Source organism: Mangifera indica, chromosome 4 (assembly GCF_011075055.1).
Source record: "Mangifera indica cultivar Alphonso chromosome 4, CATAS_Mindica_2.1, whole genome shotgun sequence".
In the NCBI taxonomy this organism is placed as follows: Eukaryota; Viridiplantae; Streptophyta; class Magnoliopsida; order Sapindales; family Anacardiaceae; genus Mangifera; species Mangifera indica.
Genome location: NC_058140.1, coordinates 16,501,784 through 16,638,053, shown reverse-complemented (window position 1 = coordinate 16,638,053; position 136,270 = coordinate 16,501,784). Strand labels below are relative to the sequence as shown.

The following is a 136,270-nucleotide window of genomic DNA, read 5'->3' as shown; positions in this document are numbered from 1 at the left end:
AAAAAAACAGTGAGGTTGAAATGCTGGAATCTTGATACTTTTTAACAAAAAAAGGGCTCTATGAAAGGTAGCGTTGATGAGTGAGTTTCAACACAAAAAAGTAGTGTTAACTAGTAAAAGAAGTGGCCGACAGAAGTAGTCTTGAGCACAAACTTCACATGCAAGTATGCTCAGAGTATTATTACCTGTAACAGAAGAATAACTAGAAGGTACCTCCTGCTGATGAACAGATGAACTAGAATGTAAACTTTCTTGATGAGGAAATCCAGCATTTGATTCTCTGGCTGAAGATCCATCTCTACCAGCATGAGGTAATTGCACATCAGGAATATACGAAGACGGAGCAGAACTTATAGATGCAGTCTCCTGCTGATAAGCCACTGGTGGCTGCTGTGAAGATGCAGCTGGAACTGGAAACTGTTGATAACCAGATGCAGGAAATGTATGATGTTGGGTATCTGCATAATGAAGATCAGAAGCTTGTGGATACTGATCATGGAAATGATTTTGTTCTTCTGGTCTGGAAACTGGTGTAAACTGGGAGTGCAGATGCTGATTTTCAGTTGCAGCCCTAGCATTGGCCCATTCTTTAGCCCTGGCAGCCCAATCTTGTGCACCACTATGGGCTGCCATTACAAGAATCATTAAAAGAAATTACAAAGATCACTGAAATCACCCCAATTAATACATACAAAAAAAAAAAAAGAAGAAGAAGAGAGAAAGAAAGAAACACTGAGATCAGGATTACCTATTACCAACATTCTGTGAAGATACAAAGATTTCATAATTAAATAAATAAAAAGAGCAGAATGGACAGTTTTTTTATATAGTAATGTCCTATACTTTGAAGCAAGACCCTTTAAAGCCATCAACAGCACTCATTAAGAAAGCCTGAAAGTTGTATGTTTGTTTTGGCAGCACGCACATGAATCATCATTTTGTTAATACTTCTTGGCTCAGTCTATTAAGTAAGAAACATAGATGCACCCCAAGGGTTCAAAATGCATTACGAAGACCTATCTGGAGTATTATATTCAACAAAGTTTCCTGGCGGCCATGATTATACATCTAGAAGTAGCCCCTAATTCATAACTCAAGAGATGCTTCTAAAATTCATGATAGAGTGATGGATTTGCTTTTAAATTTCTAATGTTTGCCTTAAATATCACAATGAGATTTATTATCCACAAATTCCAGAAAGTGCATAATAGACCTGGCCAAACAAATGACATTGGATACTATGTTATCATCAGTCCAATGACAAATTAATCACACAAAGCGAAAACAAAAATGTATAACAATAAATTAGTCCATAGTATAACAGTGAAGCGAACTTTCAAATACAAAAACGGAAAACAACTGTCTACCAGCGTAATCCCAACTTTGCTGGTGATGGCCCCAGTTCGTATTGCCCCAATCCTACAAATATTGATATTATTGATAAAGTTAAAGATAAAGCATCGCCAGATATATAGAGAAGAAATGGAAAAAATAAGGTTAACTACCTGATTGGGCAGAGGATAAGATTGAGAAATCTGCGGAGGCGCGGGAGGTCGAGGAGGGAGAGGATAGTAGTTATTGTTGTTCTGGTGGTGGTGCGCAGGATAAGGAAGAGGAGGAGGTGGTGGCGGAGGATAAGAAGAAGCGGGAGGAGGAGATGGAGAGTGAGATGAAGGATGTTGGTAGTGGAATTGGTTGGCGTACCATTGGTTACCATGTGGAGGGAGTGGCGGTCTTGGTGCTTGCTGCTGGTGTTGGTGAAGAAAGTGATGGTGTTGATGATTATGATCCGCCGTGGGTGGTTGCTGTAGAGACGGCGGTGGCGGTCTCATGTACCGGTGGGGCTGTTGGTAAGCGTCCATTTTTTGGTTTAATGTAGGTTTCTCCTAGTTAAACTTGAACGGAATAAAGGGAAGAGACTATACTTGTTGACGAAAAGGTGCAGGGAGACAGGATGAGACCGGCTGTTTGGGATATTTACTTTCGTTTTTGTTTTTATTTTTTAAAAAAGAATCATATATGGATTGCGCAAATCACAATTCCCACCCAAAGTTTGGCTTAAAACTTGAGACCCTTATATGTCAAAGATAGGCCAAACGACTATTTCCCACCCAAGGTTTAGCGTTTTCTCAAATGTCCCCCCTTTAACTATGGAAACACCAAACACCCACCCATGGCCGGTTAGATTTAACAAAACCCTAACGGTGGTAAGGGTAAAATCGTCATTTTTGCTATAATATTAAAAATAAACTAAAATAGAATATATTTTGCCCCCCTAAACTTTAAAAACTAATATTTTTCTCAGTCTAAGTTTTAAAAAATCTCAGTTTCACCCTAGGGTTTGGTTTTGAAATCTCCGGCGACCTCTCCGGCTCCGTTGCCGACAGCCTCTCCCTCCCGAAGCAACCTCTCCTTCCGACGATCTCTTTCCTCCCATTTGGAGGTCCGATCGATGCCCAGAGACGCCGTGGGAGACGAATTCGACGTCTCCGGGCGTCGATCGGACCTCCAATTGGGAGGAAAGAGATCGTCGGAAGGAGAGGTTGCTTCAGGAGGGAGAGGCCGTTGGCAACAGAATCGGAGAGATCGCCGGAGATTTCAAAACCAAACCCTAGGGTGAAACTGCAGTTTTTTAAAACTTAGGCTGGGAAAAAATGTTAGTTTTTAAAGTTTAGGAGGGCAAAAAGAGATAAAATTTTTAGGCGTTAGGGTTTTGTCAAATGTAACCGGCTATGGGTGGGTGTTTGGTGTTTCCATAGTTAAAGGGGGATATTTGAGAAAACGCTAAACCTTGGGTGGGAACTAGTCGTTTGGCCGTCAAAGATAACATTTCCCTACAAACAAAAAAAATCAAACTTGTTAATAAAAAAATCCATACAGCGCGGTTTAATTGTAATTTTTTAAAATATTAAGGGTGTTAATAAATTTTTCTTAGTATTTTGAAAATTCAAAAAAATTTTAGGGTGTTGAAAATTTTAATATGCTTCTCACTTTTTTCAAAAATAATATTACCTCCAAATATTAAAAAGAACACAATAAATTAAAGATGTAAATATTACATTACAAATTATCAGGACAATAATAATATTTTTAAAATACATACTAAATAGGATAATTTTAGAAACAAGAAAGAGGAAAATATTTATTTACCCCTTAAAAGTTTTAAAATTTATATTTACATCCAAAATTATTGTTAATACTTCAATTCGAAAGAGGTGCCACTATAATATTTTAAACATAAGAATAATAACGGTAAGATTATCACAATGGTGAAGAAGCCACACCAACCAGGGTTTCAAAAAAATTTTAAAAATTTATTATAAATTTTCATATTTTTAAATAATTAAATTATCATATTTAAAATATTTAAATAATTAAATAATTTAATTTAAATATAGGTTCGTAGAGGCAGCAAGGAACCGAGCTATCGCTACCTTGATGTTATGTTCACTCTCTGCATCACGTATAAGGATTACGCTTGCAAAAGTTAAGTGCAAACAGAAGATTTATAAAAGACAAGTTTATTATTCCAAAATTATGTTTGCACCCCTATATATATATTTTAGTAGCATAATTACTACTTTCATATGGTATCATTCTCATCTTAAAACTCGGAGGAGAGGAAGAAAAGAGTGAGAATGTAAAAGAAAAAAATTAATGAATTTTTATATAATTCATATTTTTAAATATTTTATTTTAAATTTTTATTGATTTAGAGTTATTTGATTATTTTAAGTAGTAGGGATCAAGTGGTGGTTTTTGTTTCTAATTTTTTTATTAATAAAATTTATTTTTTAGTGAAGAAGTATTTTTGTGGAAAAGTATTTGAGGCCAAATCTTGGGTTCACTAAAAAAATATTGGAAATTTTTCCTATATTTTGCTGGAAAAAAAAATCTGTAAATTAGAGTATTTCTTCTAAAGCGAATTTGTCTCGGCCCACAGACACGTTATAGGTCCAAGTTGAGACCAACTTCAAAGCCCACACAGAGCCGCAAATCTCCAAAACCCTAGCACATAAATTTGCTCATTTCCCCCTCTTTTGTGCTGTTTGCCATCCAAACGACATTCGCACCCTCAGATTTACCAGAAAATGACGACCCGATTCAAGAAGAACCGGAAGAAGAGGGGCCACGTCAGCGCCGGACACGGTCGAATCGGGAAACACCGAAAGCATCCCGGAGGCCGTGGAAACGCTGGAGGCATGCACCATCACAGGATCCTCTTCGACAAGTACCACCCGGGGTATTTTGGTAAAGTCGGTATGAGGTACTTCCACAAGCTCCGCAACAAGTTCTATTGTCCCATCGTCAATATCGATAAGCTTTGGTCCATGGTTCCCCAAGATGTTAAGGACAAGGCTAACAAGGACAACGTTCCATTGATTGACGTCACTCAGTTCGGCTACTTTAAGGTTTTGGGAAAAGGTGTTCTGCCGGAGAATAAGCCAGTCGTCGTCAAGGCCAAGCTGGTCTCAAAGACTGCTGAGAAGAAGATTAAGGAGGCTGGTGGTGCTGTGGTGCTTACTGCTTAGGGTCAACTTGGTAATTTTATTCTGGTTTTGGTTATTGGTAATGTTTTCTGATTATGTTGAGACATGTTTACATTAAAGATTTTGATATATCTTTTGTAATGACTGGGAAAATGGTTTATTATATCTCTATCTTCGGTTGATTTGTATACCGTTTTGATTTTTGTGTGATTTTTGAATGTCAACAGCTGGATGCACCATTTATATCTTGAGCTTTGCTTGTTATTTGTCTTGTTTAGTCCCTTTAGACGATTGCTTCTTTCTGCTTGAACACTTAGACTTTTTTTTTTTTTTTTTTGCGCTGCTGTTCTTGAATTATTTTTCTGGTATTTTGTGTATACTTGTTTATTGCAGTTTCAGTAGTTTAGATTGTTGCCTCTCATTGATGCTTTTTTATGTCTCAATTATTTTTCATTGGGATTTCACAATGTCTCATAACACTTAGATAATAGTGATAAATTTGGAATACTGTTACTCTTTAGAATTGGGTTTATGTGGTTAACTGGTTGCTGAGAATTGTAGCTTAAGTAATGCTGAGTTTTCTTTCTGTATTTTTGAGAAAATGGTTATATATTCCAGCCCTTTTGTAAGTTTAATTAACCTCCATTCGATTATCTACATATCATTCTGTATCTTTTATTTTCTTTGTTCGCTCATGTTTGGGCCAAAATATAATTCTAATTATGGCTTTTATGTTGGATTACTATGGAATTGAGTGTTTTCTAAAGATGATTGGCCATTATGGAGTATAAATTTTTTTTTTTTGAGAAACTGTTTTGAAATTGGGTGCATTTAAATCCTCCTTCATTATGCATTTCAGGATTGAGTTCTATCTGGATTTCTCAACAGAATGTTCAGGCTAATGCCTTTTGTGGAATTCAATATTGCACTTTGTGCATGTACTTGATAGCATAGTAATAAAATATGATACTATGGATTCACCTCTTAGAGTCTGGGTGATTTTTATTGTTGTCATTGATATGGTTGGATTTCATGTCTATGATGTGTTTTATTTGACTAGAGTGTTTTCTTTGGAAAATGTACTACCTTTTCCATTTCGTATTTCAAACAAAAATAAAAGGCATCTTAATTATTTCATACTGTTTCCAATAAGGCTTGTTACTGAAAAAATTGGAAAAAATCATGATCATTTTATCAAAACTAGCTGAATAAAAATTCTGGTGGAACAAAATTATTATGAAAGATGACCCGATAACTATGCATGCAGTCAAGAATTAACATTTCCACTAGCTCTGCAACAAGTTCTATTGTCTGTTTGGTCATGATCTATTGGGGACCACATAAAACACCCCTGGCCTTATTTCTGGGCGTGGGTTGGGTTTGTTTACATCCCTACTGTTAGTCAAGGGTTGTTCAGCTCTAAAAATTTTAGAATTCTAAGCTTTATGTATGTTTTTTTCTGTTAGTTCGTAGAAGTACCAGACCCTATAAGAAAATAATATCTAAGAGTTCATGTCCCCAGTAGATTTTCTTTAGGAGTTCTTACCACTCAACCCTGTTCTGAGATTTTATTTGTAGCTATTGTTTAACTTGCAAATCTGGTTATGTATGTTTTGTACAACTTAGAATGTCAATCGTGCACTGGACTAGCTATGATGCTTTTTTAATTTTTGCTTTACGCGAAAAGTTTCACTGAAGTGTTTGAGCGGATATACTAATTCTTGATTGTCATTGGGTTTCATATTGAAATTTTGGCATTTGAATTTTAGTTAAAAATTTCCACAAGTTCTGTTTAGATGTGCATCGATTGTCCCAATATTATTACAGTAGTACAATTCTGATGCCCTTGTGATGGTTATCTGATGACAATATCATCTCTCTTTTCTTCTTCTATACAAGTTCATGGCATGGTCTCAATGTCGTTGACCTTATGTTGTCGTGTTTTTCTATTTCTAGTTCATTTGGCTGTATATTCCAATTCTACTTAGGCTGTAAACGTACGTATCACTTGTGCACTTTTCAAGTTTTTTCATTTGATAATTCTGAATGCAAATAATCAGCCTTACCGTGAAGTTAATCATATATTAAGAAAACTTTGGTTCGGGGCATGATGTGATACTTAGAGTGTTTTGTTTTTCTCATAATGACATTAGTTATCGTACGATTAATTTAAGCACAAACCAATGGAGAAAATTATACATCATATGGCAATTACCAGAGCATTGCAGCCGATGCAAGAGATAACCTAACAAACGCCAAAAGATGTTGAAAGCTTTCCATGATACCCTCACCATGCTTCTCCACAGCTCCCACCAAGTATGTAAGACAATTGAGACAAAACTATGAATCACCATGTTCCATTTGATACCACAGCCGCTCCCACCAGGTCCCATTCTAATTTCAACATCAGTAACCAACTGAAGAAATTGTGGAGCACCAAGACCATCCCTGCTGTCACGGCCATCACCATGATCTCGCTTTGATCCTGAAGAAACTTAGCTATAGGGAACTAGCTTGCGTATGCAAACAGTTGAGGTATCATCCATAACGCGAGTACCCCTGCTGTCTGTCCTATCAACTCTAGAAGTGGTCCCGCAAATATGCACAAAAACATCAATAATACAGCTATGGTGTTGAGAATGATCCATGATCTTTGCATATAAAACCCTAGCATATCCAGCGGCTTTGCTCTAATTGCTTGCCCGCATAACGTTTCAAGCGCACTCCCCATGACAAGCTGAGTCAATCAACCAGGAACATAAAGAACTAGCGATTAATTAATTAATTGATGTAATGACGGTACCATGATACCAAAGGAGAATCCAGCGATGATGGAGTTTTCAATGGAAACTGCTGCGAGAGAACTATCGTGGCCAGCAAAGACTTGTGTGATGGCACCAAGCTTTTATCGGCAAATGGAGGTGAACATGGCAGGAGCAGCAAGATACCAAAACTTCTTGGACTCTCTCCGGTACTCTATAGAAATCACTGAGGCTATTGATTGGAGGGTTATCACTGACACCTGCGGTGAAGGTGAATGAAGAGGAAGATGACTAAAATGGGGTTTCATTTTGGTGTCTTGGAGAGATGAGTGGCTGCTTATTATCCTCCTCCATGAGAAAGCTAGCTAGTGGATGACACAGAAAAAATTGGTGTCAGCTTATGCAAAATATCTCCATATTATTAAAGTCATTGATTGGTTAGCTATGATTGAGTTCATTCTTTATAGATACTTGGATGCACATTGGGGAATGCGATGCTCCCTTTCCTAATAATATGGGGAATTTGATGCTCCTCGTAAAATATTTCAACTCAACACTTCATCTATATATTGATAGTGATAAATCCTCTTAGGATAAAGCTGCTTATATAAGATCAAAATGCAATTATAACAATAAGAATCTGTGAATTCTAAAAGTTTAAATAAAATAAAAATAATTAAAAATCAATAAGATATTAATTACGGAATGAAGATAGAATTATTGTCTATTACAGAGTGATTTATTTCAAAAAGAATATTTTTTTTGATAAGATTGTTAAATTTTGATATTCTTTTTCGTTGGTAAATTTTGAGAATTTTTTTTCTTTAAATTGAATTTTATGTAGGGAGAATTTGTGGCATTGTGTCCTGTTCTAACATCACAATCAAACAATGAAATAATGGCAATTGATAATAATATCTATATATTAAAGTCACATAAAACAGTTTAAAAATGAAAAGTAGCGCTACTTATCACTTAAAACACTATTTATCGGATGGATTTATTATGAAACAAAAGCAGAGCTGTCAGCCCTTCTGCCTATGGTCGCTATAGTACAAGCATAGATTGCAGATAAAGGCTCATGGCATGGCCTCAGGCCTTTTACTGATTAGTCAGCAAAATTTTTTTATTTTCAAAATATATAAAATTAGTTTTGTATTTCTACTTTTTATAATTGTATTTAAATTAAACAAAATTTTAAAATTTTACTGAATCATTATTACATAATAAAATGATGACATAAATCCAACATAATATTTAATATTAATCATAAAATTTTAAAATATTAAAATATTAATATTAACATTTTCTCTAACAAGTTTATTATTATATTTTAAATTTAAAAAATAAATAAACAATTAAGATGAATTTATTTGTGTAAAATTAAATAAAAAGAAAATGACTTATTGTAATAATGGAAGAAACACTTTAAGTTATACATCTCGTTCTCATTTTCGATTAAAAAATCCCTTGCTAAGTGGAGTATTAGCAAATGGAGTGAGCTGCGAGGTACCAAAACTTGTTGGACTGTCTGCTCTCTACAAAAATCAGCAAAGCTGTTGATTGGACTTGGAGGGAAGGATGTCACCGACGTCGGCCATGAAGGAGAAAGAAGTAGTTGATTGATGTGGGTGTGGGTTAAGAGAATAATATATGCAAGTGTATGTGTCCTATTTATAATTGGTTAGAGTAACTTAAGCAAGTCCTCATGAAGTAGACATCTCAGCGACTATATGAAGTATGTGATAACTGATAGTTTAAAATTCATCTAATGGTCCAAGTACTAAGCCCTCATAACCTGTTTGCAGGAAAGTGGAAATTAATGGTTTCTCTCAGCCTCAGCCCAATTAATACATAACCTTGGAGTTCTTCAATTTCAAGTTTTAACTTAAGCTAGTTGTGTGCGTTCTTCAATGTGCCTTCTTATTTTTCTGAGACTTCTTTGGAATTTGTATCCCCTCCTCCCCATTTCCTTATTCTGTCTTCAGCAATGGAAGCCTGCATATCATGGATCAAATCATCTCAGTCAGTTATTACTTATCACTTCACTTGCTTGTATATTAGCAAGAACATAGCACAGTTTTACCTCTGTGTTCCAGTTGGTTTTATAAATCATACCGAAAAGCACACAAGTCTGTGCCACTGTCCCCATTAGCATTCCACACCAGATCCCCTGAATTAGATTATGATCAGTAAAATGAAACAATTGAAAAATAATCTGAGGAAGAGAGAATTACCAGAACACCCCAGTCAGCCTTGTAACCCAGTATGAGGCCCAAAGGAATACCAAATGCATAGTAACACGCAATGTTTACATAGGCAACAACAGCCTGCCATCCAGCTCCAATGGCCACCCCAGATAGCACTGGTTGTATGTTGTTGATGATGATACAAAGAGCCAACATCGGGGTCAGTTCATTAACAAGAGCTGTAACTTCTGAATCTGTCGAAAATAATGATGGGTACTTGTTCCGTGCGGCAATCAGAATAATTGAGAGCACAAGGCTCATAGAAATTGAAGATATTACAGCCACCACTAATGAAAATTTTGCACTTCTTGGGTGGCCTGCCCCTAGTTCATTTGACACTCTCACGCTGCATCAATTCTTACATGTATCATTCAAGGCTAAGTTGTTACACAGAATTAAGCAGATCTTGATACATGTGTATTAATGCAACTAACCTTATAGCTGTATTCATTCCGAAAGCCACCATTACAGTCCAACCCAATATGTTCATGCTGTAAGTTCAATGATGCATTAGCAAAAAAAGCTCATAAGATGAGATACTACTTGAATTATATGTTGTGATCTCATTCTCATCGTTATATATATGATGCAGACAGAGCTCACCAAATGGACAAAGCATCCACAGAAACTTGGGCGTTTTTTAAATATCCAGCAAACAGAATTAATACCATAAAGTACCATATCTCCAGACTGCAAAAGATTATAAATATAGTTAGACCTTACCTGTGGGGTGGGTGAGGATGGCATATATTATTGCTTGAATAATAAAAATATGACCATATAAAAAAATAATAGAACTTTATATCTAAGACAATGATTGTTTTCTAATCAGATTTGGTACTTAAAAAAAGGGCAAGTCAGGATTATCAAGTAAAATATATTTCCTTGGTGGAAAGACAGGAATAGATACTAAATAATTGCATGCGACGACCTCACCAGAGCATGACAGCTGACGCTAAAGACAACCGAACAAAACCCCACAAATTCTGAAAGGCCTTCCATGAAAATCCACTCCAAGCTCGGCCGCAACTCCCGCTGAAAATATAAACCAGTTGAGCTGCGTCAATGAACCACCACGACGCATTCAATACCACCGCGGCACCCACAAGACCCCAATCAAGTTTCAAAATCAAAAACCAACTGAAAAAAGTATGCATTATCAAGGCAGCAGCAGAAATCACAGCCATGGCTATGATCTTGCTCTGAGACTGTAAGAACTTTGATATAGGGAAATTCACTGCATATGCAAAGAGTTGTGGTATCATCCAGATGGCGAATATCCCCGCCGCCTTTGATATGTCCGCCGTCTGCCCAATTAGACTCAGAAGTTGTTGAGCAAATATGTATACAAACATAAGCATTAAAGCTGTGGTGTTGAGAATAACCCAAGATCTTTGCATATAGATCCCTAACATGTCAAGTTGCCCAGCTCCATAGGCTTGCCCGCACAGTGTCTCCAGGGCGCTTCCCATTCCAAGCTGCAGTTTTAAGTTTAATTCATTAATAATTTGAAGTAAAAAAAAAATCTAATTCAAGACTTTTGAGACGAGTACTTTATTAAGTTACCATGAGACCGAATGAGAAGCCGGCGATGACAGAGTTCTCGACAGAGACAGCAGCGAGGGCAATGGTGCTGACATGACCGGCGAACACTTGAGTGATGGCTCCGAGAGAGTATTGGCAGACGGAGGTGAAGATGGCAGGTCCGGCAAGGTACCATAACTTCTTTGATTCTCTGTAAAATTCTCTAGAGAAGTCATGGAGGCCGGTAATCGGCGGAATGTCATCAGCTCCGGCGCTGAAGGTGTCGGAGAACAAGGAGATGTTGGTTTCTGTTGATAGTAACTGTAATCGGTCTTCATCATCTCTGGGGGAGAGAAGCAGCTGCTTACCGTTCTCCATCACACAGGCAGAGGGAAATAATTTTGAGAGAATATTTTGAAAAGCACCATTCCAATTAACGGAAAATTATATTATAATACTATCGACAAAGAATATTTACAATGAAGAACAGAATAAATCTGTGGAGAGTGGTGTCAGACTGTCACATGTTGCCTCTTACTTTGTTTGGATATAAGCTGACAGAAGCAATTTACAGATTAGCAGAAACATAATGAATTCGACAAACAACACGTAATGATTAGATAGCCTGGATTCACCATGCCCGAAATCCCACTGAAGTCAGAATATTATTTTTGAAATAAAATTACCCTCGGCAAATTGAATAAATTTCAAATTTAATAATTAATCTTATATCCATTAAATTAAATAAATTAAATATTTAATTTTAATAAATAAATTTACACTCTTTCATATATAATATTTTATCTTTTATTAAAAAACATTTTTAGAGAATGGAATGTATATTTGTTTTAGTCCCTTTTTTTTTTTTTAAATAATTTCACCCTATTTAACGATATTATGTATGATTACTGTTTAGTATGGTTTATTCAAATTAAATTATTTAATTATATAATTAATTGTAATGAAAAGTTAACTTTTTTTTTTCAAGTGATTGGATTATAAGAATTTTTTAATATTTTTAATCATGTTGTTTGATAAATTATAAAATTATTGTTTTAGCCCTATTAGGTTAAACCCACAGAACCAAAGTATTATATTGTAAATATTATATGTATATATATTTTTTATATATAATTTAAATATATAGATAATATGTTGTTATGTATTTAGGTGTTATTTTAATTTTTAATTTAAAATCATCTATTAATATAATGATACATTATCTATATACATGAATAATATATTAAAAAATATATACATAATTTTATTATAATATTATATTAAATATTTTTCAAAACTAAAAAATGATGGTTAGTATGGCTTTCTATGTCATTATCCACGAGTCATCAAAGGTGACTAGTGTATTAGATGACTAAATATAAAATATCTAAATATACGTTGTCCTCCTTTCAGTATCAATATGTTAAATTGATTTCTCATAATCAATTAAAATATACAATTTAAAGTGTCACGCAAGCTAGGCTTAATAACAATGGTAAAAATCTAATAAGACTTTGATATCTACTATAAAGTAAAAAGAAAGTAACGGAGACACATAATTTTTAGTGCGTCTTCTCCCCTCTAGTAGTATATGTTTAGTTTCTTTTCTATGAGTCTTCTTCCCTCCTTCAGTAGAATATGTTTGGCTTCATTTCTATTACCTTCTCTTTTAACAATGATCGTGTATATATATATAATTTTATTGTACGTCAAAAGTCACCTCACATCGGCAAAAGTCAGTGATAAAATGAGCAAGTCCCAAGGGTAAAAATTTAAATGCCAGAAACGGAAGGACAGCTTATGGGCCCAAAATTAATTGCAAAGCCCAACCGAAATGGGAGTCTAAAACAGCACAAAACAGGATATTGTTCAGAACGATCACAGTGCAGTTGCTCAATCGCCCACAATTCCTGAGGTCAAAAGGCCATTCTTCCCAGACATAGAAATTAACTCCACATATACATTTCATTTATTGTTTATTAAAAGTAAATAGTAATTTCATTGTAACATTAAATATAATATAAGTAAATTTATTAAATTTATATAGAATTAAATTGATAAGATATGACAACAATTTATATTCAATTTGAGTACGTACATAATATAAGACCAATTTGAGTACGTACACAATATAAGGCCAATTCAATTTGACAACAATTCAAGTTAATGTGCAATTTTAGCTGTCACGGGTCGGTGGGGTGCCCGGTGAGAAAAATAATTATTAGATTCATTGGGATGTCTACACGCGTTCTCGTCCTACTGTTTTCTTTCTTTTGTTTTTCCCTGTTTTTTTACTTGCATTTGCTAAGTAAAATAAAGCCAAAGGACTATGTTCCACCCAAGGTATGTTGCAATCTCAATTTCTTCTTTTTAACTTTAAAAATATCAAATACTCACCCATAAGCAGTTAAATTTAATGAAATCCTAACCCTTTAAAATCTTATCTCTTTTTTCCCCCCTTAATCACTAAAAACTAACCATTTTTCTCTAGGTCAAGTTTTGAAAAATAGCATTTCCCTTCTAGGGTTTAGTTTTCAATCTTCGACGTTAAATCTGGTGCCATCGCCGACGACGAAACCTTCTCGACACACCACCATACTCTGACGACCTCTCTTCTCTCCTCTGGAATGTCGATCAGCTCAGATCTAGCGTCGTCTTCACCTGAAAAGTCAAAGAGCTTCGTCAGGAGATGAAGCTCTTCTTCTGCCCAGACGAAGACGATGTCAAATCTAGGCCGATCGATGTTCCAGAGGAGAGAAGAGAGGTCGTCAGAGCATGGTGGTACATCGGGAAGGCTTCGTTGTCAGTGATGACACCGAATTTGGCGTTGGGGATTGAAAACTAAACCCTAAGGGGAGAATGTAATTTTCAAAACTTGGCCTAGGGAAAAATAGTTAGTTTTTAAGGGTTAGGGGGGAAAAAGAGATAAAATTTTAATTTATTTTTAATTTTACAGATAAAATGACAATTTTACCTTTGAATTTGTTTTTTTTAACAGCTCATTGGTAGGTAAATAGACTTTTTAAAGTTAATGGGTGAGAATATGCAGAAAAAGTATACCTTGGGTGGGAAATAGTCCTTTGGCCTAAAATAAAAATAAGGCTGAAGGATTATTTTTTACACAAGTTTTAGTTTATTTTGAAAAATATATTATGATAATTGAAAATTTCAAATGTTTATTTATAGAAAAAATGTTATCACAGGTAAAAATAAAATTATTAATTTATTATTAAATTCTAAAATTTATATAATTTTTTCTTAGAAAATTAATAATTTATTTGATAATTAAATTTTAAAAAATTGTATTCCCTTTTAGGTTTCAAATTTTCAATCAATCTCTCCCTCTTTAGCAATTGACAGTTTCTGTCTATCTCTCTCCCTTCTTCCGATCTTTATCTCATTGAAGAATACTAAAATTCATCTAGATGAAGACGATTGTCTTCATCCTGACAAGACAAGAAATCGTTTTCATCGAGCAACGATGCGAACGAATATTCTAATTATGATAACAAGACCTAATCTTCGAGCAATAAAGCCAATAAGACTAGAGTTTCGAGTGAACAAGACAAGTTTATCTAGATGAAGTTTACTCTTCTTCAATGAAGATGAGACTAGAAGAAGGACGAGAGACACTAGAAGTTGTCGATTGCCGAAAAAAGAGAGATTGCTTGAAAAATTGAAACACTAGAAGGAAAATGTAGGCCTTCAAATCTTGGATAGAATTTTTGTTATTTCATTTTAACTGTATATATACAAAAGAACATTTTTGTGATTTCATTTTATAAGAGTAAATCTATCATTTTAATCTTATCTTAATATATATCATCCATATTAATAGTTTATAGGTAGGATTTTGAGGTTTTGCGCTAATGTAAATGGAATTTTGAAATTAAGGTAAAACAAAGGTGAAAAGTAGCCCTTTGGCTAAAAATAAATAAATGGATCGGACTATAACGGCGATCACCTGTATGACGTCTCTGACAAGCGGGTGCTCATATCACTCCACTCGACATAGACTTAACTTACCTACCGCACCCGATGAGCCTTTTCTCTGTCTTTACCTTAAAGTACAAAAACAACTTTTTCTTTTCCATTTTTTCTTTATATGTAAAGCACACGCTTCATCTTGTGTTTTCAATTTTTATTGCGGTCTTTCTCAACGAAGTTTGTGTGTGTGAGAGAGAGAGGAAGTGCGAGGAGAGAATTAGCTCTGTATGTCAGTAGACTACTACTGTGATATATACTACGGTGGATACTGTGAGCTTGCTAACCCTTTACAATGGCCACAACTCAGGAAAAGACGACGCCTAATTGTTGCATTGAGGCCAGCAGAACCGTCAACAACAAAGCTTCTGAAATCCTCCGTGATTGGAAACTTCCAGAATCCGATACCTCTCGGGATCCGATCCGTAAACGAGAGTCTCTGGCGACTATGGTCCGCTCTGTTGAATCTCTCCCTGATCCTTCTACTAACACTCTTACCTCAACCAAAGGTATTAATAATTGTTTTTAATTTTTACGTATTTGAGATTTTTTATCTTTTATTTTTCTTAATTCTTGTTTTTGCTAATATTATATGGCTTCGATGTTATTGATTCTTGATAATGGTTTTCTCTGTCTTTATAGATGCTGTTTGTCTGGTTTTTGAGAAAGTGAAAAGTTAAACGTTTGTCAGATACATATTTAGTGTCAAGAAAGTCAATTTTAGAGAAGCCTTTGTCTGCTTGGGCCCCCATGATTCTTACCGTCTCTCTCTTTGATTATCTTTTTTTTTGACACTTTCTTTCTCTATACGGTCAAACAGGACATTTCTTTGATTTCTTATCTTTCTCGGGTTTTTACTTATCAGTTGCTGACTGAAGGAATCTGGTATCATTTCTGTCTATTACAAGTAAACGTCTTCTTGATTTTCTTGCGTAGGTATTCTAACCATGGTGAGAGCTCAAACCAGTCATCCTTTAGACCCTTTATCCGCTGCTGAGATCTCTGTGGCAGTTGCAACTGTTAGGGCTGCTGGGGCAACCCCTGAGGTGAATTTCACTAGTTATGATTTTTAGCTCGGATTATTGTTACATCATTATATCTCTGTTTATTAATTGAAAAGGAAAATCCATTTTCAGCTGAGAGATAGCATGCGTTTTGTGGAAGTGGTTCTGATGGAGCCAGACAAACATGTTGTGGCATTGGCAGATGCATATTTCTTCCCTCCTTTCCAGCCATCATTACTTCCTAGAACAAAAGGTGGGCCTGTAATTCCTGCTAAACTTCCTCGAAGGCGTGCAAGACTTGTTGTTTACAACAAAAGGTCAAACGAGACCAGCATATGGATTGTTGAACTTTCAGAAGTTCATGCTACAACTAGAGGTGGCCACCACAGGGGCAAAGCAATTTCATCAAAAGTTGTTCCAAACGTTCAACCTCCTATGGTGAGTAATAAATGCTCACACTGCATTATGCTAATGTTAATTTAGGCTCTCTGAGAGTATATCATCAGTCTTTAAAGTAGCCTGATTATTTCTCTTGGATTGTATCTGAGAGTTCTTGCCTAATATAAGTATCATTTACTACCTGAGCTGATGGTGTTTTACGTGCTTTTCACATTAGTGAAAATTTCAAATGAATAAGTTGAAATAGTTTAGACATGACTCAAATGTGCCTCTCTTATTAAATGCTTTTGATTGGTTTTTATTTGGACATGATTGCTTGATAAATGGTCTATCATTATTTGTTGTACTTTAATAATGACACGTGTTTTGGCGATCTCCTTCTAAGTTGGTTCTCCTATGTTTATCTAATATTGATGCCCTTGCTTTTGAATTGTAGGACGCTGAGGAATATGCTGAATGTGAAGCTGTTGTCAAGGACTTCCCTCCATTTCGAGAGGCAATGAAGAGGAGGGGTATTGAGGACATGGATCTTGTTATGGTTGATCCCTGGTCAGTTACTATGTTGAGATTCACTCACATTGATGTTCTGTAAGAATGTGCTTTCAGTTCTTGTTTTACACTTTTTGATGTTGTGTGCAAACTCTTTTCTTACAGGTGTGCAGGATATCATAGTGAAGCTGATGCTCCAAGTCGCAGACTTGCTAAACCACTCATTTTCTGCAGAACCGAGAGTGACTGTCCAATGGAAAATGGTTATGCTCGTCCGGTCGAAGGAATCCATGTCCTTGTTGATATGCAAAATATGGTGGTAATTGAGTTTGAAGACCGTAAACTTGTTCCTCTACCGCCAGCTGATCCATTGAGAAACTATACTGCTGGTGAAACACGAGGAGGTGTTGATCGAAGCGATGTGAAACCCCTTCAGATTCTTCAGCCTGAAGGTCCAAGCTTCCGTGTTAATGGACATTTTGTTGAATGGCAGAAGGTGCTTGCTTTTTTTGTAAACTACACTGCTGATTTATTGAACCTCAACTTAATTTTATAGCTTATAAGTAGTCCTTAATCCTTTTGTTCTAAAAATTAAAAAATAATTTTGGTTGGCAGTGGAACTTTCGTATTGGCTTTACTCCGAGGGAGGGTTTAGTAATTCATTCTGTTGCATATGTTGATGGTAGTCGCGGTCGGAGGCCTGTTGCCCACAGGTTAAGTTTTGTTGAGATGGTGGTCCCTTATGGAGATCCAAATGATCCACATTATAGAAAAAATGCATTTGATGCAGGGGAAGATGGGCTTGGTAAAAATGCACATTCTCTTAAGAAGGTTGAGTATCTATTGTATCGTTTTTCATTTTTGGTTAAATTATATACATTACCGCATATCACTGTTATTAATACCAATCTCACAACTTGACATATTGCTGGTTCTTTAGGGGTGCGATTGTTTGGGTTACATCAAGTACTTTGATGCACACTTTACAAATTTCACTGGAGGTGTTGAAAAAATTGAAAATTGTGTTTGTTTGCATGAAGAGGACCATGGTATCTTATGGAAGCATCAAGACTGGAGAACAGGTTTAGCAGAAGTTCGCAGGTCTAGAAGGCTAACAGTGTCGTTTATATGTACTGTGGCAAATTACGAGTACGGATTTTTCTGGCATTTTTATCAGGCAAGTGAGGTTCTGCCTTTATTTTATCTAGCTTCTCATGTTTGTTGTTATGAGGCTTATCTGAATCCCATGTCTTCTTTTGAGTATTAGGAATAATTTTGCTTCTTTTAAGCAGTTGGTTGTTTCAAGTATGAGTATCTAAGTGCACCGTACTTTGTTAGTCTCTCAATATGGTTTGCTGCTATTTGTTTCAACGGAGCCCTTGTTAAATTCTAATGATGCAATACTTGTGTTTCAGGATGGGAAAATTGAAGCTGAGGTTAAACTCACTGGAATTCTCAGCTTAGGAGCACTTCAACCTGGGGAAGTACGAAAATATGGTACAACTATTGCTCCTGGGTTATATGCACCTGTTCATCAACATTTTTTTGTGGCTCGCATGGACATGGCAGTTGACTGTAAGCCGGGAGAAGCATTTAATCAGGTTAGTTGATGTGAATACTGGGGATTTTTTTTTCTTTGTCTTATAACTCCTTTGTTATAAGGGCATTGGTTTTACACACCCTATAATGTCTATTTTTTAAGTGTGCTTTTAAAATGATTATTAGTTTGTGTAGAGTTATTGAATAGTAACATTCTAAGATCGGAGAGCATTGCATACTTCTTCATTTTATAAGATTGTTTGGTCATTTCTCTGTGTGTCAATTTGATTTGTATCAGAAGTTTGCAGGGCACCTTGCATTTGTGGTATTGTGGTTCTTGTATTTTATGTCTCTCTGGCAGTAACAAGTCTACAGTGCTTTCCCAAGTTCTTGAGGTGGCCTAATATTTATCCAGTGACCTTCAACAAAGATGTTGCTTTTCTGTTGTTTGGTTGACGAGGAAATCTTCTTGGATGTTATAGGTGAACTAAAGTTGAATTCCTTGGCCCTTAAGAGTTAGGCAGTGTCTATATTGACATATGGTCCACATCTACTATTCCTGGGTCAGTTGAAAAAGGATTCTCTGAAAGAACTTGCATATACTTAGAGTCAGAGGACTCATTATGTGATGATGCTTGTAGGAACTTAAATCTCTGATTGTTGACTTACCTTGAGCATACTCTCCAAGATCTCTTAGTACTTGAATGCATTTAATATTGTTTCACTTTTCTTTAGCTTGTTAGAATTGTCTCTTCAACTAGAAAACAAGAATAATTGCCGTATGTGTACTCATGCTCTTAAGATCTGTGTGCTTTCTTGTTGGTTAGATTGTTGAGGTGAATGTTAAAGTTGAAGAACCAGGAAAGAATAATGTTCATAATAATGCATTCTACGCAGAAGAAGAACTACTAAGATCAGAATTGCAAGCAATGCGTGATTGTAATCCTTTATCTGCTCGCCATTGGATTGTAAGATATCTTCTCCATGTAGTTCTATTTTTTAATATATGCTCAACAGTGGTGTCTACTAGATGGATAATTATCATTCTCTGAGCAGTTTAACCTCTTTTAGTTATTGGGGTTGGTAATGGCTTGCTGTGGATGCAATTTTGTTTTGTTTCTGATAATTTAGCTACTCAATCATAAGTCATATAACTACACCACATTTATAAATTTTCTACGATTGCAATCAATATGGGAATATGGAGACATTGTTTTGAGAGTGCTAATCGTGAGATAAAACATATGCTTATGTAATAGTAAGATAAAAATATCTTGGATGGTTCATTAATTTTAATTATAGTTTAGCATTTATAATGCAAGAATTAGACTCTCAATGCCTTTATATGTGCTTCTGTCTGTAAATTTGGCTTTTTATTTCAAATGTCTTTTGTATCATTGGTTGACAGGTAAAATATATCTTCCATGTGTTCTCCATCTTTTTTTGACTTCTAGTAATATTGTCATAAGTTGATTACTGGTTTTGGCATGAAATAATGTTATGACTTGTGCATGATGCCTTGGTTGAAATTATGATAGGTTTTCGGTCATCTTTCTTTTCTTTTTCTTGGAAAAAAAAGGTGTCAGTGTTGCATTTATGGACATGAAAGCTTTATTTACTTCTAATAAAACAGTATACTGATGTTTAGCTGACGATTGCTTCCTACTTCTCAGATAAGAAACACAAGAAATGTTAACCGGACTGGGCAGTTAACTGGATATAAGCTAGTGCCTGGTTCAAACTGTTTACCATTAGCTGGTTCTGAGGCTAAATTTTTGAGAAGAGCTGCTTTCTTGAAGCATAATCTTTGGGTCACTCCTTATGCACATGATGAAATGTACCCTGGGGGAGAGTTTCCTAATCAAAATCCACGAGTTGGCGAAGGATTGGCTACATGGGTTAAGCAAAATCGATCTCTGGAAGAAAGCAATATAGTTCTATGGTAAGTTTACCTTCTGTTTCTCTAAGAACTACAATAAACATTTTTGTGTCGGCACCTGTATGCCAAGATTGATTTTCCTTCAACAAAAAAATAGGAGTCTTTTACATGCTCACTTTTTATAACTAATAATTTATTGCTGAACTATATAATAAACTAGCTGTAGAAACAAGCCTCAATTGGATCCATTATACAGGTTCTGAAGGTGTGAGTAAATACTGTAGTAGGGATTATTAGAAGCAATCTCTGCTGGTATATGAGCCTGTCCAATATGTTATTTAAACATTGTGAATGTTCTTTTGGCCCTGAGTTTTCTAATTATGCCTTGGTGCTATACAGGTATGTATTTGGAGTGACTCACATTCCTCGGCTGGAAGACTGGCCTGTGATGCCTGTGGAGCACATTGGTTTTATGCTTATGGTATTCCAATAATCCTAGTAGAGAAAGTTGTTTTCAAATTGTGTTACTAGGCATTATGATTCACATGTTTGAAAGTTGATGCAATACTAAAAATGTTTTTGCTTGTGATGCAGCCACATGGGTTCTTCAATTGCTCACAAGCGGTGGATGTTCCTCCCAGTGCCAGCGATTCGGATGTCAAAGATAGCAATGGAATAGCTGAAAAGCCTATCCAGAATGGGCTGCTTGCTAAGCTCTGAATGTTAAGGTGCCCCTTAGTGTGTCTTGTTTGTTAAATAATTGAGCCAATGGCCAATAGAGCACAAAATAATATTTCGCGATTGTTTCAACCGATTTAAACAGAAGCATGCGTTTTGAAGTTGAGTGTTTGGTTAGCTTAGCCTTCTGAAACTCGTCCAACTTTGAATGGGATTAGGAGTAGAAGACGTGGCCCCCTAAGCTGAGTTCACGAGAATCCGAATCTTCAATTTTATATACGCAATTGTGATTGTGACCGGCAAGTAGTCTTGCTATGATTTTAAATAATAAAATTACGTGTCCAAATAATAAAGATAAATTTGTGTATAAATATCACATGATCTCTCATTTTTTATTAAAAAGGAAATAATATTTTATTATTTATACATATAATATTACATGTCAGCGTTAAAAAAAAAAAAATGTAGGCTGTGGACCTTGGTCTTGTTCTTGAAGCAAACAATTTTCTTTTTGTCTATTTCAATTAAAAAGAAAATGACATTAACTAGATTCTTATTCTACGCTCTTCATTAGCAACTGCACTACACCTTCTTCTTCTAAACTCGTCAACTCTTCCATTCCGTAACGTAGAGTAGACGGCAGTTACGCACACAGAAGTAATTCACTCGTCAATTTGACGCTTTGTAGTCCACGACCACGCGCGTTGAAAGCTGTCAAAACAAACTTAATGGAGAAGCAATTTCCCGGAAGACCTAAACAAACAAACTTGCTAGCAAGATGAACAGCAATAATACATTTTTATTACAAACCCTGCCACTGCCCGCAATCTGATCCGCTGAAGTCGCACACAATCGGAGAAAGTGAGTGGCCGATGCTACCACATGGCTTCGTCAATTGAAGAGAAGAAAATCCACGAAGAGTTATCGGCAATAATAATTTGGGCCGAGCAAGTTCGCGTAGCGGTTGATGAGGCGGACTCTTTCAAAGCCGATTGTCAAGAAGTAGGTAAGCAAGTGGATCGGCTCTTGCAAATGCTCCGGAGCGTTGCTCGATTAGCTGGCTCATCTCAATCACTCTACGACAGGCCAATTCGCCGTGTAATTTCCGAGGTGTCGAGACACATAGAGCGTGCCCTAACCCTAGTCCGGAAGTGCAAGCGTCGGAGCGTGCTACGACGAGTCGTCAACATTGTAACTGCGGCCGACTTTCGGAAGCTATTAAGCCTTCTTGAAGCTTCCGTCGGCGACATGAGATGGCTTTTGAGTATCTTCGACATTGAAAACAGCGGCGCTTCTGGCGGTATAGTTCTTTCTTTGCCACCTATAGCTAGTAACGACCCGATTTTGTCTTGGGTTTGGTCTTACATTGCTGCTATACATATGGGCCAGTTGAGCGATCGTATTGAAGCCGCTAATGAATTGGCTTCCCTGGCCGCCGATAACGATCGTAACAAGAAAATTATTGTTGAAGAGGGTGGAGTGCCTCCTTTGCTTAGACTTTTAAAAGAAGTCTCCTCGTGGGAGGCGCAAATAGCGGCTGCCACGGCGCTTTATAATTTATCAAATGATCAAGAAAGAGTGGGGATTATAGTAAATGAGCTTGGGGTTCCAATTATAGTGAAGGTTTTAAGTGAGTCTTTGATGAAAGTGCAGATTCAGGTGGCGCATTTGGTGGCCAGAATGGCGGAGCATAATAATGTGGCACAGGATGAATTTGCGAGGGAGAATGTGATTAGGCCACTAGTATCGATTTTATCTTTTGAGACATTTGTTGATGATCAAAGGACTAATTTGGGTAAGCAGAGTATTCATTCACTTGTGCAGATTAATAAAGAATTGGAGAAAAATACAGTGGTCGGCTCCAAGAGTTCTCGTCCTTTGTATAGTGAAGGTAGTAGTAGTAGATCAGGGCCGAGTAGGAAAGAGAGGGAGAATGAGAAGCCTGAGGTGAAGATTAAGTTGAAAATTGCTTGTGCTGAGGCTTTGTGGATGCTTGCAAGAGGAAGTGTGTCAAATAGTCGGAGAATAACAGAAACAAAAGGGTTGCTTTGTTTGGCAAAATTGGTTGAAAAGGAACGAGGTGAATTGCAGTACAATTGTTTGATGACAATAATGGAGATAACTGCTGCTGCTGAACAAAATGCTGATCTTAGACGTGCTGCTTTTAAGACAAATTCTCCTGCTGCTAAAGCCGTTGTAGATCAGCTTTTGAGGGTGATTAAAGATTTAGATGCAACATTGCAAATTCCAGCTATAAAATCAATTGGTTCATTGGCCAGGACTTTCCCAGCTAGAGAAACTAGAGTACTTGGTCCTTTAGTGGCTCAACTTAGTAATAAGAACCCAGAAGTGGCAACTGAAGCTGCCATTGCCCTTCAGAAGTTTGCTGGTCCAGAGAATTTTCTCCGTATAGAGCATTCAAAGGCGATTATTGAGTTCAATGGTGTTCCACCTTTGATGAAACTATTAAGGGTTAATGACTGGACACAGCTGCATGGATTGGTTCTGCTCTGCTACCTCGCATTACATGCTGGCAATAGCGAGGCTTTGGAGCAAGCTAGGGTATTGACCACCCTTGAGGGGGCTGACCGAAGTGTGGTGGCACAACATCCTGAGTTGAAAGATCTGGTGGCGATGGCAATAAACCACCTGAATCTATACCATCCTGGAGTTCATTCTCAGAGATTGGCATATGGGCCTTTATGATTCAATTTTTTTTTCCCTAAAATCATTGTGTTGATACTTTTTTTTTTTTTTAATCAGATTGAAACAGGGTTACAGAAACACGTTGGCTCACTCAGGTATAAATACTAGTTTATCGAAGTAAAGAGTTCTGTGGCAAGGAAGTGATACACTATTTTAAATTGAATTAGAGTTACTCTGAAGTTTTACTCATTGTCAAATGTAAATTTGCTTTGTGACTCAAAAGTTATTATTATACTAGTAGCTTGCTGACCATAACACTTTTGATTTGATTTACATTTTTTTTTCAGATGCTTAATTATTACCAGTTCAATAAGAAGTTAATAAGACAAATTCATCTAACAATGATGAGTCTTTATACTTTAATTCATTCAATAATGCTTATAAAACAAATCATGATATATCTATAAAAGAAATAATAATATTACATCTTTTATGATTTTATGGATGACTCGTTATCATTTTCCACGCAAGGATCTTGTGAATCTGCAAATGATTGGTCTTCAAGCATTGTATTGAAACTAGTCATTAATGTTGAAATTAAACTTTAATTATTCATCAGGGTTTGGCCAAAATTGGATGGCTGGACTGTGATTTTTCCTCTAGAATTGAATATGTATTGTAATAATTCTTTTAAAATTGATATTATCAGTTAAGACTAATTGTTTATATTGAAATTGATTTGTAATAGTTTATCTGAGGATAAAGAGACATTAGGTTACTGACATGTAATAAGTCCTCTTAAATTAGTCCAACATCATCTCCAACGTTTAAAACTTGTTATGAGATTTTAGAGTTCATTTCAGAAATTCTTTTCCGAATTTCATTTTTCTATATTTCTAGAATTTTGGAGTTCTGAAAAAGAGACCTGAAACCCAAATAATGAGTTTTAGTTTTGTTCGAATCTAGCTGACATCCTAATCAATCAGAAATCATGCAATTGTGTAAAACAAAAGTTGGCTAGATTCGGCCCAAGTTGGTTAAAATTTGGCCTAATTTGTATTAAACAAACCTTGGCCTAATCCAACCGACACTCCTTAGCAGTCAACATTTTTCTTCATACATGGGTTTTGACTAGAAAACGAAAGCTTAAAAGACCCTTTTCTTTGTTTTTTTTTTGTTTGGGTTGAAACCTATAGATCCGACAAAATAACAGTACACAACCCTAAACTCTGAACACTCTTCAAACCATTAATCCAATGGCTTTAGCCAACTCAAACGTTTCAACCAATGATAAACACCATAAAAATAGTCCATCTTAAAAATGAGTTGAGGAATGTTATTTTCAAAAACAAAAAGGGAATCAAGACTCTAACCTTAAGAATGGTACAAAATTAGATACCAGACAGTTATAATAACTACACCTACAAATGACCTATATCCATAAGCAGGAGAAAATGCAGGCAGATCCTAACATCTACTACCACAAATCATGATAAACATTAGCCGGAGGAGCATAGAACTTAATGGTCCGGTAAAGGAAGGCCAAGCAGCAGAGCAAGCATTTCCTATTGCATGTCAACTTAACAAAATTTCAAGTCTCGTATAAGTTGTCCGCAATTAGATTCCCACTGATGCAAACAATAAATTACTCTCAAAGAAATTTCAGTAACAATAAACTTGGTTGTTTGAGGCAAATTTTGTTGAGGAAATATTTAACATAAAACATTATACATACCTTCAGTGCTATTTAGTGGTAATTGGCTTCAGCTATGTTTACTGCTAAGCTTTTCCCCATATTATGAATGCTTTCTCACATTGTCAAACCTATACATTTCACATTTTTGACAATCAACAGAAACAATAAGAAGCTTTTCCCCATGTGTTTTGAGACCTTCACATTGTCCCCTCTACAACCTTGTCATCAACAGAAACGATAAGAATCTTTGCCCGCCTATTTGCGTCTTAGTAAACAGTGAATAGTTCAATACATAATGTTTAAGCCAGTCTTTCAACAGCCTCACAAACTTCAGGGGAAAAATACATCTTTAAAAAATTAAATAATTTACAACATGTAGGCAAACCAAAAAACCTATAATATAGATACATATTATTTACAAAAAAGACCGCTTTGAGACAATCAAAATTTTGTTCGGTAGCATTCTTATCATATCTGCTCAAGACAAATGTTACTATATCCCTATTTATAAATCATCCGAGACACCAGGATGAATGGAAAAATAGCAAAGGTACCAATGCCATTTGTACTATCACCCCACAATATATAGATTACAACCAAAGAAAATACAGCCTAAAGGAATTTAGAGGAACAAGTGTCAAGATCTATAACTTAACAAGATGAAGGCAAAGCTCGCCAATTATCAGCAAGTAACATGACATGATTCTGTGAAGTTGCTGAAAGTTGTTGGAGAATTACATTCTTTACATGAGCTGCTGCTGTTTCACCAGCACGTGTGGCAAGTTCAAGGTAAACTACAGCTTTCATCATCTCCCCTTCCTGTTATAAAAAAGATGTCCATAAGACTTGGAAGTAACAAATCAAGATAACTTAGAGCTCCATCCTTAACAAATTAAATTTTCTACAGCTCTTTTGGTGACTAGTACAAAACGTTTCCATGATATGTCATTTTTCCTTCATATACCCATAACTAGATTGGGAGGTTTTGAGTTGATGTTTTGTTCTAGTTTTAGTGGATTGGTTGGCAGCTTTTAATCTCTCTCTTTTTGGTGTTCATATTGCTCAGTTTACACAAGCCTTTTGAAATTGTTGTAAAGATCTAACTCTCTTATAGTTATAGAGGCTGGTCTAACTTTGCATCTTGATTCTCTTTTCAATATATTTGTGTTTCCTATCATTAAAAAAATTAAACAAAGAATTAAAAGAAAAAAATCAGAAGTATCACACCCTACATCCATAGATGCATTAGATCTTTCAGGCAGTGCCAGCATTCATGCCTGTCCAACAGGATCCACAAATCTTAAACCCTAAACATGAGCCCTCCATCCTTTTTACTAGCATGTATGTAATTGCAAGAAAAAGATGAATGTAGAGACATACCATGCCAGTCCACTAGGATTCCCTAATCTCAATCCCTGTGTCCAATAATTATGAATTTGCCACATTGGGCTTAGGGTTTAGAATTGATAGTATCTCCAGTGTTAACTATGCTTTGAGCATAAAACCATACTACTCTACTTAACTAAAATAATTATTTCGGGTTGTCTGAGTGTACTAAAAAGTAAATATCTGAAAATGCATTTTTTCTTATATGAGGAGAAGAACCACAAGTAATTTATTTAGGTTAGTTGACACATAAGTTATTTACCGAAAATAGGCCAAGTCCATGCTCAAATTGAGCTTTGCTGTGACCACGATCAGCTGCCCTCTTCATCCATTTTCTTGCTTGTCTATGGTTCAGGGGCAACCCTTCCCCAACTGAGTAGCAAAGTGAAACATTATACATAGCACGCAGATACCCACCTTCAGCAGCTTTTAAGTACCATCTAGCCTGATTCAAGGGAAAATTATCAAAATAGAAGTTCTGCATATGCTATGATGTACCACTCTTCAGGAACAATAGACCTAATCATCTCAAATCTCTGCAAATGAAATTAAATTTAGGAACAGCAATCCAGCATAAGGTAGAAGTTAAGGGAAAGAACATAAATAAACAATGGCCACAACGACAGATGCAAACAAATTTAGTGGCTTCTGTATTTTACCATTAAAAAGCTATTAACACAATTGCCCAAAATTCACTAGCAAAAGTCAGGAAAAACTCTCATGAAATTTTGATCCAACTAAAGCTTTATTGATCCAGCACTAAAAAAGAAAAGAAGAAAGTTGCTCACTGCCTGTTGTAGACTGCAATCCACCCCACGACCTTTATGCAGGCAAAGAGCAAGTTGATATTGCGCCCGTACATGACCTGCAAAGGCAGCTTGATACAACCACTTTAAAGCTTCCTCCACCTTCGGAGGTTGTGCTGCACATGATAACAATCAAAGACGTTTGACATTGTCAACTGCCATAAAAAAAACTAAACTCTGGATTACAATACAGATATAAAAAAACAACAAAATCAAGCAAATCATTTGACCAAAATAACATTAAGCTTGCAATGCAGACGATTTGACAAACTTGTAATGCTACTCCGACGTATTGTAATCATCTATCAGCAAACCCTAGGATACCATTGCTGTTTCTGGTCATGTAAAATGCGACATACTGTTTGAGATTTCCCTGTTCCTTAAACCCTAGCAATAAAAAGCTGTAAAAAAAAAAAAAAAAGGGGAGAAAATAATAAATTTACCTTGCAGGTAAGAAATCGCCAAATTGCACTGGCCAGCAGGATCGCCATGCTCAGCCGCCTTCTTATAAAAGCCAATTGCCTTCTCCTTCTTGCCAAATTCCCAATATATTAGACCGGCATCGACCATAGCCAAAGTCGAGCCCCGTTCCGCGCCTTTTAAGAAGGAGTCAAGAGCCTTATCCAAGTTTTTGCGAACACCGCCGCGGCCGTGCTTGAACCGCTTTCCCCACATCAGTAACACCATCGCCTCCCTCAAAGGCCGAAGCCCGTCCCTCCATGACCTACACACCAGTGAAGCCGCCCGAAGTTGAGGATGCGTGAAAGAGGCAGCAATTTTTGTCAATATATCGAACGGTAAGGTTGCAAAATCATGATCGTCCGTTGATTGTGATGATTTTGAGTAAAAGTGGTGCCTATGCCGCTTGATTTTACTCTTGTTCGTGCTGGAATTCGAATAGAGTTCAAGTCGGCGGTTGTCACAGTTGATTTTTGTTAACGAAAGCGCGATGAAAGGTAAGCCCTCCCATCGATCCGGCCTTGTTCTTTCCTTCATCGTGCAATTCGCAGCAGTTGCCTAACCGATCATTATTTACACTTACTAAAACGAAAATTAGACTAATTAATTCGACGAAAATGTCTAAAATAGTTTATTATTTTTACTAGTACATGAATTGCACGTACGTATATAACGAAGTTATTAATTTAATATCTTTTTTATCCTTGCAAAATATTTAAGATTAAATTAAAGCGAAAAATAAATTAACAAAAAAAATATATGATTTTTAATTTATGAAAAATAAATCAATACAATAAAATATAATTTGTTTGTAAAAAGTTTTTAATATGCCAAAAAATATATGTTCTTCGTTGATATGATTGCATTTAATCACTATTTATCATATCAAAATTATTGTTCATCTAATTATACTCATTACACCTAATCACTATTTTTCAAATTTAACATTGGATTTTTTCCACAAATCATGTATTTATTAGTTATAATGATATAATTCATAAAAAAAATATATTAAATTCGTTTAGACATATTAATAATGGGTTATTTTTTATTTATTTTTTAAAATTAAATTAGTTAGTTTAAAGATTGGTACGAAAATGATAAAGAATCTATTGATAAAAATAATATTATATTAACTTAAAATGTTAGTAAAATTGATAAAATATTAAAATTTTTAAGGTAAAAATTTAGATTCGAATCTTTGTTATAAATTTAATCATTGTGTCATAAATTTATCTGTCCAATAAATATGAACAAGATTTCTTGTTATTATCATTCCTAACTTTCTCACAAAATCATAAAATAAATTTCAATCTATGAAACTCATAGTCTCATTGGTAATTTCAAAGTCTTATTTGCATTTGTTATTATTTGGTTGATTAATTATGTTTAATCTAGTAAGCCCCACATGTTTTCTAGATTCCTAGTAGACATATAATGAAATTATATTGAGCATAGGAGTTCTAATTTCCTATGTGGATTTCACTCCAAATATAAGTTGGACTTGAGTGAGTATACATACTCATGGGGTAAATGTCAACTTTTAGAGGCAAAAAGGGCTATTAGGAGATAAAATGTGACTTTCATGAATCATTAAAGGATATTTTTTCTATACTCATGGGGTAAATGTAAACTTTTGAAGGCGAAAAGGGCTATTAGGGGATAAATGCAACTTTCAAGAATCATAGAAGGTTTTTTTTTTTTATACATTTTTTTTATATTATCATTTTATATAAAAAGATATATTTATATATATTGATAATATATATTATATTATAAACTTGTTTGTTAAATTATATTAATTTAATATATTTTACAATAAAATTGTTTTTTTTATGGGTATTATATATGTGGAACCCCACCAGAGATATCTTGGTCAGCCCCATGAGCTGAACCCAGAATCGTCCCCACATACTTACCGGACCTATCAAATTCTTCCTCGCCCAGTAATGGCTGTGTTCATGGCCCCCCACAAATAGAAAAATCACGTTGTTTGTCATGAAATATGACAAAGCGGACTTGCTCTTTAAAGAAAATTTATTTTGCACCAGTCAATGAACCAGAGCCCCGACGGGCAATGGACATTCATATATATCAGTTTTATCACGTTTAAGACGATGGCTTGCCTGTTGAGCTTTGTTTTCTTTTATAGACACTGCTGAAATGACAGTAGCTGGACCTTCCTCTCAACTTTAGGCTAGTTTGCAGTGATTAGATAGCCATCACGTGAGATATCTGTTTCTATCAAATTCAAATTGCCCACGCAACAAAATATTAAAATTTTTAAAGAAAAAGTTTGAATTCAAACCTTTGGTGATGTAGTGATTGTGAATTTGGTCTATATTTAAGAGCCGGTTAACCAAAAAAAATTTATTCCTTGTCATATTCTACCGGATTAATGAATATAATCCACCGTTCCCCTGTCTCCTCTGACAATAAAAAAGGAGTAAAAAAAAGCTTTAAAAAATTAAAGAATATGCACGCAATGCACCGTAATAGCCAAACTTATATTATCCCTTACATGTGGACTCCAATAATAGAACTTTAGCAAATATAATAAGTAATAGGGTGAATAACATGTTCCCACCAAGGTTTGGTTTTAAAGCATTTTTCCATCCCTCCATGTCATAGGGCAATTTTCAGTAACAATCTTGAAGACCAGAAGGATTTTGCTGATGTCTTTTATCAAACTAACAGACCCATGAAGCTGACAAGACAAATTAACCATCCAATGATTCCTCATCTCTAAGTTTCCGATCTCCCATTGTTGCCAAGTTGCTGATTGTTGAACAAAAATTTCATTGAGAGTCCTTATTTTGGATTTAATTCAAACACAAAAATTTTAGGGTAAACTCTCACGAGACGAGACCTATCTTTTCAAGTTGGAGACATCACCAAAAAGAAAAGGAGATTCTTCATTGCTAAAAGGTGTGTACTATTTCCCATCAAGAAGTATGGTTGATGGTTTTGCCGTTGCTTTGTTGAGTAGATGTCAATTGAAGAAGAATAAAGAAACTTTGTGTGTCTCATGGCTTGAATATGCATGGTGCTACTACATAAAAATGTGTTTGACTTGTGTGGACTTTAGCTTAACTGAAGTTGGGGTTTCTAGTGGTGGTCAAGCAGCAACAATTATGGTGATGGTGATGTTAAATTATTGTAACAATGTTAGTGTTGAGCGGTTGTAATGGCGATGGTGTTGAGCAACGACAATTGTACTAATGGTAGTCTTAAACTGTTATACTAATGTTGTATGTCTTTCTCATTAATGAACCATTAATAAAAATAGTAATAACAATAATATCTTTTTTTTTAATGAATTACTATTAAAAGTTATAATAATAGAGGTATCAAAATGTTATAAAGATGGTATTGTCGAAAAGTTATAGTGATGGTGATATCAAACTATTATAAAGATGATAGTGTTGAATAGTCGTAGTGATAGTGATGTCGAATTGTTGTAATTATAGTGATATATCTTTCCTCTTAATGAACAACCAATATGAGTTATAATGATAGTGGTGTCAAATTGTTTTATCGATGGTTGTATCAAATTGTCGTAACAATAATGCGTTAAATAATTATGGTGATGGTGGTGTCAAATGATAACAGTTATTGTAATTGTGGCATCAAATAATTGTGGTGAAGCTATGGTGAGATAATGACCCTTGTATTGATGATGAGATCCACGGAGTTAAAAAGGACTGACTCTATATTAGGGTAATATAGTAATTTTATTTTTAAACATTGTGGCAGAGTTATTTTCCCTTAAAGAAGTTTCACTTTTGATGAAAAAATGTGATTTTTGTTACCAAAAGTTGAAGATGATTTTAGTTAAACCTTGGTGGGAATACGTACTTTGCTAAGAAATAATGTGCCAAGCAAGATTTTGGGGCCTTTATTATACGTGTTGAAATATAATTGCCTCAGTGACAGCTCCGATCCCTAGAAAGAATTGTTAAATATTCACAAAGAAACCCCAGATTAGGTGAACTTCACCCAGTCATTAATGGTGCTCCTTGATCTTGCGCATTCTCAGCTAATAAATTAATAGGGTTCTTCATCATTTTGTTAAACATTCCATATAAAATAACACACCTAAAAGATATAAGTGGGTTTGTCAATTATTGGTGTCCAAAGCTTGAGCTAGCTAGCCAGCTTCAAAGTGTGTGTTAAATTAAGGTCCATTCAAAATCACATAGGATTCTGATCCACCAATCCACATGTTGTTTGTCTGTTTATCCTGGAGTTATCAGAAAGCATTAGGGCGGAGAACCTTCCCTTCAAATCAATAGAGTCGGAGGTGGGTGGGGGGTCATGTTTGTGGGTCGACACTTGAGTCTAAACTCTCTTAAAGTCTAAAGATGGGCAGTGAGTTTATATATGGCTTCAGGTTTTGTGGGGTTAATTTTGTTTTAGTCAATCAAACAACGGGAGCATCCGTGCAGCATCTTCCTTCCATTGAAAAGGATTTATCTATACTTGCCAGATGTTGACTTGCACGCATGAACATCAACAGTTTTACACAAACAGATGAAGAAGAAAAAGATAAGTAAGACAAAGGAAAAGAAAATCAACACAGATCCTCAACATAAATAACTTCGAAGGATGAATTTTTGTTTTCTGTTTTGTTACTTTAAATACGAACTGCATGCAGAGTATAAATGATAAATGCATATTTCAAGGAGATCACCACTGAAAAATGAAGAAAAGAAGTTTGAGAAGTTATAATAAAGCAGCTAAAATGCCATTTTATTTATCTATAAATTAACGCTGTACATCAACGCCTAGCTAGCCGCTGCGAAAAGCCTAAAACAAAGGAGAAAAACACAAGTTGGAGTACACAGGAAAGAAGAATTAACCATGCAAAGTCATATAAAGCCGTGGTTTTATGGGCCTCTGACAAAGAAAATCAACCGTGCGTTAGACTTTTTATGGTTCAGTGACAGGAGTCAGATTAAAGCCTCCCAGGACGTTCAATTAGCCCTTTCAACATGGAGTTTGAAAACAGTTTCCAAATCTGGAGGAGTAAAGAACTCTCGAACGCCACGATAATTACACTTCAAAGAAGACTTTCTCTTCCGAGGAGCAGGCGGACAAGCCAGCTTCGCCGGAATTCTTGCCTCGTGACTTGTAGGAGTCGTCGAACACTCTTCATCATCGCCATTATTATCCACTTCTCTCCCCCCGGACCTCGTGTATATCGGCTTCAAAGGAGCCCGCATAGGAATTCCAGCAACAACCCATCTTTTGCCTTCCGCTTCTAGCCCGCCATCGACTTGTGGCTTCCCTGATAACCCCATATCTCGTGACCAACTGAAACTCAATTTCAAGTATGTGTTATAAGAGGGAATAAGAATAAAGACGAAACAATAAAGAGGGGTGCTTTCTAAGTAGGGATTGGCAGAGAATCAAAAGAAACTGGAAGGAAAGTGTAGCTATGTTGAGGGTTAATAAAAAGATGCCGAGGAAAGAATCGAAAAAGGGAAAGGAGATTTTTTATTTTTTGGAGATGGACATTGCTGGTTCAGATAAAGTGTTTTTAAGAGGCTGAACAGAGAAAGCAAAGGGAGGAATGTATAAGGCTTTAAATAGAAGGTTGAGTGATGTTCCCTGTTTCACAGGTTTTTTTTTTTTTTTGGACCAGAAAATCTAAGAGCACGGAGATTAGAGTTATAATATTACTATAGTTATTTAATCTCAAACCAATTTATCCAAATTTTGTTGTAAGAATTTCTTTTTTCACTCATACTATTTAAATTTTAGTTTTTTACAGAAAAGATTTTCACTTTTACCATAACATATTTTCTATGTATCAATGACTACATAATAATTTTCATTATAAATACATATAATTTTTACAAAATTATCCTATATCTATTATTTTAACACAAAAAGTTCACAACTATAGGGGTTTTTCTGGCAGTTAGTTATAGTTAAGGGGATTTTATAAAAACCCAATGTTTCGAACTTTCAATGCTTGTACCAATCAAAAGGAGGGAAAAAGGGAACCCGAGGAAACTCGTGACATGAGATGATAGTATAATTAATTAATTAATTATAGTTAATTAATTATAAGATAAACCTATCCCTTAGATAATAATGAGAATAAGAAAATGAGATGGGTGCCCGTGAAAAATACCTGACCGTGGGCAGCAGTAAGGGATTGACTTGGATTTTGGCGCCAAAATTTTTTTGGGGGTGGGCCCAAGGGATCTTCAACAGTCACTGTGATTAATTTATTTCTTTCCGCCCTTTTTCTTTTGACACCATGGACCGCTCATTTTGATTCTGCAGTGATGTTCACTTGATTGGTGATAGTGACTTGGCGTTTGTGATTATAGGGCTGATTGGAACACATATTTTATTTTATTACGAAATTAATAAAAGTAAATGTGGATAGCTGAAGTAGCCATGCAGCAACGACAATAACAACAACAAAAAGCAATTAAAAATCCAAAAGCTACTTTCAATATTCGAATCAAATGCTTTCAGATCTGTAAAAAAGTCCATTTGCCATTGTCATTCCAGTTGGTAAATGTCAAATCATTGTAAAATTCTAAATCTGCAGTGCCATTTATGTTTGGCTCACTTCGGATTTCAGAAATTCTTCATAACAATTCTCAGGGCTGTTTATTTGAAGCACAACACTAAACATGTAGCAGCCTTTTAGGCTTTGGTTTTATAATCACTGTTTGCTTAAGCCATCTACTCACCACTGACATATTTGAAAGCCAATAAAACCATAATTTATATAAAGTATAAGGGGAAAACAAGAGGTAGAAAGATGATATACATGGTCAATCTTCTACTTAACAGAAGTTTTAGCCAAGCAGTGTTGAGGGTTTACAAGCATTCTTTGTGGCTTGCATTGCTGAAAGTATAGAACAGTTTCTGGGAATTTGAAGCATTGCTTAAATTCTTGAATAGCCCCAATGATCTTCATATTGTTCCATGAACTCATCGTTGAACTTCTTGAAACTGGACATGATTTCAGGCATGTCTTTCTCAGCTGGTAATATGGTTGTCCTCAAGTGGAAGACCCTGCAAGAAAAATTGACCTCATTAAAGAAACTTAGACTTATGTATTAGTTACCAGAAGAATTCAGAGGGATTCACTTTCCCCAATTCCCAAGAGCTTTCAAAATATATACTTTTAGGAAGATCTAGTTCTTGAACAACAGGATGCAGGGCACAGATTTGCATACTTGGTCTGTCAGAATTGACTGAGAGGAGACTAAACCATTATTCGATACAAAAGTTTTGATGGAGGTAGTATTGGCATTGTGAAAGAAAGCAATAGCAAATGACACCTTTGTAATTGATTATACCTAAGATATAATTGAAAAGAACATGGCGAAGTAATTACCCTTCTTTCTGTCCAAATCCTGAACCAGGGACAGTGGAAATGCCAGTGGCTTCCAAAAGCTTGAGACAATAGAAAACGTCAGGAACTTTTCCAGCTTGTTTGGCAGCCTCTGTTGCTTTTGGAGGTAAGCGTATTTGAGGGAATGAGTACATTGCACCTGAAACAATTTCCTCATTTCTCATACCACAACCACGCACTACCTATTGATAAATCTTATCATGAATGAGGGAAATAAAATAGTTAAGCAAGCAACTTTTTACCCTCTGTGAAATTGCAAACCACATTTCTGCAGCTGTTGAATCCATCAGTCATCATCCTTGCTCTCCTCCTCAGTGATTCAAGGATCCCTTTACTGCAAACATTGTAATTGAAAGCTCAGTTTAATGGTCAAGTATCGATCACTAAATGCCGAAAGAGAAAAAAGAGTCTTGTATGGATCATTTCCATAAATAGCTTAGGCAACAACATTTAAACATTACTAATCGAATTATATGTACCTTTCCCTAACAAACTGTTCATATGAACTATCTCCAGGCTTGGGTGGGTCGACCATCAGTCCCATCTATAAACAGAGAAAAGGAAAATATCTCTCTCTAATAAAATTTGATCAAATAATTAGGAGCCCAGTTCCATCCAGAATAACAAGCTTGAAGTGTAACTTACAAATATCTGTGCTGGGACATTTGGACTCAGTGATATTGATGCAATCTTATAAATCTCATCAACTGTCTGCAAAATTAAAAAATCATGAAAACTGAAATCAATAAGCACCGGCATAATTACTCTCTATGTTAAAGGACCTTGCTATGCGTCAACTAAATTCCATATGCAAAAGATTACCACTTGCAGCAGTTTGTTATTCTTTTTAATTTAAATGAAATAATATTAGTTGAAGAAGAAAAACCAAAAAGTTGGGAGGAGGATTCTAGTGAACTAAATCATAAATTTGCCTGTTTTCTGTACCTTCTTCTTTATGACACAAAACTGTTTATCATCAAAATGTTACCTTTATTTAAATTTAGATCCAATTTGAATGACAACTGCATAAAAAATTATAGGCAAAAATTATGGCATTCTTTCACATATCCATGCATTTGTAAGAAATCACTGACAAGCAAATCAAAGCACAAGAATTAGGAAATTCACAGAGACCTTTGGAGGAATATTAGTCATCTCAAAGTATCCACCCCGCTGCCCACATTCACCCCAATATCCTTTGGAAACAGAGTGGAAAGACACAAGCTGAACCTCTTTGCTGAAGGGCAGTCCCATATCCAGCAGCACCTTCAATTGTTATTGGGGACAATATAGCATCAATTCAAATCTGAAACTCGAATGCACACAGTTCAGCACATTAGAAAAAAGTACCTTCCTAGAACTGATGAACAGGCGCTCATCCTGGTAAATATTCTGCTGATAAACCTCATCTCCAAGTAAGACTAAGTTTTCCCGGTAACAGAAGTGCAATATTTCTCTTAGATTAGCTACACTAAGACACTGGCCAGTCGGGTTGCCAGGATTAATAATAACCATTGCTCTTACCTGTAGATTGGACAAGGTAGGAAATTCAGTATGGCAGCAAGAAACATTGCAGAAAAGAATTGTCAGTAGCTCAGCTAGGAGAAGTGCACCCAAAGCAAGGTAGAATTTGTAATATTTTTCAAATGAGAGACAAGAAATAATCTAGGAGAGGTAAATGGATGAACTTTGGGAGAACTAAGTGTTGCCAGAAGTAGACAGTAAATAATCAACCAAATTTTAATTGGCCCATCAGTTGTTCTTCAGGTCCCATCCTAACAATTTAATTAGCTGTTTTCTAGTTCTCATGGAATGGATTTCGTAAAATCCTTTAAATAAGCAAGTGGAAAGGATACTAACAGTGATTCCTCTAGAACGAGCTTCTGCAACTGACTGGTGAAGGTCATTAATATCAAGTCCCCAGTTTGCTGTCTCCTCTAGGTAATATGGAACAAGAGAACCACCGAATAGAGAAATTGTAGCTGAGTATAGTGGGTACTGTGGAACTGGAACCAGAACCTGGCAAAAGAAAGTTTCCAATTCAATAACACAACTGGAAGTGGCATCATTAGACATGGACGGTTATGCAACCAAGAATAGAGAGCAATATAGCCGTACATAAAAGAACACACAAAAGAAAAAGAAACCCACATCCTACTGAATAGTATAACCATAATTTCAGTAATCAAAGAGAGGTAAATTACCCCATCCCCTGCCCCACGAATGATACAATTTAAAATCTGCATCACTCCCTTGCTTGCACCATCAGTGAGAAATATGAGTTCTGGGTCACTGTCACAAGCAAAGAAATGAACCCCTTCAGTTTGAAACTTGAGCACCAACAACAATTCTGTTGTTGCTAAAAAGTTATGCAGATAGTATTAAGCATTATTACCTTGGATAACCATCACGCCTTCCAATGAACTCTGCCACCTCCTTCCTTACTCCGGGAAGACCTCTAGAATCACTGTAAGCACCTAGACATATGATTAGAAGTACAAATTATTGATCTTCAGTTCAATAATGGAGCTTCTTGCTCTCACAATTCGGTGTATCTATTATTTGATCAACTATAATTCAACAAATTGGTAATGGGAAAACCGTTAAAGACTTGTGCAACAAGAGAAATCTAAGAGTAGAGACAAGAAATTGATAAGAATTAATGAGAGAAGATCAAATAAGATATAACAGAGAAAATCCTAGGCATAATCATGGGAAAGTTGAGAAAAATAGGGAGAGAATGAATTATGTAAAATGTAGGTTTAAACAAATAGAGGTGCAGCTGTATCTAGTACAAAGCATGACCTTAATCAGTTGAGTATTACCAACTCTTACAATATAAAAGAAGAAGACACTCGAACCCTAGCAGAGAGACTAGAGAAAGTGAAGATTTATCTTGCCATCTATATTAAAAAGATAGCATTTTTTAATTTGGATGAAGAAGATACCTAGACCCCCTGTAGTCAGTGAAAGATAATGCTTAGCTCTTGCAACTGCATCTGCCGGGAAAAGCAATCCTACATTTGGATCATCTAGTAGAAATGGAGCCTGACAAAGAGCAACCACCTGAAATAGAACTTACCTAGGTCAAAACACTGACTGCATGAACAATCTAAACAGTTAATAAGAACTGAATATTAAAAGATATTAACACTAAATAAGATAGTAGAAATCCTACCTGTCGAGGGAAGGTCAATGGTCTCTGTCCTAGGGCATGAGGGTTGCCAACATTTGTAAAAATAATCTGCGGATGTAAAATAAGAGCAAGAGATAAATAGATGAATATTTCATGTGTTAGATTTAAAAAAATATATTTTCAACTTTTAACTGTAAAATTAAAAAGGTTTCAGAATAAAGAAAACAATAATCATGATCAAGAGGCCATCCAAATTATGAGAAATACTCAGCAACTTTCCAAGAGGAAAATAGAACAATAATGATCAAAACTCCAATATTCCTATAAATCCATGATAAACTACATTTGCTCAGTTCATTGAAAACTTAAAGCAACTTCAAAAACGCTTCTAAGAGACAAAGCTGACCAGTTCTTCAAAAGAGTCATATGACATAAAAATCCAACACGAAGCACAACCTGAAGAAAACAAGTACATATACCTTCTTCCCTTCCTTCTGAAGCTCAGAGGCTCGAAGATACAACTCACCTCTAACAGCATATTGAACCTTCTTCACGTTTTTATTCAATAACTCATAGTCTAATGGTTTTGGTGCCATATCAGACTAATAAGTAATCTCCCACCCAACACAAAGAGGGCGTAAGTAGCAAATTATGGACAAAGTTCTCAAGTCTTAACCTGAAAATTGGAGAAAAAAATATTTTCTTTCACAACAAGCCAGAGAAAATATATCATAACAAATCAAAGTAACACCTTATAATATTAAATTTCGGTTGTATACATTATATAAGAACCAGCTACAATATTATCAAACATTAATTAGATTGGTACAAGCAAACCATCCAAGGCCACACAATCACTAATTGATTATCAAGGTTTGTAACAAACTTCAAAAACAATAATATTTCTAGTAATCAGTTTCAAAATATGACTTACCATCGACCAATACACTGAGAGAACTGTAAACATCTACAATTAAACCAAATCATGGAACAAATAACAATTTATTCCAAACAATAAAATGAAGCCGGCACAACTTCAAACTTGAAAACTGTAAAAAATACCCAATAACTGAAAGCCAGCCAATTTGATAAACAAAAACATTAAAAAAATAAATAAATAAACGTATCAGCTTATGCAAATTCAACAACAACCCAGACAATCAAATGAAAAATAAATACCAGACTCAACCAAACAAACTTCAGAAAAGAATGCTCTTTTACTATCGAAAGTAAGACATATTCAAAAAAAACAACCAATGATCAATGGGCGCTCCTCCATCAAAATCATAGTAAATACAAAAATAATCATAAATATCGAAGATAATAGTACCCATAGAACAGTCCATATTTCTCGAACAAACTTCAATGTTTAACATAAATCGTGAACCAAATTTTGTTCTCTCTTGTAAATTTCCAAGGGATTATATACAGTAAAGCTAGTTACCTCGGGACTTAATTGAGATTTGTTTGACAGTTTGAGGAAGATCTGATATAGTGGGCTAACTTGGGTTGAACCTGAGTTTCAAAGAAATGCGCCCACACTGATACAAGTGAAGACTGCGCAATGTCTGTCAGTTGTAAATACAGAGGGCTTATTGTCAGATATAAAAAAAATATATAAATTATTAAATTATGGATATGTGGGAAAAAAGAAGCCATGGCATCACCAGAGCCACTGAAAAGGGGTAGATTAGATGGATTATTTCCTGTTAAAAGATAGAGATAAAGTCGAAGGAAGAAGTGTGGTGTAGATTCAAACTAAGAGTCATTGGTAGATATTGAGTGGAGGCTTTGGTTTGGGGTTGCGCTGCGCCTTGGGCAAATTATGCGTTTGCGAATTGGACACATTGTACAATTGCGAATTGTCTGTCACTCTCCCAAGTGTTGCGGTTGATATTTGTTTGTTCGTTTTTGTCTGTTGAAGTCGTCGGTACAGACTGGGCAATCATTTTTGTGCTGTAGTGCTTGCTTCCGACCGTTGCAGTTGATTAAGCTTGGGAGAAAGGTGATTATTCCGAAACTAATATTATATGTATAATTTTTACGTATAAATAATTATATATTAAATATTAAAAATAAAATAATATTTAATTATATAATAATTTATTATTATTATATATACATAAAATTATGTATAAAAATTTTATTGTGATAATAATAATACAAGGGTGCATTTGATAAGTCAAATAAGAGTCCAATCTATAATATATCGATGGAGTAATACAATATATATATAAATAATTTTGACATATAATTTAAATACATAAATAATATATTATTATAAAATTTAATATTATTTTATCTTTAATTTAAACTACTTATCATATAATAATACCGTATCTATATATCAAAATTATGTATAAAAAATTTGTATATTTAACTTTATTGTATATTAACGTGGAAAACCCCGAACAGCAGTGGAGGCATGAAAACAAGAGAGTCCGAATAAAAAGGTCTTCTCTCTACACGTTTCCATAATACAAAGAGTAATATTACATAAAATAATATTAATTTATTACAATTTATTCTTATTTAATTTATTTAGTGAACGTATTAAATAAATTTAATTAAAATATTTATTTTTTCTTGTATCATCTAATTAGTTCATAGAGATTTTTCGGTATCCAGATCATTGGAAAAATGACACTCTGAAAGGAATTGTAAGCTTAAGTATTTATTTTTTAACATTGATTTGGCAGACTCAAGCTTCCTGCAAAATACAAAGGAAGTGTGAAGTGAGCACCACTCACTTCAACTTGTTGGAGATCTTTATGTAATTTAGGAGCCTTCTGAGAGCTTTACCACTATCGATAGCCTCTCTGGCTCTATCCATTGCAACTGATACATCTTCTGCACCTTCACATCCAAGCAAGTGATCCACCATTCCAGCATTTAAAACAATTCGATCATATGCTGGTCCTTTTTCACCTCCAAGAGCTGACAAGCCCAACTGTATATTCCTTGAGACCTACATATGCCCAAATTCAATCACACATAAAATCACTTTTGCAAATTTGCCTATTCAATATTCATCTTCCTTTTTGAACTCATGGATAAACATTTGCCTATTTAAGAAGCAATTAAGAGAAATAAAAAAACTTGCAATGAATCAGAGAAACTTTACCGATCTGTCAGTTCTTGGCGTATCAGTGGGCTCAAAACCATAGTCACTGGCATTGACCTTGAGATCGAAACTCTCGCGTGACACCCCTTCAACACCAAAATTTCACAGTTTAGTATTTGTGAAAGAGGAAAGATGCACAAACTTCAACAGCTAATCGGATAAGATAATAAGCTTAAAAATATATGTACCAACAAAACCCAGTGTGTTTATCTTCTAATATATGGCACTATTACTATAATAAAATGGAGCTAAATACAAACCATCTACTCCAAATGCAGATTCCAAGCTCAGTGAACGGAACCCAGAACAGTAATTCACAGGAAGTCCTTTCGATGCATTTACGGATCTCATCCTTGTGGTCATTGAGAGTGCACCTTCCTCACCCTGAGCTAACAGCATAGTCACAAAATATAAAACTAATTTCGTAAAGTTACTCTATTGATGATTTAAATTAACTTATACTAAGGCAGACCATCTTAAGACACTATACATGAATCATCACCAGATATTATTTAATTAAATAATGTTCTTTCATAATTGGAAACCTATGTGTTCAATGACGTTTGAAAGACAAAGTACTAACCTTCACCACCAAACCCGAATGAACACCTCTTCTTTTCATAAGCATCAAAAGTGGCTCTTCATAACCTTCATGATAAAATCCAGCAACAATTGCTTCTCTTCCCCTAGCCTGTTTAGAAAGCAACAGATTACAGCAAGCAATCAAGATCTAGAGCCAACATAAAATATAAGTCATCTATACCCAGAGCTAAAAAAAAAAGGGGCATGTAAAGGAATAACACCATGAAACCGCGGCATTCTATTCTGATAATTTCTGCAGATTAAAGTAGCAACGATTTGCATACAGAACAAAGATACAAAAATTTACCTCAGGAACACTGTAATGAGTTAAAGATTCTCAAATATCTAATTAGGTTTTTCAGGAACAACCACACTAGGAATGCCACTAGTATCCAGGGATGAAATGAAAAATTTCCAAAAATATACTTCAAAACATCTAGAGTTTACACCTAGTATACAACTAGGGGGGTGTAAGCCAAGCCGAGCTGAGCTCGAGCCTCTCAAGTTTAGCTTTCAAGTCACACTCGAGTTTGAGGATGGCCGGCGTGATGAGCTTACAAGCTCACAACTTGGCTCAAATAAAATATCAATAAAATTTAAAAAAAATTTAAATCTTACACTTACACCTCTAAAATCTTATTTTTATACTTTAAATATAGAAGGTAATTCATAAATATATAAGTTATAAGGCTAAACTGTAATAATTTAAATTCAGAGGTTTAAAATATATTTTTTTGAGTCAAACTTGAGTTAACCAAACTTGTCCCAAGCTCGAAGCAAAATTACACTAGCTTGGCTAGCACGAGCTCTTCCTTAAGTAATCAAGCGAAGCCCAAGCCAACCAATAATTGGCTCGGCTCGAGTCTATTGCACCCCTATACACAATCCAATCAACATATAATGTGGCTCACCCGCACAAATCGTTGGACTTTTTCCGTTGTTGCCAAGGGTGGGCGTTTCTTTATGTGCTCCCTTAACCCAGTCAACGAATATCTACAAAATTACAAACCATTATTCAAATAACAAATCAATAAAAGGTACATAAAACCATTAGAAACTACCTTTAGCTACATATAAAATTGGAATGGGATGAGGAAAACGTGAGAATCCAATTTTAAAATTTAAAAACAAGGATAGGCATCTTAGACTTCATTAACTCTCCTTCAACCTAGTGTTAGATGGAACATCCTACAAAAGAACTTTAGAAGAGATGTTCCATTACAATGAAAAAGTCAGACATGTAAGTTAGCCAGTCTTATTCTCAGGATAAACACATTGATTAAGATGTCATTTCCTTGTCATGCTTAAGTTGAAACAACACCCATTACTGCTGTTGCATTCTTGTTTGATAAATAATATATTGCTTCAAGATAATGAAAATGCATAATTTCTAGAAAAAATTAACAGCTTAGAATTAAAATACTCTTCATACAAAGAACACTAAAAAAATGAGATAGATATAACTAGTCAGATTTCTTACAAAGATGGATGAGCTTCACGTTGACTTATATAGGCAAAACCAACCTCCTCATTCTGGATTAAAAGTGATGAATGTTAGAAAACAAGCAAAAGCCAAAAAGAGGAATTGCAAAGTAGTATATTTTGAACCTCAAGAAGTTCTTTTGCTTGCAACAAGGATATGTTTGTATTAGCGCCCATAAACTTCAGCATCTGTTCTTCAGTTACACCCCCCTGGAGAGAACAAGACGTTTCAAAAAATCTGCACTTGAAATATTATGAGTCAAAAATGTATGAAAGCCAGAGTTTCCAAAACATTAATATTTCAGTCATATAAAGGAAATCTGCATTTGAGAAAATATTCCCTCTGCAGGGATAGAATAGGTGAAAACAGCAAAATCATTATAGTTTTTCATTGTGTCACTGTCAATTTCAGATGAACTTTTCCTAGGAAGCTGAAATGCATAACTAGAGATATGAGATATCCCTTTTTGCAGTTACTTTTAAGATTTATGAAAGAAGCAAGCAACAAACAAAAAAGTTAAAAGCCTCCCACCAAGAAAAAAGGAAAAGGAAAAGGAAAAAAAGTTGTTGACAGTAAAAAATATGTAAAGGTTGACCTTAGGAGGCATCCATTCCACACCATGGAGCAAGCAAGATTCACCGTAGCATGATCTAACAGCAGCAACAAACAATGTGCTCCTAAAGAAACGTGTGTTACCATCATAAGGTTCCCCATAATGTGTCAAAGATTTAACATCAGCAACTAGCGGAAGACCTATGACCAAGTAACAAGTACATCAACCTTAATAAATTACATATATTGATATATTAATGTAATTACAAATAAATTAACACAAATTAACTGATGAATGCCAGACACATACCAAGTTCATCATCAAATGCGAGGCAATATGCTTTTAGTTCCCGATCTGTTTCTCTGTTCATGCGTTGACCAATTAAAAATGCTGAAAGCAATGATTTGCTAACCTCTGAAGCTTTATTATCTTCCACTTTCAATGGAAGAACATCTCTTAGAACACCTTGAACTTCTTCATATCCAAGGTGACCTCCTGCCAAAACTTCTCTAAGAGCACCAACCAATCTCATTTCACAAGGGTCATTGCCACAATAATGGGGCCCTATTGAGCCTCCTAACCCCATAATAGAGCCTTCAGGGTCAGCTATGAAAATTACATCTGGTGGAAGTGCTCGAACTAGGAGTGGCCAGAATGAGTTCATGGCACGCCTTTCCCCTTCACTCCACTGGGTTGCCTCAGGAAATGCATTTGCACGGATTGCCATTCCGGCAAAAAAGGCACCGAGCTGTGCTCTGGAGACTTCCTCTTCATCCTTGAGCTCTCCCCTAGCTAAATGTTTATAAAAAGAGAAGGTTACTGGTCATTACATCAGAGCCAGACAAATAGAAAAATTCACGACCGGTTTGGGAAGGGATAATGGAAGTTTTGAGATGAGACTAAAGATAATCTACTTCTATTAGGTGAATTATTAGATAATGGAAACCAGAGGATCTTAAATACTATTCAGAAACTCAGAAATGCAGGGAGGCGCCATCAAACGGCTGGAAACAGCCTGGGTCTTTTAAGGAAATTTAAAATAGAGGCAGATAAGTTGTGAATGAATACTCAGATAAAACAGAAGAATTGAATGTGATTTATTCAACTTAAAATACTTTGGAACAATTAGAAAATTCCAAAAACGAAACCATTCGAATGAAAAAAAACCATATTAATGACCAATTGTATAGTTTCTTTCAGAGGTGACTAAATGCTTCTAGTAACTTCTTGTACTAAAGATAACTAACAACCCAGTTAACCCTTGATCCAAGATAAATCATAGTTTCAGTACAAGATAAACCTATCACGTTGAAACCAGTAATAATTTCGAAAGGAATTATTGTTAAGTCCAACAAAATAAAGTTTATGATACGAAATTTTTTCATAGTGCAGAAAAAAATTACCTGATCTTAAGATAGTGTCCAGAACCTTAAAAGCCTGATCCTCGGTAAGCGGCTTGGTCTGTGTAGGCCCCGTGCAAACTCTAGTTTGAGCGTCGAGCACTGTCTGATTCGGTCTGGGCGACTTGGAGCTACGATACGAAGAAGAAATCGCAGGATTTAACAGATCAGATTCTTTAAGCCCTAATTGGTCCAATGCAGCTTTGACGGTCAAGCGAGATTTCTGCCCCCTCCAACGGTGGCGGCCACTCTGTGAAAATTGACGAGCGATTTGGGTTTGTCTATGAAGAAGATTGTAAGGTTTGGCGATATGAATCGGAGAAATTGAAGAGAGTAAAGACTCTGGATTCAATAGAGATTTCATGGTCGTTTGATTCTCTCTATGTCCCTGTTCTCACTTATTCTTTATTTATTTGAGTCAGTCCGCTAAGACACGATACAAAACTGGTTAGCTTGTCTGTTGTCCCTCCCAAGTCATTTTCTAGTTCTAGATTTCGATTAATTTAAGAAGAAACGTTTCCAATTTTAAAAGGTGACAGTAATTTCCGTTACATTCGTTCGGCAAGTAGCTTCGTTTCGGCCCAATTTGGAAAAATTACAAACCATATATTTGTGTACGGGTTTTGTTGGGTCATCACGGGCCGTTTGTATGGGTAATCATTGCAATTTTTGTGAAAACCCATATCAACAATTACAAACCTCAAGTTATAATAGAAGAGTATTTAGGCGGTGACTCAAATCAATTTAGTTTGGTTTGAATTGACATTCGGTTTAATTCAAACTGAAATTTTAATTTAATAGTTTAACTTAAATTTAACTTAAATTATCTTCCAGTAATATTGTTCGACTTGTTAATAATATCATATATTTCGTTATACCACTAGTAGTTCTTTTAACAATATTATGTAACTCAACTAACTCATTGTTCCGCAACTATCATCTCTACTTGTTACCTGCAATATAAATAAGAAAATGAGAAAATTATATTCACTAAGTAAGTAGAAGATTCTACCTCTCACACGTTATTCATCATTCTTTTTCATTTTTATACTCATACATTTCACTTGAACTTAGTCATTTAGAGTACAACTTTAAATTTTGAAAGTTAATGATGTGGAATTCCTTAACTCTAACTCAGTCATATGGGATCATCTTTGATTCCAAAACTTTGATGACCTAACATGACTTGGAACATTTACTTTGTCTTTTAAGATACATCTCTAAACTTTGAACTACGATGACTCCTTATATGAAATGCATGAAAAATTATGGAGAAAGCATTGTTCTTTTAAAAACATTTTCTATATTGATTAGACTAAGATGAGACAAGTTACATGAAATAAGTTTCATATCATCAATATTAGAAATCCTAGAAGGGTACTCCAAATCCTAATGACTAGGTTAGAGTGAAACTAAGTTGACTTTACTGTTTATTAAGTGATTTATTACTCACTCTTCTATTTTTCGTAATTTGTAGTTAACATGCCATTATAAAAGTTGTAGTGTAAGGATGTTAACATATAGTTGGACATGGGGGTATTTTAGTCATTTTATTTATGTTATCCAAATATCTGTTATTTGAGTTTAGATGTTTGGACTGATATATGTTTTGCTACACATTATCGATGCATGAGGATTTATGATTTATTAAAGACATAATTTGATGTTTCTGTGTTTGATTTTAATGAAGGGTATATTTGAAATTTTAGATTATATGCTATATGAATGTAAGTTTTAAGTTATACATGCTATTTTTTAAGTCAAGTAATATAACGTTCCCTTTAGAGGGCAAGCGGCACAACCTCTTTAGTACAAAATTATAGTATGGGCTATTAACAACTGTTCTTTAGCACAAAATTCTTTATTATCATGAAATAGATAATTAAAAAAAAAAAGAAATGAGAAATTGTATGTCTATAATTGAACAAAATGGATTGTGTATACAGATTAAAGCTCTAAAAAAGGTTGGATGATATTCGTAACGGAGATGGAGATAAAAAATGTTAGACCTTGGAAACAAATTAAAGAGTTTCGAAATAAAATTAATTTTTCAAACTAAAAATTTGAAAAATTGTTAATTCATCAAAGCATGATCTATGGTTAGATTCGAATTGAATTAAATTTGAGTTTGACTCGATTTAATAATAATATAGCTCAAGCTCGAGCTCGTTATGTTTGAGTTCAAACTCAGTTTGAGTTCGATTTGATTCGTTTCGAATTTAAGTATTCGTTATTAAAATATCATTTTAATACATATTAGTCAAAACGACGTTGTTTTGTATCAAAAATTTTAATTTATAAACTTTGACAATTAAGCTCGAGCTGACTTAGGGCTAACTTATTTCGAGCTTGAATTCAAACAGACTCAATTCGAATTTAACCCTCAAGCATCAATGAAATATAATCATTTGACCCAAAAATAATAATGAAAATACGTAAAAGAAAAGTGAGCTCCAGATGATGCCTTTTCATCAATTTCACAAAGAAAAATTAATAGATTAAAAAAAACCAAATTTTTAAAATTTAAAGGGTCAAAAAATATTTGTTCCCTCCTAAAAATAAAAGAGTTGCGACTCGTAAAAAAAAAAAAAAAAACTCATAAATACGAAGCAAGTTTGACACCATATCTTACTCAAAACGACCTCGTTTAAGGAAGACTTCGGTAGCTCGCAATGAGGACCAGTACCACTGGCAGATGGGTGGATCGGCCTCCAGTACAGTATATTTTACGAGTTTACAATCATAAACATTAGCAACAGGGAAATCAATTTTCAGTCTTAATCGGCCGACTCTGATTATTTCAGATCTCATCCATGATATTATACAATTTTTATATCTGATTGATCTGTAGGAACCTAGAAAAATTCGTTTATGGCAGGTGCAGTCTCGGCACTGTTTCTTCTAGACATCAAGGGACGGATTCTCGTGTGGCGGGATTACCGTGGAGATGTCTCCGCTATTCAAGCGGAGCGCTTCTTCACCAAGCTTATCGAGAAAGAGGTTATCTAATTTGTTCATTTTTTAATTTTATGCTCAATTGTTTGGACTCGCTTAGTATAATTCAAGTTAATTAAGCTTGATTTTGACGAATATGCTTAAAATCTGGTTCGTTTACCTGGATCTGTTGTATTTAGCTTAGAAGCTCAAAGTTGAGTGATTGTTGTTTGTCTTTTCGGTGATTTGTTGTGATTTAGGGAGATGCGCAAGCACAAGATCCGGTCGTTTATGATAATGGAGTCTCATATATGTTTATACAACATTCCAATGTTTACCTTATGACTGCGTCAAGGCAGAACTGCAATGCTGCCAGTCTTCTTTTCTTTCTACACCGCATAGTCGATGTAAGCATTGCTTCTATTTGCTTTTAATTATCACACATGTTTTGTTTTTAATCAATTAAAGCGTCTGATAATGGTTATTTTCTTACTCTCAGGTTTTTAAGCATTATTTTGAAGAGTTAGAGGAGGAATCACTTAGAGATAACTTTGTGGTGGTGGTGCGTTACTGTTTTAATCCTTTTTTTTAATAATATTAATTTACTCCAACATTTAACAAATTGAGATGGTAAATTTTTTCTTTGTGCCTTTGGCAGTATGAGTTGCTTGATGAGATGATGGACTTTGGTTATCCTCAATACACTGAAGCAACCATCTTAAGGGAATTTATCAAGACTGATGCATATAGAATGGAAGTTACACAAAGGCCTCCAATGGCTGTCACAAATGCAGTATCTTGGCGGAGTGAAGGGATACTATACAAGAAGAATGAAGTAGGTGGCTTTTGCTTTTCTTCTTCTTATGTGTTGCTTATAACACCAACAGAATTATTGAAATCTCTTATTGTTTCTTCAGGTTTTCTTGGATGTTGTGGAGAGTGTTAATATACTTGTCAACAGCAATGGACAAATAATTAGATCTGATGTGGTTGGGGCATTGAAGATGAGAACTTATTTGAGGTGTGTTGTCCACTGAAATATGGAACTATTTACTTCTGTGGTTTCAGTTTCTAGTTAGTTCTTGATATTACTCTTCAATGTTACTCCTAACAAAGAAACTGATGTTAAGCGCACAAATTGATGAATATTAGTGTTGCATGATTGTCACATAATGAGTATTTAATAATTTAATTTAGTTTTCATTCTTCTAGAATATCATAAAACAAAAACTATGAATAATGTATATCATGTTTAGAGTATTCGAGTTTGTTGAATTTTGTAATTCCCTTGTGTTGTCCAACTCTGAGTTTTCAATGCTGTGATACGCCAGTAAAAGTAGTTGTTTGACCCTGTGAATTAGGGCTGGATTCGAGCCGAGCCCGGCTCTGCTCGGCTTGATCGAGCTGGCTCGGGTTGGCTCGGTTGTTTTTTTTTTAAATTTTTTACACAAAACGACGTCGTTTTGATCCATATATATATACAAAATGGTGCCGTTTTGATATGAAAAACGAGCCGAGCCGAGCCGAACTCGAGCTGGCCCTAAAAAAACCGAGCCGAGCCCGAGCTCGGCTCGGCTCGAATCCAGCCCTACTGTGAATCAAATTTGACTATCATGTAAATATTTTTTAAAACACACTATACTTTGTGTCATTATCTAAAGGAAGTATGCATACTGAAGTGGAAGGATTTATTTTATGATGAGAATAGTAGTTATTGACTCCTTCCATATTGATTTCTCTAACTTAGTCCAATTTTGGTAATCTTGGTGAATCTTATTTTTATGGATTCAAATGAAAATTTCAACACCGGAAGAGAAAGGAAAAAGTAATCTCAATTCAACTTTGCAGATTGCCTTCTTTACATGTGTGTTGACTGTGATGGACCTTTGCATGCATGTCCACTCTATCATATAGAATGGTTGGAAAGTTAAATTGTTACAGACTTATTTTAGAAAATCTACTTCCACCCTCAAAATTTTCTTTGTTTGAGCTTGCTACTCTCTGATTATGTTAGCTGCAACTGGAGACTAAAGCCACTGATTTTTCTTTTCCAGTGGTATGCCTGAGTGCAAGCTTGGGCTAAACGACAGAATATTGTTGGAGGCACAAGGTCGAGCAACAAAGGGAAAGGCTATTGATTTAGATGACATCAAATTTCATCAGTATGTAGCTTGACCGTAGCCTACTTTTAATATGGTGTCGGAATAAACTGTTAATAAGCATGGTTGTGAATCCTTATTTTTTATGATCTAATAAATTCGCCAAGCCTTTTTGTCTAGGTGTGTGCGCTTAGCTCGATTTGAAAATGATAGGACCATCTCCTTCATTCCACCTGATGGATCTTTTGATCTCATGACCTATCGACTCAATACTCAGGTTTACCCTATGGCTTATAATGTTAATTTTTGCCCCTTACTGAATTGCATATAAAATGGAATTTGATGATTTTCTTGGTTTGATCAGGTGAAGCCTCTGATTTGGGTGGAAGCTCAAGTTGAGAAGCATTCTAGAAGTCGTGTTGAGATCCTGGTAAAAGCTAGAAGTCAGTTCAAGGAGCGGAGGTACTTAGGTTATGCAATTTTTTTGTTATCAGCTTTATTGCTTCAAATTCTGGACAGGCAGTTGTTATAATTTCTTAAATACTGATGAAAAAAATCATTGAATGACACAGTACTGCAACAAATGTTGAGATTGAATTGCCTGTGTCAGCTGATGCTTCCAATCCAATTATTCGGACTTCAATGGGATCTGCATCATATGCACCTGAAACTGATGCATTAGTCTGGAAAATAAAATCTTTTTCTGGTGGCAAGGTATGAGCTAACTTTGAATTTTAATTGTTTAGGCATAAAATTTGAAGAAAATTTTATGGTTCTTCATATGATTGCACCTCAGTCATGGTTTTGATACTGTTCACAAATCAAAATTACTTAGGAATACATGTTGAGGGCTGAGTTCACGCTTCCCAGCATAACTGCTGAAGAAGCAACTCCCGAAAGAAAGGCTCCCATACGTGTGAAATTTGAAATACCATACTTTACTGTTTCAGGAATTCAGGTACGCCTTCATAAAATGATAGTTTGCTGTTCTCATTGATGTGTGATTATTCCTTTGGATATCTCTCTGCAAGAATATAACAGTTTCTTAGATCAATGTGAGAAAACTGTTGATTCAAAGTTGTTTATCCCAAAATTGGTCCTTAAATCAAATGACATGTCCACTGTAGATTGAATGGCCTCATACTAAATTGTCTTATACATCCTCGTATCACTTCAGTTGGAGTGTTCTAGTAGTTGAGATTGTTACTGTAAATGGATATTAAGTGGTTGGTCAGGCCAACTTTGCTGAATTTAATGAATGTATGAAGCAGCTTGAGAGAACCAACAATTACAGAGTTGAGTCTAATGGTGAACTTTTTATCTACATGTTGGAATTTTGTAGGTTCGATACCTGAAGATTATTGAGAAAAGTGGTTACCAGGCTCTCCCTTGGGTTAGATACATAACAATGGCTGGTGAGTATGAACTGAGGCTTATCTGAAGGGTCTAAGTGTATGTTGATACTTGCATGTCACCAAAGTACATTCATGGGTTTGATTCATTGATTACATGGAAGAAAACTGGTGACTGCACAAGGAATATCATAAGAACTCTTTTGCCTTAGGACCATCGGTTCGTCAAGAAATTTAATTTCCTGGTTTCCATTCTTAAATCTGTTAAAAAATTCTTTCATCAAATGGGTTTGTGAGAATTGGATTGTACATTAACCTTTTTATCTTTTAGTCCGCAATTCATTAAGTAATAATTGCAAGTCAGATTTTTAGCTTTGATTTCCTGATGCCTTTATCTTGAGTGAATGTGCTTTCTCTTCGGATATGCTTTTCTTTTCTATATGGAAAAATCTGCAATTACGGGAGGAGAAAGAAATGTAGTGGATTTCAGAAAACCAGTTTTGATACATGTTGAAAAGATGTTGATGATGCATAAGAAGAGTGATATAAATAAAATTATCTTAAAGAGTCGTAAATAAACATCATCTCCTGATGTATATCTTTTTCACTATTTTCTGCATTGTTGCTTGTCTCTCTCTCTTTATATTGTTCCCTTTTTCTTTTTTGACACATCGTTTGTGGGGTATTATTAAACTTTTTCACCCCTTCGGATAGAAGTTAAGTTGAAAGCGTAACTTAGACACAATTTCCAAACTACATCTAATCTGATACGATATGATTCGGCTTGGTCTACTTGACGGAGCACCAAAGCAATTGGTTATCATCCTTCAGATCAGAAAAGAGATTATGTTTCTTTTTTTTTGGGTTTAAGTTGTGCGATTCTCTATTGGAGAATTCATTGCATCCAATGGAATTCTGATCTGTATTTAGGCCGGCAAACCCAGTGGTTTCTATAGTAAGAAGATGGGGATACAATCTACTGGTTCGTAATTTCCTTTGTGGAAAAACATCAGAGCAAGACACTTGAAATTCAATATTTCAACCTTGAAGTGAATTTGTGTGACATGAATAAGAAGAAAATGGCCCATCCCTTACACAATTCAACGAAAGAGACATTGTTAAAAGGAAAATTCTTGTCTGGGCGACTTTGGTGCCCACTAAAAGTGTATGTCTATTTTACCCATACATCTTACGTGGCGTAATCATAGTGGCCCTCCTGGGGAAGAACGTGGATTGCAGTCATTCCACGTAGTGAGAACCAATTCCTCCCCATTTTATTGGTTGTGTGTGACATGATGACTTAGTAGGCCCCATATTCACCGTCATATAGGAATAATGGGGAATTGAGTGCATATTTTATATATATATATATATATATATATAATATTACTTTTAATTTATAAAATTAAAAAACTCATATTATTCTTAAGTATCAAAAAGACATATTTATATGTATACATATAATATTGCTTGTCTTCTTGAGAATAAAAAAGATACATATTAAGAATTAAAAAAAAGATTAAATTATGAAAAATTAATATACATTTTGAACTTTTATATATAAAGTCATAAAAATAAATTATTTTTTTAATTTTTTTCTTACAACACAGTTTAAAATAAGTGAGGTTTATAAAAATTAGCCACTCTGTTGACTTTAAGCATATAGCAATCACATTTGAGTGCGATGAAATTACTCTTTTATATAAACTTAAATTTTAATCATTCTGCACATTCAACGCAATTGTACACAACTATTAACTTGTGTTTTTCATTATAAATTTCGACCAAAATCTGGCTCCTTCAAGTTTCACACATTCTAAATCAAAGAGTTATTTCACCACATTTTGCCATTTTTCCTTTGTTCATCACCCTTCTTTACTGTTCATCACACTTCTTTATCATTCGACGTTGAGTCCTTGCTTTTAAATTGTTTTAGAGTACGCAAGTGAGAAAAAGGTTTAGGGTTTTTATATTACATACTACATTGTATTAATTTTCTTTAAAAACTTTTTTGAATGGATCTCTTCAAGTTTTTAAAGTTTTTGATTACACATATCTAATAAAAATGATATATAAATGTGGTAGATTAAACCTTAATATAAGCTAATTAATTTTGTATAATATATGTTTCAATCTTCATATTTATAGACTTAATATATTTCTAATATAGTATCAAAGTATGAGTCAAATGATGAGTTTAACAGTTTAAAGTGTCTATAGATACAAATGAGAATATACCTGTTAAAAAATAAACTTAATTAAATAATAGATCGTAACAATATATGATGATTATATTTGAAAAAAAGTGTTAAAGACTAAACTTTCACATCTAATAAATACAATATATAAATATGAAAAATTAAACTTTAATATAAGATAATTAGTAAATACACACAAAATTACTTCTTGTCATTGAACCACAAGACCATACATCTTAATCATTACTTCTTGTCACCTTCCACTCCAAAATGAGTGTACATAAATTTTACTAAGATAAAAAAAATAAATGAGATTATTAGCACATGTGACATCACACACATTCTTGAATAATAATAATGATAATAATAATAAAGATAGAATGCTTATTCTTATCTAGAGTTTAGTGTTTTCAAAATTTAAATATTTTTTTGTCAATGATTTAAATTAAAAAAATCCGTTAAATTTAAGAATAAAAATATTATTTAATCGATAATTTTAAAAAAATAAAAATTTATTTTATTTTTTAATATAAAAAACTAAAAAATTATTTTTTCGTCAAAAAATTTGAAAAATTATTATTTTTTTTCTAAAGTTTATCTTCAATCTATACATTCAATCTATACATTAACTACTACATAGATCAACTAGAAAGAGACTACCATCCTCATCCTCTCCACCTCTACCGCAGCCTCTACATACAATGAGGGCGAGACAATCTTCCTCATCCTAAATAGAAGTGGCCAACCTTCCGGTCCCTCATCAAAAGGATAAGGAGATAAAGGTGGTGAGGGGATATGCTGATGCTGGGCACCTTTTTACAATTTCAGACGAAATATGGTATGCATACACATGCATCCATTTTAGCATGATGGGATGATGTCACCCATAAGATTAATTTAATTTAATATTTAAAGTATTAAGCCTTTTTGTGCAATTTAATATTAATTATAACTAAAGATGACAAGTTGTGCTTATCCCAAACATTACTACTGGTCATTAATATTTTGGGATAATGGGTTAGTGAAAACACTTGTTGGAATAATGTAATTAGTATGTCACAGGCAAAAATTTTTGGGTCTATCCGTGGCATCCCTAATTTGTCATCTCAAAGAATAATTTAGTCAATACTTATATTTTGATTTAAAATCATTAGTTTTTATATACCAAATATTCGATATTTTGGTTTTGTATTTTAGTTTGTGTATGTTTGGTGTAGACTGTGTAGGATGCTTAATGTTAACATAGAATATTAGATATTCATATCGTACAGTAGTCTTGAGATTGTATATACGATTAACGTGTTGACAAAAATTGTTATTTGAAATTAAATTAAATATAAAAACAAAGGGCATAAAATTGTTTATTTCCATGTACGGAGATAGTCAATTATTGTGATCAATCAGTCGTTCAATTGAGATGCATAATACTGATAGATAGTAGGAATATGAAATATTAAAAATCTCTTTGTGAGGGGTATTTTAACAACTTCTAAATAATATCAAACGGAAATTAATTCAATGATATTTGAAGGGGTCCATGATAGCTGCCCTTTCGGGAACTTAAGCCAGTACTTAGGCTGATGTGGAAACACAAAAAGAGGCCTTTTTGGAATATCTTGAATTCCAAGTCTCGCAAATTTTGGACGTTTACAGAAATACTGTAATCACACCCCCAGGACCACGCAATATCCGGAAATTTCAAAGTAGAAAAATAATACTAATAAAGATAATAATACGAAACTTAGCGTGCAGGCAGGGCATCCAATAAGAATAGCGACGTTTGTAAGGGAAGCAGGGCCCGGGCATCTTAGCCTTCCTCTACAAACAAAGGGGGATGTGGGTGTGGATCCCATAGCTTCAATTCAACTGATCATTACATGCCTTAATGTGACCGCCATTGTGTGCGATGCCCACTTCCTCCTGGACCATTTCTTTGTCTGTTACACACTGGATTGCCTTCTCCCACCCAATGTTTCACCGAAGAGCCCTTTTTTGTTTACTTCTTGATGATATAAATCATATTTTGCTTGTCAAAATCAAATTTTGTTAACAAAATATGTTTACTTTATAACCCCGTATTAAAATGTCTCATTCTTCTCTCATTCTCGTTTCTTTCTCTTTCTTCTTCCTTCTTCCTCCACCATTTCCTTTTCATCCTCTGTTTTTTCTCTCGATTTGTCTTCTTCCTCCATTCATTTACCTGGACCATCTCCTTGCAACAGCCATCTCAGTTCTAGAATTCCAAACCTTAGACTCATACCACCCTAAACACTTATATCTAATGGTGTGAAAAATCAAAGGAGTTGTCTTGTAAGTTCTTTGGGTTAATTGAATTTTTGTTGCCAACTGGTTTAATATGTTTATATATCTAATTATTTACCACCACATTGTCTTTGATTTACATGCTTGTCAATTAGGAAAATTAATCTTAGTAGCCCATAAAAGATTATTATGTTTCAAATATCCCCCTATTTTAAAAAATGAAGACGAAGATAGGGTCAACATTTTTTGTCAATGTTTTTCTCGATAACATGAGGAGGAGATGAAGATATTGGTGTATTCAATAATTCATTTGTCGGGCATGGATTTTCTTCATAGAAGGAGCAACAAAGATGTTTCATTCAATGAAGAAATTCAAGGTTGACTTTATGGTTGGTGGCATGGAATGTGTCCCATATCTATATGACAAAACACAATTTTTTGATTTTAACAAAGGTGCACCTGGCCTTTTTTCTAGTAACTTTGTTATGCAATTTGTCATGACAAATATTCGATGGAGAGGAGGAAGTTTTATATTACTTACAATCCAACCTAAACGGAAACAAAGCGAAGTAAAATGTGTGGATGTAAAGTCTCTCGAAATCAAACAAGACTAGAAAGAAACAAAAATATATATCTCAAAATTACAAAGATAATAATGATTAAAATTCGAGTTTTAGTTGACTATTAATACTTGAATTTTAATTTGAGATACGTAAGAGTTTTACAGATGTAATAAAGATTTGAACTCATATTTTTCTTTTAAAAATTCTAATATTTTACCAGTTTTTCTAATCTTTGAAGTCTTCAATATCTAATGTTGATTTAAGTTGTGGTGTTAGGTTACGATAAATAAGAAAAATAAAAAGAAAAAGAAAATTTTTAAATTCATTTTCAAATTTTACAAAATTAAAATTACTATTATGTCTTTGTATAGTTAATTTTATGTTTACAGAGTTCGATTTTGAATAGAAGAATCTCATCATGTTATCAAAGGGAGGAAAATGTTCTTGGTTCAAACCTTGGGTGGGAACATGTGATTCAGTCTTTGTTACGCTTTCAACTAATTTAGGCGGAATTCCGTTTTTCAATTTTTAATTATATTTATTATTAGTCAATTTTAAAAGACTTATATGACTTACTTACCAGAGTTTTTCTTTCTATTGTACTATTCATGGATTTGACTGGGCGTATCTTACCAGCCACGTTTGGGAAAATATCATTGGTTGTCTCGTCACAGCTTAACATCAAAACTGAAATCAATTCCTGTGGCCCATACTCCGCTATGAAACCCTGCTGGAAGAAATTATAATTATTTTTTGCCAAAAGACGTTTTCCTACTCCAGGTTCGTTGAACTAACAAAATCTTACCGTTAAATTTATAAAATTTAAATATTCACTCTTTTATTATAATTTATTATTTTGAGTAAAAAAAAAATATTATTTAACTAAAAATATTTTAAAAAATTAAAATTTTATCATATTTATTTTATTATTTCAAAATTTTAATAATTTTTATGTAAAATTTGAAAATAATAATAATAATTTTTTAAAAAATTATTAAAATTTTAAATTAAAAGGGGATAAATATGATAAATTTTTATTTTTTAATATTTTTAGTTAAATAATATTTTTATCCCCAATTTTAATAGTAAATTTTAATTGAATGGTAAATATTTTGGTTTTTAAACTTAATGGATCAAAATTTTGCATCTCAACCAACTTTGGGTGGGAATAAGCATTTTGGTCTCCTTTTTTTTTTTTTTTTTTTTTACCCTAATTGATTCTTTCTACCGTATAAATGGGGGTGTGGTTGGCTGTACCAGAATTATTAGATATATATTCCCTATAATAAAAGTTTAGATTACTGAGACATCGCAGTTATAAGGGAGACTCTGAATTTTTACACCCATTTTTTTTGCCCTCCCTTGAATATTTGCACTTTTCTTACTTTTCATCCAATTTTTTAAACTTTAAATAAGAAAGGGTATAAATGTAATTAACCAGAATAATAAACTATTTAACACATTTTTTTCAAAATGATTAACAAGTGAAGTGGCTGACACATAGCCGTTCAATTATTAACATTTAAAATTTTTTTTGTCTTCTTCTATTATAAGGGGTGAAAGCTCTAATATCATACTATTCTTATATATAGTACTAATTTGTAACACTCTTCTCTCGATATTTATTTTTTGAAAAGAACATTTATAAAAAAAGAAAATATTGTTTACTTGAATCATTTATACCACATATATATATAAATACTTCACAAAATATCATATAAAAAAAAATTTCAACATCTATTACCGTAAAATTATCAAATATAAAGATAGTATCCCAACACAAGTTGCATAGTAAAATAAAAACATATACAATATCAACATCAGTCATTATCTCATGTATTCACTCACTTAACGATGATTTTTCGTGATCACTGCTCGTCTTTTATCCTCACTTTCAATATATTTAGCTTTCTTTTTCTTTTGGTATGCATATTTTTTCACATAACTCTTGTATTAAATGTTAATGATAGTTTTATAATTTTAATAAAAAGTTAATACGATCATGTCTTAAAATATCAAACAGATTGATTAACAAAAGTTGATAATAAGTAAAAATTTGACTTTTTGAAACTTAAATGTAACAATGTCATTTTATTAAACCTTGGGTGTGACATGTAATTTGGCCTATTGAATATCAAACACAGTGAATACGCCCTACCATGTTCCTACTTTTGTGATTTTCAAAGATACAGGACTAAAATTACATATGCTTTGACGCAATACTTTTTTTATTTTATTTCCGTTTTCAACATAAATTGCAGCTAAAATGTGGACGCCTGTCCTGGACGGGCTAACGTTTGTTTTTTTTTTTGTTTTTTGTGAAAGGAAATTTTGTAGCCATAACTAATTACGCATTTTACCGGTGGAAATCTCCCTGCTCTAAGCCAAAAATCTTCTATAAATAACTCGTCTAGAGTACCAAACCTAGGCTTGAAGACGCCACTACCCAACTATCTTCTAAGCTTCTTCTTTTCCGATTCCTTCTCCTTACCTCTTCAAATCATGGTTGGATCTTCACTTAACACCCTCAAACCCTCTACCACCACCATCAAATTCCTCTGCAGTTACGGCGGCAAGATTCTCCCCCGTTATCCCGATGGTAAACTCCGTTACCACGGTGGCGAAACCCGCGTCCTTGCCGTTGACCGTTCCATCTCTTTCAGTGGTTAGTTTCTATTTCTTTTGATATTGATTCTTGATATTTTTGCGTTGATTGTTGGTTTGTATTGCGTTAGTTTAAAGAGAGTGGTGTACACATATATGTAGTTTGATATAGGGTGAAATTATGGTGTGTGGTTTACAGAGTTGTTGTTGAAGCTTGAAGAGTTGTGTGGAACATCAGTGAGTCTTCGTTGTCAATTGCCGACGGAAGATTTAGATGCTCTGGTTTCGATTACCTCTGATGAGGATCTGGCTAATCTTCTGGAGGAGTATGATCGTGTTGCTTCACCTCCGGCTTCTTTAAAGATCAGAGCCTTTCTTTCGCGGCCAAAATCATCTAAAAAAATCTCAACCTCATCTTCTTCATCATCATCTTCTTCATCGCCAAAATCATCCGCTAATTACACAGCTTCAACTTGTACCACCACCGGGTTTACCGTAAACGATAACTGCCACCGTCATATCACTGCTCCGGTAGCTTTTCCTCTTTACTTGGAAAAATCTGCCGCAAAGAGTAAAACTCCTCATCATGCTTATAATTATGCTTATGGAAACCCTAGCCAGATCTACCTCATTCACAACGGAAACTACTGGCAATAATACTTGGAACTGATGGGACCAGAAATAAGAAGGACACTATAGTTTTTTCAAAAATGCAAAATAGGCAAAGAAGTTGAAAATATATATTTACACATATCATATATATGTAATGGCATTGGACTGTAAACCGTTAAGGATTGGTTTCTTTTTATGCGTCGCCATTAATGAAATTTCAGTCCGATTTCGTATTGAATCCAAACTTATGTGATGGTGAGTTGGTTCCTTTTCCTTTTTCTTTTTTCGGATGTATATTTATTAGTTTACTCCATTATTGATCAACAGCTTCCATTATCATTCATTTCATTTACCTCAGAGCGGTTGTGCTTTTTCATGGTTGTCCGTTGTGTCAGATTCTGTGCCGCGCTGTGTTCCTTATCTCTTTGGTTCCACTGCGGCATAGCACCTATGTATGTATGTATGTATGTCTTCTCCATCATCGTTTTGATGCATTTGTATGGCGTGTTCGGCCACTATCATTTTCTGCGTCTGTCACGCTTTGTCCATGGCGCATACGCCTTTATCGTTCTATCTTTATCTTGTATTTATTTATTTTTTTTAATTTAATATTGCGATTTGCAGGCTAAGGAAGTGAAACTAAACATGAAGGAGGATTTAAAATAAACGGCTTGAGGCTGATGGCAAAAGAAATTCAAGGGCTTGATTCCGTTAAATTCGGGTCAGGTAGGTTGTTCTTCTCGATTCCGTTAAATTCTCTTTATTAACAAGCTACCCAAAATTCTGAAAATTCATTTCATTGATTTTGAAGATTAATTTTAGTTGAATATTTGATCAGGAATTAATACATATTTCATTTTTCCTTGTAAGATATTATTTTATTTCGGTTTAATATAGGCATATGGGGCCATGACGACGATTGGTTTTCATTTTGACCAGATTGTAGTGATCGTAATGGGAAAGCCAGAATCAAACAAATAAGTCCAAAAACAGAACGGTTGGAGATAGACAATGAGGGACCATGCATGTATATGGGGTGCACAATATCCCATTAATTGAATGTTGAACAAACAATTACTTGAAGCTCAGCCGACCCGTAAAGGCCTTCTTCATCCATGGCCCATGACAGCTGGATTACGATGGTCCTGCACCCTGTGTCTACAATAATTATAAGAATAAAATCCCATATCATGAACTATAAAACTTAAAAAAGGAAGACAGAAGCCATTATTAATTATGATTTTTATAATCAAAAGTAAAGGATCTCCACCCAAGTAGCATTCAAAAGGAGAAGATCAAGATTCCCGTGGATGTCTAAGTTTTTGGAGAGATGTGAGTAATAATATATATAGAAGCCAAACAAGAGTGAAAAGGAGATGAGTATTGTTATTTTGTGAAATAAAGAGGAAGTGGTTATCCTGCCCCACCCACCATGTGCCATCTTTTTCTGTATTTCTGTCTTAATAATAAAGAAAAGGAGCCACCCAAACCCACAGATAACAGAAGAAGAGCATCTCAATTAAAATAGTGGGCAGTTAATATCATGGATCCCCTGAAGAATCCCGTGTGACATCCGCCTCTATGACTGGCCTAAAAATGACCCACAATTAAGCTGATAGCCATGAAGATTGTATATGGGCTGCTGGGGAGTGGGGACCCTTAGAAGAGAACACATGAAAGCGTCACCAACTTGATAAGAATGTTAATTAAACTAAGATTCATGATGCATAGGTCCAAGGAAAACAATGAGAAAATTAAATTAAATCACCAAATACTTAAAGAGTTGTTATGTAAACGAATTATGATAGATCGATAAGATTGCTCATATGAGGCTTGAAATATGTGGCTGATTCTTGAGCGCTAGGAAATGGGATATTGACAAGTTAGATATACTTATTCAATAGATATTCATTTTTCCATATATGCAATTACGGTTAGATTCGAATCGAGTTTGTTTGAACTCGAAATTGAGTCAACCCTAAGTCAACTCAAGCTCGAACCAATATTTTTGAGCTCGAATTGAGTTCGAGCTTGCTTGTCAAAGTTTGTAAATTAAAAATTTTGATACAAAATGATATTATTTTGATCAATATGTATTAAAACGATATGGTTTTAATAACGAATTAATTAAAAACTCAAATTCGAAATGAACCAAGTCAAACTTGAACAAAAATCAAACTCAAACATAACGAATCCGACGAGCCCAAGTTTGAACTCAAGCTCTATTATTATTAAATCGAGCCTAGCTCGAACTCAAATTTAATTCAATTCGAATCTAACCCAATACGCAATCTTTTTGTGGACAGAGAGGTGAGTTTGTTCAGAAGTGAGCCAGTTAACCAAAGCTGGTGAAACACGTTTGGAGGAAATTCAGGGACAGGAAGTAGATTTTATCGGGAATAGATGGGATGGAGTGATGATGGATGGGAAATTATGCCATTAATGGACCTACCAATTGCTTAGTTCCTTATTGCAATTTTGTTATCTCAAATCTGAGTGCAAGTTGCATTACTTAATTTTTAGGAAAAGCTAAATGAGTATATTACGTAATACATGATATGGAAATTATATGACTAAGAGTATATATATTTATTTTAAATATATAAATGAGTATATATTTATCTATATTATTATATAATTAAAAATTATTTTATTTTTAACTTAAAATTATTGAATTATATAATGATATATATATATAATATTTATTTATTTATATATTTAAAATATATACTTATAATTTTTTTAAATAATTAAATAGTCTGATAAGATAAATTATCCTACAAATAAGATTAAGATGCAGGAATACCTACAAAATTTGTTTACAAGACATGTCATGGAGATACCCTTCCATGGATATGTAAAGCCAAATTTCTCAATCCAATCCAATCACGGTGCAAAATAAATAATATATTATTTGAATATTTAAAACTATTTTTATATATTCATTACTTGAATAAATAAAATTCGAAAAATATAATAATTTTTAAAGTGTTGGCCTTTTGAGCTTATCACCACTTTCCATTTCAATTTTTTTTATTATTTTGTCAGATTGACTTTCACCATAGCATAAATGAACAGAATTTTCCAATTTCTGAGGGAAAAAAAAAAAGAGAAGAAAATACAAAAATATAAACTGAATAAACCCATATTAATCAGTATATGGGTAAATTGGTTATTGCAGCGGTCAAACCTAGTCTTCAATTAATTTAACACCAATAATTGATGGTATGGTATCATTTTAATTAATAGATAATTTTATTTTTATACAGTAAATCAGTCGATTCATAAAAAGACAGGGTTGAAATGGTCAAGTCATCAATAGATTTATGGATAAATTCGTAATATTAGTCTTCAACTGTTATTAACTTGTAATGCCATAAACGGACGGTTGGTTGCACGCAAGTGTGGTTATTTTCGTAATTTGGGTGGGCTAAGGGCCTTCGCCAAACTTTCGGGGTGTGTTTAGAATCAAGCCCCAACAATTGGAAGAAGAGGAATCTAGGTGGGCTATGGCACCCACTAATCAAAACGACGCTGTTTCATTGATCGACTTCAAACGCCAGTGTCTCCTGCCCTAGAAATACAAAAAAACTCCCGGTAAACTCCTAAAACCTGAGGAAAGAAATTAGATGGTGGCCACCGAAGCGGCAAAATGCAGTTAAAACCGACTTCTAATTTACAGAAACGCCTCTACTCTCTAATTTGTAATCCTTCGTTCACTTCTTGTGTGTAGTAAATCTTTATAAATCTCGAATCTAAACCCCTCTGTTATTTATAAACCCTATAAAAAGAACAAGTAAAGATGCAGCACGATGAGGTTATATGGCAAGTTATCAGGCACAATCACTGCAGTTTCATGGCCAAGTGAGCCTTCTGCTGTACCATTTGTTTCTTCAGCTTGATTCAAATTTAGTTTATTTGCATTTCTTATACGATATTAATTTGAATTTTGATTGGTTTGTAGGATCGAGACGGGGAAGTTCTGTAGAAACCCTTATAATGTAACTGGTATTTGTAACCGAAGCTCTTGCCCTCTCGCTAACAGTCGATACGCCACCATTCGTGACCACGATGGTACCTTTTTTGGATTATGAATCTTATTTACCTATTTTCAGTTTAAATCGCCGTATTTGTCACTTCTCCCTGTCGTTTTTTTTTTTTTTTGGATAAACTACGCTATGATGCAAGTTTATAGTGACCTTGACGGACCTTCAGCTGCCTGCGGGCGCTCTTATCTTTTGAGTCTGTGAAATAATGTGCTCTCTTGTGCATTGATGAAACTATTGTATGTTTATTTATTTTGTATTTTGGTGTGCTGCAGGTGTATTTTATTTATATATGAAAACTATAGAAAGGGCTCACCAACCAAACCAATTGTGGGAAAGAGTTAAGTTGCCAAGGAATTACGAGAAGGCACTTGAAATTATTGACAAACATCTGGTATGGGAAATCCAGCTTGTGTTTGTACGACATGTTTTGGTTATCTTGAATAATTAAACTTGTGGGATGTTAAAGGCGAACAGTCTGAATTTCAATGTGCTTTCTTAACTTGACAGATGTATTGGCCCAAGTTTTTGGTACACAAAACAAAACAAAGGTTGACTAAAATGACTCAGATGCGGATTCGCATGAGAAAGCTTGCTTTGAAAACAAGGTTTATCGCTTTTGTATGCTTTCAACTGCTTTCAGTTGTAGATTTTTCCTGATATGAGAATAACATCTACTATATAGCTGTCTAAATCACCTGTAATGTTGTGCATAGTCAAGTCCTTGAGCTGAAACAATGTTTTTTTATAGCCACTTTTATTGGTATTTTATACTCCCTAGTTTATGTTTTTAGGGAGAAGATTATGACAACACCTAGGAAGGAGAAGAAAAGGGAGGCTAGAAGGGAGGAAAAGGCTGAAAAAGCAGCTGTTTTAGATAAGGTTATTTTCCCAGTCATGCTACTGAAACACATGAACTACATTTTCTCAATAGCTCTTAGCATCACCACTTTTATTGTTTTCTTCTGCAGAGTATTGAGAAAGAATTGCTGGAGCGCCTGAAAAAGGGGGTTTATGGTGACATATATAATTATCCTGCTGACAAATATAATGAGGTCCTTGATAAGGAACAGCTGGCTGCTAGTGATTTGGAAGATGATGAGGTAGTTCTATAAGAATGTCATCTGAATTTACTTGCAATTTCCCAATTTCTTAGTCCTCATCGTATTGATAAAATTATTCTTTATGAAAACACATATTTTTTCTGAAAGAAGCACTGAACTTCTTTGTTTGTGATTGAAACTAGGAGGAAGCTGAAATAGAATATGTTGAAGGGTATGACGATCTTGAAGAGGAGGAGGATATGGAAGATTTTAGTGGACTTGCAATTAGTAAGTCCCATACAGATGATGATGATGGTAAGAATGGTTTTCAATGCTTTCCTTTTTGTTGCCTCTTGTAATATTATGGGATATGTATGCATGCATCAACTTTGCACAATGTATAGATACATCAGTTATTTGCATGTGTGTCGGTTGCTGATAAATATCTTCATTTAAATTGATTGTTAGTAATTGTCGTCTGCTAGGAAGAGCTTTAATGTTGAAAAATAGCTAGTTACACCTTACTATAGCATGTTGTTTGAGTCTCATACGAATATGATTGTTCACTTATCTAAACTACTGTGCATTGCCAATTTTCTTTTTGTTAATTTTGATATTGTGTGTCTGGTTCTGGAATGCTTCTCATTCATTGTATCTGAAACATTAAACTGAAGTGTTATTATATTCATTTATAGAAATGTGAACTTAATATTGGTGTAATGATACAGTTGGAGGGGATGATGATTATGAGGAAACAGTAGCAATTGATCGCAAAAGAGAAAGAAGAGAATCCAACTTGTCTTTGAGAAAGCTAGAGAAAGATGAACGTAGTGCCAAACTAAAGAAGAAAGCAAGGGTACTTGTTGAGGTGAGGGTTTATCTCCACATACTTGTGTTCTTTTCTCTTGCATTATGAGGTTTAATGATTGATATAGATACACCATCTTTCTTTTTACAAGTTATAGAACCTTGTTGTTTTGAGATGCGTTAAAAATCTTAAACTGGTCTTAGTGATTACACTTCCATTGAGGATGATAGCTTTATCTCTTAAAAGCAAAGCAAGCATACCTGCCTCAAAGAAGTATGGTTGATAGATGTTAAATCTGCTCGGCAAAGTCTCATCTTAAATCTATGAATTCTCCTTAGAGTTATCTTTCTGCCTGGAATCATGTTTGTTAAATCATAGGCAATCTTATTTTATCTTTGCAAAATTTTATTCCTAGTTCTGCTGTGCCTGATTAGGCATGCCATTTGGTATGCAATACTTGTCTTGAAACATATCTTCCACTTGATTGGGAGTGAAAAGGAACTATTGTCAAAAGGCGCTAAAGAGCACCATAGATTCCTACTTCATTGAAAGTAAATGGTTCCTGGTGAATTTTAAACTTATCATGCTAGCATATGTTATTATGGCTTAATTATGGTTATAGTTAGATCTGATTGATGATAGCATAAGTTTTTCGACAATTTGTTCCAAAAATGTTTAAAACAATCTTATATGCAGTGGTCTCATAATTGTTATATTCAAACTGAAACCAAATATTGGAAGTGATTGTTATTGGTCATGGCACATTCTGTTTCTGCATGGTAAGTTGATGTCAATACAGTTCGAGTTGATCTTGATATCTCAAATTGAACTTTTTCAGGTTGAGCATGATGTGGATGAGAGACAAAAAGCAGTCCACTGAGTGTATTGCCTTCATAAGGAGTGGCAGTGGCAAATTTTACAGTCATAAGATATAACTGCAGAGATTGTTAGTGAGAGGGAGGGCAATCGTTGTATTGTCGAGTTGCGGTATCTAGCAAAATTTTGACCTGATGTTTGAGAGATACCTCCTTACCTCACCTTATACTTGTCTGTTTCGTTTTTTTGTTTTTCCAGTGTTTGTATTGGACCTGATGAGTTTAGGAGCTGAATTCTTTATTGCTTATAGCTAGTTCTTGCTTCGCTTTTTCCATCATCTTGTTGTTTCATAAAAACGAAAGAAGATATGGAGTTTGTGGTGGCATACCCTGGATCACGGAATGTATTATAATTAGTGATATTTGTGTGTGAGAGGAAACTATCATTGACAAATATTTCCTTCCTGGTAGTTGATTTAACATTTGTCTTACCCGAAATTTGTTTGAATCTTGTGTGTGTGTGTGTTTTAAGTAGTCTTTGAAACGATGTTTTTCCTTTTAACCTGTTCATGGGATTAGGAATCTAGGAGTAACTTGTTCATGTTTTTCCTTTTAACGAAGTTAGTTAGTTGCTTATCTGGAGTTTGTTAATTTGTGTCACTTGAAAGGTATCGATGAGGTTATTGATAGCCAAGCTCAAAGGATTTTTGACACACAATCAATCCTTTTCTGCATTCTCGATGGCAGATAGACAATACAATTTTTAGCTATCTATAATGTTTAGAAAAATATTATTTTATTATAATTTATTAAGGATAAATTTAATAAATAAGGAAGGACAAGTATCAACATCATTTAAAATTACTTACCAAAATTAAAAAAATATTAGAGATAAAATTTAATTCGTTAATTTGGATGTTTGGTTTGTCCCTTCTCGAATTGGGAGGAGCTTTTGCAATAAAAACATGGATGTAGATGAAGATAAAAATAGATATATCTTCAACTTATTTTTTCTTTAGTTCGTCTTTTTTTTATATATTTTTAAAATTTTGAAATATTAAAATACTCTTCAAAACTTTAAATTATTATAAATATATTTTAATATATTATAAATATTTTATTATTATTTTAACTAGGGTAAGGAGGGGAATGAGAGACTTTTTTTCTTTGCAGGGATGAGAGATAAATTTTTCCGTGGAGAGAGGAAAATGACACCTTGTCTAACCATATCACGGGTGGGGCTAGGATGAGAAAAGATTTCCCCTATAGGAACGGAGATAGAGTATTTGCTCTCTTCTTATCTTATCTAATATATATATATGTATCACCATGTAGTTGTAATTACTTGTTTATTTTTTATTTTATTTTATTATTAAATAATGAGAATATGATTTCGTTATTAATATTATTAATGTGTTTTTAAGGTCTTAATATTTAATTTTTTACATCATTTGTAAAAAGCTAAAAATGTTATATAGTTTGTTTTATTAATAGATTTAGAGTAATTTGGTGAAGAAAATAAAATACTAAAGACACATAAAAGAGTAAAACTTAGATTATATCATATCAAACTAAATATAATTTAGTTTGAGTTAAAATAGTAAAATTTTGACACAATTCTAATTTTAATTTAAAATATTTTATTTAAAATCTGAACTAATACAACATTAACACAACTGAGAGACATGTATTGTCATAAATAATTTTTATCTAAATTCTCTTTTATATTTTTAGATAACTAATTTATATAAAATTAAATTATTTATTTATTTGTCGGGAAGTGATATAGAAGTCTTGGACTTAGATTTCACTTCACGCAGACAAAAACCCACGACCCCACTCATAATCTTTTTAGTCCCCGTTGTTTTAATTATTACTATTAAGGACGACAGTTTCAAATACCATTAATATCAATGTTTAATAAAATTTTGATAACTTTAAAAGAAGATATTTATATTATTTTATAAATTTAAAAGCCAATTAATTTTTTAGCGAGTTAAAACTAATACAATAGTAGTATTTTAGAAAAACAAGGACAACAAATATTTGAAATAATTGTCCTTACATGTAATTAATGGAAACCACATGGGTTAAATTAATTCAAAGATATTATATTGAAGACAAATTCTGTTACAGATGGCAGCGATCGGATCAACGCCATAAACCATGCTGGAAACTTTACGCAGTTTTCCCTTCACTTGCCTCCACTTTCTCATCTAAGCCATCTTTCTTACCTATCCAACCCTATCATATCGTATCATATTCATATCCTTCACTCGCAAAATGGAACCCCTTTCAAACCCTCTTCTCAATTTTACTTTATCCCAACTCAATCCTAATGCTCATCCACCTCTTCCACCTGAAACTAGCATTTATTTGACTACAAAATATCCTTATTTGAACAATCCTAAAATTATCACTGCACTGACGCAAGCCCTTCCCCACCAAATTGCCCAGACCCACTTTCTCATAAATTCCCTGGGACCTCGACCCGACCCAGACGCTGTCTCTGCTGCTCGATCCAAGATTGCCCAGATCCATGAAACGCCATCGTCTTTGCCAGACCTTGAGGCTTACAAGGCGGTTGTGAGATTGGAGAAGATGCATCAAGAGTATCGGAGTAAATTGAGTGTAGCGGAGGAGATGCTTCATCGGGTTTACGAGTCGGTTGCGGTCGGGTTGGAAGATGTGGATGAGGAGGTAGTGAAGATACTGAGAGAAGCGAAGAGTGGTGTGGTTGTGGAGAGAATTGAGCTTGTTGAACGTCAGTTGAGGTTTTTGCCTGAGGATTTTGGAAAGCTTCATGGGTTGCTTGTGCTTAATCTTTCTCGCAATGAATTAGAGGTAACATTCATTTACTCATTTATATTCTGATTTGGATATGTTTGCGCAAATTTTATTTGTATTATAACAATGTTTAGTTTGAGCACTTGTTTGTGTGAGAAAATAAAGGAGACTCTGATTGGGATCTGTGAACTTGCGAGTTTGATTGATCTTTGTTTCAGTTGGATCTAGTGCTGAAAGGAATGTTTGCATTTCTTGAAAATTTTGGTTCTTATATGGTAGACAAAATTTTGTTCTGCTGTTATTTTCAGCATGTTTGGGCAATTCCACAATTACCTAGCTGAAATTTCACGAGCTAAACGTTTAGACTTAGGCTTCCTGTATCACTTCTCCCAGCAGGACCTGGCTTCTTTCTCTTTTGTTTTGGCTTAAAATATTTGATATAGTATTTTAAGAAGATGCTGATAATTTTCCAATTTTCAGTGGCTGGCATTTGAAAATTTTCAAAACTGTGTATGCATCTGATACAATTCATGTGAGTACATGCAGTGTTTAGTAGTTTGAATTAATTTAGATCACAATATACCAAATTGAAGTGTACATGGAGCTGTTATCTTAAAAAATATGCCATTTCTCGGTCAATGAGGGGAGTATGTTTTATGGTGGATGTGTATTGAGTTCCTTTAATTGTTCCTTAAAACATCTGGTTTAAAATGTGCAAAACAGGTCATTCCTGACTCGATAGCAGGATTAAAGGAACTTGAAGTGCTTGATGTTTCTTCCAACCTGCTAGAATACCTGCCCGACTCTATTGGATTGTTGCTTAGTCTGAAGGTCCTTAATGTGTCAGGAAACAAGCTAAATACCCTTCCTGAAAGCATTGCTGGGTGCAGGTATTTTATTAGAATCTGTTTTCTGTTGTGGCAGGTTTTCTTTCATGCTACTGATCTTAGAAGATATTTTTTTTCATTCTTTTTGGCGGATTCACTTGGTTTGCCTCTGAACATTGGTTAACACTTCTTTCACAGTTCACTGGTGGAGTTAGATGCAAGCTTTAACAATTTGACATCCTTGCCTGCAAATATGGGATATGGACTACATCATCTTGAGAGGTTCTCAATTCAGCTGAATAAAATCCGCGCTCTTCCTCCTTCTATTTGTGAAATGAGGTCTCTGAAATACCTGGATGTTCATTTCAATGAGCTTCATGGCCTGCCATATGCAATTGGGAGATTGACAAATCTTGAAGTTGTGAACCTGAGCAGTAATTTTAGTGACTTGACTGAGCTTCCTGAAACTCTTGGTGATCTAATCAACCTGAGGGAACTTGATATTAGCAATAACCAAATACGAGCTCTTCCTGACACATTTTTCAGGCTTGAAAATCTTACCAAGCTTAACCTGGAACAGAATCCACTCATTATTCCCCCAACAGAGATTGCGAATAAAGGGGTTGAAGCTGTCAAGGATTTTATGGCAAAGAGGTGGCTTGATCTTTTAGCCGAGGCACAGCAGACAAGCACGGAAGAAGCAAACAAACAGCAACAAGATCAGACTGGATGGCTGTCATGGGGAACGTCCTTGATGACCAACTTTGTTTCAGGAATTTCTAGTATTGGAGGATATCTGGGAGGAGGAAATGCTTCAAGCGATCCATATTTGGATCAGCAGTTGTGATCTTGCAATACGAAAATTATCATGTACAGTTGATGAAATAGCCTATGGTCCATATATACTGTTTTGAGCGAATAAATTCTGTGACTTGTATAGAATGGGGGATTGTAAGAGGCCTTGAACATGGCTTATTGCTTCTCTTTAGGCGCAGAAACTGGAGTCTTTTGGCAGTTTAACAAATTGTATTGTCTGGAGAAGTTTATTTATGGCATTATAATGGTATTGTCGACGTGCCCATATCATATTTACGAGAGATGTGTCAAAGTAGTAATTATATTTAATAATTATCTAATATAATTAATTTAAAGATCAACAAAAGAAAGAAAATTAATAAATGGTATAAATTTATTAGAGGAAGGTATGGATAATATAATATTATTAGTTATGATTTTATCTTTAATTAAAAATCATTCAATCATATGATGATATATATAAGTTTATATGTATTTATATACTCAAAATAAATATATATAATTTTATTACAATCGTAAAATTAATAGTGAAATTACATTTAACAAATTTTGGAGGTTAAATTGTTGTTCAACATGGATAAATATTATATGACTAATAAAGGTTTGCATAAACTCTATTATAATCATCTGGGTTTTTTTCATTTATACATATATTTATTTATTTATTAGTAGAATTAATCTTTTGGGCCCTGTTATGCGGACCACTAAATAGCCCAATGGTTGGGCATTTGTGACGATGTTAGAATGAAAGACGGACCAACTCGTTAGTCAATGCGCCCCCCAATTGGGATTACTATTTTCTCTTCTGTCTTTTAAGATATTTTCTCTTCATTGTTAAGATTAGAGGTAACTTTTTTCTTTTGTGGTCGGTGCGACTGCGATCGAGCGTGAGGAAGAGCTAGATCTGGTGACAATTGAATCAACTCAAGTCAACAGGAGTAATGAGCAAGATGATGAGTGAAGATCTGGGCGTGGAAGCCAAGGAAGCCGCGGTTCGAGAGGTCGCAAAGCTCTTAACTCTTCCGGAGCTTCTCCACTCCATCACCGACATGAAAGCCGATTACATCGCGCGACAACAGGCGAATGATGCGCAACTTAGTACGATGGTGGCGGATCAGATTGAACAGGCACAGAGTGGGTTGGAATCAATTGCCCTGTCTGAGAAGGCGATAACCCAGCTTCGTGAGAACTTCATTTTTATTGAAAAGTACTGTCAAGAATGCCAAAATTTGATAGATAATCATGATCAGATTAAGCTCCTTAGCAACGCCAGGAACAACTTAAGAAAAACTCTCAAGGATGTTGAAGGTATGATGTCTATTTCTGTTGAAGCAGCTGAGGCTCGGGAGTCCTTGACTGATGAAAAAGAACTCATTAATACTTACGAGAGGTTAACTGCACTTGATGGGAAAAGGAGATTTGCATTAGCCGCTGCTGCATCGCATCCAGAAGAGGTTGGCAAATTGAGAGAATATTTCGAAGATGTTGATGAAACTTGGGAGACATTTGAGAAGACATTATGGGGTCTTATTTCCAACTTCTATAAACTTTCAAAAGAAAGCCCGCAAACTTTGGTTCGGGCTTTGAGGGTTGTTGAAATGCAAGAAATTCTTGATCAGCAACTTGCTGAGGAAGCTGCTGAAGCTGAGGGAGGCGGTGTGATGGCAGCAATTGCAAACCCTCGTAGATCTTCCAAGAACTTGACACAGCAGAAGTTAAAGGTTCAAGGTAAAGGCTACAAGGATAAATGCTACGAGCAGATAAGGAAGACAGTTGAAGAACGATTCAATCCACTTCTTAAAGAGTTTGTTTTTTCAGACCTAAAAGCAGCTCTGGAGGAGGCACGAATGATTGGAGAGGAGCTTGGGGATATATATGACTTTGTGGCTCCATGTTTTCCTCCAAGATATGAAATTTTCCACCTAATGGTAAACTTGTATACTGAGAGATTTATTCAGATGCTGAGATTGCTCAGTGACAGGGCAACTGAACTGACAAATATAGAGATTTTAAAGGTGACTGGCTGGGTAGTTGAATACCAAGATAATTTAATTGGCCTTGGGGTTGATGACTCTCTCGCTCAAGTTTGTTCCGAGAGTGGTGCAATGGATCCCCTGATGAATGCATATGTTGAGAGAATGCAGGCTACAACCAAAATATGGTACTTAAACATCCTGGGGGCTGATAAGGTGCATCCACCAAAGAAAACAGAAGATGGAAAGCTGTATACTCCGGCTGCCATTGATTTGTTCAGAATCCTCGGGGAACAAGTGCAAATTGTTAGGGATAATAGCACTGATGTTATGCTATACAGGATTGCTTTGGCTATAATTCAGGTGATGATTGATTTCCAAGCGGCTGAAAGGGAGAGACTTGCAGAACCTGCTTCTGAAATTGGTCTGGAATCTTTATGCGCAATGATAAACAACAATTTGCGCTGCTATGACCTTGCGATGGAGCTCAGTACTAGCACCCTAGAAGCTCTTCCACCAAATTATGCTGAGCAGGTTAATTTTGAAGACACTTGCAAAGGTTTTCTAGAGGTTACAAAGGAAGCTGTGCTCCGAACTGTGAGTGTTATCTTTGAAGATCCTGGGGTGCAAGACTTAATTGTGAAGCTTTATCAGAAAGACTGGTGTGAAGGAAATGTCACTGAGTACCTAGTTGCGACATTCGGTGATTATTTCATAGATGTGAAGATGTACATTGAAGAGAGATCATTTAGGAGATTTGTTGAAGCTTGCTTGGAGGAAACAGTGCTTGCTTATGTTGATCATCTTTTAATACAGAAGAACTACATCAAGGAGGAAACCATTGAACGGATGAGACTAGATGAAGAGGTTATTATGGACTTCTTTAGGGAGTATATAAGTGTTAACAAAGTTGAAAGCAGAGCCAGGGTACTGAGTGATTTAAGAGAACTTGCTTCAGCAGAGAGCCTGGACTCCTTTACACTCATCTACAGCAATATTCTCGAGCATCAACCTGACTGCCCGCCAGAGGTTGTGGAGAGGCTTGTTGCACTGCGAGAGGGTATACCCCGGAAGGATGCAAAGGAGGTTGTACAAGAATGTAAAGAAATATATGAGAATACTCTTGTTAATGGAAATCTACCAAAGCCTGGTTTCCTTTTCCCAAAGTTGAAGTCCTTATCTGCTTCTAAAGCATCTCTGTGGCGAAAACTGACTTAACCACAGCCGCCCTCATGTTAGTATTTCACTGCCCTTATTGTAAAACTATGCTTGTAGTTACATTCTGTATGCTTTTGTAATTTTTTGTTTGCTGTTGTTATTCATTGCTTTTTCTGCAGCATATTATTCTTTATAATTCTACTTCTGGTAGCTTTTGGTGGACAATTTTATATTTTCTTAGCTTCCTAAGTGTCAGTTATTTCATCAGTCATTTCTTCGCAGTTTCTATACCCATAAATAGTTTTGGCATATTTTTTTACTGCCATTTTCATATAAAGCCAATCTTTTATCACCCCATTGTTTCATTTCTCGTTTTAATGGAGACAACACCAAGACCAGTCCCCTTTCTGTTCCTCCCAATTCATTCTCCCTGAGGAATCGACTTGAATGATTAAATTCTTCCCTGCCAAATTGGTGATTTCCCCTCCCCACAAGTAGAGAAAACATCACGAGCTTGTGAAGATTATGGCTTCTTCCAGATTATTAACCATGTATTTCCCCAAGAATTATGCAACAGAATGATGACTTATTGGAATTGCCTTCTGGGAAAAAAAAAAAAAAAGAAAACAATTCTTCATTCGAAGCAGGTAAAGCTTTTCAGCTACGTCAACAGCCAAGGCCAAGAGAGGTTTACTACTATCTGGAGCTAAAACCCATGGCATCTCAGTGGATCTGAGCCATCTTTTACCAGAAACTCTATCCTCGTATGGGTTTTTCACATTAATTGTACTTTCACCTTTCTACTCAGCTTTGCAGTAATATTCATTTGTTGGTTGGATTGGCAGGGAGAGGTGTTTTATGAGTATGAGTAGGCAAAGGAGATTGGTGCACAAATGTTTGGAGGAGATTAGTTTGTTCTTCTATTCTATGTGTATTGGCAGAAAAAGATTTGTTTATTATATTATAGTGTATATCTTATCAAAGACGGTTGTTTAACATGTATATGTTCCTCTAGGTGGTGTGTCCAAGTTATAAACATAAACACGACAGCATTCCCAACAGTTGGAATTAGGGATGGCAATGGCCTGCTGCGGGGGGTTGTATCTCGTGACACTATTGATAGCTAGAATCAGATAGTTAGAGTATTAAACGATAATATGTCCCTCCAAACTATTTGACGACAACACTTGTTTCAACTTGTGTCAGCTCAACAGCAATCAACCAAGCTAGATCAAAGAGAAAAGCCCATGGAAAACAACAACAACAACAACAATGAGATTACAAATGACTTCACAGAAAAAATTTTTTTATTAATAAAAAGGGTCCCACTCTGTATAGCCAGTTTTGATCACTCAAATCAAATTGGTCAAATCTATGTAAGTAATAAACATAGAAGGTTATTCCCCTACCTACCCCAAAAAATGAAGGGACTTCAAGTTCAATGATATAACGATCAAGTCTACCATTATCATAATGATATTATCATCTTGTAAAGGCCAAATATGACTTTATCAACAAATGATTCTGTAAATAAAACACTTGTGTCTCTCTTACACAATTAATTAAAACATATTGCTACACTCTTCTTCTTTACCATTCTATTAACCATCGATACAGCCCTAATTATATCAAATTAAATATAAACTTTAAAACATGAATCTTTGTTTAATAAGACCTTGAAACACAAACTCTTAAACACCACAAGAAAGATGATAATAACAACTTATGCCAAATTAGGTAGAGTGAAAACTGATTCGAATAACAAAACGATGAAGAACCATAACAACTTTGAGATAAGTTATCTGAAATCAGTAAGGAGGAGTAAAATTTAACTATATAGATAAGGTATTATCATCCAATCCAATCCTAATTTGATGGCCATTTGTATATCTACCTCTTAAAAAATTGACTAATTTAATTAATTGAACTTATTTAAAACTCTAAGCCATGCCATCTCAACATTATGATTTATACGTATTTAAGAATCATATTTATAGGTGGTATTTTCTTAAATATTTGGGCCTCTGAAACATATTTATTCTGATCCTAGTGGTTTGGGCGTTTGGGACGGTATTAAAATAATAGGCCCACTAAATGATCAATCCTCCTCTCCATTGGGCCATCTTTTGTCCTCATCAGCTATTTTCTCTCTATTCATCTATTAAATAAATTGTTTGTTTATTGTAATCTAGACCATTTCGGCAACCTAAAGCCTTCAGATTTTCCCAGGCATGATCCATGCGTATATAAAATAAAATAAAATCTAATTTTATTTATTGATAGAAGGTATATAAAAGAGAATAAAATATATTTTACAAAGTTTTATATATATATATATATATATATATATATATATATATATATATCTGATCAATATTATATGATACATAAATAAATATATATTTATATATATATTATTATATAATTAGATATTATTATATTATTAATTTAAAATAATTTAATTATATAATAATATAAATAAATAATATATTTAATTATATACTTAATTAAAATATTGTGTATCTTTTATATCTAAGATTTTTTCAACCAATGCATTTTGTTTTCGTGAGTATACGCTGAAGGGAAAGTTAACATAGCATTTCGTCAACTATTTCAACAATCATTTGTTCACTGTTTCAATTCCCATAAATTGTTTGGACGATTTCTCAAATCGTCATATTCTTACAAAGCCGATCTTGTATCAGCCCTTTTTGTTTCGTTCTGGTTTTCAATTTCATGGAGACGTCACTTTTCCAGTTTACCTGCAACGGCAATTATATCCCTCTTTCTGTTCCCCCAAATTTCATTCTCCCAGAGGACAAAAGGCCGCACATATCTGAAGTTTCCAGTTTGGCCTCGATTCCCGTCATCGACTTGAATGATCAAATTCACACCAGTGAAAATGGTGATTTCCCCTCTCCGTTAGTAGAGAAAATATCGCGAGCTTGTGAAGATTATGGCTTCTTTCAAATTATCAATCACGGAGTCCCCCAGGAACTATGCAGTAGAATGATGACCGCCATTACCCACTTCTTGGAATTGCCTTTTGAAGAAAGAAAGCAATTCTTTACCACAGATCTTACCGAGCGGGTAAAACTTTTTAACTACTACCTCAAGACCCAAGGCGAAGAGAAGGTTAATATGTGGAGTCAATGCTTCTCTCATCCTTGGCATCCGTCTGATCTTTTACCAGAAAATCCACCTCAGTATCGGTATTTAGATTAATTAATTGTACTTGATCTTCCAGTTCTGCTTCATAGTTTAAGCTCTATTGTGGTACATTGATACATTTGTTGCTTGGATTGTAACAGAGACGTGTTTGGTGAGTACGCAAAGGAGATTGGTGGACTAATGAATAGGCTTCTGAGCTTAATATCTCAAGGGTTGGGGCTACAAAAGGAATACTTACAAAAGATGCTTGGCGAGGTGCCTGGTCTTAAAGCACAAGCAAATTACTATCCGCCGTGTCCTGAGCCTGAGTTCACCTTGGGACTTGGTGCACGCACAGACTTAGGTGCAGTCACCGTTCTTTGGCAATCTGAAGGAGTTAGTGGTCTCCATGTGATTAAGGATGGGAAATGGGTGTCTGTTGATCCTGTTCCCGATGCATTTGTCGTCAATCTGGGTGATCAAATCCAGGTAAACAATATATCACTACAAGTATTTCTAACAAGTAACTTAATAACCTAGCTATCAGCTGTCATCTTGAACTTGGTTGTTAGATATTTCACTCATTCGGTGAACCACCCTGCTCATCTTCTTCACATTAGGTTGGAATTAGTCCATATGTAACGTGGGTCAACTTCAAGAATTGGGAGATCGATGAAGTTAGCTTGTTACATAATTATTCTTCTAAAGTTCGCCTCCTGAGATGAGTTGACTAGTTAATAAAAAAAAGATTAATATATTGGTTTCATTTTGCCTTTTTTTCAATTGTACGTATGTAGGTTTTAAGTAATGGAAGGTATAAGAGTCTGCATCACAGAGCTGTTACCAACAAAACGCAAAGAAGAATGACATTGGCAATGTTTTATGCACCCAACAACGACTCTGTGATTGGTCCAATCGAGGAGCTGCTTGATGAAGCACACCCACCGTTATATAGAAACTACCGCTATGCAGAGTTCATACAAGAATTCAATAAACAAGAAGGAACAAGGAGGACAGTGAAGAAACTTTTTGAGCTACCGAAGTAATGAAAAATTACTTATTACACTATAGTGACTATCCACTTTGGTTTCATTGCCAAGGGAGTTTCCTGGAAGCTAATAGTGATTCCGTCAAACTCACTGGAATTCGAGATTGGATGATCCTTTATATATATTTGTTTTTTTTTTTTTTTTGTTTATTATATCAAATATGTACAATTTATACTACATGTGTTTCACATGAATTAATTAAAGAATAATGTTTTGTATGTATATGATTTTATTTTTACTTTAGAATAGCAAAATCACACATCATCATTCTATTAAGGCCAAATGACTTATTCTCACAGAAGGTTTTCTTGTATTCTCAAATTAATATCTATTAAATATTAAAAATCTAAATATCTATCTATATATTATTAAAATTAACATAACTAATTAAGTTTCAAAAGTAAAATAATAATTTAATTAGTAATATATTAAAAATAGTAAAATATTATTAATTTTCTTCCTAATATTATAAAACTAACCATTTCTTTTATGATTAAAACTTTAAAATATTATATATATTTTTTTTAAGTTTTTTTTTCTCTCTCCCTTTTTTTGATATTGTCTTTGGACAAAGAGTCTCTATTTAGAGATGGCACTAAAAAAAGGGATGAAGAGAGAAGTTGACTGAATACGACACCGGAAAAGGGAGGGGGAAAGAAGAGAAAGAAACTTTAGGAGAAAAAAATATAACATTTCAAAATTTAATCTTAGAAAAAAAAAAAAAAGATTTTCTAAACCTAAAAAAAAAAAAAATAACATTAATTGATTCTATTAATTTTAACAGTTTACAAATAGATGTTTGAGTTTTTAATATTTAACAATTATCGATCTAAGAATACTACAAATATTAGATGGGAATAAATCCTTTGGCCTTGTATTAATGTATTTAAGATGACCCCAACCTTTTGGTACAATGGAGGATAATAGATTTAATCACAAAGATAGAAACTAATGTGATCATGTTGATTTTAAAAAATTATCAATTGGACATAGATTTCAAATATACTTTTAAAAATCAATAAATAAATAAATATATATATATAAAAATATAAAAACACAACTAAATATATATCTGAAATATTATTATATAATTAAATAATTATAAATTAAAACTAAAATAATACATTAATTATATATTTATAAAAAATATATATGTATAAAGGCCAAATGACTATTTCCCACCCAAGGTTTGATGTTTTCTCAAATATCCCCCTTTTAACTATAGAAATACTAAATACCCACCCATGAGCAGTTAAAATTAACGATGGTAAGGATAAAATCATCATTTTCTCTATAATATTAAAAAATAAACTAAAATATAAGCTATTTTTGCCCTCCTAAACTTTGAAAACTAAAATTTTTCTCCAGCCAAAGTTATAAAAAATGACAATTTTACCCTAGGGTTTCGTTTTGAAATCTCCGACGACATCTCCAGCTCCATTGCCGACGGCCTCTCCCTCTGGCGATATCTTTCCTCCCATTTGAAGGCCTGATTGGTGTCAAAGACGCCTTGGGAGACTAAGTTCTTCGTCTTCCCAGACGAAGCCGTCGTCTTCCCGACGAAGTTCTTTGTCTCCCAAGACGTCTTTGATGCCGATCGAGTGTCCAAAGGGAGCAAAGAGATCGCTAGAAGGAGAGGACGCTTCGGGAGGGAGAGGCCATCGATAATAGAGCTGGAGATGTCAGCGGAGATTTTAAAACGAAACCCTAGGGTGAAACTATCATTTTTTGTAACTTAGGCTGAGGAAAAATTTTAGTTGTTAAAGTTTAGGAGGGCAAAAAGAGATAAAATTTTCAGGGGTTAGGGTTCTATTAAATTTAACTGACCATGGGTGGGTGTTTGGTGTTTCCATAGTTAAAAGGGAGATATTTGAGAAAACATTAAACTTTGAGTGGGAAATAGTCGTTTCGCCATATATAAATATTATTCTTTAAAAATTATCCACGTGATTAACTCATCAGTAATCAGACGCTATTAACGGCGGCCGATCCATCTACTCTCCTGACAAGAACATATGTTGTAAAGGACCTTTAATTAGATAAATATGTGAATTAATTTCTTATCAACTTAGCCAAGGTTGAAGTAAATGAAGATAGAATAGGAGTGATGAGGAAGAATGATGGATCATAAAATGAGGGTTTGGCAGAGGCATTGTCATTCAAGCTTAGGATTTAGGATAAGAAAGGTTTGGAGAAAAAATTAAAGCTGGCGGATGTTCTGGGTGGAGAATATGTTAGGGACCATACCATACAGATAATAGAGTGCATCACTGGATTTGTTTTAGCTTTAGGGGACAAATTGCTCTGGACTCATCTTGGACTCATCTTAGACAGCTCTTAGTGAAGCTTAAGCAGTAGTTTTATTGCCATTAATAACCATCTCTCCCTACATTAAATCTTTCTAAGTTGCCGCCTCCTTAATCTAACTCGATTATCCTCATCAAGCAAATTAGAATAACGGGGGTTACTCAAATTCGGGATATTTATAAATAATTATTGACCCAAAATAAATAATCCCGATCTTGCTTTTTAACAAATGAAACCCTATGCAAAAAAGAAAAAAAAAAAACTTGTTAGTAACAACTAAAATGCTTCATTTTTAATCTCTCTCACTCATCTTGAGACTAAAACTTGAAAACAAGAAAAAAAAACTAGATTGTTATATTTAAATATCTAATCGAATGATTAACTTTGTGATCATTTTTTATTGTTCTTTGATGTGTTGATTTGATTTTCGTTAAGTATGAACTGCTTTTATCGTTTTGCATGAATGAAGCCCATTACGTGTGGCATGTATAATAGGTTTTAATAAAATTTTACAATATGTACTAAGGGCGACATTCAATATTTCAAAGTTCTTGAAATCTTTTTCATACTTCAATAACTGGGGCCAATTGTTATATAGTCAAAAAGTTATTTCTAAAGTTGACCCTTAGGATATGACTAAATATGACGATTAATGAATAGTAATTGAGCAATACTCTAACTCATAAGTTGAAAATCCAATTTCGAGATAGATAAACTATCCTCTACAAGCATCAAGGCAAGATATCAGATCGATTCATCTCATGATTAAACAATATATAAATGTCTTTTCTTAATTTAATGATTTGCAAACTATTGAAATCTAATATGAAGTATATACATTTCAAAAAAGCAACGAGCAACTAGAGACTAAGAAACTCTTATTCGATAGTTTATAAAGTGAAAAAGTCTATCTAAGTCAAGATCATTGTTGTATTATCACCAAAAAAAAGAATTTGTCTAGATTCTTCTATAAGAAATCTTCATAACACTCACTAGTTAGACAATAATGCCCCTTATATATAAAATAGTATTGATGGATGCAAGATTTTCTTTTCTTTGAATTCAAATAACAAATATAATTGAGAAAAATTCTAATCCAATATAATTTGAATGTACATTTCTCTCTAAAAATTTTATACATAAATAGGCAAAGCACGAGAGAAAGGAGACAGAACAAAACAATACTAAACATAACAATCATACAAGTTATATTTTGTATTGCTTATACTTTTATTTATTATCCACATTAAGTATACAAATAATACATATTTGATACATTTTATTACAAAATTGAATAATTTTAAATTCATATAATCTCAAATATATATATATATATATATATATATATATATATATATATATATATATATATATATATACTCAAAATAAATATACTTAACATTTTTTTTTAGGGTTTTATTCACTTTTAATTGTAGTTTCATTCAAGGTTCCATAAACATACCCCAAAATTTACTATCTTTTTTCTAAGGGGACTCTCCATATCCTTCTTATATCATTAGCACCTGAAATTAAAGAAAAGAAAATATAAAGAAGGCTTTAATTAAGTCTCATCAGGGAATGTGCAATCGCTATCCATGCATGCACCTTATCTCAACTCATATTTTTTGCCGGCACTTTACATTCGTGCTCCCACTTTCTTTCTCTCTCCGGCCAATACTTACTGAGGTAGAGGCTGCGCCGTCACACCAAAAATCTGCGTTACTCTTTTTGACAGACCAAGAAGTAACTATAAATATGAGTAAATTATTTTTTCCCTTCAAAGCTTTACAAAATCACAAGTTTCTATGTATTGAATTTCTAAATTACAAATTTTTATTCAAAGCCAAATTATGTTAAAACAACTGATAGTTAGAAATACTAAATTTTGGATGGAAAAATAATTTAGTGTATACTTGTTTAAAATTAGAAAAAATAATGAATTATTGACAAGAAAGGAAGAGCCTTTTTCATTTTTTCCGAATTGCCACGCTGCCGACACAACACATGCATGCAGCAACTATTAATTCTGAATTCTATGAGAGAGAATGAATTTGTTCAGTGAGTAGTTTAGGTTTAGGGTTAAGATTTCAAGACGACAGAAATGTTGATTTTTGTCTCTTCCAAAGATTTTCCAGCTCTCCAATGTGTGTAAGAGACTGTAAAGTACCAAAAACTTAAATACCAACTTTATTTTATCGGAGTTAATTGGAAGGTCTGTCATTTTAAATGTCAGAAATATGGAGATAGGAATTAAGGAGTTCTCAGTGAGAAGCCACGCGTTGCACAGAATACTAATCACTGATCGCCAAAAAGGAGATTCAGCTGTATATGTTTGTTTGTTTGTTGAGTTTTTCTAAGTTTTTCGTTAATTTAGGTGAGTAGGGTCTTGTCGACCTGTAGTGTTGCCGGTATATTTTTGGATCTCGAAAGGTCTGAATCAGAGATTCAAGTCAGGGTTACGGTTTGAAGTCAGGAGGTCTACAGTGGGTTGAACCGCCGTTTCACTCAGGTGTTTGGATGGTTTCAGGTACTAGGAGGAAACATGGTGTTTACTGGGTTGGTTATATGATTAAAATAATGAAAGGAAAAACATAAACGAATCTGAAGGGCCTGTACAAAGAGAAAATGGATCCGGATATGCTTAATGTACGAATAGGAGCATTGATTGTTTCAGTCTTCCAATATCTCAACTACTGTTTGCTTTCATGGAATCCCTGGTTTCAACCGTAAGGAACCGTTAAAAGCATTATTATACTCAGGGCGACATACATATAGTCACTGTTCAAGAGTGGTCGACGTGACAAGGGTTTTAACAAGTCCCATTTCAATTAGTTAATTCTACAATATCTGGGAATATCGTTATAGATTTGAAAAAGCGAAATGCATTATATATCTATGTTTGATAAACTTTTTTACACTATATATTAACATATAAAATAATATCATTTATAAGCCTCCGACCTTTATATAAGTATATTTACTCATTACAATATTTTCATGATTTTTGAAATGAGTAAATATGTAAATTATTTTGTCATGTATATGATAAGATTGGAGGCCTGATTACAGGATATATTTCACCCTTTTAAGTCTCTAATGATATTCTCAGAGGTTATATGATTAACAGATCAAAATAGATCTTGTCAGGTTTCTTCATATATGATTGTTGATGTGCTTTAGTAAATGTGTGCGATTATTGGTTTTGTGAGTGGATTGTTGTTTATTGGGATATTTCAGTCATGGGATATGTACATTATCGCCGAATGGTACATTGAAGGCCATTTATGTATAATCTGATAGAGCGCTGAAACTACTACCCCAATAAATCTAATGACCCCCAAGTTATAATACCAACGAATGTGAAAGTAATTTCTGAGAAGACAATATGGAAGATACCATATGGATAAATCGGAAATTTTAGCTAATGTACACGTATACCTACTTATATCATTTAATTTAATTTTTTTTTATATATATACACACACACACGACATAACTCTCAGAATAATATTAAAAAAGGCCAAAGGATTTATTCATACCTAAAGTATGCTATTTTCCTAAATTTTTATTCCTTAACTTGAAAATTTTCAAACATTTACCTATAGACAGTTAAAGTTAATGAAACTTTATCTCCTTAAAATTTAATTTCTTTTTTTCTCCTTAAACCCTAAAAACAAAAAGTTTTTTACTATGGTCAAGTTCTAAAAAATTATATTTCCCCTCCTAAGATGTAGTTTTTAATCTTCAGCGTTACCGTTAGTGATGAAGAGTTCTTGACTCATTACCATGCTTTGACGATCTCTTTCCCCTTCTCTGAAACTCTGACTAAAGATGAGATCTTCATAGATCGAAGTTCCAAGGGGAGGAAAAAGACTGTTGGAGTATGGTAATATATCAGGGACTTTTTGCCGCCAATGAAGATACCAGATTTGATGTTGGAGATTGAAAACTAAAGGGAAATATCTTTTTTTTTTTTTAACTTTACCCAGAGAAAAAGCTTTTAATTTTTAGGATTTAGAGAAACAATTAAATTTTAATTTATTTTTAATATTATAAATAAAAATAATAATTTTATTATTAAAATTAATAGACTTAATCCCTTGTAAATGAATATTTAAGATTTTTAAAATTAAATAATAAAAATTTAAGGAAACAATATATTTTGAGTGAGAATAAGTCTTTGGCCATTAAAAAAATGCTACGTTGTTTTTCTACACAACGCATTTGTTTGAACCGTACGCTTAAATAAAGATAAAAGGTTGTGACCTGATCAGTCACTTTCTATCAATACAATCCATGTTTAAATGAGGCAGGTTAAGGGTGGGATATGAACCCCAACCCTCTCATTCACACGGCATTAGAAAGGGTTATAATTGAAAAAAAATAATGTTATATGTATAATTTTTTTATATATAATTTTGTGTATAAATAATGATATATTATTATATAATTAAATAATTAAATATTAAAAATAAAATAATATTTAATTATATAATAATATATTAATATTTATATATAAAATTGTATAAAAAAATTACATCAATAATTACATTGATAAAAAAATATTTAGAGAAAGGTTAGATGCCTCGTTTCGGAAAATGGACAACTCTAACCATTCTTTATTCTGACTCAAGGGTACAACAACAAGCAACTTTTAGTCAACCAACAGAACCAGAAGCTAAACCCCATCTCTTAAAGACCCTATTAAACCCTACATCAGACAACTGCATGTGATCATAATCCTTGGTTTTCAAACCCTTAACATCGCTAATACCCCTTCCAGTTTTTCCTGAAAACCCTCATGAAAGTAACCCAAACCAAAGTTGGAGAAACAATTTCTGAGCGCCGCCGGTGAATCATGATCACAGTAGGGATTCAGACAAGAGAGAGAATTAATGAGAAAGATAGCTCTTAAACTTCCAGAAAATTAACTGAACCTGCTCTTTATGTTTACTCTTTATTTCATGTTAGATGGAGACGTGTATATTGCAGAATCGATTATAGAAGTGCGGTGATTTCTTCCAGATTTTCAAGATAAACAAACAGCGGTTGAAATGAAACTTATAATTACTCCATTAATATCCTCGAAATCGGCCTCTTTTATTTTTTTTTTCCCCGTTTCTCTTAGAAATATATGAAGGCGATTACTCTGCAACAGGTACTCTCAGCTGGAACGCCCAGGTCTAACCATTTCTTAAGTTAGAAGTTTCAGAAAGAACAGTTATCATCATTAAAATTCACACGTAAAATTTACAGTAAAATAAACTTAGTAGGAGAGGGAGACCCATTTATTTTTTTGCTTTTTTATAAAAATGATAAGAAATTAATTGTTAATTACCAAGTAACCTGATAATTTCCTAAGGTTAGGGGTAACAAGGAGATGCATGCACGTATGTACTTAAGAGAATGTTCCATTATTTTTTACGGGAATATCAGCCTGTTAAAATAAATGGTCCTAACTTCAAAATTAGGTATTTTTAGGGTTAATATAATTTCAATGGAGAGAAGGTGAATGAAATCTTCCAAGAGCCACCTCGAGAGACCTGGGATTTGGAAGAAAGGACACGTAAATCATTATAACATCATCCTTCCATGCATAGAATAGTAAAAATGAATATGGTACAGAAGCTCCACTAAATTATTCTTCTTGACGAAACTAAAAACAAAAAGTTGTTAATGCGGAGAATGAATGATCACAAGTTTAGTGGAAAAAATCAACCTATAATTATTAAATTAGATAAACTAAAATTTAATTTTAATATATTATAAAAAAATTTTAATACATAAAATCTTCTCTAGTTCCGTCAAAGTATCCTATAAATCACGTTCCAATAGGACGTAGATGGCTGGGGCAGTAGATGATCTTAGTCATCAGAGAAATAATACTGGTCCAGCTTATTTTTTGACTTTCCTGTAGCACCAATATAACGCATGTTTAAACCAGTCAGTTTCCACCCCCATCTCAACACCAGAGTTATTATGTTCTAGCTATAAATACATCCGCTACCACCATTACAGTCCAGGTGCCAACTCCTGAGGTCTTTCACTTCAACTCTCAAACAAAGTCTTCTTCGTTTCGATCTTTGTGTATTCTACTCTTCACCCTGAGAAAAATGGAGGAGGCACTTAGGAGACTTAGTGGGATAACCCATTTAACAGAATGTGACCCAAGAGATACCATCGCTGACCACAGCCCAACCACCACAACTGTTACTACCAGTACCATCTCCACCAACAACAAAAGGACTTTAAAAGAAAGCGGTAATGTTGGCAGTGGAACCATAAGGTACCGTGGGGTTCGCCGTAGGCCGTGGGGTCGCTATGCTGCTGAGATACGGGACCCTCAGTCTAAGGAGAGGCGTTGGCTGGGGACCTTTGACACGGCGGAGGAAGCTGCGTGTGCCTATGACTGCGCAGCTCGAGCCATGCGTGGTTTCAAGGCTCGTACAAACTTTGTTTATCCGGTTACTGAGCATCTCTCAATGCCTGATCATCTCCTCCCTGCGTTTAATTTCTCTATACCGCTACAGCCGTCTGTTAGAGATTTACCTTCTCGCCAATTTAACCCTTCTTCTCACTGGTCATCTTGCGCTAATCCTCATGTTGCGGATCATCCCTTCTCTCCTGAACAGAAGAATTCCTCACTTAATATGTTACTTTTACGTGACTTCTTGAATTCTTCTTCGAATTCTTCTTTGTATACACCTACTCAATCTTTATATGACCAGTTTCCTTGTGTTAACAACTCGTCTTCTTCTAATCTTAGCGCTTTCCCTGGAGGTTCTTTGATGATGAATAGTCCCTATCGTCATACCTTCAAATGTTCCAGTGATATGAATACTAATGTATCATCCGATACTTACTCAGGTTCTTCCATGACTTTTCCTCTGAATGAAAATCGTCAAGGGTATGATAATACCACCATAGGCTCCACCAAAATTACTTCTGTTCAAAGTGATTGCACGGAATTCTTGCCACAAGAGCCTTCAGATTCTGGCTTGCTACAAGAAATCATTCAAGGGTTCTTCCCAAAACCTCTGTCGAGGAAATGTGATGATTCTTCGGAAATTTGTTCAAATTACAACGAAGGGTCGGCTGGTGCTCCACCGCCGTCTGATGTTTCGGTTAATCATTCACTGGATGGATTCAAGAGGGGGCTTGAAAATGAGAATTTGGGTTTCTACTTTGACTTCCAAGATGGTCCTCATCAACGGTTCGAGAATTGCAATGAAGTTTCTGGATCTCAGGTGACGCCGTACCTGCAAGTGGGTGCAGAATCCATCACTATTGATGATATATGTCAGTATCCAGAACTTTTGAGTGCCTTGGCAGCTAGGGTTCAGAATGTTTAACCTCTGAGTGTTGTGGAAAAGTCTATTTAAGTTATGCTCTAATCTAATTAGTTGGGTCTGGAGATGAATATTGCTACTGATCATTGCTGCTTGTAGGGCTTTGGATATTTGGTTTCTGTATTAGTTTATATCCATATGTACTTCCATGGAGATTTCATGATCTTCAAAGCTACTGAGCTGTTTGATTTATATTATAACATATTTGCATTATCGAAAATGGGAGTTAGGGCATGCAATATTCTGTGGAATTGTGAGGGGGTCTGTTTTACGTGTGTGTGTGTGTGTGTGTATTCGAATCAAACTGCCTTTTTAACTGAAATGATCTCATCAATAAGGTCAAATTTTATATGTAGTGATCGATTTAATAATTATTATATAAAATAAAATTAATTTTTTTTAATTTTAAAATATTGTTGAAGGAAATTTAAAATCGGCTCCTCTTATATTCCACCATTTGCACTCTAAGCAATTATTTAAAATATTATATTTTCTGTTACTTTCGACGGCTCTGCGTTGACCTCGAAACTCAAAGGTTGTCTTGGCCGGCTTTTGGGTTCTACATTTTAACCCTGGCGTCATCTTCTTTCCGATGTAATAGGTATTGGTGGGTTGAGCCCGTGAGATCCATTTGAATTTACCATTTTCAAGATGAATTCTGTTTGGTGGATGTCAATGCATGTATGATTACTTGCGCCGTCTGATAATCTTTTCATTTCTTTTCGTCTTCCTGGATTAAATTCATTTATGGCTACTTTCTTTTGTCTCGACTTAATCAATCCCCAAGTTGAGACACCGATGGTATGCCTCTCTTATTACGGCTCTAGAATAAATGTTTCGTATTCTGTCTTTGAGTAATTTACATTAAATAACTAAATTACAATAAATATGTGCATGATATGTAGTTGATCTTTTCAAGATTCTTTAACCAGTATATTCTTCAATCCAAGAAAATAGTTAGCAGCATTTGTTGTTTTTCTTAAAAAAAAAAAAGTCAGATACATCATAGAATCGTTTCCTTCTTAGTTGTTTTGCAGAACTCAATCCCACCTACTTTGATTCTTCATGCTTAGGTTAATTTGCTCCAGTGACAGAATTAAAGCTCAACATGGTAAAGTAGCAGTGTAGATATTATACGTACTCCTGTTCATTCTCCTGAGCTATAGAAATTCTTAATTAGTTAATAATATTTTAGTAAACAATATGGCAATTAATTTAATGCATATATGAGGCTCTCATGATTTTTAATCCATGAGTAATGCTATATATACTGAGTAACAATTCGAGTCTAGCTCTGCCGTGTGTGTGATATGCCATAGAATCAGCATTCAGTCTTCTGCTGGTGCCCATGTCTGCTGGCGCCCAAGTCTGCTGGCTCTCTCTGCTTCAATTCAGTCCTCTCTTTTTTCCAGAATTTGTTTTATGCAGGTTGCTGGCAGTCCAATCTCATGAGTCTTGTTTCTAGCTTTGCCTCTAAATTCTTTTCTGCTCAGTTAGAAGGCCTTGAAGACATCTGCTGCATCCTGTTCTTGGTGGCTGCAAGGAAGATTCCAAGCTTCTGTTGTTTGCTTGGGTGTTTTGTTTATGGGTGATATATTCTCAGTTTTTTTATGCTTTGTGGTCAGGTCTGCCGCCTCGATTGATTTCAAGTTCCTGTACTCTTTATCCATTTGCAGTTCTGTGTTTACCTTTATTTGATTAGATCGAACTTAAGTTGACCTCAAAACCCTTCCCAGGTGTCCCTTATTATTATTATTTTTTGTTAATATACACCTTTATTTATAAAAGGAAAACAATTTGAGTCTCATAGTGACATAACTGTATCTCTTTGGTCCATTCTTGCAACTGTTTAGTGGAAGTAGGAAATACAACACCTCAGACACTCTCAATTATTAAACTAATACAATAGACAAGTTTGTTAGATGTATTCCACAAAATAGTTGGCGTAAAAATCTGAAGGAAGATACAAGAGATATATCGTTGATGAGCCCTTTATATTAAAATGACACATCAAGTATAATTTATAATGGGCACGTACGAAGTTTTATTATTACTCTTTATATTGTGGATGCCATAATAACTTGATTATACAAAAAGTTTTCTTTTTAAAGTAATTTTTCAGAGGGTTCATAAACGTGGAAGAGATTCAAACTCAAGTTTTCTACTTAAAAGTTTTAATGTTTCGTAAGTTTATATAAAAAATTCTTAATATTGATAGAATAGAAAATCATAGAAAACAAGAAATATATAGAATTTATAATAAAACTATGTATATCCAATTTAGACACATAAAAGTATAGTACTTATGTATGTTATCACATGATTGAGTGGTTTTGAATTTAAGGTAAAATAATACTTAATCATATAATGATACACATAAATGTGTATAAATTTGTATACTCGAAATGCATAAATATAATATTATTCTACAAGTTAAATGAAAAAAAGTTCTAATCTAACCTAAAACTTAAGTAAAATAGAAAACAACTTAAATTCCAAATATAATACCTTAAAAAAAGAAAATTAAATAAATAAAATGAAATCCAAATTTAACAACATTTTCTTGCATCATAGCTCTTAGAGGATAACTTGATTAGTTAAGTGAAAATCGATCTCTCATAAAATATTAGGGTTTTATTTACATAGTCTCTTTTTCATGTAAAAGATTTAGACTGATTAATTTGAAACCAAATAGTAAGATTGTTGATCTCCCAAGGATCTGAGTATGTGGCATTGCCCTTGATTACAAAGTTAGCTTCTTTAATGAGGATTAAATAATATAAGTAAGGTTTAGTGGGTAATATACAAGGGAAAGGTGAGTAAGGGCCTCGACAATTATTTAGCCGTAGATGGAGAGGGTGGACACTAGACAATTAATTAACCAAAATTCATTTTGGCGAGTGCCCACTTGAAATTAATTAATATCCAGTAAGATTATTGTGGAAGGTTAAAATGTATTCAATGGTAACTCTTCTTTAAGCTTAATAATTTTATCTTTATTTATTCTTATCTTAATATAAATACAGTACTTTTAAAAGATAACTAAATTTTAGAGTAAGTCCACTCTATTATAGGTTTGGCAAGTTGGTAATCAATGTATCATTAACTGATCCGTGCATGCATAACATTGACAAATAAAGCACTTGAAATTAGTTAGCCATTAAGTAACAAGTACTAAAACTAATTTCAAAATAAATACACTCGAGGAATATTATATGTATCAATTTTGAATATATAAATGGTAACATATTTATATGTGTCATCACGTGATTTATCATTATATTATATTTCAAATTTACCTAATCATAGAATAATACATATAAATATATATCTATTTATGTATTCAAAGTAGGTATACATAGTTTTATTAAATACACTTTTTTTATCTTCTTTTACAATGCTTAAGTTGTTTGTTTTGGGCATACACATATGCCCAATTAGGTCTGAGCCTCTGAAACTGTAAATTAGGCTTTTGTCGGATTCTAGTTAACAGGCCAGCAGGCCCCTGTTTTCCATTTGTCCCAATAGCCTCCATTACTGAGTACACTCTGTGTACAGGCCGAGGGAAGTCCCATTTATCTTTAAGGGGACGTTTGGTTTGGGTAATATTTGATTACTAAAATAGAAAGATTACCTTGAAGATAAATTATTTAGAAGATTACTAAGTATAAATGATTACTATATTTGATAAAATTTGATAGGTATAAATAATTATTGTGTTTGGTTAAAGGTAATAAAAGATTACTAGTAAATTATTTTGCTTAAATGCCTTTAAATATAATTATTTTTAAATATTTTTTTATATTATTTGTCATATTAATTAAAAATAAATTTATTTTTATCTCAAAAAATTAATAAATAATACTTTTTCTATAATAAACTCAAGATTACCCCAGTAATCTTTAAATACCTAAGATGAAGGTGGTAATCAGATTACCACCTATATTACCTATCACGTCAGCATTGGTAATAGAAGATTACTGTAATCTTTTATTACTGATAAACCAAATAAGGGAATAAAATATAGATTACCAATGTAAACTTAAAAACCGTCAACCAAACGCATCCTAAGTTGCCCCGTTTAAACCAAAGGAAAAATTGGTAATGCAAATGTTAGATGACTAAAACGACTGATTTAATGAGGATGTATACTGTATAAACCAGTTCTTTAGAGGTTAAACGGACATAACTAAACACATTAGAGTTAGTCGAAATTATAAATTTTATAATTTATATATATATATATATATATAAACAAGCCTTGAAACCAGTTTTAAATTAGAAAATATGCATTCTATTATTTTCATATTTTATCATTTATAATGTTAAAAATTTAAAAGTTAGATCTTAAAATTTGTTATAGTTAAGATGGCTTCTTGTTTGCCTTCAATATCCCTGATGCTTCCTCTGAACAGTTTGTTTTTCTTGTTCTGTTGAATTTTACTTAAAAAAAAGGATAATAATGGACTCGTCAAGATTTTTTGTAGGCATCATCTATCATGATTCAAGTGCATGCATTAAGGGATGAAGAGATAAAATCATACGAAGGTGTAATGGGGTCCTTTTTGATGATGGCCTTTTTTTTTTTTGGGATCTTATTTTTGGCTGATTGGTTGTAGCATTGAGAGAAGTGATAAATATAAGTGGGACTTTTTAATGGAATGGATTATCACACTCGTGACAAAGAAGGAAGGATATGAAGATTTGAAAGCACATTGCTTTGCTTACCTGTCAACTATTAACTATAGCCATTTCTATCTCTACCACTTCATCTTCATTTGAAAAGCAATTCTAATTGGCCCCGTAGTTTCAACTGTGAATCAATATAATGTTATAAATCAAAACAACAGAACAAAACTGATGTGGAAATTTGTTGAGAAATAAGAGACAGAGTTTCATCAGGTCGAGATAGTTGTTTTTCTTTGATGGGATTCAAATTGACTGACATGAAGACATCTGAGCTACCACCAAGCTTCGACCCCACCCCCACTAATCACAGATTAACTTATGCCTGGTTGCAGAGTGGCAGTGCTGTCATGAAATAATGGTTGACAATAATCCAAGTCTTAAACCTTCCATCAAAACCATAGTCTAATTGTAGGTCCCAGATTATGACAAATTGTGGTCCACTGATATCTGTGCTGTGAATTTTCTCTTTGCTTACAAAGTTTAAGGTGCAGACAAGTGGATTTCTTATTTTTACATTGCATGTTCCCTGCTGTTTTGCATGCAAAAGCCAACACCGAGATGCCAATGGACTTTTGTTCATAATGCTAATGAATTTTAATGACAAAGCTGATATGATTAGCTCAAAACAAAGATACAAGACAAAAAGCATTCCAGTATAAAATCGCTGCAATTCGTCAGAAAGACGAAAATCCAAGACTTATCAAGTGAGGATCCAATGATCTGAAGTGACACAATCAAATGTTTCAGATTTCTAGACAAACGCAGCAGAGAAAAAATTATCAATATGAGAAACATCTCCAACAGTTGGTGCAAAAGAATTATTAGTAACACAGTTTGAGCCAATATCGTAGCAGGTTACATCAAAAATTCACATTGAGATTCTTTGTTTTAAGCTGAATTTACAGGGCTTTTTTCCCAAGCAAAAAAAGCAAGATTATGTATTACCCTTCAATTTTACAACTGGAAAGTAAACAAAATTATTCACTTATTCACTCAATTCTTTTCGCCGCCATTTCTATTGATTGATAGCAACTTACTGAACATTTTTTTGGGTCGAGTAGGGAGAGCACAGAAAGCCTTAAACTTAGAAGCTCTGCAAATTCCATCTGGGTTCAAATCATTTTCATCTAAATCATCATCTTCAGCCAGCTTCATACGTAAAGTTGAAAGTCTAGGCTTAGGAGATTTAAGGCCTGAGATACTCCACTGGTCCTCTGCTGCAATGATACTGCTGGTGCTTAATGTTGCAGGAGGCCTCGAAGGGTCGACATTGTGACCTGCTAGCAGTGCCTTTATGTTGCTAGGCAGCTCAGTCACTTTGCCACCAGCCATAGCGGCTCGAGCTTGCTCAAGGAAAAGAACTTGTACCACTACTCTTAGCGGGAGTAACTCATTTCTTGCAGCATGCATACATGCCTCCATAGACAATTTTTTGCAGTCAAGGATCCGGCACAACTTTTTTCTTTCACTCTTACTTAAGTCTGGATGTGTCTGTATAGAGAAATGAAAAGTTTAATTAATTTTTGCCCGTTTCATTGATATGGTTATTCAAAAACTTGATTGTATATATGAGCTTAATACAAACAAAAAAAGACACAGGTGCAAGTTCTACTCACAATTGCTAGAAATCTCCACAATAGGAAATAAGCCTGATAAGACCATTGCAATTACTACATGTTGTTCCGACTTAAGATAACTTTTCATGTCAATTATCGGCATATGTGAATTATTACATGGAAATTCTCAAATCAACAAGAAAGAGAAATTTACAATTGTATGGTCATGAGTCACATTCAACCATGTTGAAGATGTTAGGCTAGCCTATCCTACTGCCAATAAATAGTGAATTTGACAAGATACTAAAGTCAAGAGAGTTGGTTATCTACTGATAATTGTGACCCACATCCTAAAATTTGATGGTGATATTTTCCCAAATCTTTTTTTGGCAATCACAGAGTGAATTCATGGTAAATTAATAAGAACAAGGAACCGCTGTGCTTATTTACCTTGAGATAAATGTCAATTGCTCCGTAGAGATCATCATGGTCTAGCCTGGCAAAATCTGGTATGGCCTCAGCAATAGTAATGAATTTTGACAGAGGCAAATTCACATCTGTGGCAATCTCCTGTAGATATCCATCCACAAGCTTTGCCACCTTCAGTTTTGAACCATGTGATGCTGAAGATGATCTCCTACTCTCCTGCAATTCAAAATCAATATTTTCTGTGGACCTAGACCTTCTTCTCCTTTCAAACCCAAGTTTTGATCTTGGTGGGCTAGTCGGTGGACTCTTCCCCTGTGACATGAACCGTTCCAATATGGTCATCACTATGTCTACATCATATAGATTATCACTTGAATATGATAGAGAAGGTATCAACAGGTCACTGACTGTTGCTTCTTCCAGCTGAAGTCCTATTCTTCTAGCCAAATCCATCTTAGAAGAAGAGGAAGCATTAAGAATATTGGATGCCTTCAAGAGTTTAAGAAGGAAACCACAAGAAACAGCGCCTTTCTCTGTTGGGAGTAAGCTTATTATTGATTCTAAAAGGAGCCTATGCTTTGAGGTGACCTCATTGGCTGAATCTGAATCTGAGTCTGATGGCTCTGGGTTATTGATATTTCCATTTCTGGAAATGTTAGGTAGCCATCTAGATGCATAGATTTTCAATGCATCGCCGACGAGGTTAGAGGTTATCTTTCCACCAGATTTAATGGCTATCATGGTTCTCCAGTAAAGGTCTATGCCTAATTCTGCCATATCTTCAGCCCACCAACCTTTGCTACTAGCTGGTTTATGCCTCTGACTCTCACCTCCATTATTACAAGAAATATCATCTCTACATCTGCTAGAATAACTACGAGACAAACTCACCTTCGAGGGATGAGTTAGCACTTTAGAAGCAATTGCTTCGATGCATCTGCTTGTGATTCCAAGGTCCTCTGACCATAAAGGCAAAGCTTTTGTGGTCTGAAGGGTCACAATGGAGTCCCTCCACCCATGAAGGATGCAGGAATTGAAGAAAACCTCAAGCTTGTATATTAAGTTCCCCTTCTCAACATCTTCAGTCATCTGCAAATATTCGGCACCACATCGTGCAGCTACAATATTGTAGGCACTTAGGGTGATTGTTATTCCATAACAAAATTTTGCACAGAGTTCAAAAGCCTCAATACCACCTGGAAAATCAGGAAGTTGGACTCCTTGATGTTGTGAGGTTTCAGGGGACTCAGAGCATAGCCTCTGCAGCCGCAAACACTTGGACAACAAAGGAAACTGCACCGAAGGATTTTAAAGAATCAGTGAGTAAAAATTGGAAGAAATATTCTTACTAATATCCCAACAGATTCCAAACACTTTTTACCTTGTGAAGCAGATATCTACTTCCTCTCACTTGGATTATGAGATCACTAGAGACTTCAGAAGAGACTGACCTGCAATAAGAAAACAAATTTCCGTGATTTTTTTCTGGCCAAAAGTGTACATCAAAGAATGCTTTCATGTGTAAACCAGTGATGTCTTTCACCTTACAGCCTCAGCAGTGTAGAAGGTATCCGGCCGAATTCCAAGTTTCATAAACTTCATGACTAATTCTTTGATTCTTTCTTCTCTGTTAACGTATAAACTTCACCAGAATCTGTCTAATGGACTCAGAAAAACCAACTTCATGACTTATCAAACATTCCCTCTTTAGTAGATAAGATGCCACAAAAAGTTTCAACAATAGCAACCATATAATGTTCTCCAGACAAAAGCCCACTCTGGAGTCAAGACCAATCAATCCTGTATGTATTAAATTTCCGAGGCTCAGAACCTCAACTATAATTTTACACAAATAGACCTAGACTCGCTAAAGAGAATTCATCAAAATGGGAAAATAAAGAAGAAAGAAAGAAAGATTTACGTTTAGGGGAGAGGAGATAGGAGGGAAAAGGAATAGCAAAGAGTTTACTATTTTGGGTGTAATATAACAGATTGAATTAAATGTATAGAATTTATAGCATAAATAGTCCAAGAGACGGAAACCCAGATGATCAAACACTCCAAAGTTACGACCTCTCAGTCAAATTCCATAATCCAAGCTGATTTGGACATGAAAACAAAGAATCAAAACTCACTAACAGACTTCCTTCCGCCAAGTGAATCATTTTAAACACGGTAAAAAAAAAAAAAAAACTCAACACTGAAATATAAATTATATATGTATATATAAGACTTTTGACACCCTCCAGAGGCAGAATCGGTTAATCATTCATTAAGAAAATTTAACCTGAAAAACAGAAACCACTGCTTTTTGTTAAAGAAGAAAATTTAAGATTAATGATTAAGTTGAAGAAGAATGTGGTTTAATTATATGAGTGAGGATAGCCATGCCATTCTGAAACGAGAATGGAGGTGCCCACGTGCTTATCCTGCGCGCACTTTTGTCTCTCTTTCTCATCATTGTAACACCATTTTGATTACTGTACTCCCCCTCCCTTTGATTATTTTTGTCAAACGCTATTTTATACTACACCTCTTAATCTCATCATTAACCAAAAAACCATTATTAGATAAAACTAATTTATCATTCTTTTTTCTTATTTATAAATTACTTCACTCTTTAGCATCATTATAAAATAAAGAATGAACAAACAAAATACATACGCCATAAAGGAAAGGGATACTAACAGGTGGAATTGGATATGTGAATGACTTTCAAAGATGGTCCTATACATCGAAAATACCTTACTTTTGCATTCATGGCAGACGGTTCATAAATGAATGAAAAGAAGAAACTATATCTGGGTCTGGGCAAGACCAAAATTATGTCAGAATGAGTTGCAGTTGAGGGTCATGTTCAGTATGGCTAATTTTTGCATTGGATTCTAAATATTTATGTCTGATGATCTTCATAATGAAGGATGAGATTGACTGGAATGAATGTGGGCTCCCCTTTGTCTATCCTTTGACCTAGATAGTTACACTTGTTCACACAAAGTTCTTTGACTGCGCTGTTTATCTAAAGCTTGATATCATATCTTCTTTTAGAAGAAAATTAGGGTCGGAATTGTTGTTTCTTGATGGAGTTGGGTGAGCCCACTTCAATTAGGAACCAGGTTGGACTACTTTCCTCTATTAAGGTTGTTCGCATCATTTAACGATGAATGTGTAATATGTTTGAGCAAAGAATGATAAAATATTTACCCACTAGTTGTCAAAATGAAAAACAACTTTGCTAACTTTATACGACTTTATTACTTTCTTTCTTTTTTTTTCAAAGGCCACTCACTCTCATAAATATTGGAAAAAGAATATATTATGTTGATCCAGGAAATTGTATCAATGCAATACTGTAACTATTTGGGGATATTATGTGATGTAATGAAACTGTGATAGAAAGTGTCCGCATATGAAAAACGCAAAGTAATTGAACAATATTACATGCCAGTTTTTAATAAGGTTAGGTTGCCTAAACAAAATTTGTATCTACTATAATACTATTACTTTTTTATGCAATGTATTCGTTGAAAACAATTACAAATAGTATTTTTTGTCGGAGGAGTCTAAGAGACTTTTTAGAAAAAATCTATAGAGAATTCATAGAATGTTTTTCTTACTTTGAGAATGATAAAAAAAGATTCAAAAAGAGGATTCCTCCTTATCAATAGTCTGTATGCCCAAAGGAAAATGATCATAAACCTCTATCTTCATACGAAGCTTTGGGCCTCTCTTTTTTCTGTTTTTCTTATTGCTTTTAAAATTGATCCAACCCCTTCTCCCTTCTCTTTCACAAAGCGACCATCTATTTATAAGACAAGGAGGGCAAAACATTATTGTGATTCTGAGATATAAGGGTTTCAGACCTTCGTTGGCATAGATGACACATGCATCTAGAATTAAATAAAAGTGATGTGAATCATTAAATCGTCATAGGGACAAGTTTCCACGGGCAACTTTGTGGCAGTTGCCCGCCAAACAGTCAGGGTGAAGCATCCCTTGCCTACTTTAGAGGAAATCCTCAAGAGCTCAATCAAGCAACTATTGTTTTGCTTGAGCATGCGGCTTGGGAAACAGACTTAGTAAAAGAGGTCGCGCCAGTAGAGGATTGGTAGGATTTTCAAAGGTTGTCTGAGTTGAGAAACTTCAGATGTTCATCCAAATGTGTGCTAAGATAAACCTATTATCTATTTCTCTCTCGTGAGCAGTTTTTTAAAAGTAAAATTTTGAGGTTAGCAAAGATTGGATCAAAAACAACGACAATATATTACATTTTTTTAATTATATTCTAATTTATTACGAAGACGTAAGTTTGTAGTTTGTTCCCATGAAGGATGAGGTTTAAGCCCCTCATAGACACTTAATGGCTTAAGGCCATTCTTTCCATTTCCCTAAAGATTAAAAGGTTCGGTAATAAAGATGAGATTTCCCATCACGTGGTCATGTTTGGTAGAATTGGTTCAATTTAAACTCAGGTTGTAAAACAGTAATCAATTGTAAGTTGGGTCGATCAGTGTCCAGAAACGCCAAGACCTTAATCTTGTCCTGGCTTGATCAGACCAAGGCAATGGGCAAACTTGATATTTGAGTAATGAAAATTAGGGTTAGATGTGAAGTGAGTGGTCCTGAAAAGGGGTTTTGTGGGCGAAAATTGATGTCAACACTACGTGAGAAAAATGGTGCTTTTAATGGTCCTTATCTGTGCCACCCAACGGGGCAGCCAACCGACAAAACGATCTCTCATGGGCCCCTTGTACTTGGCACTCTCTCATTTGGGACCCTCCAGAGTTTGCAAATATACTTGTCTTCTTGAAAGTTTAACCTCTGAACAAATCCGATAACTTTGAGACTATTTGGCATCATAGAATTCTCCTTTACAAAAATTCTTATCTTATGGCTATAGTTATCGGAAGTTTCCCATCACCTGCTCACCCTTAATCAATGAAGTTAATGAAAAGAGGTAGAACTTTGACTAGGGCATCAAGGGAAATTATTGCATTTGGAAGTGATGGGTATGTCCCTAATGTGTAATTGTTCCGAAATTAAATTTTGGTTTGTTAATGAATAGATGGAAATGATTAGACTTTAATTTGTTGTTATCAATGACTTGTCTTTGAAAATTCTTTGTAAGATATGTAGGGTTGAAACAGTGTACGTCGTAGAGCATGCATATATACAAAACTCAGCCAGACTTGATACCGTTTTACAGGCTTATGAATAAATTGTAACTTTCACTCAGAGAATCTTAAAAAAAAGACACTTTCAGCTTTTCCAAAGTGGCACCCTTTCAAAATTATTTAACATCTGGTGGGCAAAACGTCCTTATTGTCAAAGATTGGCACAATTGGGTTTCAGCTTTAGCTTATTGACCGTAAGAGACGCAAACAGCAAAAAAGCTTTCACAAAAGAAAGATAAAAAGTGAAATGGGAATGTTTTCGTTTATGATTGGCATTAATCCAATCAATCAAATTGTATATGAGAAGAAAGATTACGATATACATCATCTTAAATAACTTCACGCTTTTGCTGTTTGTCTGACAGAAAAGTTCATTATTCCTGCAAACAAAATTTCAATTCTTTATAGATCAGCATCCCATAATTGGAATGCCAACTTGGTTTGCAATGATTTGAAGGTGATAGGTCTATTTATCTCTACTATGCAGGTCTATTTATAGCTCACGTAAATTTCCATCAAACACCATATATAATTGACACTGTTTGTATCCTCGTTCCTGAAGCTTATCTCAAAATCCCATCTTGATTTCTTCCTCACCTTTCCTTTATATTTGCCACCTACTTATGAAAGTGTAATGTTGTGAAATGATTATAGTTTGACCTTTCTTTTGTACTGTTGTTGTTGTTGGTTCTTATCAACTTTCATCGGTCAAGATAAACCATACACTTTCAGATTGGTGATACTGAGTATATGTGTCCTATGGACTTTGGCCTTCGAAAGTTTTTCAATCATTATAAATAGTTGGTTGGTTGTTAAAATTTTCCAATAGGTATACATATCAATGAATGAAAAGCTTTTTGGTCTTAGCTTAAACAATTGCTTTGAAAATTTTGATATGCTTTCATGATTATAAATTGCTTTTTTACAGATGGTCTTCCTACTAATAAATACATTGAATATAGCTTAGCTTTTAAGGACCCAGAAGGAAACATTCAAAATCTGCAATCCCAATGTGTCACACTATCATAGTATTAGCAAACCTAAACATAAATGATAAATCCACTCTTACAAAAGAGAAATGCAATCATGCCCAACTTCTATTCTTATCGGATTAATTAAAAAAGACAGAGAGAAAGAGGTCCAGGCTATGGCAATTGGTGGAATGAGTATTCCCTATTTCATTTTTAAGGTGATAATATGTGATGTCTTTATTAAAAATAAATAAAATTATATATACCCATTTTAAATATATAAATAAGTGTATATTTGATATATGTCATCAAATGATTAGTAATTTTAAATTAAAGATAAAATAACATACAATTATATAACAACACAAGTTAAATATGTCCTTATTTATGTATTTAAAATATATATATATATATATATATATATATAATTTTATAAGTCAGATTGTACAAAAAGATGCTTATTGGAGTAGACAAAAAGGATGCGACCGTTAAAACTTATTGGACCACACAAATGTTTGCAATAAGTGTTTTTTTATTTCTTTTTCCCCTCGATGTTAATAATTGATTACTACCAAATTATTTGTTCCCATTGGTTATTTTCCCTTAGATAATATAAAATTATTTATATATTTAAAATAAATATATATAACTTTATGAGTCAAATTATATAAATAGATAATTATTTAAGGAGACAGAAAGGACACTTTCCTTAACAATTATTGAACCACATAAGTATTTGTAATAAGTATTCTTTCAACCCTCTTCCCCCACTCTTAATAGTTGATTGTTGTCAAATTATTTGTTCATGTTGGCTCTCTTCCTTTAGATAATTTGAAATTGTTCTCCCTGTACGCTCTAGTACTACACTTTATAGGCCTATAAAGAATGTACAAGTAATGTCATGGTCAAGAATTTTAACATAATGGAACAACCATGTGGTAAGGTTAAATCTACACATTACACCAAAATAAACTGGTGATAGCCCAAACCCCAAAGGCATATTTTCTGCATGAATTATTTACTCATACAACAAGAGGAAGAAACAAGCTTCAATTGAGAGCAAACGAGCGGATAATAAAGGAGAATTGAGCTCCATAATACCCTGTTACACAAGGTGTTGTGGGCGACAAAGCCTGGCCCAGGAACCTACATGTTTGTATTTTTGAGACTTCGATTTCACGTGCAAGAGACCCAATTTAGTTTCCCCACAAGTTTGGTCTCTCATATTTGCACCCACACTACACGTGAAGTTTGTGCCACTTTAAATTGTCATATTAGGATTAAGTGCTAGAAGCCCAGTAAGAAACGGATTGGCAGCAGGTAAGGGGAACATTTACAAACCAATCTCACAAGATGGTTTGATTGTGCACGTGAGGTGGATTTTTTGAAGTAATAAAATTATATACACAAATAATGAATACAAATTTATATATAAATAATAATATGTTTTATATAATTAGGTAATTTGAATTACAATTATAATAACATTTAATCACATAATAATATATCTTTGTTTGTGTATAAATTTATATCCTAATCTTTTGAAAAAAAAAAGTGATTTGTCTAATGCCAATCGCGTGGATACCAAGTGAAATTTGCAAAAGAAGGCTGGGCCAAGAACTCATCGTCTGAGTTTAAGTGGACCTGGGCATGGAAGACAAAAGTTCATTTTCTTTTTGATTGTCCCAAGTTGAGTTGGAATTGTTCGGGGCTTAAAATAAAACTCAACATTTAAACGCAACCCAAAAACAGCATCCGGCTTTTCCGACAAAAACAGAGGTTGAATGGCTTAGGTCTTTTTATGCTATTAGGTCTGCTGCGGCATGGCTTTTGGCGTTGCAAAATGAATAGGCTTTCGCCTTCCTTACCCTCTGGATATGATCACATGTTAACTTCTGGCTAAAACTGGTATTCGGCATGGTAATACCTCGGAACGAATCTGTGTGGTTGTAGTTACATATGAAACTTACGACTTCAGTCTCGTCCCACACTGATTGGAGCTTCAAGCTACTAAGGCCTCAGAGGCTCCAAAATTTAGGCATCTGAATATAATAATGTACGTGGATTTAAAAATTAAGAGTTCCTTAATGAGTTCCCATTTTGGTGGTTGTTTGGTTTGGTGGGCTTCCTTGAGCCATCTGTGTTCCATAATCCAGCTCGTGGAAAACGGACTTTTTTTTCCCTTTCTTAATTACAGATCATTAACGATGCTAAGAACCTCCAGAATTTCTTACCATTCATGTATCTCTCCAAAAAGGGAAAGATGCAAACGGCTCAAATTCAGGGGAGAAATCAAAACACATGAGATGTTCGCGCAAAGCCAAGCCAAGCAATAAAAATTTCTATTTGTGTCAAAAAAAAAAAATTTATCACCAAGAAGTATACTGAGATTAATTTAATACAAAAAATTAAAAACAAATAAACAATGATGAACGAAGATGGTTTACATTAAATATATAATTACATAGTTTAATACTAAAACCACAGCATAATGAACGTGGGCAGATCTCATTATTATAGAAAGGAAAAAAAGATTATTTCCTGATTCAAAATCACACTCGTGCTAATTGAAAATTTGAAACTTTCATTTATAACCTAGCTTCTGTTAACTTTTTTTTATTAAAAATAAGAGTAAAATGATCATTTTACTATTTATATTAAGAAATATAAAATTTATTACTTTCTCCCTCTTAGGTTTTAGAAACTAATAATTTTAACCTTGTCTAAAGTTTTCAAATTTTGAAAAATAATATTTTCACCCCCAAACTTAGGGTTTTCATATTTTTCAAACTCAGTTGTCTCTCATAACTTTCAAAAACAACAGTTTCACTCTCATTCTTCAACTTTAGCTTTTGGTATCATTTTCGAAATCATCTCTGATCCTCTCCTTCTTCTGAGCCGATGATAGGTGGTACGACAAAGAAATGTCTCTTCATCTCATGGTGGTGAGACGAAGAGAGTAGTGTGACAAAAAATGGAGATCTCTTCGTCGCACCACTTACCGTTGGCTCAAAAAAAGGAGGACATCAGAAGTTAAAGTTGAAGAGTGGGTGTGAAACTACTATTTTTTAAAGTTATGGGGGGTAATTAAGTTTAAAAAATATAAAAATCCTAGGTTTGGAGATAAAAATGTTACTATCAAAGTTTAAAAATTTTAAGCAATAGTGAAATTGTTAATTTCTAAAATCTGAAAAGAAAAAAGTAACAAATTCTATATCTTTTTAATATAAACAATAAAATAACCATTTTACCTTTAATATTAATAAAAAAAGTTAACAGAAATTGGATTATAGGTAGGAGCTTAAGTTTTTAACTATCGAAAGTATGATTTTAAATTTTAATTAAAACTTAAATAAAAAATAATCTTTTGTCTTATAAAAAATAGATAATTATATACCGATAAGAAGAGATCTTTATCTTGTATTGGTGATAGATGAAAAAGGTTTATTCAAAAAATCGTGAAAAACTATTGTAATTATCAAGAGTACTTTTCCTTGTTCTTCGGACATAAAGTCTTTTATCCAAACTGTGTTGTGTCTATTTTTTGTCATATACTTACTAGTAATTAACATGGTTAATTGTTATATAAGTATCTAAAAATAGGGCTGGATTCGAGGCTCGCACCCAGTTCGGGCTTGGCTTGGTTTTTTTATGGTCGGCTCAAGTTCGGTTCGAGCTCAACTCGAGCTAAACTCAGCTCGACTCGAGTTTGACTCGGCTCGTTTATGGCTCAGTTTCACTTATTTTTTATATCAAAACGATACCGTTTTGTATATATATATAATCAAAATGACGTCGTTTTGTATAAAAATTTTTTTAAAAAATTTACCGAGCCAATCCGAGCCAACTAGAGCTCGATCGAGCTGAATAGAACCCAACTCATTTTAGGTTCGAATCGAATTAAGTCGAATTCGAGCTCAAGCTAACTCGGTTCGAATCCAGCCTATCTAAAAATAGTATAAAATTGGATTTTATTATGATATTGTATAATCTGAGTGACGTGATTTTTTTTTCTTATTTTAAAATTATCGTTTGGGAGTAACATTGTCAACAAATCAACAAAGACTTGTCTTGAGCCAGTCAATAGACGCGCAGAGACCGAGCCCAACCCGACCCGTCCCTTATTTACTTAATTGCCCTAATTTGTGCCCTCATTATCACTATAATACGTGGGTGTTTTTGAGAATAAGAAAAATATTTGATGTCAGGGTTAGGTAGAAGACAAAAGAAACGGCTCCCTCTGCTGTTCTTCTTAAAGTCTTTTCTACTGCCACCCGTTAACAGAGAGGCCACAGCCTTGCATCTCTATTCAAATATAGATATTTATTTTTTAATTTTTTAATTTAATTTCTTTTTTTTAAAACTATTATACCTCGTTGTTACTGATTTATTGTTGGGTTTGATATTAATAATATAGATTAATACTCCATTATCACTAATTTTGGCTATTCTTAGCGATCCACATTATCTGGTTTGAAGTAGAGATAATAATACTGGCGCCACGGAGTTGGAGGTTCTGGGATCTGAAGTTGAGCCTGAGGAGGAAGATTTCTGGGTTTTGTTTTTATTTTTTTTTTCGATTTGACATCTGGGTTGTCGAAGAGAAGAAAGGGCTTTTGAAGAAATACTCGGGGCATTTCGGTCATTGTTGAACTGATCTGTTCGGGAACACTGTATTGACCGAGAATGTGGTGGATGATGAGTAATGAAGGTGGTCATTACTGTTCTAAAAAGAGTGATGATATTTGCGGTAATGTCTGTGGCCAGGTAATTTTTTTTCCCTCTTTTTAAATTTATTTGTTTATATTGCTTTGAGGAATTTTTATATAAAACGAACAACCCAATTGATTCATATGATTATTTTGGTTTCTGAGAAAATGTGAGAGAGGCAATAAACCTTAAAATGTTGGATCTAGACAGTTTGTTATTATTTTTAGATATGTTAGACGGTGACTATGTCCTGTTTAGCATGTTTGTTCAATTGGTACGTTTCTTCCGTCATGACCTTCTGATTGTTATTCGGGGGGTAGTTGATAGTTCTCGCCCAATTCAATTTATGAAATAGAATTACTGTTTTGTGAGAAGTCGGTTTGCTGATGAAAATATTGAAGTGTTCAGTTGGTGATTTGATTGTGGCAGCTGATATGTCTAGATTTTTTATTGTGCTTGGGTGCACACTGCGTTATTATCATTTTTTCATTCTTTTCATAAAGTTATTCAATATGAAATTTGGAAATTCTCCATTAGCTATTTGGGGAAACTGAGGATTAGAGAGAAGATGGTCTTTTACCTGAAAACGGAGCAGGTTGTTAGCAAGTTTTATTGCCTGGAACTTTTGCAGAACATTAATGTTTACACACAATTGCTTTTTTTAAATTCCACTTGCTATATTCTTGTGCGTGTTGAGTTCGTATCCTCTGTTAGCTCCATAATTCTATATATATTGTTTCAAGTCTCAAGAGTTTAGCCTTTATTATGCAGGAATCAAGTCGAGGTCTAACCATGTCAAGAATACGCTGCATTCTTCGTGGCTTAGACTTGAAGACCTATATATTTCTGTTTGCACTTGTCCCAGCATGCATGTTTGGCATCTATGTGCATGGTCAGAAGATCTCATACTTTCTGCGACCACTGTGGGAATCCCCACCCAAACCCTTTCATGAAATCCCACACTATTATCATGAGAATGTGTCAATGGAGAGACTGTGCAAACTTCATGGTTGGGGGATCCGTGAATACCCTAGACGTGTATATGATGCTATTTTGTTCAGCAATGAGCTGGACATTCTCACTATACGCTGGAAAGAATTGTACCCATATGTAACTCAGTTTGTTCTCCTTGAGTCTGATTCAACATTTACTGGAAAGCCAAAGCCTCTAGTTTTTGCAGCCCATCAAGATCAATTTAAATTTGTGGAGCCACGTTTGACTTATGGGACAATTGGAGGGAGGTTTAAGAAAGGAGAAAACCCATTTGTGGAAGAGGCATATCAGCGAGTGGCACTGGACCAACTTCTGAAAATTGCTGGTATTACTGATGATGACTTGTTGATAATGTCTGACGTTGATGAGATTCCAAGTAGACACACTATCAATCTGTTGAGGTGGTGTGATGAAATACCTTCAGTCCTTCATCTTCGGCTGAAGAATTATCTGTACTCTTTTGAGTTTCTTGTGGATAATAACAGCTGGAGAGCTTCAGTCCACAAATATGAGACAGGTAAAACTCGGTATGCACATTATCGCCAATCAGATGACATCTTAGCAGATGCAGGGTGGCATTGTAGCTTCTGCTTCCGCCATATCAATGAGTTTACATTTAAAATGAAAGCATACAGCCATTTTGACAGAGTTAGATTCTCTTACTTTTTAAACCATAAAAGAATTCAGAGAGTAATCTGCAAGGGGGCTGATTTATTTGATATGCTTCCAGAGGAGTACACATTCAAGGAAATCATTGGAAAAATGGGACCAGTACCTCATTCTTTCTCAGCAGTTCATCTACCATCATATCTTTTGGAAAATGCCGATAAGTACAAATTTCTCTTGCCTGGAAATTGCTTACGAGAAAGTGGGTGACAATCTTAAATAAGTTTAGATGTCTGTTCTTTGTAAAGTTCAGTCGGAGCTGCAGGTTCTGTGACTCCTCATGAAGGGCTCAGTGGATTAACTATGACCAGTGTGTTACTGACATAGCTATGACATAAATCCAGGTGAATTCTTGTACTTCATTGGGAAATGTCTGGGGAGCTGGACAAATCTTGGAACTTTTAGGGTAAATTTTTGTATATATCTCTGTATTTGGGTTTTATTATGGTGAAGCATGCCCATTCGCTGAGGGTAGACCTTACTGTGATTGGATGAGCATGTTGTTTCAGGGTTATGTAACTTATCACTTGTGTTTTGGATTCCCAGATATACCGAAAAAGTAGTTTGAGGTTCTTGCATATGTCCTCATGTTAGGAAGTTTTGTTTTGAGACATTTATTTATGCATGTTTAGTTAAACTCCTTAATTTGTACTATCTGATTACTTTTAGACCATATACAACGTTTAAAATTGCATTTGTTTTGAGTGTTGGATGCAATACCACAGGAGAACCATATTTGTACACCCAGTCTATTCTTGGATTTGTTTGAGTGCAGATTCTGCAATTTGTATTGACTAATTTTTGCCGTGGAAGTTTTTGGAGGTGCAGTCCTATCTTATCATATGTATGTATTTCATAATTGCTTAATACATTAAAGAATGTTGAACTCAACCTAATTCATGAATCTTTGATTATTTATATCAAAAGTTTTGATTCTTGACAGCTCTTAGTGAGATGCTTCATGGTTGCTTTTAATTCAAATGAGGTGAGAAAAATGCATCATTGCTATGTTATTAATGTGATTTGTCAAAGAATCGTCGTTTCTGTCTGGCAGTAGAGGTGGCAATGTGATACTTTCTGAGCTTTTCACTTATGGAAAGGAAGCTGATTGATAGCCTGACATGGGCCTACCATCAGCCGGAATTGGAAGAATCATTAACATAAGTTTATCTTCTGTAAGCGTTACGATGTTACAATGTCTTTTGAAAAAGAAAAACTACAGTACTCCTTACAAGTAGAGGGGGAAGCTGAGTAGAGCTCGGTTGAATTAATGATGAGCTGGGTTTGAGCTTGAATTATGAGTTTGATTTTTGAGTCAAAGTTTGAGTTCAAGAATGGTTGGTTCATGAGCTCACGAGCTCACGATTTGACTCAAGTATAATATCAGTTAAGTTTCAAATAGTTTTAAGTATTACATTTACATTTATAAACTTTTATATCTATATTTGATAAATATATAAGTTATGAAGTTAAAATGTAATGATTTGAAATTTAAAGGGTTAAAAATATTGTTTTAATTAAGTTTGAGTTAACTAAGTTTGTTTTAAGAGATTTCATTAGCTTAGTGAACTCGAGCTCGAATTAGTCAATACTCAACTTAGCTCGGTTCAATTGTACCCTTATTTACAATTTTGTGATTATAGAATGACAAAAATCACAAAATTATCTTCAACTATTGAATTCTAAAAAGTCTTATTATACCTTCTAGTAATCTTACACTGTTCTATTTGTGTCTTTTATCATTTGAGATTACCTTATTTATACAGGGGAAACTCCTCACAAATCTTCTAAACAAATAATGTTTGGAGACATAAAACTCTCTACAACTTTTCATAGTTAGGTGGTATGAAACAAAATTTAAGCCACAATTCCAACACCTCGTCTATTAACTTAAATCTTCAACTACTTTAATAACATGTGCAAAATATGGAAAAACCTCTATCTTTGATCTTTTTAAAAATGCTTTTATCTTAAATTCAGCCTCAAACTCTTGATTGCAAATAAACTCTTTTCAAAATTCATAAATCTCACTCTAATATCACTTGTTGAGACTTAACACTAAAACCCACGAATAAAATAGAGCCAACCCACTTCAAAAAAAAATGTACAAATATATTTTGTTTGAACCAAATCGAAGTAATCTACTCTTGACGCAATCAACCATGTAACTTTTGAAGGAGAAAAGTCATAAAATTCTTTACAACTATGTGATTTTTAAAATAAAAAATATCATAAAACTCCTTTTAATTATGTAAATATATTCGCAAATCATGTAACATTTGTGATCATATATCTTTTATGATTCTACGATGTTGTATTCACAAATATTTCATTAATATTTTAAAATGCGAATCCTACCCCATCGGTAAAATAATATATCGATCATTATTTTTGGATATAGCATTATTTTTAATACTTAGCTTTTGATATTATATTAAAAAAGGTATCTTTTAATATCACATTATTTTGATATGCTTCTACTTCATGTATCCTTTGGAGATTGAAGCAGCAAACTATTTTCTGGAATCAAGAAGTAGTTTTATCAGCATCTGTATGAGACAGAATGTATTGTTTAAAAATGATTACTTCCCTTCTAATTCCATCATCCAGTGGACAACAAAGTGTCCCCCAAAACTAATTTTATCTATTTCACACACAAACAGAAAAACAAGACTGGATATTAATTAAAATAACCATTTATTTCATCTTTTATATATATAATTTTTTTATTATATAAATATAATTACTTTTTAAGTTAATTTTGTTTTTAAAAAAAAAATTATAAAATGTGAGATTGGTTTGCTGGTTGATTTATCAATTTTTAAAAATAAATTGGTTAGCCAATTAATTATTTAAAAATAAATTGATGGATTGGATGCTTGACCAATTAACCAATCTTTTCACTATCAAAATTATCAGAAATTTTTACATTTTTATCTCATTTCATTGCATACTTTAGTTGTAGTTAGGTAAGTGAGTAAATTTTATATTTTGATTGAGTGAGTTTATATTTGATTGGATGAGTATAAAACTTATGGATATTTTAAATATTTTATGTTTTAAACTATATATGTATAATAGAAAAAAATGATTATATATAAATAAAAAAATAAATTATTTTAATCAATATTAAAAAAAGAAGAAAAAAGGGGAGGTGATATCCATCAAAGGAATCCAGAGCCATGGCATTGCTAAGGACATAATTGGCATGACAGGATGAAATTGAACCAACCCCATGCATTTAACTTCAATTTTAGAGCTGGATACCTGGGCTGACGGATGTGACACTCAATGCTCACAGCTTTATCAATAAGTAAGCTTTTGGCTCTTCAATCCTTCTGCTTTGCAGATATTGATTAATTACTTAGATATATTCTAACTTCTCTCACTTAATTAAACAAACTAACACTTTACTTCTGTTTGTAGGGCTCAACCTCGTATCCCTGAAGTTCATCTTCCTGAGGAGCCATTTCTACAGTTTGCTTCGGCATTGACAATTGAGATCAACAGGGCTTTGGCAATATTGCACAGTATTGCATCTGGAAGAGATTTAAAGAAGTTTCTCATGGTATGTCTATCATCTATCCTTGATGATTTCTATTCGATTATACATTTTGAGAAGTTCTTATATTATAATTTTCTCCTTTCTAAAACCATTTTGTTCTATCATTGTTGATTTCTAAATTTAGACTTCTTCGTATATTCTGGATGTCAGGTTATAGCAGCCTTGTGGGTCTTGTCTATTGTGGGGAGTTGGTGCAACTTCTTAACCCTGTTTTATATATGTAAGTACAACGGGAGCTCTCTGTGTGCTTATCGTTATAACTGTTTATTACATAAGATGCCGACCTTTAACCTTTGATTCATAAATACAGCATTTGTTTTGCTGCACACGGTGCCTGTTCTTTATGAGAAGTTTGAAGACAAGATTGACCCCTTAGCTGAGAAGGCAACGACCGAGATTAAGAAACAGTATGCAGTTTTTGATGGGAAGGTTCTGAGTAAGATCCCAAAAGGTCCATTGAAAGCCAAGCGAGTTTAGACGGTCATATTATTTAACTGTTATGTCAAAATGTTAGATTATGTATCGAAAATGAATGATATTTTAATAGTGATCGAAATGGTTAAACAAGAGATATTTTACAGAATGAGATTGATGTTTTAAAAAATGTTTCTTCTACGAAGTTATCAAATTTATATTAGATATTCGCATTGAGAATAAATAAAGTAGAAATTGCTTTCAAAATATTCTTATTCCCCGATAAGATAACTAGCAGCAAATCATATATGAATTTAATTTGTCCACACGTGATTCCAGTCCACAAAATTGAATGGAGATCATGTTTGATGACTAATAAAGAAGAGGGTATCAGATTCCATTCTTCATTCAAAACTGACAACTTCAACTATAAAGTGCAGTTCATTGTGATAGCAATATCTAAGATACAACCATCTAAGTTTCAGAGCCTGTAACTTCCAGAACAAGGCAATAGAAAAGTTACCCAAAATGTTTCACAGGAGCCCTCAGAATCATCACAAACACCATCAAATGAACTCGTATCAGAATTGGGATACCCCAATTGCTTTGCCGGTTTATCCAGTCATTCAAAAGCCAAATAAGAATCCTGAAGCTCATCAGTGTCCTTGTGATGATGAGATACTCAATGATAAGTATGGGGGTTTCATACCAGTTGCTTTGCCAGTTTATCCAACCATAAAATCACCACCACGGAGACTTCCTGAAGGGCAGTATTCTTATGGTAATGAGTCATTCAACGAAGAGTATGGGGGTTTTGTACTAGTGAATCCAAGGGGGAATCGAGTGAAGCGGTACGAGCAAGTTCCTGATGAGATGCAGTACTACGAAGAAGCTCCAGTTCATCATGCTAAGGCCAATTATCATAATCATAAAGTCGATGAAGATGTTGACGCAGAAGCCGAGGAGTTTATTAAGCTAAAGCATAACAAGTTTCTGGCAAGCAAGACCATCAATTATTCAAGCTGATGCCTGAGAAATTCTGATTACAGAAGGTTATAGAATTGAGCCATCAATAATCTAGGTGATATTAATCATGGTTAATTTGTGTATGAATACACAATTTCCATGCTAAATAAGGTATCAAAGCTCCTTTTGTAACATTTGAATTGTCATTGATTTCTTTAATAACCACATAGGGTTAACTTGAATTTTGTTCATGCTTTCTCCTCCCCTTTTCCTCCTATGTGCCAGAGTATTTATTATATTTCACAACAGACTGTTCATTAAGATATCCGCTAAATATATGTTTTATAATGGGATCAAGACCATCTTCTAATCTGATTTTAACTTGAAACAAGATACAGTAATTCAATTTGAGACAAGAATTCAGAACCTTTTTTTATCTAAGGGTTTGCTGCAAATGATAATATATCTAAGTAGCTTCAGGACCCAGGGTGCAGCTCTGGGTACACAGCTTGCCAAATGACTATTGATCTTGTAAATTACTATATTCCACTCAAAATTTGGTGAAACCACAAGTTTTCACTCTTTGAATAGATAAACCATAAGCTCTCACCCAAATCGCAACTCGAATAGAAAAAGAACTACAGTAAAAGTCATTTTAGTTTTTGAAACCCTAATAAAAAAATCCAAAATTTTGAAAAAAAAAAGACTTGGTTAGCAATGAATCACTGTATCATTATTGGGAAAGTGTTATTTGACTAAAATACTAAACTGATGTAATTAGGCCTAAATTGTTGATTCACAGTTTAACTAATGTAATTTTGATTACTAGATCACATCTTGATTGATATATTTTAAATTGAATTATATTTAAAAATATATGATACAGTTAGTATCCCCTTTAAGTAGAATGTAATTTGGTAAAATTATATATTAATTGGTGTGATTATGAGCACCAGACCGCACTTTGATCGATGTAATCCAATAAAATTGCATTTTCACTAGTGTGATTTGTGTTGAATCTAATTTGATTGTCAACAGTTACATTCAAAATCGAAAAGGAAAATGAACAAAAGCGAAAAGATACTAATTGAATGGATATTTGGAATTCAAGCATTGAAGGGATACCAACTTGTGATCAGCCCAAATCCTGGGTGAGAAAAAGAACATTTTACTTTATATAGTTGGTTCCCCCACTTGTTCGTTGTGGATTCTTCTTTAGAGTTGGAGTCTTCGGAACATTTTGGTTTTTTGCCTATTAACCCTCAAAGTCCAGCTCTTTGTGATGTCAAACATTGCTAACCGAAATATCCAATGGCTGCCCTTCAACAATGAAATCCATGTCAAAATGATGATGGTTTTCCTAATTCGGGTGATGGGCAATAACTAAATTGATTGTTTACTGAAGAGACATTTTTGATAATAAAGATTTTAAAACAATGTTTTCTCAGTTTTCAGATTAATAATAAACACAAAGAGTTGAACTGTTGTTATTATTATTGTTATTTCTTGCCATTGGCACACAAAGATTCTATTGATTTTCTTCTTTCTCTTGAATTCTGTTGAGACTTACAGTTACACCACCCATCATTTCTTTTAGGATTACTCCGTGAACCACCCATCACTTGAATCACAGATCTCACCATGTTTTTCATTTCATTACTAGCACTGGTAGCACTCCTTCAGCTGCTCTAGGAAAATTTGAGAGCCCCATCTTCTTCTTTGTCTTCAAAAACCCATAAAAAATAAAAAAAAAATCTTTATATGTTAACACGAATAATTTGTTTGTTGACTAGGAAATTTACAAACTAAAAAAACCTTAAATTATACACTTTTTCCAAATTTATATTTATTTGCTTAATTATTGCATTTTACTTATTTAATATTTGGTTATATGAATTTGATTATTTAAGTGTAGTTGGTTGGGTGTTGGTTATCATAGATAAATTTTAATTATTTCTAATGATTTTCACGATTTCTTATAAATAAATTTAAACAAGAGGTTAATTTAAAATTTTTGCAAATTGCAATAATGTATACATATCAACACATATCAATCCTAAAATTATAAGGTCAACCAACCAAAAATTATCGTTTTTAATTAATATAAATTTTATCATTTTTATCGACATTATCATTATATTTGTTTATATATAATAAAATGTAAGTTTGATCCCTATAATATAAAAAAAAAAAAAAACAATTTCCTCCAAATATTGTCATCTCATTTCTTAACACATGAAACTGATGATTATTAAATTAAATAATGGTACATGCTAACAATAATATTGGAATTATACTGGATAAAACCCTAAACACTATATGAGGATTGGGTTGTATACAGCCAGCATGTACATGGATTGATGAGATGAGAAGGGATGTATGTTTCCTAATGAGCTGTAGAATTGTTAGGACTAATTCCCAGAGCCTCAAAATAAGTTTTTTCAGCCTCTTCCATCCGATTTCGGAGTATTTTCCATTCTTGTCTGCATCTCTCCCTTACCTGCCAGAATGAAATATCACCACAATTTTTCAGAAAAAAAAAAAGGGCTGTTTCTGTATCAATACCAATAAAATCAACATGCCCACTTTCATAATAATAATAATAAAGCCTTTCACATACCGCTCGCCATCCTGCCGTCCCGTTTTGTGTTTCTCCCTACCCAAAGTAAAAAAAAAATCTGGTTCAGTATTTCAGCCCAGTGCACATAACATTTTATAACAATAATAAAATTTTGGATATAAATAAATTATACAAATTTAAATAAATAAATTGTGTGACAACTTGTAATTAAGTAATGTGATTATTTATTTTTTCTCTCATTTTAACATCACTGAATCAGATGTTATTACATCAGTTTGTACACAAACGGAGGGATTGGAGGCTGCGAATTACCTGGTTCCCAAGTGATGGAACTTTTTGATGAACAATCCACTGAGAATCTACAACCCCCATCTTCTTATGGGCAGGCTATTGTCAAGAAAAAAGTTCAATAAACTTATCAATTAGCTTAATGAAACTTTGCCAAACAGCAAATGAATCAAGATAGAGAAAAATAGTGAAAGACAAATCAGTTCACCAACCTCAACACACTTATGGATGGCAAAATCAAGACCCCACCCGTGGACTAGGTCATTCTACATTTTACAAAGAGAAATTAATAAAATGGCAATAATTAGGCAACAGGCTAAAAACATAATCATTGACTAGTCTCAATACCTGAATCAAATACCAAACACACCGCCAAGCATCTCTAGAAAATACTGGAGCCATGATCTCAACAAATCTGCATGAAATAATTTATCCAATTATGAAATAGTAGAGTGGAGAGTTAAAATGTAAAAAATTAGAAAATTCAATGCTTGGCATACCCTGCACAGGGGGGTTTAAGTGGATCAGAGCAGTAGCCTTCTTTCTCTTCTACCACTCTTGTGAATTCAGCAGAGATAAAAACAAAAGTTAATTTATCGTTTGATAAAACTATATTTAAGAGAATTATGGAACAATCATCTTTTATTCCTACTTGTGAACTTCACTTTCGCATCTTCTCTTTGTCATCTGCCAAGGCGAGTTATGAGGATCCACACTGGGCTGTGAAATCTCCAAACCATTCTTCCTAACTAGCTTTAGGTATCTGAAATTGTATAAATAAAACATAACAAAGTTGAGTAGACGGCAACTGAACTATAAATGGAATAGTTATGTTGCATCCAACACTCACTCTTCTGCATTGAAATGCTCAACACCCAGGTCTTCATCCCAGATAAATATGTAGTCATATGCAGCCACAATGTCAGGATGTAAAAAGCGCTTTGCATACCACCTTCCGCAAAATCCCAGAAAAATGAGATTTTAAGCATAAAACATTCATACTCATAAGCATGTTCAAGCCTACCAGTGAAATCAGAAATTATTGTCATGACTTAAAAATGTGTGAAGTAGCAACATTTACCATTTAGCCTGCTTCCGAGCACTCACATGAATAGCCCTCTTTGACCATTCAAACTCATCCCATCCAGTAGTTCGTCCATCATAATGAAATAGAACAATTGTAAAGTTATCTGAGAACTGTTTGAGACAGATATTTAGTGTCACACAGAATCTAAAAGAGAAAAGGCTAAGAGAGGAAAAAGAGACACTAACCTTTTTAACTGCTGCATCAATATTTTTTTTCTGGTCAAAACCAACCGTGAAGGTGACAAGATACTTTGGTCTGCTCGTCAAATCCTGGATATGCCAATTTTATCAGCATATATGTCAGCAAAACATTAATATTCAGAAACATCCAGATATCACCATAGTTGGCTTCTCTGAATTGTCCCACAATCTCTGAAAATAAACAATACGTTTCATAACTAGTGATTGTTACCTCATTAGGATTACCCCACAATCTGTGCAAGTAAAAATCTGACTCAGCTTCAACAATTTTTGGAGGTAGTCTTTCGGCACCTTGAGGATTTGTGGGGACCCAAATCTGTGGCAGAATTGGGAAGGAAGCTCAAAATAGTGGCTAAAAATTCTGAACATGATCTAGAAGTATTTCTTTAGTAGATTATAAAACAAGACACATATTATTTAAGATTGACAAATGTTATCTGACCTGATAATAAAACATACCAAGCATGCAGTGATGAATTCACAAACAAAATTTAAACACTTGAAGCCAGATTAATCAAATAATCCATGCATCAATGCATGCAGTAACAAATTTCTAAGAATGCCAGAACCCTATTTTATGAACCACATAACTTTCTGTTGTAAAGCAGGGAAAGAATCTTCAATGTAATTATTGATTGTAAAGTGTTAAACTCAACCAAGCATTTTAGAAACTGGCTGGAGACAAAACTCCGAAATGCATATAGAGCCATTGCGGAATATATTCAAGACATGTGAAACCTGTCACCTAAACATCATACTAATGATATCGTAAAGAAAGGTACCATACCTTTGACTTATCATTCAAATTTCTATTACCAGCTGAATTTGTATCATTCTTCTTCAAATCCAATGGATTCAAACCTGCTTGGGTTGAAAGGCCTGACCTGTGTTCCTCAAAATTCCAAAAATCCAAGCTATGAAGAAGGGAGGATGGGAGATTCAACTGCCAAATTCAAATAAATAAACAGATGTACACATCTGCCTAATTCAAGTCCATTCAATTGCAATTACAAAAACATAAACGTCCAAAAGAAAAGGGAAAATATGAAAGAGTATAATAAAAGAAATAAAAAATTTAGGGACCTTAATTTGGGACAATGTGGAAAAAGATACCCCTATTAAGAAGCCAAAAACCACTCCAACAAATGTTGTTACTATAAGTTTCATACTCTCATTTGGTTTTCTACTAGCCCAACTGCCAACAAGAAACAATATTAAACCAGCTACATAGAAAATTCCATTACCAGTTCTTCCCAAAAATAAAAAATAGAAGCAAAAACATTAGAAGGCTCTTTTAGTGAAAATAAGCCATCGAAAAGAACTAAACCTGCGTGCCACGCGATTTACTATCTTCTGGCTTTCAGAGGAACTTCTGAGCATCGTCTCTACCTCACACCTACTCTCTTCTCAATTAAATCCAGCAAGCCAAATTCATGTTATCAAATGAAAAAAGCTACATCATAATTATAGTATCACAGTACACAAAGAAAGACTTTGAGAAGTAACTAATTGAAAAATCTATACTCAACCGACCAAACAACCGAAATTCCTCAAACACAGAATAAACAAAACCACAGGCAATCATGTGCACGCTCCACAGAATCCCCTACAAGCAACTCTTAACTCTACTAATCAAGACAAAAACATGTACTCAATTTTGAAAAACCGACAGGATCATCAAGAGACAAACGAACTAACACCAGCCAGAAAAATACGAATCCCCAGAAGAAGTGTCGTTGCTTGCATTGAAAGAAAATGAACAATTGAAAAAAGCAAGAGTCAAACAAGTGCAACAAAACGTACCTGAAAAAGAGTGTGTAGGATTGTTGAAACGGAGGAATAAAAAAGTGAGAAAGACTGTCAAAGTATGGGAAGAAGATCTCCAGTGATTTTGTGAAGCAATATCCCTCCCAGTTTGAGTTAGTATTAATTAGTTTTCCTGGAAGAGTTTACGTATATATTTAATTAATTAATTAATTTTGATTTAATTATCTTAACTTCAGATTTATCATATATAGAAGGTGCATTAAGAATTCTAATTTCATTAAAACAATACTGTGCTGTATTTTCCTTTTAACACACCAAGGTTTGTTAGGCCATTAATATTCATTAATCACGCCACAGGAATTGCCACTAATCACTTGGACTTTTAGTTTAATATGAACAAAACTTATGTAAATTTATTTAATTATTTATTTATTTATTAACGTGCTTCAATTCATCAAAATCCGAGGGTAACATTGTCAGTTTGACCCTCCTTTGATTGACTGATGATGACGTTAATCCCAATTCCAATTGGCTTCTGATTAGTTGAAAGTTGACAGATCAGAACAATATTCTATGGCGGCTGCTGCTGCCGCCGGTGCCGCTGCCGCCACAACTTGGACTACAATTTTCTTAATCTAGCTGCGTTGCGTTAGACTTACGAGCGCTGGTGTTTGGCCACTGAATAGCAACCCAGTGGGCTGGCCTTGCCCATCACTTGAGCTCGGTTTAACAAAAGGGTAAAGAGTAATTTTCACCAAAGATTTAATTCAACTATAAAAACATATTTACGGTGGATAAAAAATTTAAATTTTATCAATTTAAAAAATTTTTAAAATATAAAAATAAAATTATTATTTAATAATAATATTAAAATATATATATATATTTATTTTATTAATCTTTTTTATTTTGAAAATTAATATTAAAAAGTGACCCCCTAAATCTTAAATTTTTTTCTCTATTTCTCCAATCATTGGCCCCAAACTTCGCTGGATGTTCATCATTAGCCTTTGTTAAAGGAAGTAGTCAAATTTCAAGTTTGATATCCTAAAGGAAAAAGCAAACTTTTTAAAACTTAACCTTAGAAAAATTGTTAGTTTTCCAATCCGAAAAGAAAAAAATAAGATATGATATTATTGCCTTGTATATTCATGATACTTTTCTTCATTTATTTCATTAAAGTAAACAAGTTATTATTAATTTTTTTTAAGGAAGGTATTTTTCATAGTTGATTGCAGTTTCTTTCAAGTCTAGTGTTGAAGAACAGAGCCACCTGAGTGATTGCATGAAAGTGGTGCAGCCACGTTTATATCGAACACAAGTAAGAAAATTTTATTAATTATGTCCAACTAAAACATGCATGCTACTGCTAACAAGAGAAGAGAAGATGGACATGAACAGAAATGATTTTAAAAAAGGGCCGGCTCAACCCATTCTGTGGCAAGCCATATCCAAAGGAGTAGGAGGATCCGAATAAGCCCCACTAACTATATTGTCATAAATAAATTTGTTAGCTGCTTCAGTGAAGTGCACTCCATCCCAAACTACATATTCTCCCGGTTTCTCACATGCCTTTCCCAGCAACACCTCTGTCCCATTCGCCACTTCCTTTGCTCCACACCCCTGTTTCAAGTTGAAATTATACCTTCCACCAAAGCCACAGCAGTTCTTTATCGTTTCACTGAATCCTGCGATATCAATATAATCTTCCTCAAAATACAATTTATCAAACAATTGGACAGTTTTTTAGATTAAATAAGCTTTAACTCTAACCGTGCTTGGCTCCCTCGTGAAACATGGTGTATTTTAATTTGTAAATGTCAACATATGTGAAGGCGCCCAAGGGTAACTCCTTCCTCAACTGTGTTACAGCTTCTTTCAATTTGCTGTTGAAATATTGAGCCACATCATTGAATGGGGTGGCACAGCCAGCCTCATCAATCTGTGAAGCTAAAACTGGAATACGTTCCAATACATACGGCAGACACCCAACTGGGCCTGTATTGTGAATCCAAAAGCTTCTTCCTCCAAGCCCATATATATACTGCATACCACAATTTCATCAAAGTAAGTTAAAACTACTCAATCAATCATAAAAGAATTTACTTTTGTGTCAATTATCACTAACACTGATTATGTCTTTCAGCTTGTTAACAACTTCCGGGACATATTCGCGAACTTCATCAGTAGTCTTGTTTAAGAAGTACCCAGCAGTGAGATCGTTTTGGCCAATGTCGAAAGTGTATAAACCATTGTTGAAGACCTCAGTGGAAGGCAATATATCCCTGTAAGCTGCTTTGTTTTTGGGCAATAATTTCTGGTAAACTCCACTGTGATTACGAACAACTTGAGATCGAGTATGGAAATCATAGAACTCATTCCACTGAACATCAAGGGAAATGGGGCTGAAACCGGTGTCGTGAAAAGTTGTGTTCTGGGGTCTGATGGTTGACCCGGCTGTGGCGAAGTTGGCTCCGAAGTTTAAGTCGGAGCCCACCGCACTCAGATATGGACTAGTGTAAGGCAGTCCAAAGTGTTCAGCTGAAAATAAACATCAAACAATCAATGACAACAGCCATTTGCAATAATTGAGCTCAGAATCTGCTACAAAATCGAGAATACATGTGATATGTTGGAAGTTGCATAGTGGGACCAGAAGTTGGTAGATTTTTTGTCACCAAGCTGGAATTTTTTTTATCTTTAATGTCCTTACCATAAATAAAGACAATAATGTTGAGTAAAGCTTACTCAATATTGGTTAACAAGATAAAGATAAGCCCTGGTTAATCATCACTCATCAGGGATTAAGTGTTCATTCATTTAATGGCACGATTTAATGAAGTTAACATAGAAATGATAGAGGATTGAAGTTATTTACCAATGAAGTCAACAATGAGACGGCCGTCGCAGTAGCGGCCAGCGGGGCCGCCGAAGAATGACATGCCGTGGGGGGGAGGAGCCTGACCGAACACTGCTGATAACCCACCAGTGTCTGAATTGGAGTCACCAAAGTTGAATATTGCTGGGAAGCAGCACTTCTGTTTATCGCTTGCTGCGGGGCGTCCGGCAAACACTAGCCATGGGCTCAAGCTCAGTGATGACAACACAAGAAAAGCCACAAGGGGTGAAAAGAATCGAGACTCCATTAGAGATAGACAGAAAAGGGGTGTTGGATGGATGGTTGAGCAATGCATACAATGACTATATATAGACTGAAAGTAAGACTAGGTAAAACATAAGAGAAAAATTACAGTTGCCAAAATCAGGAAGTGGCAGGTAAACTGGGTTGATGTTATCCCGGAGAAAATATTATGCGGTTAAATTGATAAAGATTACAGTGAATGTAAACAGTAAGTTTAAAAAAGAGCAATGCTGGTATAGCCAATATCTTACCAGAATGCAGAAAATTAAGTGAGGATCGAGTTTAGTTTGGATATTATATCACTATAATCACCTTGACTGCAAAATGATTATCCAATAAATCCATGGTCATTGCCACTTAACCAAAATGGAAACACGATTCCTACACAACGTCAAATTTTTACTCAATATTTTCACAGGTGTGATTTTGAACTTCTAAGATGGAAAGATTAGGTTAGTGACAAATTTTTACAATTGGTTAGAACAAGAGAATCGACTCCATGGCCCAATGGATAAGACATTGGTCTACGAAACCAGATATTCTGACTCGATCTCCAATAGAGTCGTATTAAAAAGCCACATTAAGGAGATCTATTTTATTTTGGTTTTTAATGATATTATATATATATAAATAATATTTATAATTTTGTGTAGAAATAATAAAATATTATTATTTAATTAAATAATTTTAAATTAAAAATAAAATAATATATAATTACATTTTTATATATCTTTATCTGATTATAAAATTATATATATTATTTTTATAGTAATTTTATTATTTGTTTTGTTGGGTGGCGATTTTAGTAAAGGAGAGGAAAAAGAGCTAGCACAAGTAAAAAGAAAAGCAACAGCGTGGAGGAAATAATTTCCCTTGGACAGACATTATGTTATGGTGTTCATAAATGATTATGTCGTTTTTACTTTACACATAGTTATGATGTTTTATTTGTCATATCCTCAGCATGTTTTTATTATTTTAACAATAGGAGGATGTTTTCGGTATTTTAACTGTTTATTTATTAAGTATATAATTTTTAAAAAAATTTAATAATACATAAATAGACAAAACAAAAACAAAAATAGTGTGGTAACGGGGCAAGACAACTAAAGTCGTTTGCTTTCTAATTAATAAAAATTATTTTGATAATTTATTTTGATAATTTATATTATCTTATTTAATTTTTTAATATTTTATTATTAATATTAATATCATAAATAAAATAAGTAATAATTTAATTATCATCTTCACTTTAAGTATTAAAAGATTATTAAAGAAATTTTAATTTTATTATAATTATATTTTTTTAAAGAAAAAAATAATCATATTTTTAATTAATATAACAAATAATATAAAAAATATTTTAAAATAATTATATCTAAAAATATTTTTTTATTATCTCTAATTAAATACAATAATTATTTATATTTATCAAATATAATATAATTATTTATACTCACTAATCTATCTTTAAAATAAATTTTAAATTTTAATAATATAATATTATCCAAACTAAATGTTCTATTAAAAGGAGGGCACTACATTAGAGCTCATTGTGATGGCCTTTTTTATTATTATTATTATTATTATTATTATTTCATTAAGTGGCTTCTCCTAGCATTTACAAGGGTTTATACAAAAATAAATAAATCTCTCACTTTTATTCCCGTATAATCATTCGGCCTTTTTTAAATCAAAATACTCTTATGGCCAAAGGGCTTATTCCCACCCAACATCTGCTATTTTCTTAAGTTTTCTCTTTTTAATTTAAAAATTTTGTTTATTTATCTATGATCGTTTAAGTCTATAAATTTTAAAGATAAAATCATTATTTTATATTTAATATTAAAAATAAACATAAATTTTATTTTATTTTTTATTTATAAACTGTAAAAACTAATAATTTTTTTCAAACTCAAATTTTCAAAAACCGTATTTTTCCTTAGGGCTTTCAAACTTACAATTTTTTTTTTTACGAAGACCGGTGATCTTTAGGCACCATCTCTTCCTCTCTAACACGTCCTCCTTCTGATCATGCTCATTTCGACACCCTCTCTTTATTATTTTAATATAAAATGATTTTCTCTCGCTCTTCACTACTTTCAAGATTCAACATCCATCTCTCCAATTCGGATTCCGACCAAATCTTAACCATTTTAGTTTATAACCCTTGACTTTGAAAATTTAGGATGTATTTCAAGGTTTTTCTATTAATGTTAATTAGAATGATTGTGTATTATTTTTTTATATATTATACATAGAATGATCATATGTTTTATTTTGTGTTAATTTATTATTAATGCTACATTGATTAATATTTGGGAGGACTTAAATGGTGCAATGTGAGTTATTTTATTTTGATAAATTATTTTTAATTTAGAGACCATAAATTGATAATATAGTGTGAAATAAAAAAAAAAATCTTACGTGGCTTGAAATCTCCTAGTTCACATATGAAACAGTGCAGAAACCAGCCTATTTATGTCAGAGTTCCGAAACCCCATGTTTGCTTAAAAAATTATCTCAACCCCCCAACAAATGTGATAATAAAATTATGTACATTCAGTTTTGAATATCTAATTTAATATTTAAATGATATATCATTATACAATTAAATAATTTTGAATTAAAAATAAAAAAATATTCAATCAAATAATAATATATTATTTATATACTATATTGTATACTCAAAAGTGTGTAAACATAATACTGTTTAATTATTTATACAATAAAATTATATGAATACACTTTTAAATACATAGATGATATGTTATTATATGATTAGATGATTTAGAGTTAAGAATATTAACATCTAATAACGTAATAATATGTTATTTGTATATCCGATTCGATACTCAAAAGGGCATACATATTATAATAAACTATGTGAAAACAATTTATTGCTAGTATTTTTTCACGGGGTCTGTGCTGGAAATACGCACATGAAGAGCAATATTTATTACACGTTTGCTTTATAATAAGCCTCCGCCAGGATTCATAGACGAAGAATTCAAGATAGAACACTTAACTAAACAAGGAAAAACATGGTGGATAACAATTAAGGAGTGCAGAAGGATGTCAACGTGCATTCAGGAGGGAAGTGGGAGGATCTGAATATGAGCCATTCACAATGCGGCTTGCTATCCAATAGTTTGCAGCTTCAGTATAATGTAAGCCATCCCAGCTAATGTATTGTGAAGGATTGCTGCATGCACTTACATTTGTTTCAGATTTCTCCCAACATTTGCAATTAGCATTCCCACAACAATACTCAAAACGATCAACAAACCCTGCAATAATTGAACCAATTCATTTTTTTCTCAAAAATATTAGCTCTAATCTAATTAGTGGATCAGATCGAGTGTATGTATGTACCATGGTTGGTTGCTTCTTTGATTAGAGTGTACTTTGCTGAATAGATATCGACATATGTAACCTCAACACCCTGAAGGTCGCAACTTAGTTGGTCAGTTCTGTATTTAAGCTGCTTGTTGAATTCTTGAGCAACCTCATTGTAAGACTTAATGCAACCGATTTCGTCTACTTCATTAGCCTTAGAATGGTACATAACCATATATGGCAAGCACCCGATGGGACCAGTGTTATGAATCCAAAATTTCCGTGCTCCTTCTTGGTACAGCTTCTGTAATATTTTCAAAGTTGATAAAGGTGAAACAAAGGTTTAAGAAATGCTCTAATGAATAATCACTGGAGCTATGTACGTTGGCTAGCAACTTCCCTCCATTAAGATGGTGATGAGGTGAAGATATTACCTCAATGACTTGAACAAACTGATTAGTTATATTAGGGATGGCTGCCTTGGCTTGGTCCTCTGTCATTGTTGTAACTAAAAAATAAAGATCATTTTGTCCACAATCTATTGTGTAAAGGGCCTCTGAGAAGTCTTTTGGTCTTGGCAGACCACCTTTGCCTTTGGTGTGCGAGATATTGGCTGAAAAATACAGAAAACACAATGTAAGGTTAATGCATGAAGAAGGAACTGGAATTCTTTTAACTTCATTTTCAGGTATTTTGTGTCTCTAACCTTCATTGTAAAACTCATAAGTGCGCACTTTAAGTTGTTCAAACTCCAAAAGCTGAATACCCAGAGATAAGGGGCTATAATGACCCTCACATAACTGACCATTTACGGGCTGAATTGTAGCTTGACTAGCAGCAAAGTTTGCCCCATGTCGGAAATTTGATTGCAAAGAATCAAGATATGCATTCAGCAAAGGTAATCCCACTTTCTCAGCTACATTGAAGGAGGATCAATTTAGATACCAAAATACAAATGCTTAATAAAGTAGCAGTTAAAAAAATGAGAATTAGATGTCTAGACAATTACCTATGAAATCAACGATGAGACGTCCATCACACATCCGGCCAGAAGGTTTACCAAAATAGGTTTCACCATTAGGGTAAGGAAGTCGACCAAATGTAGCAGAGTCCGCGCCAGTGTCAGAATTGGCATCCCCAAAGTTGTAAATTGCTGGAAAGCTGCATTCACTTGAACTACTTATAACAAATGAAACAAATAAAACAAATGACCCAGTCACCACTGCTAGTGCACTGCCACTCCTGTTCAATTTCCCCATTTCTTCTTTTTTTAGTTCATTTGAGAATCTAATCCCCTTTATATAAGGTTCAACATATGGAAATTTTTCACTGTAACTACTAACTACTATAAACTTTTGTTGTTTCTTCAGCCACTAACAGCTACCATCTTCTTACCTAAATCAATGAATTCTACATACAAAAGTCGTTTACTGACAGTGTTGACTACTGATACAACAAATTACAGGTTGCATGTGAAGCTCAATATATATCAGGTATAATTCTCAGCCATAGAATTTTACCTAAACATAGCTGTTTAGATTGTGAAAAAGAATCCTCCTGCTTTCTAGCTCCTTTGAAGGAAGAAGTACTGTATCTACAAGATGATTATACATGTTTAACAAGTTTAGTCATACCTGTGTTAATATACTGAAAACTTTGGTTTCATCATAAGCCAAGATTTTGTTTACGTTAATATTTATTGAAAAGGGTCCAATCCAATCACCAAGCTCCATAGATTATAATCCTCAGAAAATCGATTACAACCTTTGGACAATGCTCTTTGGCTGCAAAACAGAGCCGTAAGTATATATGAATATTCCTTCTCAAAAATGGAGCGTGAGTGTGTTGGCTGCCACCTTTACATGAATTATTAACAAAGCTAATAGTAAAAATTAACTCAAAAATCAGAAGAGGCCACACCACATGCACCAAATTCAGTTTGACCTGATATTCAGCTAATCTACTCCAATTTAAACACTTGTACATGAGAGAAAAAAAAAAAAATTGGTTGTTGCTAATGGGTTTAACATATAGGTTTAGTTTAATCAAAAAAATAAAAGAACTTGTATTGTCTAATTGGCAGCATACATAGAAACAAGTCCCAAGCTATATCTATATGCACTGTAATAATAATGAGAATATGATATATAAAGTCTGCGAGAGAGAACCAAAATCATCCCCATGCACACTAGGATGTATAACACTCAAAAACTGCCACAAGATCGAAATTAAAGTGGTGAATCCAATAGCTTTCAATAAGTGAATGGATTCAGTCTTTATAAAAATCAGAAGGCTAAAATATAACTGAGGAAATAAAATATACCATCTGAGAGTTGATATTAGCGATGTCAAAGGATGAAGGGCGCTGCAGAGGTTATGGCATGAATGCTCCTGGAATCTTAAGTGAATAAAGGAGGACATATTAGTATTGTAATTACGTTTAAAAAGTGTTTAAAGAGCAGTGTTTGTTTGATGAGAAGATTTATGGCAGGTGAGAACATTCCATGTTTTTATCCTTGTGATTGACATGAGTAATGAGTTATAATTGTGGAATGGCATAATTTTCATGAAATTGCAATCTCTATCTCTAACAATGGGTAACTTGCAAAAAATATGTTATCGTGGGCACGTTTCCTCGGAGGGATAATATTCCATATCATTTTCCACTTAGTAACCTTATTTGCATCCCTTTCAAACTCCATTTGCTTACTCCCACATAATGTCTCTCTTCTTATTATTATTCTTTAATATTTTTTAATAGAATATATTCAATCCTAAAGTATTTCCACTTTAAAAACTGACTCAAAAGACACAAAGTTATGTTTCTTTAAGGAAATGGTCATTTTACATTTTAACATAGCAACAATATACAACTACTGTAAATATCCCTTTAGAAAAATAATAACCATAAAATAAAATTAAAATGTTGGTGCAGACCAAAATTGTTACAAACAAAAGAGAAGGCAATCAAAAGCTCCGAATGTTAGTGTAACAATTTCAAAGCCAACAATAAGAAATAGTGAAAAGGTGACTAACAATTTATGCCATGATGAGTTGCAAAACTTATCAGTAAGTTTTGCTAGTCATTAACGGACGGGGATGTTAATAAAATAAAAGTTAAAATTACCTCAATGGCAAGAGCAAACTGAGTAATTATAGGATGGATGGATGGCTTCACTTGGTCCTCCCTCAACGTTGTAAGCAAAGAATGAAGATCATTCTGCCCACAATATATTATATAATGTGTAAAGGGCTTTTGAGAATTTCTCTGGCATTGGGAGATTGTTTTTTATCTGTGAGCTTTTTGCTAGAAAAACATAACGCAAAAATCAGAAGGAATATTTTCGCTTTTGACGCAATTAAGGAAAGTTGAACTGTAGAAACACTATCAGCGAAATTCGCTCCATGTCCGAAATTGGATAGCAAAGCATCAAGATATGAATTAGAGAAGAGTAGGTCTAACTTCTCGGCCGCATCAGCTGAGTAAATTGCAACGGCTTATGGTGAAGAAAATGGGGAAATGAAATGTAGCTGTGGGTTACCTATAAAATCAATGAGCAGACAGACGTCAGAATAGCGACCAGAAAGTTTACCGAAAATAGTTTGGCCTTTAGGCGAATAGAGTCCACCAAATGTAGCTGAGATAGTGCCTGTGTCGGAATGAGAATCGAGGAAGCTGTAAGCGGCTGGAAACCGGAAATCATTTGAAATATTGAAATAAAGCCAGTCACCAAAACTAGTACACTAATCTTTTTCAGTTTCCCGAGACTCTTACATCTTTTCTTTCCAATGGATCTCACAGTCTGACACAGTCCATTGAAGTCTATTCTATAAGCTTCTCAGACATTGTATAAGACGAAATGTTGGTCGATTAACTTAACATTTTCCCGCCATGACTCACTTCTTAAGCAACTATCTGGAACTGGAACCAGACTGGGCTATTTGTTTTAACTTTTTGAAATTTATCATATTACCCAAAATTGCATCTCAATAGTTAGTTGGCACTCTTTCTCTTTCAATTTCATCTTCCTCCAATCCAATTTTCTCTCCTACCCAAACAACATAATTATAACGATTTGAAATATTCCAAATTCAAAACTTAACACTACCATATCAAATGGCACAAACAAATTCAAAATCTGTACCCGTATAAAGAAAGAGACTTTGAAAAGGTGCCGATAATGTGATGGGCACGCGATTGGGGTAAAATTCCCCGGGTAGTCATGTAAGTGGCAAAAGGGGTGGAGCATCCGTAGGAATTGAACACAACTAAGCTTGATTTTTCGGTTCAATTCTTGCCACAAACTGCAATCACAGGATTTACCGTCTAGAAGCTGCAATCATAGTTGGATGAAGGAGATTTATTACGTAATTTTAGGGGTTCAAAGATTTGATTGGATGAAAGAAGTTGAGGATCGAGTAAGTGGAAGAGTGAAGAAGAAATAAATTTAAAAACTGAAAAATAAAGAAAAAATTCGTAAAAGTTGGTTCAAATTATGAACATCAGAAGCTCAAGCACTGGAAACTCGATATGTATGAAAGAGATTGATGAAAAGAAAAGGAAAATATGGTGCTGTGTATGTGTAGCATACTATGCCATCATACTCACCTCATCAACAACACAAAAATGCATCCCCATCCAATTTACGATCAGGTTATTGTATACTACCCAACAATAGCCACAGAATGAATATTATATTTTATATATATAAAAGATAAAATATTAATAACAATTAGACTAGAGATTCCCAAAACAAAAATTGAGCCCTAACAACAATACAGGCTCCATGCCTCAGATCAGAGCTGACAAAATGAAAAACAGGGGAAATTTGCAATTTTACATAGTGTTTCAGGATCAACCCAATTAATTCCCAGCCACACTTCTCAACAATCCTATTTCCATGTTCAGAGAAAAAACAAAAGAACAATTTTTCCAAAAAATAAAAAAACTAGAAGGTGAGAAACAAAATATTATTATCCTGCTTGTCAAATGTGTAGGAGATAATGAATCTACAACCAACAATGCTTCACCATCTCTCTCTTGACCTTTGCCTGCCACATTCACAACATATATTACTCTTATTTATCATACCACACTTTCACAATAAATAATATATTGCTCTCCAAGATCACAGAAATAGGGGATAACAGATCAAAGTATTTAATCCTCAGAATTCAAATAGAATTATAAATACACTACAATAGGATCAAAACTACTGATTTCCACAACTTCAGTAAAAAAGTGACCCATGCATTTCATTAAAAGCTTTATTTTTTTCAAATTTTTTTGCACTGTTTTTTGGCCTTGTTCACTTTTCATTTTGATCTCATATAAATGACAAAGTTTATCACCTTTTCGCAATGCTTCAAGTTAATTTCACTTAGTCCAAACTTAAAACACATGAAATTTCGTAATCAAACTCCCAATCAATTTCAAAATTCTCTCAGCAATGTCAATAAATGCTTTGAAGTCATGTATTTCTTTACTTCTGACATTACCAAAATGGTAAACAACATCTATCGTCAGAACTTTTTATGCTACTTTTTAATCAAGATAAGGAAAAAAATTAATTCTCCACATAATGAATATGTCAAAAAAAAGATGCAGCTGAACAGGCCAACTTCCTCAGTGATGAGACAGATTAAGGATTAAAAAACACATCACAAATAAATTACCTGTCTGTGTTTCTGTTACCTAGAAAACCCCTTTCCCTGCCACCCTGAAATCCTCTCCTGTCATCTACATGCCTTGTCCATACATCTCCCCTGCCTCGTGAATGAGGCCTATCCATGAACTCCACACTTCTTGATTCATCAGATGATCCAGACTGAGAAGGAGGTCTCTCAGGGAAGCCAGCTGCCCTATCTGCTCCAGAACCAGGTCTTTCAGCAGATTTCAGTCGAAACCGAACTTTGTCATCCAAATCCCGGATAAGCATTTCCAACTCCTGCTCTTTCTGAAGAATAATATTATGCAAACCGGATTGCATGGATTCCCCGTCTGATTTCATTGCAGATTCTTTCTGCAGTTCCTTCTTCAAGTGGTCAATTTCTTCTTGCAATATCTTTTCCTCCTCAGTTTCAGGCCTGAAACAATATTTTTTGTCGCCATTACAGTTTCAATACAGAACATTAACCCTAAAAATCGTATATTTTTCATAAATTATTCAATCCCAATAACTGATCAAAAGAGAATATAATCAAGCATTAACGCAAATTTTAACAATACCACAACATTTTCACTCCACTCACAATTATTCATTTTAAAATAAATCTCTTGCTATAATATTGACAATAGACAGGGTTTCTGTTCCACAAAAGTGTGTTTCTACATCTAAGCCTCCTCATAGTACATTGAGGTTCAAATGCTGGTTTCAGTGATTTTGACCATTGTTCTATCAAAAGGGGTCAATTCTTGTGAAGGGAGGTAGTACAGGAAATACAGGGTGATACGCAAAACTGAAAGAGTGTTGAGGTCATACTCAAACACTATACTTTGTTTGATGGAAAGTTTTGTGATTAAGAGCAAAGTTTAGTCTATTTTAATTAACTAGTTTGGTTTAAAACTCAGAGAATAAAACTTTTACAGGTGTCACTAACAAAGGTGAGAGTGACCTGGAATGCGCATAAGAAATTAACCCTAGCACTGCTCTAAACTACATGACACCATAGGAAACATAAAGAAAGCATATCCCAGGAATTTCCAACAATAGACAAGAACAGGTTCTCACTTTATGCTTCAGGCCTCATTGATAATTCTTATGCAGCAAACAACATTTTCTATGTTATGCATTCCTCTCTTCAAAACATCCGTCTTTTAAAAATATCTCCCAAATGACATTTTGGGTAGTTTATGAGAAACTTGGCTTCAAGAAACAGAGCTTCACATAGCTAGAGAGGGCACACAGATTTGATGTTCCACAATTCAGTTCAACTTCAACATTACAAATCCAAAAGCATGAGCTGCTTTGCTAATGGCATATTTCAAGAGCATGAATAGATTTTACTTTTATCTTCCAGCATGAGTAAGTCATAAATAAATCTTTTTGACATATTAGCCATACCAGAAAAAAATGTGTATGATGCACTTCACGAGGAGCTACCTTAAAGAACAGGAAGATACCATCTAAATAGTCAGTCTGTGACTAATTATTCTAGATAAAATTCATTGGACCACCTCAAATCACATTCACTTCACATAATGCCTGCAATACTTGGTAAGTTGAAAAATTCACCAAAAGATCAAGGTCATTAGGAAAATAATTTCAGTAAAACGTAGGCAGCTCCATAAGGTTAATGTTGTTGCCCATGCACGCTTTACAGTGGTGTACGGTCAAATTATAATGAGATCAAAACAAAAAAAAATAATGATAAAACAAAATCCAGTAACATGCTAAGCAATTCGGAACGAATTCCCAAAATAATAAAAAACATACAAAATGAAATTAAAAAATTTACAATACCTCTCAATCCGTCTATGCTCCAAATGAAGATCAATCTTTCGCCAATCCTGACCCCGCTCCTCCAACAAAACTTCTCTAGGCTTAGCATCCCCAAATGGATTCACCTTCGGCCTATAGGGCCTCCCAACACTCTCCAATCCCTGGGGTCCCTGACTCTCCGACCTGCTCGACTGGCCGCTTGAAGGCCGGCTGGAGTGGGAGCTACTAGGCCTACTACTGGTAGCTTTCTTGGACTCAATCTCCATTTCCATCTTCTTCCAATCGAGTCCCTTCTCCGCCAAAACCTGCTCCCTTGGCCTAGCTTCTCCAAACGGATTTGGCTTATTCGTCTTCACGACCACTGGTTCATTAACCCCCAAATCCGCTTTTGGTGGATTCAAATTCAATCTGGACCGCTCATCCCGGAATCCACCCCCTCGAGTCCAGCGATCAGGCTCAGGATCTGAATCACGAAACCCAGAACCAAATGTAGATGTTCTCGTTTGTATAGGTTTCTTTCCAGTCGTCCAATTATCCACCTCGTCAGCTCGAGAGAACCCTCCAACTCCCGAACCTAAACCACCGTAGCGATTATGACGACCAGGGTCCTGGGAAGGTACGGATTGGAATGATTTCTTCGCCTTTGCCCAATTATCCACCTCATCAGCCCTAGAAGGTTGCTCGAAATTCGAAACCCTAGAAGGCTGGCCTCTCGATTGCTGCTGCTCGTCATCGAAACCACCGTACGGTCGTCTATTGCCACCTCCCCATGTATCATCGCGGTCACGCATCGGTCGGGCGGACCTTCCGTACGACGAGAAGCCTCCTCCGAGTCTACCATGCTGCATTTCTTCGGGTGTACGTTCCTTGGGACCCGTGGGTAGCCGGAGCATCTCGTCGGGGGTCAAACGGTCATTTGCGTAATCAGTGGCTGCACCGCCTGTGGCAGAATAGCCGCCCATATTGAATTCTGAGAGAGTCATTTTCTTCTTCTTGGGCTTCGCGCTAACGGCTTCTTTCAAACTAGGAAAGCTTGGCGACGCTGCCACTGCTGCAGCTGCTTCACGTTCTTCGGCTTCGGCCTGATCAGCCTCGTCGGCCCAAGCGCCTGCTTTACCCCAGGCTTTGGACATTTCACGATCTTAAACGAAATTGAGGAGATCTGACTGCAAAAAATAATTATAAATGGTACGGTAATTTGGAGCTGGGGCTCCGTCAATGGAGCCGGAGCTCCAAGAACATGCAAAGATTATATACGGTGGTTGTTGTGGGAGAGTTTGTTTTGAATCTAATTTTTGTTTCTTTTTATTAAAATTGTCGGCGAAATAAGCCAGAAATGGAGTTACAGAATGGAGTTGCGATTTTTTCAGAGAGGCAAAACCGGGGGCCGTGTGTGAGGCGTTGTATATTTATCTGTTATCACGCTCATTGTAAGAGAGTGGATGACACGGCGCAATAAGAGGATGATGGTAGTTTCTCCCTGTCTAATGGGAATTATGGGATCGTAGCATGTGAGTGGGCCCTCGTTAGTGTTGGTACTGGTTGTCCTGTTGGAATATCTCTTGTCGAGTGGGTTTGTGCAGTATTGGCGTCGGATGATGGTGTTCTTTCTTTTTTAGAATATTAATTAAAATAAGGAAATTTAATAAACATCCTTTTTTTACACTTACTAAACTATATTAAACAATATTTATGCCATGTCACCTTCCTCTCTAAATTTAAAGACTTGTTAGTAGAATTCTTGTTGTGTTGTAATTAATTTTATATTAAAAAATTATTTATTAATTTTAAATTTATATTATTATGAAAAATTGATATGATTCTATGTATAATTAGGTGTGTTTTGGGTAGAATAGGTGCAGCAGACAGGGTGGGTTAACATGTAATTTTCAAAATTCTTTTGGGCTATTTGGTCAAATGTTCATGTACTCTCTTGTAAATAACCCTTGAAAATTTTGTAGTTAATGTTGTGTTGTTTTTTATCAGGTGAAATCAATGTTGTGTGATATTTGGATCAAGTTTATAGTTACTATTGTGTGATCTATAGTTTTACAAATTTAATGTGAAAACATAAGGGTTGTCATATGACACATATGAGATATTTCATGCAGAAGCCTATATAGGGTATCCATAACGAAGAATGTCAATTGAATGGTTTATTTATGAATTATGCGTATGAAAAGGATAAATTACACTAGTGATTCTTCGTATAACTAATGAGATGTTTCATATATATACTCATGGTAAATACCGCTTTCAAATGGCTTTTAAGTAGCCTACACATAAAGATATACGCATGAAAAAAGAGGATTGAACAATTATTTCTCGTATTGCCAATGTGACTTTGCTTATTCAACTTAATTCAACTAGCATTTATGAGATATTTATGCGATGTCATTGAAATTGTAACAGTTGATAGATGAAACGTAATGTTGTCAATAGAAATGATGAATAAGAAAACCCTTATGACATAGATTATATTCTTATTTTGATAATAATAAACTAATATATATTTATGTATATTAACTAATGTCTTTATTTAAGTATGAGTTTAGATTACAAAAATTTACTTAATACTCTTAAAGAAGGGTTAATGCGAGAAATCAAAGACAAAACTCAAATGAAATATTCTTGAAGATTTGAAGACAAACTTAAGTTTAGGTAAATGTTTTTATAATATTTAAACATTATTCTTTATTAAAATAATTTTTTGCATATGAAAACTCTTTCAAAAATTTATTTTTATGTCTTTTAAAATTTTAAGTTAAAGTAACATTTTTCAAACGTAATGAGTTCAACAAATTTTTGCAAATTTCAATAGTTGATTTAACATCATGATATTTTATGGACTAAAATGATATATCTCAAAGTTCGGTTTGAATAAGTATTCTAAAATGAGTTAAATTATTAATTTTTAAAATTATAAAGGAGAAACAATAATTTTTCAAATTTTCAGGGAGCACGTGATAATAAAATTTGGGTGATCAAATTGCACAACCAAGCTTGCTGAATTTCGATTGTCGAATCATTCAAAAGCTATGTTTTTGGCTTTTGAAAATTCGATCAACTGAATCCCTTTCTAATCGTTTAACTTGGGCAATGAAATTTTTAATTGTTAATGTCACAAAAGTGTCATGTCCCATCAGATTGATTGAAGCATATCCAATCGACCAATTTATGTGTAATCAAAACCCTTACTAATTTACTTTCTTGTAATTATATATATTAAATGTTACTTTATTTTGAATTCCAAATTATTAAATTATATGATAATATATCGAATGTATATTTACTTATATATATTCAAATAGTTACAAATAATGTTATTACTATACAAATTGAAGTGACAATTTGTGATTATATAATACGACTGTTTATTTGTTCTCTTATTTTAAAATTACTTAATCAAATGTTATTATATCAGATTGTATATATGAATTCATTGTTGTATGGCTAGTCGGCGATTACTAACGATTTTAGTTTCATGTAGGCAAGTTGTAGCTTGTAATTCGAACTTAAGATAGGTTTTGGGAGTTAACTTCCCCTTGCAAGATCATGACCCTTTGTCCCAACCATTTAACACGTGTCTCACCCAGGGCATAAGGGACATAATGACTTGACCTCATTCTCACCTTCCTCTGGCTTATCACTGACGATCTACTCAAAGTTCAATGTTAGGATTAGTTACAAGTTTGAATTTAATACAAATTTATATATTTTGAGAATTAGTTGAAATGTGTTTTTATCTATTAATAAGGTTTTGGTTAGTGCTTGTCAAATAGTGTTTATAGCTAATCTTATAGAGGATTTTGGTTTTTTATTATTATTAGATATTTCATTTCATGCATAATTTATTGTATTAATTATTATTTTTTTAAGTAAAT

The 136,270-nt window shown here is 34.1% G+C and overlaps 23 protein-coding genes and 1 pseudogene across 31 annotated transcripts in view; 12 read left to right on the top strand and 12 right to left on the bottom strand.

Annotated features, from left to right (window-relative positions):
• The window catches only part of LOC123213512, an 8,937-nt gene extending 6,915 nt beyond the window's left edge, over positions 1-2,022 (bottom strand). The window contains exons 1-3 of one of the 2 annotated variants that reach the window (XM_044632967.1): positions 1,506-2,022; positions 1,368-1,419; positions 186-626 (exon numbers count right to left, since the gene is read on the bottom strand). In XM_044632967.1, coding sequence (XP_044488902.1) covers positions 186-626; positions 1,368-1,419; positions 1,506-1,862 — 850 coding nt within the window. In that variant the 5' untranslated portion in view covers positions 1,863-2,022. The remainder of the gene's footprint in view (positions 1-185; positions 627-1,367; positions 1,420-1,505) is intronic. The other variant, XM_044632966.1, reaches the window with a different exon arrangement.
• A 1,998-nt stretch (positions 2,023-4,020) lies between these two features.
• On the top strand, positions 4,021-4,678 carry LOC123213514 (60S ribosomal protein L27a-3-like). The gene has a single exon (XM_044632968.1). It carries the CDS (start codon positions 4,092-4,094, stop codon positions 4,530-4,532), a length of 441 nt encoding a protein of 146 aa, XP_044488903.1. The 5' UTR covers positions 4,021-4,091; the 3' UTR covers positions 4,533-4,678.
• Positions 4,679-6,603: 1,925 nt separating this feature from the next.
• Positions 6,604-7,727, bottom strand: LOC123213513 (annotated as a pseudogene).
• A 1,179-nt stretch (positions 7,728-8,906) lies between these two features.
• Positions 8,907-11,565, bottom strand: LOC123213511 (protein DETOXIFICATION 29-like). Its single transcript, XM_044632965.1, has 7 exons — positions 11,068-11,565; positions 10,438-10,979; positions 10,105-10,191; positions 9,936-9,992; positions 9,490-9,847; positions 9,339-9,425; positions 8,907-9,250 (listed from the first exon to the last, which is right to left on the bottom strand). The coding sequence occupies exons 1-7, from the start codon at positions 11,401-11,403 to the stop codon at positions 9,176-9,178; spliced, it is 1,542 nt and encodes a 513-aa protein (XP_044488900.1). The 5' UTR covers positions 11,404-11,565; the 3' UTR covers positions 8,907-9,175.
• A 3,527-nt stretch (positions 11,566-15,092) lies between these two features.
• LOC123213509 (copper methylamine oxidase-like) lies at positions 15,093-21,158 on the top strand. Of its 2 annotated transcripts, none has more exons than XM_044632962.1 (12): positions 15,093-15,518; positions 15,946-16,055; positions 16,146-16,451; positions 16,849-16,961; positions 17,067-17,397; positions 17,517-17,732; positions 17,842-18,078; positions 18,317-18,502; positions 19,268-19,408; positions 20,114-20,382; positions 20,576-20,631; positions 20,719-20,800. In XM_044632962.1, the coding sequence occupies exons 1-11, from the start codon at positions 15,305-15,307 to the stop codon at positions 20,580-20,582; spliced, it is 2,130 nt and encodes a 709-aa protein (XP_044488897.1). In that variant the 5' UTR covers positions 15,093-15,304; the 3' UTR covers positions 20,583-20,631; positions 20,719-20,800. The 2 variants fall into 2 exon arrangements, with proteins under 2 accessions (XP_044488897.1, XP_044488896.1); XM_044632961.1 differs by lacking the exon at positions 20,576-20,631 and adding an exon at positions 20,914-21,158 and having other exon boundaries at positions 15,103-15,518.
• Positions 21,159-21,574: 416 nt separating this feature from the next.
• Positions 21,575-23,958, top strand: LOC123213510. Its single transcript, XM_044632964.1, has one exon. The coding sequence runs from the start codon at positions 21,880-21,882 to the stop codon at positions 23,701-23,703; it is 1,824 nt and encodes a 607-aa protein (XP_044488899.1). The 5' UTR covers positions 21,575-21,879; the 3' UTR covers positions 23,704-23,958.
• Positions 23,959-25,713: 1,755 nt separating this feature from the next.
• On the bottom strand, positions 25,714-28,628 carry LOC123214712 (F-box protein At1g70590). 2 transcript variants are annotated; one of them, XM_044634665.1, is made up of 4 exons: positions 27,975-28,623; positions 27,514-27,647; positions 26,988-27,170; positions 25,714-26,158 (listed from the first exon to the last, which is right to left on the bottom strand). In XM_044634665.1, the coding sequence occupies exons 1-4, from the start codon at positions 28,525-28,527 to the stop codon at positions 25,991-25,993; spliced, it is 1,038 nt and encodes a 345-aa protein (XP_044490600.1). In that variant the 5' UTR covers positions 28,528-28,623; the 3' UTR covers positions 25,714-25,990. The 2 variants fall into 2 exon arrangements, with proteins under 2 accessions (XP_044490600.1, XP_044490601.1); XM_044634666.1 differs by lacking the exon at positions 26,988-27,170 and having other exon boundaries at positions 27,975-28,628.
• Positions 28,629-32,715: 4,087 nt separating this feature from the next.
• Positions 32,716-33,580, bottom strand: LOC123214622 (cyclin-dependent protein kinase inhibitor SMR6-like). The gene has a single exon (XM_044634500.1). It carries the CDS (start codon positions 33,291-33,293, stop codon positions 32,967-32,969), a length of 327 nt encoding a protein of 108 aa, XP_044490435.1. The 5' UTR covers positions 33,294-33,580; the 3' UTR covers positions 32,716-32,966.
• A 1,020-nt stretch (positions 33,581-34,600) lies between these two features.
• Positions 34,601-40,226, bottom strand: LOC123214620 (glutamate--glyoxylate aminotransferase 2). The gene is made up of 14 exons (XM_044634499.1): positions 39,958-40,226; positions 38,993-39,189; positions 38,556-38,621; positions 38,326-38,443; positions 37,773-37,854; positions 37,582-37,669; positions 37,238-37,396; positions 36,728-36,901; positions 36,512-36,643; positions 36,023-36,088; positions 35,857-35,921; positions 35,620-35,711; positions 35,360-35,516; positions 34,601-35,034 (listed from the first exon to the last, which is right to left on the bottom strand). Exons 2-14 carry the CDS (start codon positions 39,107-39,109, stop codon positions 34,905-34,907), a joined length of 1,446 nt encoding a protein of 481 aa, XP_044490434.1. The 5' UTR covers positions 39,110-39,189; positions 39,958-40,226; the 3' UTR covers positions 34,601-34,904.
• A 919-nt stretch (positions 40,227-41,145) lies between these two features.
• Positions 41,146-46,144, bottom strand: LOC123215145 (anthranilate phosphoribosyltransferase). Its single transcript, XM_044635216.1, has 10 exons — positions 45,659-46,144; positions 44,565-45,047; positions 44,298-44,455; positions 43,828-43,911; positions 43,700-43,752; positions 43,131-43,212; positions 42,221-42,328; positions 41,898-42,021; positions 41,638-41,723; positions 41,146-41,481 (listed from the first exon to the last, which is right to left on the bottom strand). The coding sequence occupies exons 1-10, from the start codon at positions 46,017-46,019 to the stop codon at positions 41,260-41,262; spliced, it is 1,761 nt and encodes a 586-aa protein (XP_044491151.1). The 5' UTR covers positions 46,020-46,144; the 3' UTR covers positions 41,146-41,259.
• Positions 46,145-48,263: 2,119 nt separating this feature from the next.
• On the top strand, positions 48,264-52,418 carry LOC123213116 (AP-1 complex subunit mu-2). The gene is made up of 11 exons (XM_044632477.1): positions 48,264-48,655; positions 48,850-48,996; positions 49,089-49,151; positions 49,248-49,424; positions 49,507-49,610; positions 50,644-50,751; positions 50,869-50,965; positions 51,053-51,150; positions 51,261-51,402; positions 51,524-51,646; positions 52,031-52,418. The coding sequence occupies exons 1-11, from the start codon at positions 48,527-48,529 to the stop codon at positions 52,127-52,129; spliced, it is 1,287 nt and encodes a 428-aa protein (XP_044488412.1). The 5' UTR covers positions 48,264-48,526; the 3' UTR covers positions 52,130-52,418.
• Positions 52,419-59,457: 7,039 nt separating this feature from the next.
• Positions 59,458-60,523, top strand: LOC123213115. Its single transcript, XM_044632476.1, has 2 exons — positions 59,458-59,728; positions 59,867-60,523. Exons 1-2 carry the CDS (start codon positions 59,566-59,568, stop codon positions 60,322-60,324), a joined length of 621 nt encoding a protein of 206 aa, XP_044488411.1. The 5' UTR covers positions 59,458-59,565; the 3' UTR covers positions 60,325-60,523.
• A 3,254-nt stretch (positions 60,524-63,777) lies between these two features.
• On the top strand, positions 63,778-67,489 carry LOC123213114 (protein MAK16 homolog B-like). Its single transcript, XM_044632475.1, has 9 exons — positions 63,778-64,143; positions 64,244-64,353; positions 64,601-64,719; positions 64,836-64,933; positions 65,120-65,207; positions 65,297-65,428; positions 65,572-65,683; positions 66,097-66,236; positions 67,015-67,489. Exons 1-9 carry the CDS (start codon positions 64,082-64,084, stop codon positions 67,054-67,056), a joined length of 903 nt encoding a protein of 300 aa, XP_044488410.1. The 5' UTR covers positions 63,778-64,081; the 3' UTR covers positions 67,057-67,489.
• A 1,641-nt stretch (positions 67,490-69,130) lies between these two features.
• Positions 69,131-71,678, top strand: LOC123214845 (plant intracellular Ras-group-related LRR protein 3). The gene is made up of 3 exons (XM_044634849.1): positions 69,131-69,835; positions 70,502-70,668; positions 70,804-71,678. The coding sequence occupies exons 1-3, from the start codon at positions 69,275-69,277 to the stop codon at positions 71,450-71,452; spliced, it is 1,377 nt and encodes a 458-aa protein (XP_044490784.1). The 5' UTR covers positions 69,131-69,274; the 3' UTR covers positions 71,453-71,678.
• A 523-nt stretch (positions 71,679-72,201) lies between these two features.
• On the top strand, positions 72,202-74,777 carry LOC123214034 (exocyst complex component SEC6). The gene has a single exon (XM_044633722.1). The coding sequence runs from the start codon at positions 72,363-72,365 to the stop codon at positions 74,610-74,612; it is 2,250 nt and encodes a 749-aa protein (XP_044489657.1). The 5' UTR covers positions 72,202-72,362; the 3' UTR covers positions 74,613-74,777.
• Positions 74,778-77,123: 2,346 nt separating this feature from the next.
• On the top strand, positions 77,124-78,853 carry LOC123214829 (protein DOWNY MILDEW RESISTANCE 6-like). The gene is made up of 3 exons (XM_044634828.1): positions 77,124-77,764; positions 77,864-78,191; positions 78,500-78,853. The coding sequence occupies exons 1-3, from the start codon at positions 77,289-77,291 to the stop codon at positions 78,746-78,748; spliced, it is 1,053 nt and encodes a 350-aa protein (XP_044490763.1). The 5' UTR covers positions 77,124-77,288; the 3' UTR covers positions 78,749-78,853.
• Positions 78,854-87,097: 8,244 nt separating this feature from the next.
• LOC123212710 (ethylene-responsive transcription factor ESR2-like) lies at positions 87,098-88,547 on the top strand. The gene has a single exon (XM_044631849.1). The coding sequence runs from the start codon at positions 87,172-87,174 to the stop codon at positions 88,408-88,410; it is 1,239 nt and encodes a 412-aa protein (XP_044487784.1). The 5' UTR covers positions 87,098-87,171; the 3' UTR covers positions 88,411-88,547.
• Positions 88,548-93,914: 5,367 nt separating this feature from the next.
• On the bottom strand, positions 93,915-97,933 carry LOC123212958 (BTB/POZ domain-containing protein At1g67900-like). 3 transcript variants are annotated; one of them, XM_044632226.1, is made up of 5 exons: positions 97,826-97,933; positions 96,625-96,881; positions 96,463-96,532; positions 95,103-96,374; positions 93,915-94,587 (listed from the first exon to the last, which is right to left on the bottom strand). In XM_044632226.1, the coding sequence occupies exons 2-5, from the start codon at positions 96,681-96,683 to the stop codon at positions 94,090-94,092; spliced, it is 1,899 nt and encodes a 632-aa protein (XP_044488161.1). In that variant the 5' UTR covers positions 96,684-96,881; positions 97,826-97,933; the 3' UTR covers positions 93,915-94,089. The 3 variants fall into 3 exon arrangements, with proteins under 3 accessions (XP_044488161.1, XP_044488160.1, XP_044488159.1); XM_044632225.1 differs by having other exon boundaries at positions 97,770-97,906; XM_044632224.1 differs by lacking the exon at positions 97,826-97,933 and having other exon boundaries at positions 96,625-97,606.
• A 7,502-nt stretch (positions 97,934-105,435) lies between these two features.
• Positions 105,436-108,299, top strand: LOC123213828. The gene is made up of 2 exons (XM_044633432.1): positions 105,436-105,993; positions 106,708-108,299. The coding sequence occupies exons 1-2, from the start codon at positions 105,913-105,915 to the stop codon at positions 107,803-107,805; spliced, it is 1,179 nt and encodes a 392-aa protein (XP_044489367.1). The 5' UTR covers positions 105,436-105,912; the 3' UTR covers positions 107,806-108,299.
• A 1,780-nt stretch (positions 108,300-110,079) lies between these two features.
• Positions 110,080-111,663, top strand: LOC123214342 (reticulon-like protein B5). Its single transcript, XM_044634089.1, has 5 exons — positions 110,080-110,160; positions 110,853-110,908; positions 111,022-111,163; positions 111,311-111,380; positions 111,471-111,663. The coding sequence occupies exons 1-5, from the start codon at positions 110,080-110,082 to the stop codon at positions 111,635-111,637; spliced, it is 516 nt and encodes a 171-aa protein (XP_044490024.1). The 3' UTR covers positions 111,638-111,663.
• A 3,098-nt stretch (positions 111,664-114,761) lies between these two features.
• On the bottom strand, positions 114,762-118,624 carry LOC123213826. Its single transcript, XM_044633430.1, has 15 exons — positions 118,500-118,624; positions 118,024-118,099; positions 117,810-117,891; positions 117,484-117,639; positions 116,908-117,012; positions 116,682-116,765; positions 116,491-116,606; positions 116,260-116,361; positions 116,062-116,172; positions 115,910-115,966; positions 115,758-115,824; positions 115,622-115,675; positions 115,434-115,508; positions 115,161-115,196; positions 114,762-115,040 (listed from the first exon to the last, which is right to left on the bottom strand). Exons 2-15 carry the CDS (start codon positions 118,074-118,076, stop codon positions 114,927-114,929), a joined length of 1,212 nt encoding a protein of 403 aa, XP_044489365.1. The 5' UTR covers positions 118,077-118,099; positions 118,500-118,624; the 3' UTR covers positions 114,762-114,926.
• Positions 118,625-119,768: 1,144 nt separating this feature from the next.
• Positions 119,769-121,750, bottom strand: LOC123213825 (alpha-L-fucosidase 3-like). The gene is made up of 4 exons (XM_044633429.1): positions 121,342-121,750; positions 120,592-121,004; positions 120,237-120,507; positions 119,769-120,151 (listed from the first exon to the last, which is right to left on the bottom strand). The coding sequence occupies exons 1-4, from the start codon at positions 121,655-121,657 to the stop codon at positions 119,889-119,891; spliced, it is 1,263 nt and encodes a 420-aa protein (XP_044489364.1). The 5' UTR covers positions 121,658-121,750; the 3' UTR covers positions 119,769-119,888.
• A 2,727-nt stretch (positions 121,751-124,477) lies between these two features.
• LOC123213247 (GDSL esterase/lipase At3g26430-like) lies at positions 124,478-128,087 on the bottom strand. Of its 4 annotated transcripts, XM_044632640.1 has the most exons (9): positions 128,072-128,087; positions 127,268-127,342; positions 126,633-126,728; positions 126,465-126,538; positions 125,954-126,105; positions 125,651-125,860; positions 125,379-125,557; positions 124,981-125,248; positions 124,478-124,895 (listed from the first exon to the last, which is right to left on the bottom strand). In XM_044632640.1, exons 4-9 carry the CDS (start codon positions 126,470-126,472, stop codon positions 124,684-124,686), a joined length of 1,029 nt encoding a protein of 342 aa, XP_044488575.1. In that variant the 5' UTR covers positions 126,473-126,538; positions 126,633-126,728; positions 127,268-127,342; positions 128,072-128,087; the 3' UTR covers positions 124,478-124,683. The 4 variants fall into 4 exon arrangements, with proteins under 4 accessions (XP_044488575.1, XP_044488576.1, XP_044488577.1 ...); XM_044632641.1 differs by lacking the exons at positions 126,633-126,728; positions 128,072-128,087 and having other exon boundaries at positions 127,268-127,343; XM_044632642.1 differs by lacking the exons at positions 127,268-127,342; positions 128,072-128,087 and having other exon boundaries at positions 126,633-127,226.
• A 1,533-nt stretch (positions 128,088-129,620) lies between these two features.
• On the bottom strand, positions 129,621-133,816 carry LOC123214530 (eukaryotic translation initiation factor 4B2-like). Its single transcript, XM_044634346.1, has 3 exons — positions 132,408-133,816; positions 130,621-131,031; positions 129,621-129,996 (listed from the first exon to the last, which is right to left on the bottom strand). Exons 1-3 carry the CDS (start codon positions 133,517-133,519, stop codon positions 129,972-129,974), a joined length of 1,548 nt encoding a protein of 515 aa, XP_044490281.1. The 5' UTR covers positions 133,520-133,816; the 3' UTR covers positions 129,621-129,971.
• Positions 133,817-136,270: the final 2,454 nt, after the last annotated feature.

What these genes read in the sequence shown, in the direction of transcription:
- LOC123213514 (XM_044632968.1), top strand. Translation starts at nt 4,092, where the DNA reads ATGACGACCCGATTCAAGAAGAACCGGAAGAAGAGGGGCCACGTCAGC.
- LOC123213511 (XM_044632965.1), bottom strand. Translation starts at nt 11,403, where the DNA reads ATGGAGAACGGTAAGCAGCTGCTTCTCTCCCCCAGAGATGATGAAGAC. An exon ending in GTGGATGCTTTGTCCATTTG is followed by an intron (nt 9,993 to 10,104) that starts GTGAGCTCTGTC and finishes TTGAACTTACAG; the next exon opens with CATGAACATATTGGGTTGGA. An exon ending in GGAATGAATACAGCTATAAG is followed by an intron (nt 9,848 to 9,935) that starts GTTAGTTGCATT and finishes GAATTGATGCAG; the next exon opens with CGTGAGAGTGTCAAATGAAC.
- LOC123213509 (XM_044632961.1), top strand. Translation starts at nt 15,305, where the DNA reads ATGGCCACAACTCAGGAAAAGACGACGCCTAATTGTTGCATTGAGGCC. An exon ending in CACTCTTACCTCAACCAAAG is followed by an intron (nt 15,519 to 15,945) that starts GTATTAATAATT and finishes TTTCTTGCGTAG; the next exon opens with GTATTCTAACCATGGTGAGA. An exon ending in GAAAGCAATATAGTTCTATG is followed by an intron (nt 20,383 to 20,718) that starts GTAAGTTTACCT and finishes GGTGCTATACAG; the next exon opens with GTATGTATTTGGAGTGACTC.
- LOC123213510 (XM_044632964.1), top strand. Translation starts at nt 21,880, where the DNA reads ATGGCTTCGTCAATTGAAGAGAAGAAAATCCACGAAGAGTTATCGGCA.
- LOC123214712 (XM_044634665.1), bottom strand. Translation starts at nt 28,527, where the DNA reads ATGAAGGAAAGAACAAGGCCGGATCGATGGGAGGGCTTACCTTTCATC. An exon ending in GGCGATTTCTTACCTGCAAG is followed by an intron (nt 27,648 to 27,974) that starts GTAAATTTATTA and finishes TATCATGTGCAG; the next exon opens with CACAACCTCCGAAGGTGGAG. An exon ending in ATTGCAGTCTACAACAGGCA is followed by an intron (nt 27,171 to 27,513) that starts GTGAGCAACTTT and finishes CCCTTGAATCAG; the next exon opens with GCTAGATGGTACTTAAAAGC.
- LOC123214622 (XM_044634500.1), bottom strand. Translation starts at nt 33,293, where the DNA reads ATGGGGTTATCAGGGAAGCCACAAGTCGATGGCGGGCTAGAAGCGGAA.
- LOC123214620 (XM_044634499.1), bottom strand. Translation starts at nt 39,109, where the DNA reads ATGGCACCAAAACCATTAGACTATGAGTTATTGAATAAAAACGTGAAG. An exon ending in TTCGTGGGGCAGGGGATGGG is followed by an intron (nt 37,397 to 37,581) that starts GTAATTTACCTC and finishes TTCTTTTGCCAG; the next exon opens with GTTCTGGTTCCAGTTCCACA. An exon ending in GAACAGTTTGTTAGGGAAAG is followed by an intron (nt 35,712 to 35,856) that starts GTACATATAATT and finishes CAATGTTTGCAG; the next exon opens with TAAAGGGATCCTTGAATCAC.
- LOC123215145 (XM_044635216.1), bottom strand. Translation starts at nt 46,019, where the DNA reads ATGAAATCTCTATTGAATCCAGAGTCTTTACTCTCTTCAATTTCTCCG. An exon ending in ATCTGCATTTGGAGTAGATG is followed by an intron (nt 41,724 to 41,897) that starts GTTTGTATTTAG and finishes TTGGTGTTGAAG; the next exon opens with GGGTGTCACGCGAGAGTTTC. An exon ending in CGCCAAGAACTGACAGATCG is followed by an intron (nt 41,482 to 41,637) that starts GTAAAGTTTCTC and finishes GGGCATATGTAG; the next exon opens with GTCTCAAGGAATATACAGTT.
- LOC123213116 (XM_044632477.1), top strand. Translation starts at nt 48,527, where the DNA reads ATGGCAGGTGCAGTCTCGGCACTGTTTCTTCTAGACATCAAGGGACGG. An exon ending in AGTCAGTTCAAGGAGCGGAG is followed by an intron (nt 51,151 to 51,260) that starts GTACTTAGGTTA and finishes TGAATGACACAG; the next exon opens with TACTGCAACAAATGTTGAGA. An exon ending in TTACTGTTTCAGGAATTCAG is followed by an intron (nt 51,647 to 52,030) that starts GTACGCCTTCAT and finishes GGAATTTTGTAG; the next exon opens with GTTCGATACCTGAAGATTAT.
- LOC123213115 (XM_044632476.1), top strand. Translation starts at nt 59,566, where the DNA reads ATGGTTGGATCTTCACTTAACACCCTCAAACCCTCTACCACCACCATC. An exon ending in CCGTTCCATCTCTTTCAGTG is followed by an intron (nt 59,729 to 59,866) that starts GTTAGTTTCTAT and finishes TGTGGTTTACAG; the next exon opens with AGTTGTTGTTGAAGCTTGAA.
- LOC123213114 (XM_044632475.1), top strand. Translation starts at nt 64,082, where the DNA reads ATGCAGCACGATGAGGTTATATGGCAAGTTATCAGGCACAATCACTGC. An exon ending in AAGCAGCTGTTTTAGATAAG is followed by an intron (nt 65,208 to 65,296) that starts GTTATTTTCCCA and finishes TTTCTTCTGCAG; the next exon opens with AGTATTGAGAAAGAATTGCT. An exon ending in CCATACAGATGATGATGATG is followed by an intron (nt 65,684 to 66,096) that starts GTAAGAATGGTT and finishes GTAATGATACAG; the next exon opens with TTGGAGGGGATGATGATTAT.
- LOC123214845 (XM_044634849.1), top strand. Translation starts at nt 69,275, where the DNA reads ATGGAACCCCTTTCAAACCCTCTTCTCAATTTTACTTTATCCCAACTC. An exon ending in TTTCTCGCAATGAATTAGAG is followed by an intron (nt 69,836 to 70,501) that starts GTAACATTCATT and finishes TGTGCAAAACAG; the next exon opens with GTCATTCCTGACTCGATAGC. An exon ending in GAAAGCATTGCTGGGTGCAG is followed by an intron (nt 70,669 to 70,803) that starts GTATTTTATTAG and finishes CTTCTTTCACAG; the next exon opens with TTCACTGGTGGAGTTAGATG.
- LOC123214034 (XM_044633722.1), top strand. Translation starts at nt 72,363, where the DNA reads ATGAGCAAGATGATGAGTGAAGATCTGGGCGTGGAAGCCAAGGAAGCC.
- LOC123214829 (XM_044634828.1), top strand. Translation starts at nt 77,289, where the DNA reads ATGGAGACGTCACTTTTCCAGTTTACCTGCAACGGCAATTATATCCCT. An exon ending in GAAAATCCACCTCAGTATCG is followed by an intron (nt 77,765 to 77,863) that starts GTATTTAGATTA and finishes GGATTGTAACAG; the next exon opens with AGACGTGTTTGGTGAGTACG. An exon ending in ATCTGGGTGATCAAATCCAG is followed by an intron (nt 78,192 to 78,499) that starts GTAAACAATATA and finishes GTACGTATGTAG; the next exon opens with GTTTTAAGTAATGGAAGGTA.
- LOC123212710 (XM_044631849.1), top strand. Translation starts at nt 87,172, where the DNA reads ATGGAGGAGGCACTTAGGAGACTTAGTGGGATAACCCATTTAACAGAA.
- LOC123212958 (XM_044632226.1), bottom strand. Translation starts at nt 96,683, where the DNA reads ATGAAGTTTATGAAACTTGGAATTCGGCCGGATACCTTCTACACTGCT. An exon ending in TACACTGCTGAGGCTGTAAG is followed by an intron (nt 96,533 to 96,624) that starts GTGAAAGACATC and finishes TTCTTATTGCAG; the next exon opens with GTCAGTCTCTTCTGAAGTCT. An exon ending in GTAGATATCTGCTTCACAAG is followed by an intron (nt 96,375 to 96,462) that starts GTAAAAAGTGTT and finishes CCTTCGGTGCAG; the next exon opens with TTTCCTTTGTTGTCCAAGTG.
- LOC123213828 (XM_044633432.1), top strand. Translation starts at nt 105,913, where the DNA reads ATGTGGTGGATGATGAGTAATGAAGGTGGTCATTACTGTTCTAAAAAG. An exon ending in GCGGTAATGTCTGTGGCCAG is followed by an intron (nt 105,994 to 106,707) that starts GTAATTTTTTTT and finishes TTTATTATGCAG; the next exon opens with GAATCAAGTCGAGGTCTAAC.
- LOC123214342 (XM_044634089.1), top strand. Translation starts at nt 110,080, where the DNA reads ATGTATCCTTTGGAGATTGAAGCAGCAAACTATTTTCTGGAATCAAGA. An exon ending in GCATCTGTATGAGACAGAAT is followed by an intron (nt 110,161 to 110,852) that starts GTATTGTTTAAA and finishes CTTCAATTTTAG; the next exon opens with AGCTGGATACCTGGGCTGAC. An exon ending in ATTTAAAGAAGTTTCTCATG is followed by an intron (nt 111,164 to 111,310) that starts GTATGTCTATCA and finishes TCTGGATGTCAG; the next exon opens with GTTATAGCAGCCTTGTGGGT.
- LOC123213826 (XM_044633430.1), bottom strand. Translation starts at nt 118,076, where the DNA reads ATGCTCAGAAGTTCCTCTGAAAGCCAGAAGATAGTAAATCGCGTGGCA. An exon ending in TTTTTGGCTTCTTAATAGGG is followed by an intron (nt 117,640 to 117,809) that starts GTATCTTTTTCC and finishes TGAATTTGGCAG; the next exon opens with TTGAATCTCCCATCCTCCCT. An exon ending in TGCGAAAGTGAAGTTCACAA is followed by an intron (nt 115,967 to 116,061) that starts GTAGGAATAAAA and finishes TGAATTCACAAG; the next exon opens with AGTGGTAGAAGAGAAAGAAG.
- LOC123213825 (XM_044633429.1), bottom strand. Translation starts at nt 121,657, where the DNA reads ATGCATTGCTCAACCATCCATCCAACACCCCTTTTCTGTCTATCTCTA. An exon ending in TCTCATTGTTGACTTCATTG is followed by an intron (nt 121,005 to 121,341) that starts GTAAATAACTTC and finishes GTTTATTTTCAG; the next exon opens with CTGAACACTTTGGACTGCCT. An exon ending in AGCTGAAAGACATAATCAGT is followed by an intron (nt 120,508 to 120,591) that starts GTTAGTGATAAT and finishes TGTGGTATGCAG; the next exon opens with TATATATATGGGCTTGGAGG.
- LOC123213247 (XM_044632639.1), bottom strand. Translation starts at nt 127,365, where the DNA reads ATGTCCTCCTTTATTCACTTAAGATTCCAGGAGCATTCATGCCATAAC. An exon ending in CTAATATCAACTCTCAGATG is followed by an intron (nt 126,106 to 127,267) that starts GTATATTTTATT and finishes AAGTGAATGCAG; the next exon opens with CTTTCCAGCAATTTACAACT. An exon ending in CAAAGAAGCAACCAACCATG is followed by an intron (nt 124,896 to 124,980) that starts GTACATACATAC and finishes CAATTATTGCAG; the next exon opens with GGTTTGTTGATCGTTTTGAG.
- LOC123214530 (XM_044634346.1), bottom strand. Translation starts at nt 133,519, where the DNA reads ATGTCCAAAGCCTGGGGTAAAGCAGGCGCTTGGGCCGACGAGGCTGAT. An exon ending in GAGCATAGACGGATTGAGAG is followed by an intron (nt 131,032 to 132,407) that starts GTATTGTAAATT and finishes ATATTGTTTCAG; the next exon opens with GCCTGAAACTGAGGAGGAAA. An exon ending in GGTAACAGAAACACAGACAG is followed by an intron (nt 129,997 to 130,620) that starts GTAATTTATTTG and finishes TGAATGTGGCAG; the next exon opens with GCAAAGGTCAAGAGAGAGAT.